This window comes from Telmatherina bonti (genome assembly GCF_933228915.1).
Source record: "Telmatherina bonti genome assembly, chromosome: 19".
Classification (NCBI taxonomy): Eukaryota; Metazoa; Chordata; class Actinopteri; order Atheriniformes; family Telmatherinidae; genus Telmatherina; species Telmatherina bonti.
In genome coordinates, this window is record NC_136617.1 from 31,196,654 (window position 1) to 31,340,832 (window position 144,179).

The 144,179-nt window shown below is 39.0% G+C and overlaps 2 protein-coding genes across 4 annotated transcripts; one reads left to right on the forward strand and one right to left on the reverse strand.

The window, feature by feature from the left end:
- Nucleotides 1–2,706: 2,706 nt before the first annotated feature.
- col9a1c (collagen, type IX, alpha 1c) lies at nucleotides 2,707–41,741 on the forward strand (the record flags this gene model as incomplete). Its single annotated transcript, XM_079259030.1, has 37 exons — nucleotides 2,707–2,770; nucleotides 4,037–4,108; nucleotides 7,105–7,234; nucleotides 13,368–13,764; nucleotides 15,139–15,219; nucleotides 18,540–18,557; nucleotides 21,175–21,264; nucleotides 21,371–21,406; nucleotides 23,311–23,382; nucleotides 23,678–23,722; nucleotides 23,830–23,865; nucleotides 23,971–23,994; nucleotides 24,094–24,147; nucleotides 25,513–25,584; nucleotides 27,074–27,112; nucleotides 27,272–27,328; nucleotides 29,864–29,917; nucleotides 30,060–30,113; nucleotides 30,202–30,255; nucleotides 30,332–30,385; nucleotides 30,478–30,531; nucleotides 30,607–30,660; nucleotides 30,738–30,791; nucleotides 35,808–35,861; nucleotides 36,238–36,282; nucleotides 36,420–36,473; nucleotides 36,555–36,608; nucleotides 36,697–36,750; nucleotides 37,167–37,238; nucleotides 37,323–37,358; nucleotides 37,446–37,490; nucleotides 37,613–37,645; nucleotides 37,900–38,046; nucleotides 39,974–40,028; nucleotides 40,146–40,340; nucleotides 40,838–40,924; nucleotides 41,396–41,741. 37 exons carry the CDS (start codon nucleotides 2,707–2,709, stop codon nucleotides 41,596–41,598), a joined length of 2,799 nt encoding a protein of 932 aa, XP_079115156.1. The 3' UTR covers nucleotides 41,599–41,741.
- Nucleotides 41,742–46,316: 4,575 nt separating this feature from the next.
- On the reverse strand, nucleotides 46,317–114,762 carry col22a1 (collagen, type XXII, alpha 1). 3 transcript variants are annotated; one of them, XM_079258923.1, is made up of 66 exons: nucleotides 114,666–114,762; nucleotides 114,437–114,561; nucleotides 110,378–110,526; nucleotides 109,737–110,303; nucleotides 103,110–103,190; nucleotides 94,435–94,546; nucleotides 93,601–93,724; nucleotides 93,134–93,409; nucleotides 92,956–93,036; nucleotides 90,553–90,669; nucleotides 90,397–90,441; nucleotides 90,230–90,292; nucleotides 89,956–89,994; nucleotides 87,040–87,093; nucleotides 86,882–86,935; nucleotides 86,559–86,612; nucleotides 86,058–86,111; nucleotides 85,921–85,965; nucleotides 83,974–84,027; nucleotides 83,692–83,745; nucleotides 83,142–83,177; nucleotides 82,164–82,193; nucleotides 80,251–80,304; nucleotides 80,045–80,098; nucleotides 75,797–75,850; nucleotides 72,936–72,989; nucleotides 72,801–72,854; nucleotides 72,647–72,700; nucleotides 72,171–72,224; nucleotides 72,002–72,046; nucleotides 71,846–71,908; nucleotides 71,551–71,604; nucleotides 71,422–71,463; nucleotides 71,298–71,330; nucleotides 71,072–71,125; nucleotides 70,765–70,818; nucleotides 70,629–70,682; nucleotides 70,500–70,553; nucleotides 70,359–70,412; nucleotides 69,988–70,092; nucleotides 63,786–63,830; nucleotides 63,291–63,368; nucleotides 63,168–63,203; nucleotides 63,026–63,079; nucleotides 62,837–62,881; nucleotides 60,902–60,937; nucleotides 60,696–60,809; nucleotides 60,331–60,384; nucleotides 60,051–60,104; nucleotides 59,900–59,953; nucleotides 59,687–59,740; nucleotides 59,459–59,512; nucleotides 59,316–59,369; nucleotides 59,186–59,239; nucleotides 59,053–59,097; nucleotides 56,664–56,717; nucleotides 54,825–54,878; nucleotides 54,619–54,672; nucleotides 51,092–51,163; nucleotides 50,966–51,001; nucleotides 50,842–50,886; nucleotides 49,981–50,160; nucleotides 49,775–49,841; nucleotides 49,484–49,666; nucleotides 46,975–47,052; nucleotides 46,317–46,893 (listed from the first exon to the last, which is right to left on the reverse strand). In XM_079258923.1, exons 3-66 carry the CDS (start codon nucleotides 110,466–110,468, stop codon nucleotides 46,700–46,702), a joined length of 4,869 nt encoding a protein of 1,622 aa, XP_079115049.1. In that variant the 5' UTR covers nucleotides 110,469–110,526; nucleotides 114,437–114,561; nucleotides 114,666–114,762; the 3' UTR covers nucleotides 46,317–46,699. The 3 variants fall into 3 exon arrangements, 2 of the variants coding, with proteins under 2 accessions (XP_079115049.1, XP_079115050.1); XM_079258924.1 differs by lacking the exons at nucleotides 103,110–103,190; nucleotides 109,737–110,303; nucleotides 110,378–110,526; nucleotides 114,437–114,561; nucleotides 114,666–114,762 and adding an exon at nucleotides 98,594–98,658; XR_013771722.1 differs by lacking the exons at nucleotides 46,317–46,893; nucleotides 46,975–47,052; nucleotides 49,484–49,666; ... (2 more) ...; nucleotides 50,842–50,886; nucleotides 50,966–51,001 and adding an exon at nucleotides 52,532–52,637 and having other exon boundaries at nucleotides 51,096–51,163; nucleotides 114,437–114,669.
- Between the last annotated feature and the right edge of the window lie 29,417 nt (nucleotides 114,763–144,179).

Consider the following 144,179-nt stretch of genomic DNA (forward strand, 5'->3'; position numbering starts at 1 on the left):
AAATTACAAGTTTAATTAATGACAAATGACAAAAAGCACTTTTTTTACTGGTAGGCAAACATTTAAGAAGGGTCTTTGTCATTAATTAAACTCGTAATTTAATAACGCATCAAATATGGACAGACTGGAGCCTACATGTTTTTTTTTAAAAAAAACTATCTAATTCTGATTATAGTTATTTTTTTAGTTCATTTATTTTGAAAATATTGAAAATCTTACATACTCCACCTTTAAAGGCAATCTAACTATGTCCTAGTTTGCATCAGTGCTCATATGAGTCACATCAGTGACGCTTATTTTGTCACAAGTTCCCTTGTGTCACATTTAATCCCTGGCACAGAGTTGGTGTTGGAGGCAGACAAACATCCAGGAGGCCCCTGAAGATGCTCCTAAGGCGAAGGGCATAACATGAGAGACCAACTCCTCCTCTGTAGAGACCTTGCTGATTTAGCCATTAATCATTTCTCTGACGGTTCACTCATACATGCACACACCTGTTCTTTTCAAGAAAACATGTGCATTAACAAGAAAATTCACACTATGGTTTTGGGTACACCCATCAGTAATACCACCCCTACCCCATCTATTTCCCACACTGACAAGCTACAATTTTTGCCTTTAGGAAAGAGTCCTGACTCTTAGCGCCCGTCTTTTTTATGATGGAGTTGGGAAGGCCGTGGAGAGCTGTCACAAATCAAGACATGCACACAGAGTGCTAAAGAACGAGTGAGGACAAGACGTTCTGCTGCTCAGCATTAACACTGAAAGATTATGAATGTCCTCAGTAAGAAAGCTCATTTCAAGACAGTTAAAATTGAAAAATACTCCAACAAAATCTAGTTACTTTAACCCAAAAAGCAACAGTTTGATAACTTTTAGTAAAATAAAATGTCCTTAATACTCAGTAGATATCATTTTAAACATTATGGAACAGAATAATTCCGTCTTTCATCTCTGAAACGGAAGCAACGTTTTTGTGGAAATGTGTGAATAAAGTCCATTTGATGTGCTTCTTATGATTTCCCCTGTAGGAGTAATGCAGCTAACGAGTAAATGTTGAAATCCACACGCTGCATTCCCACGAGGTATTTATGTTGCCAGAAAAAGACTTCAAAGGTTATATTCTCCTTTATTGATCAGAAGACAAAGAGCTTGTAAAGGAAAAAAAGAAAGGAGCTCAATATTACCACTCACACTCTCACACACACTCACACACACACACACACACACACCGATTGAATTTGTTCTTCAGAATGACTATAGTTCAGTTTTGGCAGACTGTTCAATTCAATTCAATTCAGTTCAATTCAATTCAATTCAATTCAATTCAATTCAATTCAATTCAATTCAATTCAATTCAATTTACAACCAGTTATCTCTCGGCATGTTTAAATATTAATTAAAACCAATTCATTGTGTCCAGTTATGATCCAGTTAAAACAAATTTATTACAGGATCCATATTAGCCCAATTTGTAATGACTGTTATTTAATCCAGTTAATGAAAATATTTACTTAATCAAGACAAACCAATGGGTTGCATAAAATTTTCTCATTGAAGGACCCCCAACCCCCTCTGTACATAGCAGAAAGGACAGACTCCCATTTAATCAGGATGGAAAACCTGCAGCAGAACTGAACTCAGGTGTGGGATTGGGCAAGAAATCTGGCAACAGAACTTTGAAAAAACTAAGAAAGAAAAAGAATAATATAAATGTATAATCCTCGATTCTGCATATGAATTTCATCCCTGAACATTGCAAGCATGCTAATGAAAGAAACCAAAGTCTTTTATTTACATTGTATTGTCATTTGACTGGAAAGTATCCTCTGTTCTGATTCGGTAATTAGCTTTCATTCAAAGTGATGTAAACTTGCTATAAACCCGATTCAGACTTGTCACCTAAACATATTAGCAAATTTAAAGAGTTGGTTAGCCAATACAGAACAACATTAGCAGTAGTTTAAAGTCATGTTAGGGTGTTAAATTTCAGTCCAAACTAATTCTTCTTTTGTCATGGCTTTCACAAGCTAAGCTAAGCATCACTAGCCGCTAACATTAGCTTATTTTCTCACTGTATGCAATAGTTGCTAACACTGCCATTGTTTGGTGTACGCATATGATGTAGGCATAGGTGCACATAATTTGTATTTATTTATTATCTCAGGCTATGAGAGAAAAGTTTCAGGCTACAACAGAAAGTTTAAGGTGCTTTTAAGGGCATTTCTATCAAAACAGAGCTACACAGCAAAGTGGTTGCAATGACAAGTTATTTAATGTTTGCATTTGATCACAATATAACAGATTTATAGTTAATGGTAAAATGAGGAAAGCAGCTTCAACATATGATTTAATCAAACTAATTAAAACATCAGACCGCTCTTTGATTGGTTCTCCTGAGCTCAGCTTAAATTAATGTGGCACAACACCAACATCTATTCCATTAGTAAAGGTATTGATAAAATTATCTATTTTTTCTTTAGCTTTTCTAAAGTACAAAATGAAAAATGTGAACAAACAGTAATGGAATGGTTTATAAGCTCAGGATGAACACCAAGGTCACCACTAAGTGCAGGTCATTCCTGGAGCATTTCATTGATTCAGATGAAAGAAAATGCCAAAGAGAAAAAGATGCATGACTGAATACTGACTTTTTTTTTTTTTTTGCTATAATTCCTCAACAGAAAGCTACGGTGCAATCTATCAATGTCAGCATACTCCCCCATGTGTGTGGCTCTCCTGTCCTTCCTCCTTGCTCCAGCTCTTGGACGTAAGTCACCCACATCTCATTACGCTATCATTGACAGCTTACAAAATCAGGGTGCTGTCGTGTGTTTGCTGCTATTACTGTGAATGTTTGTCATGTATACACTAAGAAAAAGAGTTCATGTTGACACCCACATTCTCTGCTGTAAGGTCATTCTCTCTTAGAGCTCACAAAGCAAAGCCTAGAAATAGCAGACACACTGTGCTGGTCTGTGTCACAGGATTAAATCAGATTATACCTCCCATCTGATAATAAACAAACCCATCATCTGCTTTTATTTGACAGCACAATAAATCTGCTGCGTTGGGTTCTGTAGTAGGTGTACTGACTGCTTGGTGGTACATGCCTCATTATCACAACACACACATGCAAGCATATACGTTCCATCTTAACAGTGGTTCATCTCCAGCTCATTGAGCTAATGACTGACTGTCTGAGGGTAATGCTGCGGCAGGCAGTAACTTTAACAACTTGAGGCTCACAAGCACAGTCAGATAAGTGCTTAGCGGTGGTAAACATGGGATTATAAATACCTTCTCACCACTTTTATCTCATTTCTTAACAGTTTATATGGATGTGGGAACAGCTTCCAGATGTGTTGTATTCATGCTGATGTCTGTAAATGAGCTGACTCAGGTTTCTGATTTAGGAAGCCCTCCTCGCTGTCAACACCCTCCTGTCATGGAGTTTCTATTTGTTTTCTTTAGAGGTTTCGCCCTCTTACAACTTTGTGAAGACTCAAGGACAGCGCCCACTCCCCTGACACACTAAAAATGTTCGTTCTTTACTTGAATAACCTTTCAAAAGTTAAAATATATGCTAAGTTTGTTAGGAAAAATGAAAAGTTGGCCTGTCTTCTATAATGACTTCATAGTCTTAGACGAGTCTGAGTAAAAACTCAAAATGTTGTAATTTATATCAAAAGAGAATTCAATAAATTATACACTTAAACAAAAATCATTTCCTTTTGCAGTTTGTAATCTTTAAGTATTTATGAACATATGTTTCTGACTGTGAAAAAGAATCTCTGAAATCTTTGCATTATAAATCTCAAACACTGAGCTCATTAATTCCTCTCCATGCCGTTGGATGTATGAATATGTGAAAATGAGATATGCATTAAGTATGCACAATGAAATGCCATTTTTCCCTCATAGCAGTCTCCAGTAATGCACTAAGAGATTCACATTGACCAGGAATACACTGCATTGTCAAATACAGCCAAACACAAGAGAAACATCATAAGTATGTTGTGTTGTGTGTTGCCAGAACTAGACCTCAATCGACTGGATGGTGATACCGTCTGCCCACCAATGAGAAATGGACAGGATGACCTTCCAGGTAACAGACTCTTTTTACACTAAGTGAAGCTGCTGGCAGTAAAAAAAAAAAAAAAAAAAAAAAAAAAAAGAACAGCTGCTGCTGCTGTAACAAAACCACAGGAAAACCATTGTATTTGGATGAATGTGGAGATTTTTAATTGGTAAATAGGGTGGGCAGCGTTGTGCCTCGAGACACCTTTAGATTTCAAATGAGGCAAATAAAATGTTCCACTTGAGTTTTACAGAATTTACTTGGAATGACTCAGCAAATTTGTAATTGTTCGCCACTGCTCTGTCGACTTCTCAAACACATCTGCGTTCACTCTCGTCCGTGGTTTCAGTAATAGAGTTTTTTTTTCTGGATTATTGTTTTTTTAGTACATTGTAAGATGCCCTTTTAAATTTAATGCCTCTACATACTTCACTAAATATAAGATGGTCATATTTTAATATTTTAAATGTTTTCGGATAATAACCTTTTTGTCCATTTAATTTTTTTTTTTTTTTCCCAGATTTTCATCTTTTTTTTTTTTTTTTTCCTGATTCAAACATGATCTTATTTTTAAAAAGATTTTCTTAAGGCCCATTTATGTTCAACAGAAATCAGATTGGAGGCATGGGAAATGGAATAGTACCCCCAGGGGGCAGTGTTTAGCAGTATAGCTAATTGTCAAGCAGTAAAAAGAAACAAAGAAGAAGAAGTCGCTGCAATGTTTACTGTGCTGCCTCTTATTATGTCTCTTTCTGAGAATATGAATGATCATGATCTCCTCCACCATCATCATATATGCTATTATCTGAAACTAACAAACTCAGAGGAGAATTCTGAGCTCTGCACTGCCCTCTGGTGGACATGTTGCCTAAAGTACCCTGCTAAATTTAAAGGCGAGAGTATGGAAGTGTGTGGGCTGTAACGTTAGAACCAAATGTACCTAAATACATATGTAAAGTAAGCATAAATTAACCTTAAGCGGTAGCCATCATCATTTTCAAACTCTAACAAAGTAATAATAAGTCATAAAACTAACTAAGTTACTGCAAAATGTCATCCAAGAAATGATAAATAGTTGCTGTAATATTTTGCGTCCATGTGACAGTTGCTTCATAAAACCATGACACTTTAACCCAGATCGTTATTGTTTTATACTGCTAAATGTCATCTAAACCAATCAGGAAGTAAAGAAAATGTTTTGGTTTTGAGTCATCCAGATAACTGATGGGGCATCGACCCACCTGCCTGTTGTTTGAGTCGCTAAAGTCCCATTTCTACCAGCAGGTCCATGTTGATAAATGATGGTTGGGTGTAGTTCGGTGCAGATAATGCTCATAGCTGTTGTCTCCATAGCCAACCCTTATGTGGTCGGCAGCATAATGTGTCAGCTGTTTTCATAGCAGGGTGACCTCTTCCATTAATTATCACAAATAAGAACACAACAAAGAAAACAAGAAGCTAAATGTTGGACATCCAGCAGTTTTTGTTCTACTTGACATGTGGTTTTATGTAAAAAAAAAAAAAAAATCCACTTTACATTTATACATGGCGCTCTTGCTACTTATTCAGTCACACAGAAGGTCAGTACGTGTCATGAAGGGCTGGATATTGTGGTCCTCTTTCCACTTTTTGCCTGAGAAAACACAAGCAATAGTGTACCAACCTGTAACGTACTGAACTGGACCTGTTTGAGGAAACATGACAAAAGGTATCTTTGAGTTGCCTACCAACGACTACCAACCATGTCAGAACCATTCACTCCTTAGATCTTTCAACCAATGAGTTTGTAATCAACTCGCAGGTGCTAATGACCTGAATGAGCTAAACAAAACCCACAAATAGGAAGGTAGACTGGTGACTTACATGTCACGTCCAACGTCCCAACCATTAAACCTGAAACTTCTGACCGTGTGATTGGGACGGAAGCAGCCTTTGTGTTAGAGATTAAAATCTTCAAGAACAAGGAAAAGAAATCCAGGTGTTCTTTTTTACTCTCAGATGAGCTTAAAAAAGAAAGGACGAAAAGGGCTTTATTGACAGTGACATGTGCTTCAATATGGAAACGTTTAAATGAGAGATTTTTGATATTATCAGCAGACCGATCGGCCCATATCTACATTAAAATGCAATATGGGAAATTATAGGTATGTGTTTTTACTTTTAATATGACACAACGCTTACACAATGTGCACATATTATATATAAAACTTTTGAGCTAAATCTAAAATCTAATCTTGAGCTAAGTTTCTCAAAATGACAAAATTTAAGAGTTGTTATGCCTAGTTTCCCAGATATTTTTGCTTGTTTGGCGCAACTTGTCCAAAAACATCAGTATTAGTTGATATCGTTATTGGAAATGAAGAGTTGGACAAAATCAGTATATCGGATATTAGTAAAAGAGCCAATATCAACATTCCTAGTTTAAATATGTCATCTTACCGTCATTGCTACCTAGAAGGTATTTTATAGTAATCTGTTATGAAATATCAACAAAGTTGAGAACTGAAAGACAGCCATAATAATTTTATTTGGAAGATATTCTCAAGTTAAAATGAATTAAGCTCACATTATTGTTTAGCAGCTGCAATCTTAGCAAGCTGAAGAGGAAAGTCACTCTGGGTTGTATCATCCCACGAGCTTTAGCAGAAGCTAACAGAGAAGGACGTTAACCAAAACATGTGCCAGTGATCTCTGCAAATTCCAGGATGATTAACTTAACTGTTTGCAACCCACTTTTCTGGACATCTTTTAATAAATTCCTTCATTTTTGTTTACTTATGACTTCACAAAGAATTGTGAAGTAATCTTCATCAGTTTTATGATATGAATGACTGGAAAAGTCAAAAGCACAACTGATTAGCAATCAAGATCCCGATGACCACTTTCAGTCTGGTCTGCAATGAGCTATACTCACCATAACTTCATTTCACACCCAACTTACAAGGTCGATGTGATGCCGTATTAATACAAGCAATCATTATTCATGTATTTGTTATTATTCCCCATCACCGTGTTCTTCTCAGGTTTTGATCTGATCACCCAGTTCCAACTGGATGTGATTCCCCTGAAAGGTGTGAGGAAGGTGGACGGCTCCACCCCCCTGCAGGTGGCCTATCGTCTCGACAGGGAGGCCAACTTTCAAATTCCAACCATGTAAGTACAGTAGAGGCAGTTTAAAAGGATAAAAACACACACACACACACACACATGTCAGCAGTCTGCTGATGCAGGTGTTGCGTTATTACAGGCACAGATGTTCCTGCATGACCAGCAGCGTATAATTGGAAGAAGAAAAACAAGTCTAGACGTTTTTTGTCATTTTAAACACACAACTGCAAAGAAACATTTTTTACATGTGTGTGTATTGGAGTGAGTTCTGAGTTTACCGAAATCTCTTTGCATTTCCAGAAAATAAAAAACCATAGTTCATCCTGTTGTTTTAGTTATGAATTATCTCATCGGCTCTTTCAAGACACAAACGTGAAAATTAGATAGCACTGGTTTCCTGTCAAGGTTATAATTATAGGTGGACTAAACCCATGTTGGGTATCCTCAGGCAAAATATAGTGGGATCTCCACAGAGAATCATCTTTTGAACTTAAAAATGATCCAAATGCATTACTTGCTTTTATGCCAGTCATACAAATGAAACAGATCCCTTTTTTCATTTTATTTGATATTTTATTAAACTGATTTGATTTCCTTCAATGGTTATGATACAATAACTTGCACTATTATGGTAATATTTCAGTCTTATTAACGATAGAAAAAAAAACGAGAAGTTGATGAATATGAAAGAAAAATTCCTAATAATCTTAAGAGTCTATAATCATTTCAAAGTAAAACGAGAAACCAGGAGTCGATTAGGAATCACTTTTATAGAGTTGGATTAATAACATCCATAACACTAAACTTAACAGACAAATGCTGAATTTATTTTCATTCAGTTTATGTATCCAGTGCCATGTGACATAAAAATAATCTTAATTTACTTTGAACAGAAACGTCGATGAACGTTGTGTTGCAATCAGATTCAATCCAATGATGGTACAAATTAATCAGTCTTTCTGCTAAAATAAACATTTAATCAAATCTTCAGTTTTATCTTCATCTGGAGCATCCGTGGAGCAGAAGGTTACATTGGAAGGCGAGAAATGCCTTTAACTGGTGGAGAACTAGTCTGGACAATGGTGGCCATCTGCCTCCAAACAGTAGGGGTGGTTTTAGGAAAGTACAGGTTCATGACAAAGTCCTTTACTCCAGATCAGGCCAAAGTCAGCTGTGATGAGAAATAAAGGAAAGATGGAGATACAGCAATGCAAAGAGAAGTACAACAATAACGTCATATACACTCATTTGTCACTTTAATAGGCACACCATGCTGGAACTGGGCTGGACCCCTTTTATCCTGAATATTTTATTTAACAGATGAGCTGAATAAAACATTTTTAGTCCAACAACCAGCATGATGCCATGTGCTAAAGTTAAATCTACTTATGGCTGTAAGGTGCGAGGATACAGGTGTAGTTTGATCACTTACAATGACTTTAAAAGCCTTTTGTAACTTCTAGCTTGGATCTTTTACACATTGCAAGTACTGGGTTAGAACCCCTTTTAACTTCAGAACTTAGTCGATTGTCTGTGACAACAAGGAGATTCAACGAGTTTAAAAACATCCATTTTAACATGACAGCATCTCCCAGCAGCTGCTGGTGTGTCAGCTGCACATCCACACCGAGAATCTCCCATTCCTCCACATCCCAAACCAGCTGTTGGATTGAGATTTGTTGACTCTGGAGGCCAATGGGATCCAGTGAACTCATCCTCTGTAAACCCCAGAGATGGCTGTGTGAAAATCCCAGTAGATCAGCGGCTTCTCAGACCAACAAGAACGGCACATTGGCTAAGGTTACATGGTATTTTTAACTCAGAATTAATCATTGGGAATTAACGTATTCTCCTACAAGTTTACATGAAAGTAATAATTCTGAAGGAAGGTTTACATGAAACCTCACTTAATTCCTCTTTAGAGCGGCGGGTTGGGAAGGGTTCTGATTGGACAGTGGGTGCACGTGACGTATGAGGTATACCGGAAATGAACAAAGTTTGCTCCCTGCTTCTCGTCTTTACTGTCGTAACTTGCAAAATCTACATAATAAGCACCAGTTTTGCTGCTGTTTTTACTATAAATAAATCCTCTTTTTTAAATCCTCTTTTCTTCTTCTTTGTAATTTGCAGTCTGAACTTCATCAATTCGTCTTGACCATGTCTACATGACTAAATAAGTGCATTTAGTAGCTGCCATTTGATTGGCTAATGCAATATCTTAGTAAATAAACAACTGAAGAGGTTAAAAGTAATAAAGTGGGTGTACATGTATGGGAACGAAGCCCGGTCATTATGGGATTAAACAAGATTATTCTGAGATTTCCTCCAAATTCATGAAGATTCTTTGGGAATCCAAAAAACATAAGAATTGCATTTATTCAGTCTTGAAGCAACAAACATTCAGCTTCACACCAGTTGGATCCGACACGCCGTCACACAATCTGTGGCCTCTTTTTGCTTTGACTAGTCAGTGTTTGCACCTCTTGGCTAAGGTTGGTCTCATGGGGAGGCAGTCTCTCTAGATCCACTTAAAGTTTTCTGTTTTTATGTTGATGCACAGTTGATGATGGCAAACAGAAGTTCCAGTATTTAATCATTCCTGAAGTGGGATGTAACACACTGGGTGGATGTAGGAAGTGTTGACAAGGTGGCGGTGTCATTGTGGAGATACTGTGTCTGCAGCCTGCTTGTCGCAGGGTGTAAAACATCACACAGTGCAGCGCTTCCCAAACGTTTTCTGCAGGGCCCCCTTTTCATCGACGACAATAATGTCAAGCCCCCCCTCAACTCCCGTCCCGTCCCATGAACCAAAGAAATGTTAGTGTAGTGGCTGTAGTGTAGTTAACTATAGTTAAAACCACATTAATTAACCATTTCTCTGCTTTAGTGTGAAACATTTTTATCTCTGCAAACTACTTCAACTGAGCTGAATTTTCAGTGATGAGATTGTAAAACAACTTGGCTACATCTGATAGTTGAGGGGTTTGTTTCTTAAGTAACCAACAAGCTTTTTTTCATGCAGGATGGAAAGTCACCAAGTATTATTGTAACTTGTTTGGCTTTATACATCATAATGTTAGATAATAATATTGTGATACATACAAAAGACTGTGATCTCTTCGTTACCCAACACTGATCAGTACTATTACTTGACCTTGACTTGGTCAAGCAGGGACACATATTGGGTGTTTCTCAATTCATGGTCTGCACACTTCCAAGTGAGCAGACTACGTAGGCAACGAACGTCATCTACACGCAACTAAGTGAGCTTCCTGCCAGTGAAATCAGATGGGCTATCTAGTGTATGAGAATTACCCGTAGTGCTCCAGTCCTTCGTTGCCTAGCAACTACATATGCCAAGTTTATCTAATTACTGATCCCATTCTTCTACAAAAAACATGAAAATATGTTTAAAATGACAGAAAATGGTGCCATTAATTTAACTTTGATTTATTTTCATTTTCCTTTGTGTTTAAATGACCAACATGAGGAGGAGGCGGTTTAGACGGGCTCTCGTCTGGCTGACAGCCCAGTCTTGTCAAGCTGACGTTAACTTCAGCGGAAAATAATCCTTGTTAGACACATGTACAGTCGGCCTCATATGTATTCATACCCTCCCAGTAAAGAAGGAGAAAACCTGCTGCCTGGGAAATAAGATTAAACTAAATAAAGTAATAATAAATAAAAGTTTTATGAATTCATGACATTATTTTCTAATTATAATGTTTGATTTTGTGCTTGTGTTGTTCGCACTTCAAAGTGTGCAGAACCTGAATTGAGAAACACCCATTGTCATGAGGTTATGTTGTTCTGGTTTCCTGTTTTATTTTGTAGGTTCTTCCCGTTTTGCCTTTGTCTGTGTTCAGTAGTTCACCTGGGTTCATTCAGTTCATTTGTTTCACCATTATATTGTTGTGCTCTGTGTATTTACACCCCTCAGTCTTTGTCTTGAGATGCTGGTCCACTGAGTAGTCTTAGCTTTTTGTGATGGAGCTTAGTCCCGTTCCAGAACCCCCACAACCTTCTGCCTCTGATTCTCTGCATTTGGATCCACCACCTCCACCACATCCTGACACAGATGCTCCATCAGATTGTCCTCTCTTTTGTTAGTACTAGTATTCTCTATTGTTTCGCAATGGTACTTTTACAGATTTTTTTAGCGCCAAAACTCCAAGTTTTATTTACCCTTGCTGTGCCCCCCCTCCGTTATAACCCTGGGTCCCCCCCCTGAGGGGCCCACCCTCCAGTTTGAGAACCACTGACACAGTGTGTCAGCCCTTCCTGAGGGATGGATGGAGCTTATTATTGTAAGAATTCTCCCAGGAGGTAATACGGCCTCATGGTGACAGTCAATGTTCTCGCTGCAACTTGTTGTTTTACGGTAACTTGTCTGGTCTTGCATCATCTTTTATTAACAAACACAGACAGCCCCCTCCTCATCCTTATTACTCCTTTGTTCTGTCTGCACATAGATGTGTAAGTCCATCCAGAAAGATGTGTATACCCGGTGTTATGTCCATTAGATATGTCTCTGGTAGGACAGCTGCTTGGGCCTCTGGTGGTGTCGAAGCGCCGTCAGGTCCTCCAGCTTCCCTGGGAAACACATTACAGATGATTGTGGAGGGGAGGACACCACTTATATCCATGACATCCTCTCCTCTGCCCCCAAAGCTCGCATGTTTTTCACACCGATAAACCAGTTAAATTGGTGAGGAAACGATAACCACATCCACATCAGGAGCTACCATTACCAAACAGGAACGCCCAGATCAGGACAGATGTCCACACCAGCACAAAGGGCACCAGTGCAGGGCCCTGACTACCCAGCCAGGGATAATCACTATGGCAACGATCACTCAGTCAGAGCAGAAATATCTCCAGATGTGGAAAACCTCCATGAGAAAAACATATCACACTATAAAACACATAGGCTAAATATAATGTTAAATAAATAAATAATGATACATAAATGAATAAATTGTATAACTTTATAGTAAATACAAAATAGACATAAAAACACTGGAAAAGAGGAAGGTTTGCAAAAATGGTGTGAGGGGGTGAAGGTAACTCTGCATGTCCAGTGAAAAACAGACCCAAACAGCTGCGACTGGATTACTGTCACTGAAGAAAAGCTAAAAATCTTTGGATTAATCTGATAAACATTCCTGCAGTTCTACCAAATTAAACATTCTGGCCGAGCACATTAAGTGCTTTATTTTTCTTTTTTTCTGTTTTTACCCCCTCCTCCCCCTGCAGAGTTAAGCCCACCCTGTGGAGGTGTGGAAAACCTCTGCGTGTCAGGGCCACTTTCACGTCTCAACGTTTTGCACTCAGTTCCAGCACATCTAAAGGTGTGATGTGACTGTGTGATGTGTCAGGACAGAGTGTGCAGGTTAAAGACTTCAATAACGTTACATAACCACCGATGTCTCCCGTTGCTTCCCAGTGTGCCCACTGTGGTCCGTTTAGGCTGATGTTTTTCCTGGATGCCAGCTTTCTTTAAAGGCTGTTATGTAAGTCGCTGGCACGGAGGACGATGCCACTCAGGCCTGTTAAACCGGATGCAAATACGTGTTTTTTTCCCCTGTAAGTTCAGTGTGCTTTGAAGTCTGCTTTAGCTTCTGCTGCACGCTCTGTTTGATAGTCTGAAGGGCAAAAGTGCCACATATTTGAAACTTTCTGACCTCAGGCAACGCTAGAAACAGAGTTCTTCATTTGCTTTATTGGGTAACAGGAAACCTCCTCCTTTTATTGCCCCACCTTGATCGTTTACAAGGTGGTAAAAGTCAGGCTGGAGTGTCCATCCATGAATGCACCGCCTGCTGAGAACCTGGCTTGTTAAATACACAAAATGCTAACCAGGACGGCATGTTTTGGAGCTGAACTGGACTGATTTATGCACTGGACGGACTTCTCTTTGCTTCTTTAAAACGTTTAACTTCACTTTGAACCTGAACGACCGGACCTTGAGTCGTTTCCATGTGATTTTGTAATCATGAATGAAACTCTGGCCCTGTGATGGACCGGCGAGCTGTCCAGGGTGTACCCTGCCTTTCGCCCAAAGGCTGCTGGGATAGGCTCCAGCTTTACTCCGATTGTTTGGAGATTTGTGGGTGTGAGACATCTTTATGTAGTGCTCAGTTACAGAAAAAGCTGATCTGAACTCCTTTCCCCGCAGGCTTAACTTTCCCCGGGGCTTCCCGGATGAGTACTCCTTCATGACCACCTTTCGCATGATCAAGAACACAGTGAACAAGGTGTGGAACGTCTGGCAGATCGTGGACGAAGACGGTAACAAACAAGCCGGACTGAGGCTGAATGGGGACCAGCAGGCCTTGGAGTACTTCCTGATGGGGGCCGATGGAAACCTGCAGACCGTCAACTTCCCCGGTCTCTCTGTGCTTTTCAACACCAAGTGGCACAAGGTGATGATCGGCGTGGAGCGGGACCAGGTAACGCTGTACGTGGACTGCCAGCCTGTGGACCGGAAACCAATCAAAGGCAAAGGCCCCATCAACACAGAGGGAGACACGCTTATTGGCAGGCTGGATGCTGATCCTGATGCATCTGTGGTGGTGAGTTAGGATGGAGGACTCGCCTGCTGCATTTAATCATGGGCTTGTAACGTTTCAGGGAAGTGGTGTTCTCTGGGAACAAACACATTCAGCTTTATGTGCGCGCTGAACTCTGCTATAACTCTAAAGTACTGCTGTCACAGCAAAGCTGCTCAGCTGGGTTCCAGGGAGGTAAAAGAAAAAAGGAACAATGTCACCCCTGCAGAAAGTCCTACTGCTGGAAAACCAAGCTCAACACAACAAAAGCACTTTCTCAAAACTACAAAGAAAGAAGTGTTCTGTTGTGGAAAAAAGTCTGTCGATGACGAGGAGTTTGGTTCTGAAGTAGAAAAGATTACAAAGTTTATTGAACAGAAAATAAGAAAGAACAGAATAATGCAAATTGCAAATTGGAGAGACGGTCCAGAGGTCCAACGGGGCAGAAGTCTGGAATGCTCTAACGGAGTTACCCTCACATTGTCTGCCCTGAATCTATGTTATTCTATACAAGAAATATCTGTTGTTAGCTGTAGCCCTCTTCAAGGAAGAGATCCCAGATATCTGAATGCAGACATGTCTGGCCCTCTACACATTGCTATGTCTGTAAAGGGGAATAAGCAGACACTGTGTAACTAAGCTTAAGTTCTTAAGTTCATCATGACTTTTTCAGAAAGCCATAATCAGAAATAAATATACGCTAGGACTATGAAATATAAGAAAATCTACAGTTGTGCTCATATGTATTCATCCCCTTTCATTGAAGAAAAGGCTGAATTTATAAAAGTCACTCAAATAACTGGAGACTTAAAGAAGGAACAATAACTAAAAATTTGCAAAAATATAATTTAGTAATATTAGACACTGTTTTTTTATTTATTTATTTAATTGAGTTGAAAAACAGAAAAAACAAACAAACAAACAAATGTGTCCTGGACAAATTAGAGCACTTTTCTGTTGAACAGTGGGACAAAATACCTGTCAACAGGTGCAGAAGTCTGACTGAGAGGAACAGAAAACACCTGACTGGAGCGGAAACATTAAAGCATTGTTCTACTAAATATTAGTTTATGACTGATGGAATATGTAATAAATTATCTTATTTGTTTGCTTTTTAAAAAAAATATTTTTATTGAACCAGAATTAGAAAATAATGTCATGATTTTCATAATTTTTTAAATTATTACTTTAATTAATTTCAGCTTATTTTACAAGCAGATGTTTTTTTCCTTCTGTAATGAAAGGGTATGAATAAATATGAACACAACTGTAAGTCAGAACATAAAATTTCCACAACAGTACCATGATAGAACATTTACCAACACATCAGCATCACACATGGAAGTGACTCTGTGTCTTCTTGCTGTACACATGTTAACAGTCTCGTGTCTTTTTCAGTTTGAGCTCCAGTGGATGTTAATCCACTGTGACCCAAAGAGAGCCCAGAGAGAGAGCTGCAACGAGCTGCCGGCCTCTGAGGTACAGTAACCAGCTCAGGTCTGCTCAGCCTTCATCTCCGTAGCGGTTGTTATTTAGCTTTCCGAGTGTTGGAGGAAAGCAGCAGAAACAGTTAAACGAAGGTGCAGATGAAGGAGAACATACTCTGCTGAGTATCAGTTTTACTGCATGCTGGGGTTGCAAATCAAGTTACGATTTTATAGCGTTATATTGCAAACCCTAAGTGGTTAAATGGTTATTGTTCCTAACAGAAAAAAATGATTTAAAGCAACCTCAGACAACAACACGACAAAGTTCAGCAAAATGCACAGTGTGTGAAAAATGAGGTATAACTTTCCCTCTTCCATAAAGATCACGATGGTAAATAGCAGCCAGGTGCTGCTAATCACGTGAACTTGATCGTCAGCAAGTGTAATAACCCGGTAAGTTTACTGAACCGAAGCATTCAGGAGTGTGTAAACACAACGCCGAGGAGAAAAGACATCAACACTGATCCCAAATAGAGAAGTAAGTGTTGCTGGCCATCAGTGTGGGAAGGGTTAGGAGGTCTTTGCCAAGCTATTGGTTGGTCACCATCATACAGAGAGGGATTATATAGTGGCGTAAGAAAGCTGTTAGTCGTCACAGGATCCCTCCTGTGACATTTCTGCAACTTAAAAGGTCTGAGAAACTACTGCAAACCTGAGATCCATGTCAGACTGTCCAGGCATCAGCTGGTGCGTTAAATGTTCCAGTTTAGTTAGCCGTCCCACCAGGATATGACAGCATTCTGTCAAGGAAGTTTTTATGAAAAGTTCTGACAAATGTTGTTGTGGTACTTAGTAGTTTCTATTTTCTTGTTAATTACATTGATTTGAAATTCAATTTATTGTAATAATATTAAAAAAAAAAATCAAACTTCAAATTCCCATATTCAACACCCTTTACTGAAAAAAAACATGCAGTCATTTTGAGGCTGTAATACCAGTATCGGTATTGGCTAAATACCAAGTGTGTGTACTCGTACTTGGTATTAGTAAAAGTGTACCAATACCAAAACCAACACTACACTAGTCAAGCCAGTGCAGATGTGTTTGATGACATGCTTCGGATGCGTTTTAAAAGAAATAAATGCCTTGAATGTTAAAATGTGACATTTTTTGGCGAGATCTTTGTTTCCAAACCACACATTTATAGTTGTATTCAGGTAAAATGTGCCAAACCAAAATAAAACTTGTTGAAATTGTTAGATCTGTTATTATATTTGTATTGGTGAGGTAACTTCAGAAAGGATGGGTCATTTATTACAACCTAATGAAATCTTACACAGTTATAACAGCAATAATAACCATAGTCACAATAATGTTCTAGTATCTAGTAGATCTAGATCTAGTATCGGCAAATATCGGTATCAGCAGATATTCAAATGTCAGATATCGGTATCAGATCGGAACTCCCAAATAGTGGATTGGTGCATCACTACTTCTGGCACAATGGTTCTCATTTATCGACTGAAATCTGTGAGCATGACCATTTTGCATGCAAGGCTTGGCATTAATTCATTTGGATATCAGCATCGGACAGGATCGAATGTAGGTCAGAAATCCTGGATGCAGGAGCAGATCCTGAAAGTGATTCATCCAACTAGTTGTTATCCAACCACCATCTAAGAACCAGCAGCCCAACATTTAGTGCTCAGAATGAACCGATTTGCAAAAACGCATTTTAAAATGGATTCCCTTTTAAACCCAATCCCAATTCTCCCATTCTAACATGGGGCATGGGTCTGGCTGGCCTCCCCCTGTGAGCTGCTGCATCTCAGGGTAGCAACAGGCTTTCATGTCTGACCCCTAGAGGTAAAGACTTTCAGTTACCAGGTAACGGGATCTATAAGCTACTTACTGAGAACTTTATTCCTACTTCAGCCAGAGTCCGTTCAACACAACAATGGTGAGTCTGTTGATGGACTCTGTGGTCCTCTTCCATGTGGCATCTTTGTGCACGCCTTGACTCTGTTTTTTAGGCATCCAATCAGCACCTCTTTATTCTCTTCCACCAAACAAGCGTTTTGATCTGGAGCTCTAAGAAGTTGTTTTTTAAGGCCTAACCTCTCCTCTCCATGGTTTGACCTCACTGGGAAAGAGCTCTAGAACACAAATAATTTTTTATATGTAAATGGCCATGATCATTCGTAGACTGAGACTGAGCTAATATTAGTGTTTCATGAATCACACATGGATCTGATTGTAGGATCACATGTGCTTTCATTTCCACATTCGATTGATAAATGAGGACCAATGTATGGTGGCCTGGAAGTGCAAACCACATCTACAACTTAAAAACAGAATAATTTTTAAAAAAAACAAAAAAAACACAACAACGAACTGGAAAACACAATGAAAATTCAAACCACATTAACCTGCCACAAGGCACCAGGGGACACCATGAGGAATTGTCAATTGGATGAAACCAGTTTGTTCAATGTCTTCTGAAGAGATTAGTCCAGATTAGAAAACTACAGTCCAGTACGCTACGGGTCCTGGACACCTTGCAGCTGCTGGAAGGTCCAAAACAACTTCACAGACTTTACAGTCGAGGGCTTTTCTTGGTTTTTCACACACTGTTTCTGCATTTCCCCTCAGGTTTAGTTCAGTAAATGATCTTATTGTTCATGTCAGGCTGAATTCAGGTACTTTCAGAATGTTCCTGATGTGCTATCAGAAACTACCAGACTGATTATTTATTGGTCCTAAAACCATCCTGATGGAAGTGGAAACTAACGATCACCAACATGTCGGATCTATTCATGTATAATTGGTCAGATATTCTAAACAATTTATAACACAACATGTTTATTTGTCCTCTCAGAACGAGCATTTTTAGTAAAGTAAAACTTGCATCACAAATAGACGAGACTGTACAGAGTGCGTGACATTTATGATGAGATATAATCTTTCATTTCTCTGCGGCTGTAGTATAATTACTGAGATGTCTGCCTCTGAGACATACTTGTAGCCTGCAATGAAAAACTTTACTCTGCTGTCTCACATCTCATTTTCTGTAACATCTGCAGTGCAATAAATATAAAACCAGCAAGTCAGTATTTACATGTAGTCACATGTATGAAAACGTAACATGACTGTGCCCCCTATAGACACAAACACTTCCTGACACGGTGCACTCTATTAGCGCTCAGGCTAACATGGGGGGTGCGGGCGCTAAGTTTGAGGCTTTGTATTTAAAGACAGCATGATATTACTCACTACTATGTGAACAGGTGCGCTTCTGCTCACACTTTTGGTGAGGGTGGTGTGATTACTTTCACTAACTCTCCTTTTCTCTGATTTCTCTTGCTTCTGCAGATGTATGCCAATGCTGAGGTATTTATTTTTCTACTCTACCTTCTTTTTTCTTCATGATTTTTATGCCAGTGGTCTCTTCCGGAGCTGCGGTTGTCTAATTGCCTTGGAGCTTTGTGCTGAATCGTTTTCATGGTGGTGGTTTCATTTGTTTAAGCATTTAGATCTATAGATTGTGTTTAGAATATATATAGAAAAAGCTTCATGAAGCCAGCAACACTTCCAGTTCTGTGCGTAACTCTTGACCCAGCCCACATTCTGATATATATTCCCAGAAAAACAGATAACAGTAGATGCAGTCTGCACCTTCTTAGACAATTTGTTTTGTGTTTTTTGTTCTCCAGATTTTTTAAATGACTTTCCAAAACCTTTCACAGGACACCGGCTTCCTTTTTGTCTGTTCTCTGTCATCATGATCCTACACTACCATGTAATATCAGACTCTGAGGAGGATTAATCCCTCCATCCATTAGTTCAGTTCTCATGTCATGAGGTATACCTCAACATTTTGCCCGCTTGTCTTCCTCCTGAATGACGTCTTCAAGTCAGCCTTCATGGAGACCATTTCTGATGAGGTTCCATGCCCACATATGGATCAAGCTTCTCTGTTTCTTGACATCAGACATCCGTTTAGGATCTTGCTTGTCTTCTGGAGATTCCCTTTTTTCAATCCTGACACACACTTCGGTGTTTGTCCACCATTTGTGCAGCTAATAATAATATATATATATATATATATATATATATATATATATATATATATATATATATATATATATATATATATATATATATATATATATATATATATATATATAATTTTTTTTTAAAGACACACTCACCAGGATAAGACTGCCAAGTTTTGGGGTAAAGGCTCTTTAAAATTCACCCTGTTGCTTTAAAAAATTCATTTTTTGACTCTTCTTTTGTATAATTATTGACAACAACAACATGTGTCGTTGCAACAGACTGTTGCATCACCAAAACGCCCAAACATCCCTTTTAAATGATATCTTTGTTTATTTTTCTGTAACACTGTGACACAACACATGGATACTTTTTGAGCAGAATTGGTCAACAAGTCAGTGTTTAGTGGTTTATTTAACAAACACATCCCTGGTATTCCTGATATATCAGCAAATGTTCAAAGAAAACCTTAGAAAGACCTTGGAAAAGTGGGAGAACTATCATTTAAGTCCACTATAAAATCTTACAAGAAGGAAACAAGATTTGGAGATACCAGGGCTGGCTCAAGACTTTGGCACAGGACTACTTAACCTGGCGTGAAAATCCATGTTTACAAATTCTGATTGGAAACAATTAAAGGTCATCAGGTTTAGAAACATTCAAGTGAAACTTTAGTTGATCACAGCATTTTGTTTTCAAACCTCTACAATCCAAAGGTCTGTTTTCAGCCTTGATGGTTTCATGTGTCGCTACTTTGACAAGATCATTGGTGTCATGAAACAATCCAGAGCAAAACTTTTGCATTCATGTGCTGCAAAACGTGGAACACTGGAAAGTATAATAATAGTTTTATACCTAAACCTAACAAAGTAGGTTTGGTGCTAGAAGAGAACCAAACAGAGCAGCAAATATCACAACATATACAGCGGTAGTCAGTTTAATCAGTTTAATTCAATACATGGTACCAGTTTACAACTAAAGTCGTCAAAGGACTGTTTACAGAGAATTTACAAGCAATTATTCAGTTCAATACCATCACTACCTAACTAAATAAAATCTGGTTGAATCCAGTTTATTCCCTTTAAGTTCAGTACAGACCACTTTTCTATAATCAGTTTTATTAAACAAGAGTTTGTTTAAAAAGCAGACCTCCAACCAGCAGCTCATTTCGTCACATATTTAGAAGAATCCTTTAAAAAAAATTCTGTCCGTATGTCTTTCCACATCACTCCCAAAATTGAACGGAATCTAAGTTGAGCCATTCTTTGAACAAATAATCAAAAAGTCCATAAATTTGGGAACAAACACATAATCTCCTTGGCAGAAGCAATGAATGAATAAAATAAACAAAACATAGCTAAATTTCAGTTTGTCTGTGTCGGCAAAGTGGAGGGGAAAAACATTCCATAGTTAGGAAAACTACCAACCCTGCCCCTTCAACATTTTGATTGGATTAACCCAAGCCCTAACCCTAACCCCACGCCCATTTGACATCCAACCCCACCCAATATCCAGCCCTGCCCCATTCTCCAAGATGCAAGACAAGAGATGGAAAACAAATGGGAAGAGAGCAGCGCGAGGAAAGGAGCATCATAGTAGAATACCTCATGTTCATCTGAGCCGAACCTCATTATTAGTTTTATCCAAAGTTCTGTTTCCCTTCCTGGAAATGTCAGGAACCCTTTAGATTTATGAAAGGAAAAGGTTTTACAGTGTAGTTTGTACCATACAAATACTCTCCATGGTTTAAAACAATTCCAGCGGCCGTGACATTATGGCGCCGTTGCCGTGGGACACCTGGAGAGTGTTCCAGACTCCACTGGTTTTGTCAAAGTGGCAGCATGGTGTGGTTTGGACAGGACAGGTTGGCTTGAAGTATTGCAAAAAAAGATCAAATAACTGTTCTTGACAATATTTGTACCATCTGCTGACTGTTTGTCTCCTCTCTCAGCCTGAAAAATCAGTTCAAGGTCCTCCAGGAGCTCCCGGACCGGAGGGCCCGCGAGGGGCCCCAGGAGAAAACGGAAGGGATGGAAGAGACGTAAGCATGTTCATTGTGTCCAACTTCTTCAATTTCCAAGTGAAGATGTTTTTCTTCTTTATTGCCTTTCTTTTAACTCCTTTTTCTTTTCTTTCTTCCTGTGCAGGGTCTTCCAGGGTCTCCTGGCAGTCCAGGTGCTCCTGTAAGTACTCAGTTAAAAAACCAAAAACAATAACGCATAAGTTGTTATATAAAATTTTACTGAAGGATGTTGATGGAATAATCTTGCTTGATTTAATTGACGTGACTTTTCCCGACGGCTGATCAGATCTGAACTGAATATGTCAAACACACTTTCACACTTTTCTAACAAACACTGTGTTTACTTCCAGAGTGGGTGTTCGATGATTCAGCATCAGTGGAAGTTAGAATGAACACAAAATGGCCTCAGTAGGAGTTATTGCTTTATGGTTAATAATCACTCTTGTACACAGAGATTAGAGGAAACCAAATCTAATACTTCAGAACCTGAAAAAAAAGGGCTGAAAACACTCCAGAAGAAATAACTGTACAGACAAACTAAACAGGGTTGTAAACAAATCACAGCATTCAGGATGAACCTGTCACACACACAGCTAAACATTTACAAGGCAGAACTCAGTAGCTGCAGCTTCGGTGTAAGATATGACCTTTTAAGGGGTGTAATGCACACATTATTGATTGTATTGAAACCATAAAGCAGAATGATAAATCAAATTTAGGAAGACACCAGTGACAAACACAGGCTGATGTATCTGGCACCAGCGCCTGTCTCTCAGCCCGTCAACTCTGCGTGGATGAGTGATGGATCCATTTCTGTCTGAGTCACTCAGTTGGCCTGTCCTGTTCTTATAAACTGGCACGGTCTGCCAGGATCTTATATAAACATAATTCAGAGTAATTCAGTTAGATTTTGTTCATCCAAACATTTCCAGTTCACAACAACAACAAACCAGTTAGGGGCTTCTTATAAAGCGCTTCCCTTTCAGCAACTTCTGGGCAAGGTGGGGAGATTTTGAGTCAGTAGATAAAAAATCAAACCATAAGAACAACAAAAACAAAGTAAAATATTACTATACTCAGCTGAGGTACCAGAAAAATAAAAACAAACAAAAGTTATTGTAAAATCACAGTAAGATTCTGTATTAATATTACCATAACTTGAATTTTTATAAAAACAGGGCCAACAGGGCCAACAGGGCCAATGGGGCCAACAGGGTCAACGAGGCCAACAAGGCTGATTGCACCAATAGGGCCAACGGGGCCAACAGAGCCGACACCGCCAACAGGGCCGATGGCGGCAACAGGGCCAATGGGGCCAACGGGGCCAATGGGGCCAACGGGGCCAACAGGACCGATGGCGCCGACAGGGCCAACGGGGCCAACAGGGCCAACGGGGTCAACAGGGCCGATGGCGCCAACAGGGCTGATGGCGTCAACAGGGCTAATGGGACCAACAGGGCCACCAGGGCTGATGGCGCCAACAAGGCCAACAGGGCCAACATGAGGAAAGCTTGCTTGCATCACAAACCCACCCTGATCCACAAAAGAAAAAAATGACTTGAAAATAACTTTGGTCAATTTAATATTTTAAAAAAGTTGATATTTGATCTTCAAAATAGCATCTCAGTGGATCGGAGAATTTTCCCTCCATTTGTTGACACAAATCAGGTTCAGGATAGAGAAAACTTCCAATCCTCAGCAAACTGCAGTGTTGTTGATCAGATGCTGCCGTCATCATGTGGCCGGTTTGCACCTTTCTTTGTTGTTGTCCTGTAACGTTGTCATAACTAAGCTGAATATTTACCATCTGATCACATATGGACTGAACTGCAACTGTTGGCTGTTTGACTTGAGTGTGACGGACATGTTGATCTGTTTGTGCCTCTGTCGCTCACTGCAAGCCCCTCAAAGAGCTTGTCTCCTGGTTGATCTGCAACAGCATACAGAACACACACCTTTCATTGATTAAATGTTGACTGACCCTGCCTCTGTGTATCTTAGCAAGCATTATCTCCTTCCTGCATCCCTACAGGCTGTTTTATTGGTGTTGTGTCTGTTTCCCAGGGCAGCAAAGGGGAGAAGGGAGAGATCGGTCTTCCCGGTCAGCGAGGCATTCCGGGTCTTCCGGGATCTGCTGTAGGAAACATCACCTTGCACATACTCTACATGATAACTTCTTTTTACCTGTGTGTGTGTGTGAGGATGTGTGTGATCAGAGATCATAGTTCTACATAGAAAACATCAGACTAATGAATTCATTTCATAATTTTTTAGATGTAGCAGCCAAGCTAAATATCAGGTTTATTGAAAAGCATCATAGTTGCCTGAGCTGCTTGAGCTGCCTGGTGGTGTGGTGGATTCGACTGAGTGGGACCATGTGATTGATGTGGAGAGAAAACACCATATTGATTTGGCTCTTTGCAATCTGCAGGGTTCTCCAGGTCCAATGGGTCCCAGAGGGCCCGTAGGCGAGAGAGTGAGTACAACCATTTCACTCCAACAAATCTAGAAATACTTGGACGATTGTCCTTTTATTCTTGTTGCAAACATTCTATCATCTGTTTAATCTCCTTCTGATTGCAGGGACTTCCTGGCTTTCCTGGACCAGCAGGGCCTCCTGTAAGTGTCCAGATCCCTTTAGAAAGCGACACAGATCTGCAGACGGAATTCTTTTTTTAGATTCACATGGAAAATAAATCATCCTGCCTTATTTTTCTTTCTCAGGGCCCAACAAGCGAAGGACCTGCTGTATGTGTTTGCAATGGTTGCTGTGTTTTGTCTGATCCAGAAAATCATTCACGTGTGTGTTTGAGCAAACGTAATTCTGTAATTTTATGTATTTGACAGGGTCCTCCAGGGAAACCAGGAATTCCAGGAGATGAAGGAAACATTGGACCAGAGGTCAGAATAATTTGGTTTAAATAGATTTATTTAGTGAATTAAAACAGGATCCTCCTGTTGTGACCAAAGACCAAAGAGGGAAATGCAGTTTTTTGGTTATGGAGCTTAAAATTTGTTGATTAAATGTTTGAATCAGTCTAAATGTGACCACCTGAGCACTACATAACTTACAGTCCTTTCTGTTATTTCAATAAAACACAAATCTCGTGTATTTTCTTGTATTTTACTGTAATTGAGGTAAAGTATTTGAAGCCAAGTCCTGAAGTTTTTCTTAAACAAAGATATCTGGTGCCTTAACCTAACCAAGACGTTTGGTGCCTAAAGAAACAAGTATTATTTGGAAAATACCTTATTTCGCAAAACTTATCCAGTCCTAAATAATATTGCAATATGTAACAAGTTAAAATACTGTTAAATAATTTTGAAACTGGAAGAACTTTTTCTGTTTTGAAACCTGGAAACTCTGTGAAGTTATAATTTGTCACTCAAAACATTTGTAAAAGACAGTGGAAAGGATTTATCTGTGGGAAATTAAGCCTGGGGTGGTTTTATAGCATGGACTCCATGTTTCCTTTTGTCTTTATAAGAAACCTCCAAACATTCTGTCTTCATGAAGATAAATAAGATAAATGTAATGAAATGTGAGAGTTATTTTATTATCTTTGAGCATGTAAAGCTTCTGCATTTGACACTTTATAACAAAATGAGATCAGGCTGCAGGTAGTAGGAATAGTTCAGGAGACATTTGTATGGAATGCATGCAAAGACAAAACTAGATAAAAAATTATAACAATATTCCTGAGTAAAAAATGACATGGTAAGCATGTCAGCCTCACTGGCCTTGGATATAAAGACAAATAAATTTGTGATGAACTTCCTTACACTGAAACATTTTTGTTAATCTTTTAAGTCAATTTTCAGGATTGCCAAAATTTCCAAGCGTTCCTTCTTCTAAAGGACCTTTTTTTTATTATCCTTATAAGTATTACTTTATTTTATTTCTTAATTTTTTTTGTATCATTAACTCTTTTGAGCTCTTTGAGGGGTTTTAATCTGAAGCTGTCAGTCACTTCTCTGCACCATTAACCATCAATGATACTGAAATAACATTCATTTTATGTTTATATGCAAGTTAAAGTAATAATAAAGGTAACATAAATTGCTGATAATGCTTAGTCTAATATCTGCTGCTAGAACTCACTTGATCGACTTTTTGTTCCAAAAATAAAAATGACTGTTTAAGCTACATGATAGCACTTATTACCCATCCTGTGAATCAGATTTCTTTTACACACAATAAACTGTTAAACTGATTGGATATATTATTATTTGTTCACATGTCTTTTATGTCAAACACAACTGCAGGGTCCACCCGGGCCCAGAGGAGGACCCGGCATTCCTGGGCTTCCTGGCCCTCCTGGTCCACCAGGGCCTGTGGTAAGAACCAGATTTAACCCCATGCTTTGTTGGCTACTAATTTCTCTACTCTAACAAATGTATTTTGCATAAACTGAACATTTCACTTCCTGGACTTTGAAATCCTCCCTGTTTTCAAGCTTATGACCAGATACTAAATGAGATTGGATACTAAACGAGATTGAGTTGGAGCTTCCAACTCAATCCGTTGGTTTCCTTATATAGGCTATTATGAATTGGCTTTCATAATATTTTGAGCTGGCAAGCTAGCAAGATGTAAAGTGGTGCTCTGTCTTGGCTCCTCCCCATCTGGTTTTGCTCCTTGCATGATCCGAGGCCTTTTTATTCGCAGCTTTTTCCACCAACGATTTTCTCTTTCTCGGCTGTTTAGCAGGAAGAGGCAAATAAACCGAGCCGGGTCGGGAAGTCCTTCCTGCATTTTCTCAGCCATGTTTGCCTTCCGAGTTTCTTCTTCACTACTTTGTATTTTCATCCTAACACGCTGTTTATATGCAGGTTGTGGCTATCAGGTATGTGCTGCTGGAGGGGGAGGAGGGGAGCCGGGAGAAGAAGCTACGAAATATAAGAAATGAACAACTTCAATTCGGTCCAAACGTTTGGATTGGTCAGAGTTTTTACAGATTTACAGTAAACTGAGGGGTCTAAATATATTTCTTATTGTTCATGATTACAAAATGTACACCCCAATCAGTCGAGGCAGATGGCTGCCCTTCCTGAGCCGGGTTCTGCCGGAGGTTTTCTTCCTGTTAAAGGGTTTTTTTCCTTCCCACTGTCGCCTTGTGCAGCTCAGGATGGGGGATTGGATCAAAGTCATGACTCAATGCAATCAGTTGGTTTCTATTATAGGATATGTATAATTTGGCCAGAAATTATGTGTATGTTGATTCGTGTATGTAAAGTGCCCTGTGACAACATTGTTGTGAAGTGGCGCTATACAAATAAAGTTAAGCTTGAAGCTTAAAGCTGAAGCTTACAGACTACTATCAAGACGAGGAACCACTTCACCCAGAGTAAAATAAATGTCTCTGTGCAAGATTACCTACCCAATCTTACAACTCGACAGGTGATTGATTGGATCTGTCATCAGAACATTTCAAACATTCTAAAATAAACAAGAAAACAGCCAGTTTATAACTAATTTGTCTGATTAATACCTTAAAACCCAACAAAGTGGATTATCTCATGCTTTGTATCAAGTACAACATGAATGTCTTTTAAATGTAGAAAAACTAAAGAAAACAGCAAACTGCATTAAGTTGACAGTGAATGTTCAGTATCTGCTGTACAGATGTTGCTCCTTTAACCCAAGTTCATCTTTCCTCTTTGGAATGATCTGTGTTCCTTCCTGAGTTTCCATACAGCATCGTTACGGTGTGATCATGTTGTATGAAACATTTTGGCATGCTGGGAGCGTGTGCTGTGGTGTACTCAGTGAGGACATCTAAAACCGTCCTGCAGCCATTTTAGATGTCCCTCTGGTGTGTTTTAGGGACCACCTGGTGCCAACAGTGAGGGAAGTGGGGAAGCTGTAAGTGTTTCGCTGTCCTACTTGCTACCAAATGTTTCCTGGTTGCATGGCAAGTGGAGCGGTGGTGGTTTATGTTGTAACAGAAAGATTCACTGCAGTTAGAGAGGCTGAGCAGCAGCCGCACTAGTTCAGTATGTAATTGCTTGTATGTGTCTGTAGTGTCCTGCTGCCTGTCCTGCTGGACCACAGGGACTACATGGACTGCCGGGCATCAAGGTGAGGAATGATAAAAAAAAAGCTGGAGCCACGCACTGACATGAGTTTCTACTTATATACACCTACTTTTATTCTGGGGAGAGTAGACTCACTGGCTGAATGAATGAATGAACGAATGAATGAATGAATGAATGAATGAATGAATGAACGAACGAACGACTGACTGACTAAATAGAATGAATGAATGAATGAACGAACGAACGACTGACTGACTAAATGGAATGAATGAATGAATGAATGAATAAATGACTGACCGACTGAATGAACGAACGAACTAACGAACGAACGAACGAACGAACGAACGACTGACTGACGGACTGAATGAATGATTGAATGAATGAATGATTGAATGAACGAACGAACGGACGACTAACTAAAGGGAATGAATGACTGACTGACGCTGAATGAGTGACTGAATATATGAATGGAATGAATAAACAAATGACTGACTGACTGACTAAATGGAATGAATGAATGAATGACTGACTAAATGGAATGAACGAATGAACGAACGAACGAAAGAATGAATGAATGACTGACTGACTAAATGGAATGAACGAATGAACGAACGAACGAAAGAATGAATGAACGAACGACTAACTGACTAAATGGAATGAATGAATGAATGACTGACTGACTGACTAAATGGAATGAATGACTGAATGAATGAATGAATGAACGAACGAACGAACGAACGAACGAACGAACGAACGACTGACTGACGGACTGAATGAATGAATGAATGATTGAATGAATGAATGATTGAATGAACGAACGAACGAACGACTGACTAACTAAAGGGAATGAATGACTGACGCTGAATGAGTGACTGAATATATGAATGGAATGAATAAACGAATGACTGACTGACTGACTAAATGGAATGAATGAATGAATGACTAAAGGGAATGAATGAATGACTGACTGACTAAATGGAATGAACGAATGAACGAACGAACGAACGAAAGAATGAATGAACGAACGACTAACTGACTAAATGGAATGAATGAATGAATGACTGACTGACTGACTAAAAGGAATGAATGACTGAATGAATGAATGAATGAATGAATGAATGAACGAACGAACGAACGAACGAACGAACGAACGACTGACTAAAGGGAATGAATGACTGACTGACGGACTGAATGAGTGACTGAATGAATGACTGGAATGAATGATGAATGAATGAATGATACTAGCGCGGTATTCAGATCAGTCACACTATCATTCATCTTAAAATATCATCTGAAGATTTTTGAACAAAATTGCAAATTACAAAATGAACAAAATTAATTCAAATCTAACTAGAAATTTTCAAATTCAAGCCCTGTTCAAGCCACCTAATCCCAGTTTAAGCATCCTCAGTTTATGCTAAACTGTTCAGTGTGTTTTAATTACAATCTACTTAAGTTAATTTAATTTCAGTCTAAATGAATCCAGTTCAGTTCAATTTATTATAACAATCTGCATAATGCCAAGTCATGACATTTTATTTAGCTAATTTAATTGAATTGAGTCAAATTTAATTTAGTTGACCTCTTACTGGTCATTCATTGGTTCATATAAGGCGAGCGGGGTGGGGGGGGATTCAGTGGATTTTCCGTGACTCTTTTAGTGATCAAACATAAAATACTAAACTGAACAAGAACAGAAAAAAAAACACAGTCAGTGTGTTGAAATGTTTAAGCAAATGGTGCTGATTTTGGGAGTGAAGGTGTGCAAAAAAAAAAAAACACGATCACCTATTTTGTCAAGATTCTCGCAATTTTACAGCCTTATATTTAGAGGAGTTGTGGGAACCTTGACCCTCATCCTGCAAGTTTTACATGTTTCTCTGTTCAACACAGCTGATTCAAATGAAAAGGCCACTGTTCAGAACACTCCAGCAGTCCTCGCATTCATGAAAAACAAACAAAACAATTTTTACATTTTTTTAAAATAATGTATCTTCTGAATCAGAATCATCACGGGCCATCTTTCCTTTTTGTTTGGTTCAACAAAGGTTAAAATATTCATGTTACAGTCACAATTAGTTCGGAACTAAGCTATTCTTGTCATGGGGACCGTGGAACCGGGGATTTAAGGACCCAATCGCAGAGATGGAAGGCCAGGAAACTGAGGTGGTTCTGAGGGCAGTTATAATATCTGGAACGAAACACAAAAACGCTAACCTACACAATGAACCAGCTCTGAAACACTGCGACACAGGGGTATAAATACACACAAGAACACAACAAGACAAAGGTGAAACGGATGAAACTAACAAGACCAAGTGGAAACTGGGATAAAAGGCTACACAGGAAACAAGACAGGGAAAAACTTCAAAATAAAACAGGAAACTAGAACTAAAGACAAACACGAAACATATCATGACAATTCTTTAAGGATTTTTTTTTATTATTATTATATCCAACTCTTGTGTGAACAATGTTGCTGTAATAAAGTTGGACTAAAAGTCAGGGTTTCTGTATTCTGTGCAGTGAGGAATAATTTCATTTTATTATTAATAACAAAACACATTTTTACCTTCAGGGACACAAAGGTTTGCCTGGAGAACCAGGGAAAGACGGAGAGCCCGGAGAGAAGGTAGGCATAGAGTAATGAGAGTATATGCCTACAATGCCTTCAGTGACATACATAACAACATTTAATGTAAATATTAAATTATAACAATACAGCAGCTTGACAGAATGATCTTTTCATCCAAGTGGTTTGATTTTTCTCATAGGGGGAGGCTGGAGAAGCAGGTCCTCAAGGGCCACCAGGTCGCATGGGAGACGATGTAGGAAAGCCTCCATACATCAGTACCACTGCATGTCTATATCAGAATGGTACTAATATATGTAACACTGTTTGGAATGTGATTTCAGGGACAAAGAGGACCCATTGGATTCCCTGGAACTCCTGGAGAGAAAGGAGACAGAGTGAGTCCTGCAGTGGTTATGCAAACACATCTGTTGTCCTGTCGGAAGATAAAATGTAACCCCCCCCTGTCTGCAGGGTCCTCCTGGTTACAACGGCATCACTGGACCCACTGGTCCACCTGGAGCTCCTGTAAGCTGGAGTCATTTGAAAAGCTCTCCTTTGGTGTTTGGTCTGTCAGCAGCAATGTCAGGATGTAATGAAGCCCTGTCTTTCTCTCTCAGGGTGGAGAGGGAATCCGTGGACGGCAGGGTTTGCCAGGACCGAAGGGAGATGAAGTCAGTCCTGCATCTCCGCTTCGATTTTCGGTCATTTTGCTAAATTTGGTTAAATTATGCTTTTATCTTCATTAGGGAACTGTGGGACCTAAAGGAGAGTCAGGCATTCAAGGGGAGAAAGGAGAAGTTGTAAGTTTACTCATATTTCAGTGATTGTTTTCATTATTCACTCGTTCACTTGTTGTTTTTGTGACGTGGCATTGCAGGGAGCGCCTGGCCAAAATGGCTTGGATGGACTTCCCGGGGTTGATGGTGCCAAGGTAAGCTCTGAAATGAGTTTGTTTAACTGCTGTCAAGCTTAAAATCTCTTTGTGCTGATCACTATCCAGGAATATTACATTTTAAATATGAAATTCATTTGAAGACCATGTTCTGACACCTTTTAAATTTTATCTGTCAGGCTGTAAAGAAAGTCGAAACATTAAAGATTATGAGTGATTAAAGTTTTCTTTTAGCCCTTTTGGTTATGATTTTATAGAAAAAGCAGAAAGATGTTGCATCAGTTGGTGGGAACAGGAGATGTGTTATTGTTGTTGCTGACAATTCTGGATGGGTTTCCAGGATTTAAAAAGGTGTTCGAGCTCCAGTGCTGCTTTTCTGTGACTCGAACCAGTCTGACACCATCCTGATGACGATCCTTACATACCTGGGTTTGGATGCTCTGTTGACTATATTTGCCTGGTCCATTCAAGTTGGTTTACAAACCTGCAGCTAACAAACTTTCCAAACAATTCAACATAATTCCAAATTAAACTTTGCCAACGATAAATGTCCCATCCTCTTCATGTCTCTGAGCTCTATGTGCTTCACTTAATGTGTGGTGATGTTTATAACTTCAGAAACATGTCTTCCCACCTCAAATATGACTGTCTGACCTCTTATTAGTGACTATCTCTGTCATTCCTGCTGTACGTCTCCACAGCCACAAGGAACGTCATCATTGTGTAATGATCTACATATAACTGTTGTCCAGGAATTACTGTGTCCCTGCCATGTAGTCGTGTTCTTTTCTATCCATATTGACCCTGTCTGTTGGTTTTGTTGCTTTAAACATCACTACTCAGGGATTAGACTTTTACAGTGTAAGTAATAACTAATAAATTACTAAAAAAAATTAACATGTTAAAAAGAAGACATGCATGTAAGTTTGTGTTCCAAACAATGAACAATCAGTGAACAATGACTTGCTAAACCGATGACTCTGGGTCACAGGGGAGAGCTTGACTAATAACTTTGGTTCAGTATTTTATAAGTCATTAGTAAGTAGCGATAAATCTTTTTATCTTTACTGGCATTAATAGAGACTTTTGGTGACTTCTGTGAAAGCATGAACCGCAGGTGCTGCCCCAGCCCACAGGCCCCTCCCTTATCCAAAATTAATCACAAGAGGCTTGGTCCTCATCAAGTTGCAACCTCTGGTGGTTAAAGTGAAGCCAGAAATTGCAGTTCACCCATCATCCACTAGTGGCTCCAATACAGAGCAAATCCCATAGACTCCCATGTTAAAAAGACCGACTTCACAGCAGAAATAAACATGTTTACAGCCTGGTATAAAAACATTTTAGGCTTAATAGATCAGGTTAATGCTCATGACAACTGTAGGAGAGAGGATTAAATTTTTATAACTTGTCCATTTCCAACCAATTTTATCTCAAATTTTGGCATAATTAGGGGCGTGTCCTATAGGGACGTGTCCTATTGATTGACCGATATCCCACTGCAGGTATCTCATATACGATATCAGAAGGCAGTCTGTAGCAAGACCACAGTTTTTAACCAGCTAACAGCGTGACTTAGCTTTAGCCTGCTTACCTGGTTAGCTCTCTTTAGTTCTGGTTAGCTCTGGGTTTGCTTAGTTAGCTCTCAGCTGAAGTTTGATAAATGTCAATCTTCCACCCCCATGTTTGCAGCCCGCCCCACCTCTTTGTCCATTTTTGTATTTTTTGGGAACAACAGCAGGAAAGGTGGCAACAGTGGAAACCACATTATCTTCACTTCAGCTCTTTAGAAACCTACAGGTGACGCCACAGAGGCAGTGTCCATCTTTTATATATGGCCCTCATGCAGAACCCATTTAGAAGCTACAGTCAGAGCAGGAGATGATCGCCTATGCTCTCAGGCTCAAAGTGAAATGTGCAAAGTTGCCACAGACTGATCCCAACCTGGCGTACTGTCAGAAAATGAATGTCTGTTAATGAATCAAATGCATTTTTCCAGACATTACCAGAGTTTCAGTTTACTGTATTAATGTCTGTGGATATTATTTGATTCGGTCATCAACTAATTTCCATTGAAATGAAAAAAAAAGTTGCTTTTTGGGGATGTTGTTGTTATGCAGTGAAAATTAAATTTATTGCGATTAATTAAAAAGCCTCAAATTAATCAGACATTTTTACTGGAGTCCCAGCCCTAAATAAAACCTTAGAAAGAACGCCAACCCAATAATTTAATGCTTTTCAGTAAAACACCTACAAGTGTTACAGAATATGGCAGCATACCATTCATTTACTGGCATCCCATAGCTGGCCAAAGCAAAACCAATTTGTGATTGTTTACTTATTTATCTAAATTTAGTATTTCAGTAAACAGGTTCATGCTGATCCTAGACCACTGAGTTCCTCTCAGGATCAGTACTGATTACTATAATCAGTTGTAGTTTAAGTAAAAACATTTCTGCAGATAGTTTGGTTTCAAAATGAATGTTTGCTGCTGCCATTTTATTATACTGCCTAAGGCAAAAATCAAGATATCCAAACCCATCCCTCACCATGAAACTCTTCAAGGTCCATCTAATCCAAGACGAACTAACAACATAATGTCCCTGAATCATACTTGATTAGCATTTCTTTATTAGTTTCACTTTTACTCTGTCTGTCAGGATCTTCCTCTTCCTACTCGAGGCCTTCTTACTCTATACAAGCTTGAATGTTCCTTACATTTGCTAAATGACTGAAAAATGTAATTCAGCGAAGCTTCTTAGGTTAAACAGGAGAGTTTTGTGTCTGCATGTCAAGAAAAATCAGATCATAATGTAGAATGAGGTGAAAAACACTTCTAGCATCTGATAATCAGGAGTTTGTAGTTTGCAGACATTACTTTGAACATATTAGAGGTTACATCCAGACAGGTGGTTTTAGCTGTAGCGTATTATCATTAACGTTAACCTGGGATCCGATGTCGGAGCGACAGTGGGTGTTTTAATTATTAATTCTCTGTGTCCTTAGACAAGCGGAGGATCTCGGGGCACCACCCAGCCCTAAATTTGTTATACAGTCAGGCAGGGAATACCGTAATATGACAATGATATTTGTATAAAAACAGATAACCATCAGTCTCAAAATATGCTTACTGTAAGTTCTCGTCAGAGGGAACAAATCACTTACTTAAAGATCGATCACGCTACCACGACTTCTTAAAATATAACACACTTTATTAAAAACCACACCAGTTAAAATCATCAGGCACAAATGAAATTAATAATGTAAACCAGAAATAGCGTCAGCAAGCAGCAAATACTGAATTAGCCAAGATGAGAGAGAGAGAGAGAGAGAGCGACAGAGAGAGTACGGAAGCTCGAGCCGAGCCAACAACAAAAATGTCAAATAAAACTATTAAAGGTAAAGTTATGTAAGCAGCTTACATAACTTACACAACTAGGAAGGTTGGAAAGATGGCAAGTCTAATGAAGTTAACTAACTATGTCAGGGAAGACTATCAGATACCGGGGGAATGGATTTAAAAAGGGCAGCTTCTGCTTACTAAGACACCAGCTGGATCGGAGACAGTGGAATAATGGGTCGGCCTTCCTTCAGCGCCTTGGTGGTCGAGAACCCGAACCTTGGGTCCAGTGGGCAAGAATTCAGTGGTCGTCCTGATACTCGCCTGGAACCGCCTGGTTTTGACGTCTGAAGCTGGACCCAACTCCGATTAGAATCCACGGATCACGGGTGCCGGCAAAGTCCTGGGATCAGCTGGAGCAGTAACGTTCGGGTCGTCCATACGTTACTGGTCACAGTCTTTGTGGCATGGGAGAGCAGTTTCGATGGTGTGTCAGAAGCAAAAATTGTTCAGCCAGAATTGGATGAGTTTTCTGGTGTTAAGCAGTCGAGCGAGTGAGCTTACTTAATAAAAACGAACATGATGCCAGACGGACAAAAACACGACTAAAGCAAACATCAAACGAAGAGAAAACAAAAAAAAAAAAAAGAACAAGAGAAAAAAACAAGAGAGACAAAAAAACTAGAGCAAGAAAAAAAAGAGAAGAGCGGAAAAAACAAGAGGAGGAAAAACAAAACAAGAGAGAGCGAGTTCCGGCGTTCTGTGGCGGACTTTAGATTATCCAATCAGAGCGTAGGGGTTAACAGGTACAAGACATTTCAAATCATTTCCACACAACAAGTTCTTACTTTGAGTCAGAGTCGTTAATAACAACAGCATATAATGTTAATCACGGTGTATTTAATCAACCCGAAATGGATATCTCAACCTGTGTGAGGGTGTCAGGCTAGATGGCGCCATTGCTCCATCCAAGGAATCACAAAAATGAACTAACTTGCTAACTTCTGTGGATTTCACATCTGAAAAAACGGTTAAAGTCTTGGATTAATTTAGAAAGGAAGAAGAGTCCATTTATCCAGGTGTGCTGAGGATACATCCAGTATTTTATACAGTTTAGAATTCAGAGCTCAAAGGTCCTGCTCTGGAATTCGGTCTTTGTGTGCTGTGAATAGAAAGGGACCTCCTGGGGTGATGGACAACAGGCTCTTACCAGGGTCCAACTTCAAAAGGGTGCCACAGTCTGTCTGTGTAGACATTTCCTACCAGAAACAAGATAAAACCAGCAGGGTTCCTGGTTTAAAGTGGAGGTCTGTCTACCCGGATTAAGATGGATCTGATTTTTAGGGCTTTCATTGAGCTCTGTTTTGGAGATGTGTGGATGGACCTCTTCAGATAATAACTTCCTGAGTTCTTATCTGATTCGGGGGTTAACTCGGCCTTGGAAGGTTGCTACAGAGCAAACCTCAAAACATGACTCTCACAAGGTGATACATGGTATGCTAGGTAAATTTCTAGTTTTTTGTTTTATACAAATGGAAAAAACGCTAACCCTGAAGAAAAAGAGAACAAGACATTCAGAACTAATGGCTTCATGGGATGTTAGAAAATGTTTGAGAAGTTCTGCTGTGTTTCTGACTACTAAATCTGTGTTGTTGTTGTTTTTTTCTTTTTATATTGTTGATTATTATACTTTCATAAACTGTGGATCTCCTCAACAGGGAGAGCCTGGTACACCAGGAGCTGTTGGCATCAGAGGGATTGTCGGTATTCCTGTAAGTCCAGTTTCCTTTTCATTCACTGTTCTTCCACAATGCTGTCTGATTTTAGATTTTATTAAAATTAATTTTTTTTTATTGCAAATCAAGTAAAAGTACTAACTACTGAGGGCAAGCTCTTCTCTGAAACCACATAGCAGGTGAACTAAGTCAAACATTTTTATTTCAATCCTCAACCAGAGGGTTATATATATATATATATTTATATATATATATATATATATATATATATATATATATATATATATATATATATATATATATATATATATATATACATAAACCCCTTAAAACGCCTTCCATCCCACTCAAACCAAATTAGAAACAATGACCCAGAAAAATTGTTTCTTTTCAAATGACATGTTGTTTTCAGGGGCTGCCAGGGAAGCAGGGAATAGCCGGGCCCCCTGGTGAAAAGGTAATTGAATTAATCTCCTATTCATTGGAAAGTGTCCTAAAATAATACCCAAATACATTACAACTCCTCTGAGGTTTAAACTCAGGAAAGTAGGATTATTTCAGGCCATCTCTGTGTCATTACTGTGGTTGATTTAGGGCGAAACTGGTGCTGAGGGACCCATTGGGCCAGTTGGACTTCCTGGAAAATCAGTAAGATGCATCCCATTTAAATCCCATTTTATGTGTACGTTGCATTTACAAACCCATCGAGTCTTCTTTGTTTTCATAAAGGGTGAGCCTGGAATAGATGGGGCAGATGGAGAACCTGGTGAAAAAGGAACAACTGTGGGTTTGCTTTTACTTTTCACCTATCATTTAATGTTATTTTTTCCCTATATTTACTGTTGTTAATAGACTGTATTTCCATTTCCAGGGTGAAACAGGCAAACAAGGACCTGTGGGGCCTGCCGGTCCACCAGGAATCCAGGTGAGAAATGTGTATAGTTTCCCCTCTTGGTGAGGAAATGTCTTGCTTTTTTAAATTTTTAGTGGAATTTATTCATCCTCGCTAACTTAAGAATAAAAGCTGTTTATTAACTTTCTGAAGTCCAAGAATCACTCCTAATGCTCCATATATTAAGAACATCGTCAGATGTTCTAAAGCCTGCTACACACTCCACGGGAAGCAGGAACTTTTTCTTGTTCTTGGGGCCTTGAGAGCAAGAACAAAGTTCTCGCTTCTCGTGGACAATGTTAGAGGAGTTAGGAAGTTTTAGCTTTGGAGACAAACAGCTGATCAAGTGGTATTGTTTGGCCAGAGTTGGTATGATCTAAAGTCGGAGAATTTTTAACTTTTTTTTACCACCCTTTACCACAGATTTGTGATAAATCTTGTATTTTCAGGGTGACAAAGGGGATAAAGGTAACACTGGTGCCAAAGGAATGAAGGGTCATACTGGACACAAAGGTGATCAGGTGGGGGGAATCTCCTTATTTTTCCCTGATATAACACTAGTTAAGATCCAGATAGTGTGTAACAGTTCTCTGTGTATTGTTTAGGGACCCATTGGACCAGAGGGACCAAAAGGAAGTCTGGTAACACCAACACTTCTTCATTCTTATGTTTCTGGGGATACATTAGGTTCTTAGTAACATATTTACCATATTACTGTTGTGAAACAGGGGGATACAGGCATGCCAGGAGATCCAGGTGTCAAAGGAGATCAGGTATTTCATTGCCACAGACAGTCAAACACACAATTATATGTGCAACAGAATATATATTTTCCATAGATATGTGACTCTTAGTGGGCCTGAAACAGAAGAGTTCCTGTTTATGTGTGTTTCAGGGGCCCCCGGGTGTGCCTGGAATCAAAGGAGAGGTATTTAGAAATTGCTGTCTGATATTAACTGTTACCTCAGGGACTTCTTCCACTGAATACACTCCATTTGTAGCCATTTGCATTTTAAATGCACACAAAAAAAAATCAAACTGTTTAAGAAAAGCATTTGGTGTGTAGATGTGTAGCATAGACTTACACTACAGTATTTGTTCTTTAACCAAGAACCACAAACTTATTTCAGTTGAAAGTCACAAGGAACAAATCCTCTTTGTCATTCATGTTTTCACCATTAGCGTGGAGAAAAGGGCCAAACGGGATCTATAGGGGCTGATGGCAGACCGGGTATGCCAGGACATGAAGGTGTGGCAGGTCCAATGGGAGCAAGAGGGCTGGAGGGAGAACCAGGACTTCCTGGATCACCAGGTCCCAGAGGTTTACCTGTAAGTTATACAGTAACTTTAACAAAGAGAGCATCAGTTTGATCAGCTCTCTGGTGGCCTTCAGGTGCCAAAGTTATATTGACTTTTAAGACACCTAGTTTTTACCCTTTTTTGGGTATTTCAAAGTAAGTAGCAGTGAGATTAATGAGGCAGCTGTTTACAGTCTGAGATGAAACTATGCAACAAAACTCACAATGTGTTCCCAAATATGATGCACTGTCCCAGATATTGCAACTGATAAAACTGATTTTTGTAGAAGGGATATTTTCCTCCTGTCCACTGTAGTTGTTTTGTCCTTCTACCAGTTTGTTCTGGATTAGATAAACTGCTTCTTTTACTATATCAAACCAGTATGGATACAGCTTATACTACTACCCTCTGGCAATGTTACACAGGATGATGGCATTTTTCCATCTAGAAGTAAACCAAAGTGATGTAAAACAGCTTAGAGCAACTTGCTAGATAGCAGGCTACCACTAGCCTACTAGTGGCCTAGTACTGCTCATACTGGACAGATATATTTTGAAAATTGCATCTCATTTAAACAAAAAACTATAAACAGTAACTTCAAGGCATCATTACTGTAGCTCCATTGTTTACTTTTGGTGGATGAGACAGTTTCAATCTCGTCCAATCAATGAGCCCAGTTCAACTTTTATTTTTTTATTTATTTATTTATTTATTTTTTGCCACTGGTTATTTTTGGCATTTTTCTCAGATAAATTTTGCATATGTGGTTGTTTTGTGTGACATTGGTTAGATTGGATGGTAAAATTCACATAAATGCATTGTGAAAGAAAAAGAAACCAAAGTTTGGAATTGGAAACACATGCGGATGTAAATGTGCCCTCAAGCCAGTGTTCCTCTGGCCCCCCTGCCCTGCATGTTCCTCCTCCAAAGCACCTGAGTCACATTATTGGACTTTCTCATCAAGTTCTTTGCAGCCTGTCAACGAGCCCTTTATTTCATTCAGGTTTGTTAAAGTAGGGTTGCCTATAAAACATGCAGGGCAGGGGGTCCTGAGTACCGGAACTGAGAAACACTGCCTTAAGCCCTGTTTAAGCATCATGCTAAAGATGTATACAACTGAACGTTGGAAACCACTGGAAACCAGGGATAGCCGTGTTTAGCTGTATAGCTAACATGCAGCCCTTTAAAGGAACAAACCAGCGAAAAAGAAAAAGTACATAAAAAGGAAAAAGAAGAGCAAGACATCGAGGAAACAATTCTAGAGATTGCAGGTTGCCATATGACAGAAGCTTTTGAAGAAGTGTAAGTGCATCTCGTGTGCTGGGCGGTTGCAAAAAACCTTATAGCATTACCACCAGCAGCAGGTGTCAGAATGTGGAAGGAAACTCTGAATTCAGCACTGAACACTGGTGAATGAATTCATTCACCAAGCATGGCCATATAAAGGATACCTGGAAGTATAATAGCAGCAAAGTATGACATGTTATGTATATTTAAAAAGGACATGGCTATGTACGTGCAATGCATACAGAAGCACAAGTAAAACTGACACAACTCAGAGGTGAACTCTGACCTTTGAACGGCCCTGTGGGGGATTTATAGTCTAACGACCATAAATGTCACATGAAAACTCTCAGGGCAGTGATGACTAAAACAAATGTAGATATTTAAGTGAGGAATCATAAACAGGCCATTAATGTTGTCAACTCTACCCAGCAACAACCATCAGTGTTGTGGTCCAGAGTCAACAACCAGCCAATTCAGTCAAAATGTATTGTAAGTTTCAAAAGCTTTTCATTTAACATCTGTCCTTTGGCAAACTTGATAAATTACCCAGAATGCTTCAGTCTGTGGGCAATATGAGCTACATATGCATACGCAAAGATGAACGAGCAGGTCAAGCTTTTCACTATTAACCAAAACCGTCAATTTTCAACTGTTAATTTTCACTTTACAGGGTCCTAAAGTGAGTGACGAAAAACTTCGGGAAATGTGCTCTGCAGTTGTTGAAGGTGAAATTAGTCAAACTTTTACATGTTCACATTTTTAGAGCTTGGCTTACCATGCGTGAACACTACATACATATATGTATAAAAGTGTTTATTTAATAATATTATGTTTTTGTTTAGAGCAATTAGAGGAGTTTATGAAAGAGCTCTTAAAGAGACCAGCACCCATTGGGGCACCTGGTACGCCTGGACCAGCAGGACCTCCTGGACCACCCGGAGCAGATGGAGCAGCAGGATTAATAGGGGCTCCAGGCCCAATGGGCCCTAAAGGTCCTCCAGGTTACTTTGGACTTCCTGGTGCACCGGGCAAGAAAGGTCAGGATGCCTTCAAAAGATATTTTCCATTCCTCTATGCTGAAGTTTCTCCAGTTTAAACCAAACTGTTGGCTTTTGGTGCCTTTGAAAACCTGTGTGGTTTGCAGCTACTCAATGTTTCACCTGAGCCTTGATTTTAGCTACAAGACTCAAATAGCTTTTTGTTTTTCCTCACATCTAATGCTGAAAACTTCTCATAGCTTCAATGAATGCAATGAAAAGAAAAAAAATCTGTGAAGAATTTTAAGAAAACAAGGCAGCCAACCCAGGCAGTTATTCGCACTACCAAGGCAGTTGCTGAAACACCTTCTACAGAACACTGTGGATGGAAGGGATACACTCACGCATGAGATTATTCAATCAATATTTCACATTAACAAGGCTGAATAAGACAAAGTCATTAGGTTTATTCATTATGCTCTCTTGCTGTTATAAAACTACGCCTCTCCTTTCAGCTCAGCGTTTATATTAGTTGTTTTATGTGTTTTACTCTGCAGGCGATGCTGGGGGAAAAGGAGATAAGGGAGACAAGGGAGAGGATGGTGTGGGAATCAAAGGAAGCCCAGGAGAACCAGGTGCACCAGGTAAGATGTCTTGGGACACTATAGATTCAATAGAAAAAGGTCAAAAGATCAATGTAAAGTAGTATCATTAAGCACAATTGTCTCAGAGTTGAATTGAGCGTGTCATCAAAATGTAGCAGCCAAGATTGTGGAGACATTTGCATGTATCCATTGAGTCATGATGACACATATGATATACTACACTCCACCTAAATAACCCACACCCCTACAAAAGTGTTCTTTTTTTTACCATCTCTAGTTACCCTAGTTTACCAAATTTTGTAGTCCATAGGGATGACGAGGCAGGATGGGGTTAATCCACTTGGTTTCGTACTGTAGATGTAATTCCATTACTTTACAGGGCCTTACAGTGTAAACCTGGTGGGTTGCTATGTGCAACAGCACATTCAGTTAACTGGCTGGTTGATAAAAAAGGAAAGAATACATTGTAAATGTGACTTTTACATTAACCCATCTTCATGGCTCCTCCAGGTGCTCCTGGTGCCCCTGGCATTGGCAAGGATGGTAAAAGTGGAGAGCGCGGCGAAACGGGAAGTCCCGGTATCCCAGGACCACCTGGCACAAGGGGTCCCTCAGGGCCACCTGGCCTTTGCGATCCATCAACCTGTATAAGCAGGCTTCCACCTCTTTATATGGTCAGTGGAAAGAAATCTGCCGCTTACAAAAATCCGTGAGACATCCCAGCTCAGTGACACTCTCCAGATCTCAGCCTGCCAGCGACTAATTCAAGGCTTCTCATAAGCCAAGGTATGGGGATCTTTGGGATCTCCAGGAACAACAGATCAAAGAGACCCAAAGGGAAGCACAACCCGGACACAACTGTACAGCTTTGTAAAGACATTTTGACTTGTGATTTTTAGAGAGAGATCATACATCGCACAAAGGTCGCTGCTAGTGATGGCGAGCAGCTTCTATGACTGACGATGGGCCTGCAGGCCCATGAGCTTTCAATAACACCTGCTGACCCCCCACATTTAGCCTTTCTCTCTGATTCCTTCTCACGCATTTTCACTGAAAACATCCATTCAGGTCTTTTAGCTTTGATCACACAACAAATGGCAAACCATGTGCTAGCCTGAACCATCTTGAGCCAATCAGGAGCCAAATCTGGTGATGTGAAATGAAACCAATGTCGATATCTAACATCAGTCCTGAGCTGACATCTCCAACCATGTGCTCTTTTATTTAGGATCATTTCTCTGTTTTCCCCCCAGTTTTGTAACATTAATGTTCATTTTTTTTTCTAACTTTGTAATTAAATGTTACATTGTGGAAGTGTTGCACACTCCAATATTAAAGATTACCACCTGTCTGCCGGAGCCGTGCTCTCTAAAAAGAAAAAAAAAAACAAAAAGAGATGTTGGATTGGTGTTGTCTTGTGATTTGGGTAGGATTGTGTGATGATGAATGAAATTCCACAGCTTCTAAAGTAAAATGATTTTGTGCTAAAAACAAGCTCCCTGCGTTGTTATGGATATTATGTTGCTTTAGCAGGGTATTACACAGTTGCCTAGTTACAAAGGGAAGTCGTCATCATCCTCCCCACCACTGCCCGCACAGAACAAATACATTTACTGATCAAACATGACCTTTAAAGAAGCTGCAGGAAAGGAGTTTGCATAGCAGCCACCTCAAAGACATCTCTTTGATTTAATAGATGGTATCATGGCCACACTGAATTTAAACTTGTGTTGAGAGGATTGAAAGACTCAGTGCTTATCAGATGCGATATAGAAGAAGTGGTGCTTGATTTTCATATTGTACTCACATGTAAACATGATAAATATCAGGAGAAAAATAACAGTTGAGAAAAGGATTTTCTCAAGGGTTAGACCTATGATTAAAAAAAAGAAAAAAAGAACTGCAAGTCTAAAGAGAAGAAGAATTTTCCAATAAGCACTGACTGAAAACTGGTGGGAAAGCACAGTCTTAACAAACAAAGCAAAAGCCTGTATTACAAAATGAATCTGTTCCAGTCTTTATTATACAGTACAGTACAGGTGTCTTTCAAATACTTACATTATACTGTTTTAACATATGTTAATTAGCACCAATTTATCAAGAAAAAAGGGGTAAAAGGAAAAATAAATTTGAGTTAATGGATTAAAACAAAGTTGTATTCATCCAAATATGAATAATTTAGCAGTATAACTTAAACAAGGTTAAAGTATGGACTTTATGCATAAGAAATCTTAAGCTGTATGCAGCACATTCAACTCCCCACCCTGTAATACTGTAACAAGCATTTACAAAACCCAAAGATAAGTAATACTGACAGTAAACTGCTGTTAGAGAAGGAGCTAACAGATATGCTACATGGTAGAAAAAAACAAGGCATTTAGGGTCACACTTCATTGTATGTAATTTACTTAATTTAAAGTCTCTTTTCTGCTTCAGGAAGGAATCATCCCGTAAGCTACAGCTGCTAGCAACATTGAAAGCGGCTAGCTGCTCTGAAGGCAACAACAAGCTCTGTAGATGGGGTGAACAATAAAAATAATAACTGCTTTTGCTGGACAATCACTATAACATGAAAGAGATACATTTTTAAAATGTAAAAGGAAAATAATTATAGTAACACCATGTTTCGTTTGATATTGCTAATGCAGCTGGCTAGGTTAACAGATCATCAGAGTGAAACTGGCCAGATTAGCTAACTAAGCTAATTAACATAACCTAGCTAAATGTTTAAGCTATGCTTGAAACAGAGATAATTATAGAAGAGAAAGGCAAAGCTAACTGATGTTCACTGACATTTTGAAGCAGATTTAGCATTCAGCTATTTTAACAAGGACCATGTATGACAAGAAAGTGGAACTGGAGATGGATATGGAAAGCTGTTAAAGTATGTCACTTTGAGGCTTTTATCCAGTAATTTATTCAGAAAGACTGAAGCATCCAGTTCAAGATTAAATCTAGTCATTGGTATCATTATGGGTTGAAAGAAAGAAAAAAAGATCTACTGACTTATTTTGATGGTTGTGCTTTTTAATCTGGAATCTATAAAAACCAGAGATGTTTCTGACCTAGCGACACCCAGTTGTTTTGGACTCGCAAGCCTTTCTGAATTTCAGCATAGACCAAATAATATCTTTACTTTTACTGTATGTTTTATTACCACTGCCTCATATTTTTGCTTTCGTTTAAAGCATCATTTGTGCATTTCCTTAGATATGAACCCAACACATTTGCAGGACGCAATATGTAAGTAACTGGACTATGACCTCTTGATTTAGGGACATTACATAAAACCTAAAATCTGTCTTCTGCAATGGTCTCAAATTAACTACATGGTAAGCTCCTCTATTGCTGTCATATTTATTTTACTCACTAAAATTGCTATCCACTCCAATACTGCGTCCCCTATTGGAAACAAGCAGGTGTGTGAACAGTTATCCTCCAAGTTTTTACATACTCCACAAGAACAAAGGAATTACTTTGGATCCTCAAGGTGAGAAGAACAAGAACAAATACTTGAAGAATTAAGTCACCAGAAACCTCCTCTGGGTTAGGAAATTCTTTTCTTTACATGATTGTTTCTCAATCCTGGTCTTCAGGACCCACTGCCCTGCATGTTTTAGAGGTAATTCTTCATTAAACACAGCTGAATTAAATGTATGGCTTGTCAACAGGGTGGCAAAGAACTTGATGAGGAAGTTAAATAATATGAATCAGATGTGTTGGAGTACGAATGAATCTAATATATGCAGGGTGGATCCTGAAGACTTGGATTGGGAAACCCTGCCTTACATATTATGTTCTTTAAATTTACATTCATCCTCAACACGCTGACCAGCTGTTCTTTAAAAGTATCTGTTCAACCTTGTTAAACTTTTTGCATCAGTGGAAAAGTGAAATTTTACGCAATAGGTGTCAGACATAACAAAAAACTAAAGTTCTACTCAGATGGTATGTTAAGAAAACATGATCAGTTCTTCTGTGAGTATGTACAGGCCGTAACGGTGGAGCTTGTTGCTTAAACAAAGCTGCGGTAAAAAGAAAACATATTCTCAGCCTTACACTTCAGAACCACTGTTTCCTTGGCTGAACTCGGCAAGAGTGTCGTATGTTGACTATGAATGCAGTTAAGTATTTTTAAGTGGGAACCTTTCAACTCAACAACTAAAAGGATCTCACCATCCAGATTCCATCCAACATGTTGATCTTTTCATGACAAAAGCATTGCATTTTGTCTGCCTGAATAAAATAATACTGTAATATTTAATAGCTCACTACATTGACATTATTTATCTTGTGATTGTCAGCTGTTGAACCTTCCATTGTCCACAATTAAAATCCTCTGACTGACTCATCATTAGCTTACACAGTTGGGAGATTGTTGAAAGTATTTCATTCTTCAAACCAGATTCTCATCACTATGAGCATGTCTGGTATATTTTGGGTATTAAGTGTCAAAACCATTTAGATAACTTCTGAAATAAACCAAGCTGTGGAATAACTATGAACTCATCTGGTGGAATCAAGGGGTTATAAATGAATAGAAAAGGTAATTTGGCTTCACTTGCACTATCAAAACTAAATGGTACAACATTCTTCTTCTGTGCATCTTTATATTGTCACAAATCATGTACTTCTTGGCCAACTTGGGTTAAAAATTTCTTAGCAATACTTGTGCATTTTTAAGGGACGATGAATGTGACATACTTATTAAAAGTCTGGTTAAGAAGGTATATATCACAGCACTTTGATTAGAATAGCTTTGGAAAGACATTGTTTCAATGGTTACTGTAATTTAGTCATCAAGATACAGAAAAGTATCTTCAGTTTTAGTTTTCAGGGATCAAATTATAAAATCAATGAGCTGCCAAGGTCCTGCCACAGCATACACATATGATAAGCTTCACCGAACACACAGGAAGAGGAACATTTAGAGAAGGAGGTGTGAAACTAAAAGTCCTTTGAAGAAGGTGAACGAGGTTTGCATTTATCCCACCTCCTAAAAGCTGTGTTCTGCGCTGGTCCACATGTTGCATAAAGATAAAATGACCAGAGTCACTTCATTAAATCCAACAGCAGCATTGCTTCCTGTCTGATCTGCTGTTTTTACAGAGGAATGCTGTATATGGGCCGGGCAACTAGAAGAAAATAAATCTGGTCATTTAAATAAATTAACCAAAACTGTGTATTTTTATAGGTGTATTTCTTGGGAATTTATTTCATTTTCAGCCAGTTTGAGTTTGCTGAGACTATCCACAACAAGGCTGTATACAGTAATAACACTGTGTAGTGTTCGACGTGGGCATTCATCACTCTCCACACTGACTAATTAACACTCCTACACATATCACTCCTAGTGTTTGCCTCACACCGTCTGCTCCCCCTTAGTAAAACAGATAACTTCCATGACTGAGGAATAACCATCAGACCGGTAGAAGATCCCAATAGGAGACTGGTTTAATGAGCAGACAGTGACACAGAGCACACATGATGTGAAAAGATGGAATACTTTAAAGGGGCTTGGTTTCAACATCCTTGTTATCTCCCCATGTATGCTGCAGGAAGCATGCAAGTGAGGGAAAAACTGTTTAGCTGCCCTCTGTGCCCCCTAATCTGAGAAATGTCCCATGTTGCTTAAACCCCAACCATCCCAAGCTTGGCACCACAAAACAAAAACAAAAGAATCTGACGGGCAGCACCTGTCGCTTCAACCCTCCATTCTGAGGTTACTTTGAAAAAGAGAAGTTCTTGATTCAGACTGACACGACCAAGTTCATAAATACAGCCGGACCTCCAGCTCTGTGCGTCTCCAGCACTTTAGTTCCCCTTTACGTTTTTAGTGTGGGGTCTCTGTGCCAGGCTGGCGTAATAGGCACATTGGGTGGGGTCACACTGGCCAGGAGGACCTGGAGGTCCTGGTAAACCATGCGGACCGGGATTTCCTGGCTCTCCCTGGGTTCCGGCTTGTCCTGGGCTTCCGTCTTTGCCGTATCCTGGCATTCCCGCTGGGCCTGCATCAGTGAAAGGAACAATTAAACCAAACTGGATCATTCATCCAGAATCGGAGCAATGATGAAGATTCTGGTTGTTACCTATCGGACCAGGAGGGCCTGTCTCTCCTCTTTCACCGATGCCAGGTTCTCCCTTTTCTCCTCTAGTTCCTTTCTCACCTGATAGGAAAACAGGTCCATGGATTTTAACACATTTGTTGGCAAAAAATACTTCATAGCTGCTATCAGGCAAAGAGAAAATTAGAATAAACTAGAAAAGGAAAGGTACGATGTGGCCGTTGTTCATCCCTGAGAAACTATCTAATGAGTTCACAAATGAACAACACCACAAAAAAACCCCAACAAAAAATAGGAAAACAAATTAGTCCTACACAAACAGGGAAAACAGTAAAGTGCTCTGCTCTTCCAAAGAAACAATAATATAATACATTTTATTTAAAAGTTCCTTTCAGGTCACTCAAGGTCACTGTCCAATAAAAACCTGGAGAAAAACAAGTCCCATGCTAACATTTTAATTGATCAGCTTTAGCTTTGGTTGCAACACACATTAACCAAGGCTTCCTTCTCATAAAGTTCTGTGATGTAAAAACAATTATTTCTGTCTTTTTTTGAGTTGCATAAGTGTTTCGCCAAGATCTTGTGACGACCACAGAACTGAAGTCTTCTCCAGCACAGCTCAAAGTTTCTCAGAGTTGTTTGCCTGCGTTGACAGGAACGATACCCAATCCCCTGAGATGTTTTCTTTGCGTGTTCAAAGACAATAATTTGATCCTTCTATGACAGATTATCATATTTTCCCCCAACCAGAAGGTGTGTCTTCCAACACGGTTGCTTAAAAAATGATAAAACTATTCATTGTAACGGTTTGGATTAAACAACTAATAATAATAATACTAACTAATAACACACTAATAATCCAATGAGCTCTTACGTATTTGCTTAATTAAATCCACTTGGTGACTTTTGTGTTGCATGGGCAGTGGAGAATCTCTTTAACCTCTAAACGAGCGCTGTCAAGCATTTAAACATGAGTTATATGAGTTGAGCCAAATCAACTCTTGCTTGTGCATCATCAAAATTTTATGGAATACATGTAGAGGTTCAAGCATTAAGTATGCACAGCACAAAACCTCAGAGTAAAAACTGACAGTGTGGGGTTTATCACTTGGCCAAATCTTGATTAAAAACACTTCAGTATACTTTATATACTTTTTATAAAGGCTTTAGTTCACTTTTGTCATATCTCAAACACAATGCTCACAATTACTCAGTGTTTGAAACACCTTCTGGGTTGGTCTTGACCTGAAATGTTCAAGGTTCTTTCTGTAATGTTACATCTTTTCAAACGAGTATTAAAGACACCACTACATTGCTTCGTAATACTAAAGTCTTCCCAACTTTGCTGGTTAACAGATGGAGCAAAGACAGCTTCTTGAAGACCTGCAGTTGTGCTCCCGCCACATCTTCCTGGATTGATTTAATATGTCAGCTAACACTAATGGAAGTGTTGCCTGCTTGATGGAGACAAATAAACAGGATCATATTATTAGGTACCACTCTCATTCTTTGTACAACTGAAAGATGACCTGGCTTTATCAGAAGGAAAGCCACTGCTGTGATTCTACCCCTCATGATGAGGAGACGTTTATCTTTGCAATGGAAGGAAACACGTTGCGTGCATGAAGACGAGTTATATGTAAAAACAGCTAGAATCTGTCAAAGTGAAACGTTTTATAAAATAAATGTGCAAATGAAATTACAGGCACTTAACCAGCATTTCAAATCCAACACAAAGCTAACTTATTTTTAAACGAGTAAACCAAGAGAGCTCAAGCAGGTTGATCTAAGTCCTGTTGAACTGATCTTGGCTTGATTTGTTTAAGTCACATGCTAAGCTCACTGTTTACCTTGTTTCTAGCTTTAATGCTAAGCTACGCTAATTGCCAATTGCATGCCCAACCATAAAATTTTCTCAACGGTCCTTCACATATTTTCCATTCCAGCAGATGTGGGGTGCACTCTGGATGGACGGCCATTCAGTCGCAAAGCTTAACTTGTGCTTAAATGTCTCAGCAGTGAATAGTTTAACCTGTTACACCCTAAGCCACGGGTACCAGGGCCTGCAGAAGCAGCCATTTTCATGGGTTTAACTTTGTCTGAGTAATAAAAGAATAGACATGTATGGTATGAAAGGAAAGTCCAGGCTCTTAGCTAAAAGCTGATAAAACTCATTAACATAGCCACTAAACACAGATTGGACAATAGATATTTAAACCCCAAGGAAATATAGTCTGCAGAAATACGTATAAAAAAATATTGGACCCTCGTGTCCACCCAGCGGCATGGAAACGAACAAACAACACCTCTACTGAAAGGACACATCCCACAGATTCCAAACATACCAGTTTCATCTCGCTGTGACCAGGATTCGCTCAACCAGAGTCAAAAGAAGGACAAAATTCTTTTTCATGTTAAGCAGTTTAAACCAGTTGAGTCATGCAGGGTAGATAAGCTGAAGTACTTCTAGAAGAAACATAAGAAAACAGTGACAGGACGAGACGCCAGAAAGACAAACAGCAACAGTTCCTACCCTTAGGGCCCATCGGTCCCCTAGGTCCTTCTCCTCCACTCTGTCCAGGCATGCCCGGTTCCCCTGGGGGTCCCGGCCGTCCAGTGCTGCCGTCCTTCCCTGGAGGGCCTGGAGGTCCTGGTCGGCCTGCTGTGCTCTTTACATGTGCTGGCTGGATCTGAGCCATGAGGTAAGCCATTTTAGCTGGAGATAAAACATATGTTTTATAAGTCATGAATATCTTTGTCGAGGTTACCCCAACGAGGTAAACAGCTAAAATGCCCCGCCCCTACAAAAAGATTGCTTTCTCACCATCCAACTGTTTTGCCAGCTCCTCCTGGATGAGCCGTCTCATCTGCTCCAGTGACACCGACTCTCCCTGAAGAAGCAGAGATCTTAATGGGTAACTCAATTATTGATGCCTCCATCTAAATGTTACTGCAGTGCTTACAGCAGTTCTTACATCCATGTTGCTTCACCATTTAATTTCATTATGCTTTTAAACAGATATGACCCACCCGCGGGCCTGGAACACCGGGATTTCCTGAAGGTCCCTGTGGCCCTGGGGCTCCAATTTCTCCTGGGGGTCCCGACATGCCCATCATCCCTGTGTGGCCTTTCCTGCCTGGAGGGCCAGGGTTTCCTGGTATACCTGGATCTCCAGCCTGTCCCTTATCTCCTTTTGTACCTGGATCTCCCTGATGGATGATAACATTTCTATGTTGGATACATCAGGATTATGATGAAATAACTGGATGAACTATTGAATAATTACCGTCAGAAAACGTAGGTTTGGTATGAAGGTTCTAGGCCTACATGGACCTTCAGACTATCTGGTTTTTATATCTGTCACATTCTCTGGGTTATCAACAGTTCTTCTTATGTTTTTGGTCATCTTTATAGACATATTTTCACAGAGACATGCCTCTCTGCCCACTGTGGAGGCTTTATGCGCTCTTACATATTCTTGCAGTATGGATTTTTCTATATTTGTGCTGTTGAGTCAGGATTCTGAAAGCTGAGTCAGAGTCAGCATCTTGGACCGATCCATCACCTCCTGGCGTGGGCAGGTTGGGGGTTTCAAAGTCCACTCTCAGAAAGCACAACTGTTGTTTTCACACAGGATGCCTGTGTCTCACTGCTGATCCTCAGGGCACTTTGCCAATTCAAACTGGAACAAGTTCCCTCTGAACAATTAATAAACATGTCTTCCATCAAGTGTTTGGATAAACCTGCCTGACTGAAGGCATTATGTGTAAAATGCCTCATCTGTATGTGGTATGGTACCACATACAAACCAACTCAATGACTCCAGTTATTATGACATGACCACAATAATAGATGCACATCTTTATTTGTGTCAATGCCGATAATGCCACCTTTTCTCCTTTGATGCCACGATCACCAACTCTGCCAGGCATTCCCTTTAAAAAACAAAAAGAAAGAAAATAAGCAAGTGGAAGCAAGTGAATATAGCTGTTCGTGCTCTTTGGGTGTTACTACCTGTTTTCCCTCTGGGCCAATGGGACCAGGGGGACCCTGGAAGAGATGGGAAAAGTGTAAACTTCTGTATTACCCAACTGGAATAAATCTTTAAATAAAAAAAAGCAAAAATAATCATGCACTCACTGCGGGACCTTTAGGCCCACTGAAGCCTGGTAATCCTGGGTTGCCAGCCTCTCCCTTGTCTCCCCTAAGACCCTGTACGGAAGCAGAAACATGGCTTTCCATCACATGGCACACACGTGGCATCCTGCACCCGTATCCTAAAAGCCTCCCTCATTACTGAGGATTGAACCAGATTAACATGCAGCTGCATTTCCAGTCCAGCGTGCAGCGCTCCACTGGATAAAATTCTCATAAAACAATCTTGCGGTGGGACATGGCAGCCTGAGGAGATTAAAATTAATATTTACACGCAACATGTGGGCATTAAGATGCCATAGGGCAGCCACAGAGTGCAGCCATCTATTAATTCATGCAGGGCTGCAGACTTTCTCTTCCTATTTTCATATTTATTTAGATACTCCTGGAATTCCTCGTGCTGTTATGCTTTTTTTTTTCGAGTCAATACACTATTTCTTTCTTTGTGTGGTCATTGTAGATGTCACATAACATTTTTTGTCAACATGAGATCTTCTAACACTCATATGTCACTAAAACCTCTTCCTGTTTCCTCCCTGATAGCTGTCTGCACATTACTCCTCGTTCATAAGTCTTCTCTTAGCACACAGACCCGAGCAGCTCTTTCTACTTAGCTGTCTACTAAAGGAAATGGGATAAATTATGTTTGATTAAACCCTGCAGAGAAATGATATAGCAGCTGTATCGCTGATGAAAACTTAATCAACAACAAAGCAGAAAAAAGGAGTTAACAGAATGTCGGGGAATTGGATGGAGATACCGTGAACAGTCTGGCAACTCCCATTTACGGCTTTTTTCCAAGCAGCTTCCTCCAGCTGCACAAAGTGGCAGAAACCCACAAAAAGATGGTTAAGAATTTTCAGGAGAGTCATTTCCTCTTTTTATATTGTAATTAGAAAAGTTAACAAGCAGATGCAGAGCAAAGCTGAGATCGGTAAGACCATGAAGAGTTTCAAACAGATGTTGCTGGAGTGAAAAAGGCTCATGGGGAGATTTAACAAACCCTGGACTTGTTGTGTTTTAACGATCTGCGGACGATGTTTAGATTTAGTTTAGTTTCTGTTTGTCATCACCAAGATTCAACTTGAGTTTTGCTAATGCTTGATATACAGTCACAGGCCACTTTATTAGGTACTCCTCTTCAGTCTCTTGTAAACACAAATAGCTAATCTGCAGATTTACTGGGACTTTGTCCGGACCACAATGCTTTGTTGATGTCAGCGGAGAATGGACAGACTGGTTGGAGATGCTAAAAATGCAACAGGAAGTCAAACGAGCTCTGGTTTAGACCAACGTATGCAAACATCATCTCTGAACACACAGTACGTCCAATCTTGAAGCAGATCTACAGCAGCAGAAGACCACACCGGGTTCCCTCCTGTCAGTAAGAACAGGAAACTGAGGCTACAATTCACACAGACTCACCAGAACTGGACAATAGAAGATGGAGAAACGTTGCTGGTCTGATGATCATTTTTTATTTGTTCTTAAAAATGCTGTTTATATCCGGTAAAGCAGCTTAAGGTATTTCCTTAGAAATAAGATAAAACATTAGAACTTGGTTAAAAACAATATGAAATATACCACGATATCTATATGTAATATATATATATATATATATATATATATATATATATATATATATATATATATATATATATATATATGAAATATTTAAATGAACCATACTGATGGTGCTGCTGTAATTTTATAAAGGATGTTTTCTTGGTACACTTTGGGCCCCTTAGTAAGAATGTTGTGTGGTTTAATCACCACAGAGTATTGTTACTGACCATGTCCATCCCTTTATGACCCCATAGCATACCATCATCTGAATGCTACTTTCAGTAGGATGATACACCATGTCACAAAGCTTAAATCATCTCCAACTGCTTTCTTCCAGATGACAATGATGCCACTTTACTCCAATGCCCTCTACAGTGACATGATCTCAATCCAACAGAGCAGCTGTGGGATGTGGTGAATAAGAGATTCTCATCATGGATGTGCAGCCAACATTTTCAGCAAACATGTGAGGCTTCATGTCAAGATGGAGCAAAATCTCTGAGGAATGTTTCCAACACCTTGTTGAATCTATGACACCAAGGCAGTTCTGGAGGAAAAAGGGGGTCTAAGCCAGTACTAGCAAAGTGGGCCTGATAAAGTGGCCAGTGTGGACATTAACTGTTTTTTATTGTAGAAACAGATGGACAATGATTGTTTCAATCATAGACTGTATATAAAGAGATGGGCGGAGCCTTTGTGACGTCACCCGCTGGTTTCTAAAGAGCTGAATTGAAGCTCAGTGGGCGGTTCTTACCATCACTATCTTGGCAGGGTCATGCGTGTCGTCTCGCCCGGAAAATACAAATATGGGCAAAGAGGTGGAGCTGAGAGGGGGGACTGTGAGAGTGGGGATGGATGATTGACATCTAGCAAACTCTGTGCTGCCTGTAGCTAAGAGCTAACCGAGCTAATCGAGCTAACCCCGAGCTAACAGGAGCTAACCAGCTAATGGTGGTAAACAAGCTAAAGCTACATTCTATGTTCTTCTTACTTGAAGCGGGAGATCGGGTACCTGTCAATCAAAAGGACACGCCCCTGAAAATGGATTTTTGTACCAGGCTGTAAACATGTTTATTTCTGCTGTGAAGTTGGTCGTTTTAACATGGGAGTCTATGGGGATTGTGTTGTCTGTGTTGGAGCCCCTAGTGGATGAAAGGGACACTGCAGTTTCAGAGGTTCCTGTTGACATGACTGGCAGACATCCCTACAACCTTGACAAGTCTAAACTCTCTTCTCTATTCAATCCACACACAATTTTGCTTTCTCAGATGACTCATGTTCACGTGGGACACAGTGCTGGTGTATTTGCTGAGGGTTGCACTTATGAAAGTGAAAACCCAGGAGACAGCCTACTGAAATGTTTGCCTGTGCTGTTTTTTCATTGAGCAGCAACCTGGTCAACTTCTGTCAATTTTAACTTACCAGAGGGCATCAATGTTCCCCTCCTGCTTAGAATAACATTTACTTCAATCTTCAGTCAAAACCTGACAGCCTTTTTCTCAGAGGTAGTCTTTCATGAACATGTTGACTTGAGGAACAGTCAGAGGATTAGTTTGCTTTACATTGTTAGACTAGTTTTCCTTCTGATTTCTCTATAAAATGTCATTCTTTCTGTGAAGCGCAGAATATTTGTGATATTTTCTAATGTTATATTTGTTTTAATGTAAACGCTTCATATAATGATGTAATAAAAAAGTATAACTAGAAAAGCACTCGGAGAGCCTAAACCTCCGCCAAGGCCTTTAAAAAATTCCTGGATCCAAACGATGATCTGGATCACCAGCAAAATTAAATCAGTTTTTTTTCTTTTTACATTTCCAACAACTCCTGAAAATTTCATGAAAATCCATCCATAACTTTTTGAGTTACAAACAAACAAACAAACAAACAGACACATTAACGCCGGTAAAAACATAACCTCCTTAGCGGAGGTAAATATAACTCACTGGTGTTCCAGGGAGACCTGATTTTCCAGATGGCCCTGGGTCACCTGGCTTGCCCTGGAGCAGAAAGTAAACAAAAGCATGAGATGATAAGAGAAAAATGATGGAGGACAGCAAGACAAATGACTTGAGTATTACTTCATGTCCTTATCAGTCTTGTTGACACTGTTTACATCTGTTAGCTCTCTCTGGGATGACAAATGACTTACTGGTTCTCCTCTTGGTCCAACAAGTCCTTCTGGGCCTGGAGGTCCTTTGGGACCCTGCAGGAACAAAATAACAGCCATGTACATCTCCAACATGCCAATAACACAACAACCTCATTATTTATTATCTAAAAAAAGGCTTAATCAGTAATGAGGACATTGTCATTCCTGATTTGATCAGTGAAAATGTTATTTTATCCAGAGGACTCATGCTGACAGACTGTCTCCATGACTGACAGTCTGAGGAGGAGTCTGAGGTTTTGTGGTGTTATTTGGCAGCCTGCAAAGCAAACAGATAAGGTGTATAAAAAGGTTATGGTCTTTAAATAAATGAGTGTTTTTAGTTTGTCATTTGATTACTGGGGAAAAATAACATTACAACTTGGAAAATCTGGTTACTGGTGCACCACGGCCCAGATCTACCAAAGGTTTGCGTGTACTAAAACGTGCCCAAACAAAAAAAATGTACAAACTAATTTAGTGACAGCGGCACTGAAGGGTCACGTCTTTCCCAGGTGTAAAATAGCACTTCTACATCCAGTCTATCACAATGATTGTACAATATGGGGCGTTCACACATTATTTTGGTGTGTTGGGAGGAAAAAATGTAAATATACTATTTAAAGGGGTGCTATTATGGTATTTGGAGTTTTCTGAGCTTTCTACAGTGTTACAGTGTTGAATCCTCATCAGACATGTGAACGGCACTGTTTTTTATCTCCTAAACACATGTTTGAGTTTGAGTTTGAGTTCCAGCACTCTCACCGTTCGGTTTCCATGGCAACGAAAAACGCGTCGTTTTAGAGTTTTTTTTCTACTTGGAAATCCTTGTGACGTCCCGGGGGATAAGGTTGGGTGATTGGTTACCTTCTACTGGTTAACAAGGGCATGTACAAATACATCAGGCGGGTGGAAACCGTGGGATAAAGTTATTTCCAACGATGGCTGGTGAGTTTACCAAAGAGAGACATCCTGCTGCATTCGTTGCTGTGGGTTGCTGTTTTCCACTTCGTTTTCAGGCTCTGATTCAGGTTCCAACATGTAGGGCTGTATGCTATGTGTTGACATTGTATTTTTATTTATTTTTTTTTATTGAGTTTATATAAGCCTAATCCTTCTGTTTATGAGACGTTACAATGGCGGCGAAAGCAGGTGCGGTGCGCGCTCCCGATGTAGTGCAGTGGCAGGAGGCGGGGCTTAATGCGGAAGAGTCTCAATCCACTCGTTTTGCCCGCAGGCTGATCTGACAGCCTACGGAGAGGGTCGGTCTGAAGTAAATAAAGCCATTTGTGACAATAACTCCATCAATCCCAGCCCTTCTGGGCTCAGAAATAAAAATAAATTACCCTGAAATGCACAAAATAGTTCCAATTTAACACCCGCAATGTAATTTATCAAATCCGACAAAAATTTAGCAAATAGAAACTGTGCCAATATTTAAAGTTTTTACGCTGTAAAAAGATGTGCAAACATTCCATAGCTGCGTTTTCATTACATAATCTTTGCAAAATAAAACCGATATTTGCAATATTGCAAACAACAGTTTTAATTTGTGGATGTTTCCATTGAACAGTGTTAAACGCAGAAGCCTCAAGTCTCGTTGAATCTTGTTATTTTACCGAGATTTTACACAAATTGCAGTTGATGCAAAGTTTATTCTAAAGGAACTGGTATGTTTTCAAACTACTTGCTGAAGCTGTATGAGAGCAGCATGAAAATTTTGGTATTCCTGTTTCGGATGACTACAGGAGCTTCAGGGTTTTTATTTCCAGTTCAATGGAAAGCTTCAGAGGAGGGAAGTAAAATGTATGTAGTCAGTTTAATATGGGAGGGAAGACTTACCTCCTTCCCAGGTTTTCCAACATGCCCAGGTGATCCAGGCTTCCCATCTTCTCCCTGTGTGCAGAGTATGAGGAAACATGTAGATTAAAATAAAAATGAATGATAAAAATGGAAATTTGAATGTTAAGGTTTAGTGAAAAAAGAACTTCAATGTTTTTATTTTTCACCAGAAACATGTACGAATGGCACATAGTTGAGTGACTTATTGTGATTTGGTGGCGCTGGAGCTTAATTTAGGCTTATTTATTCATTTATGAGTAGTTTCTACAGTTTATCTTTTCATGCCTTGCAGTGCTTCTGATTTCCAAGAATTCACCATGCTTGATTTAAACCAACCAATAAGAACAAGACACAGTCCATGCCTGTAGGGAATTGCTAACTACTAGCCTGCAGTTTTTAGTGGTTTCCCTGCTGCAATACACCTGATTCAAATAAAATAGCTTCCAATATAATATTTTAAAGTTCTGCAGAAGCCACTACTGAACTTTGGTTTCCACTCATTTTCTCACTACAAGGTCACTTTTGCGCTACAAATTACTCTGTCTTTTCCTTTTTATCCAGCGATAAAGTCCTTTTGCTATTCCTGGATGCATCAGTTATGGTGCATAGCCAGCATGTTGCTAGTGTGTGTGACAAGTAAAGTAAAATGCTGCTTTAAAGTTGTGTAAATATTGGAAGAAAAAGTTTATTTTCCTCTACTGCTACTGTAATAATGGTAACAACAGCTCTGAGAATGAACAAAAAAATAGAGTGACAAACACGTATTTCTAAGGTCATAAAGCTACTTTGCATAACAAATGTAATTATATTTACATTTAAGTCAAATACATTACAGCAGGGAAACATTTAAAACCTGCAGGAAAGTTGCCCAAGAGGTCTAGAGTTTAGAGTTAGAGTACTGCTGTCACTCCCTGCCTTCACAGTGATTTATTATCCTGTGTGGGAGGAGGGGCTTTGGAAGCAGAGCTGAAGCATAGCAGAGAGGGAGGAAAGATGATTTTGTTTGTATAAAGTGTTCTTTTATTCTTCAGTAGGATTTCTTGATGTAGAACTAACAATTTTAGAAAGAGCTTACCATCTTAATGCTTCAGTGCTTGATGTCAGCAGAGTTGATTTGGCATTATAACACAGCAAAGAGCTTTTATAAGAATTCAAATAATATCTCTAAAATGGGGAACTAACATGGCATGAACCTCTAATTTCTGAATAATAGGCCTAATTTCCATATAACTGGCATTTAGTGACAGTAACTACAGGCAGTGCAGGGTAAATCTCAGTGTATATAGCAGCATGTTCCGCCCTGGTATGTCTACAGTGCATATGGCAGGATGGTTGCAGGGCTCGCAGGCCGCCCGCCTTGTTGTGGTTCACTCAGAACTGTCTGTAATGAGCCATGCTGTTGTTCACAAGGCAGTTGTTCAAAGCCTTTCCCGCAGGTGGGTACTGAGCTGTGTAAGAGACAGAGCAGCAGGTGCAGCGATTCTATCCGAGGAGGTGTGTGAGGAAAGTGTAAGTGTCACATATAGTGTGTTTTGACATCAGAACGGCGTATGCTGAAGGCTGAATGTGGCTGCGTGCTATTCCTGGCTTCCTTGTGGTGGCTATGTGGGTAATATGGCGGATGCAGAAAATCTTAGATTCTGTTTATCATATACTTTTGGTGTAGCTTTAAGAAGGAACATTGAGACACTTTTTGGAAAAGCAGGAATTGTTGTATTTCTATCAGTAATTTTATGGAACCGCATCAAGATAATATCACGCCATCATTTACTTTACTTTTATAAAGTAAAGAAAACTTTGACATGCTTCAAGATGGAATGGGAAGTGATGAGAGGCAAAGGGCCAAAGACTGGGACTCAACCAAGTACATTAGACACCACCCCGATGATCTTGTGTTTTATTATTTACTGGTGTGTCTATATCCAATGTAAGAAATTCAAAGAAGCATATTCTTTTGATGTGTAATTATTATGTTATTTTTAAAAAAAAGGATTTTTTTATTTTTTATTTTACATTTATTTAATTTACTACTGATGTTTCATCATAATTGTGTTGCATTACTGTAAAGTATTTATGTTTTCTGGTTTATTCATTTATCATATTGCCTTTGCAGTAAAGATATTTATGCACACTGTCCAAACATCTGATCCTTTAAAGAGCTAAAAGTGTCAGTTCTGATGAAAAAGTAACATATGTCAAGATAATTTTACATTTCTTCTCCTCCATATCAAGGTATTATAGTAGTCATATAAGTATCTTCCAGAAACTAAGTACAGGGTTTTTATGATTATGCTGAAGCTATCTAAGTGGGAAAAAAATATTTAAAAGGTCAAATAATAATGCGTATAATTTTTTTTTTTTTAAAAACACGTAAAACAAACAAGCTGACCTTGGATCCTGGAGGTCCTGGTTCTCCTCGGTGGCCTTTGAAACCCTGGACAGAAAGAGTGGAAACACCAAACCCAGTCATTTAGCAGCATCCAAACTTCTTCCATTCATTCTATTCATGGGTGATTACTTACAGGGAGTCCCCTGAGTCCAGGGTTTCCTGCAGGTCCAGGTTCACCTTGCTTGCCCTGGAAATATAAACAAAATAGTTCCCTTATCGAAAACATTCAAGTACAGGCCAATTATTACCCCAGATTTACTTACAGATTCTCCTGGTTCACCTGGTCTGCCATCTTTGCCCATTTTCCCAGGCTGGCCCTGCACATTAAGGAAAATTATAGCTGGGCATCATTGCTATTGTAAAAAGGCACAGTTTTATTTTCAACACACTGTATGTTTTTCCTTACTATCAAGCCAGGAAGACCCGGTGGTCCCTGGATTCCTTTGAGACCCTCTTTGCCCTGGAGAAAACAAACACACAAACTGATTGCATTTCTCACAGAGGAAGAAATGATTAATAGCTGCTATTACAACACAGACTGGGTGACCTACATGCTAGATGGAGGAGGCATGTACAATAATGACATGAGGGTGATACATTTTCAAAGGGGAAAGTACACCAAATACAGCCTGACCTTTTCTCCAGGGAACCCTGGGGGACCCACAGGTCCAGGCTGTCCATCGTTACCCTGAAAAAGGAAGAAGCAGTGTCAGTAGGGGTGAATGAAAATAGCAAGCCTCACCATGAAGCCAAACAAATGAGCCCCATCTACAAAAAGCTTAAATATTGGGAGCATCTGAAGCTTAAATCCTGTAAATATACTAATAAGGCTGAGGAAGCTACTTACAGGTGCGCCCATTAATCCAGCAGGACCTGGGTGGCCAGGGGGTCCTGGGTGACCCTGTCATACAGATAATAGTGATTAAAATCCAATAATGAAGCTCATAAAAGCAGGTTTTATACAATAGAAAGAGGAAAGGAAAGGGGGGCTTATTGACCTTGTCTCCTTTGTCTCCTGGGCTTCCTGGAGTTCCTTGATCACCCTTTATGCCCTGAGGTGAAACAAAAGGAAAGATTCTACATAATATCTCCATAAAAAATATATAAATTAAAACTAAAAAGTTCAATGCAAGGAAGATTTTACAAAATCTGACTTTGTTTTATTGGCAAACCTTTTATCTGAACTTTAGGATGTAAATAAAAAAAAGATCAAACATGCAGACACAATAAACTGATTTTCAAGGAAAAAATGAAAGTGTTGGTGGTGTGCACACTTGCCTTTCCTCCATCAGCTCCAGGGGGCCCTTGAGGTCCGGCTGGTCCAGGCGGGCCCTGTAAAGACACAGCAGACCATCAGTCACTGTCAAAGCTGATAAAGCTGAGCGCCATCACTGGGCCCTAATCGTTCAACGCGGCCCCCAGAGGAGGTCCAGCTAATGATGCAGACACAGCCTCGCCATCCACACAGCAGCTGTGACAGATAGTGCTGAAGCTTGGACCTCTTGCCTCACACTGGGTGAACATAGTGGAGACACACACTTTATAATACACCCTTAAAGATAAGCAGGGTTACTATGATAGACTTTATACAACAGGAGCAGTGAGGAGGTTCCAATAATGAGAGGTTAATGAGTTTGTCCTACTTGGTATCCATCTTGACCATTTTTGCCTGGAGGTCCCTGATGTCCCTTATCTCCTGGGACTCCTGGTAAGCCAGGTGGTCCAGGTGGGCCAGCCGGGCAGTCTGAGCAAACATCCTTGAGACAATACAGACTTTATGATTAAGCGGTTGGTCACAGGAAACAAGCACGAGGTTTTGTTACCAGAGAGCAGAGGATAGTTTCCATACCTTCAGGTTGAGGTCAGAGAGATCTGCTGCCTTCCCCTGTGAGAGAGGGACAAAATGTTCATCTGTCAGGAAAAACAAGCTCAGAGACCAGGTTTGTGGGAAAACTAATGGTGAGTGCAACAACATGTTTAAAGCATAAAACAGCATAGAACCAAAGATAATTGGCTGAACAACAACACTACTGAACTTTGGCCGTTTTCTACATTGGTGCACCCTAATGAAGGCATCCAAACTGCATCCCATTTCATCTCTGAGCTCTCTCAAGCCAGTAAAGTTCAGTCTTTGCCGTTAGCTCTGTAACCTTTCCTTCTTTTGCTAGCTCCCTTTGAAGGTGTGCTTTTGTGATTCTTTGTTAAATCGGTCATGGTTTGTGGTACCAAAAAGGAAAATAGAGCTGTAACATGACAGATCAGTTATAGTGGCTCTTTGACAGATTATGGGGGATGTGGGGCCCCTTGAAGAGAAACAGGAACACTTAAAATAATGCTACAGCGGGCAGGCATTTTGTTACACTCAAGCGGCAACCTCCGGCAGTTAAAAGTGAATCCCCAAAAGTGCCAAAACATTGCAGTTCATCCCTCATCCACTAGGGGCTTCAAAACAAAGCAAATGCCCATAGACTCCCATGTTAAAAAGACCAACTTCACAGCAGAAATAAACATGCTTACAGCCTGGTTCAAAAATCCATTTTAGGTTTAATAGGTCAGGTTTACCTTCATGATAACTTTGGGGGAAGTGAATTTTTTTTCTAACTCACCTGTTTAAAAGTAATTTCATCTCAAAATTCGGCAAAGTTAGAGGTGTGTCCTTTTGATTGACACATACTCAGTGTATCTATTCAAGTAGGGGAATGTAGAACAATCCCGGTTTTTATCTGGTTAACATTGTGACTTAGCTTTAGCTTATTTGCCTACATTAGCTGGTTATATCCTGTTAGCTCTGGCTTAGCTCAGATAGCTCTTAGCTACAGGTAGTTCAGAGTTCACTAGATGTCAACCATCCACCCCCATGCTCACAGCCCCCTCTCAGCTCCACCTCTTTGTCCATTTTTTTCTATGTTCCCGGAGAGATGACATGTGTGACTCTGCCAAGATGGTGATGGTAGGAACCGCCCACCAAGCTTCAATTCAGCTCTTCACAAATCTACAGGTGACGTCACAGAGGCTTCGTCCATCTTTTTCTTTGACTAAACTAAACAAATTCTTACCTAAATTATTCTATGGTTCATTGGCTCATTGAGCCTTATTGTAAATTCATTTCTGTTTAGTTTCATTTCTCAACAACTAAAACTGAGATGTACAACATTTTATCAAGGTTCTAAGATTCTAAAGTATGGGGCTAAGATTTAGTTCATTTGTAAACTATCAGGTGGCAGCAAGTTCCCCATTTATGCAATGGATGAAAAGCCTTTCTCCCATCCCTTAATATTTTACATGCTGAATTTGGTCCATTTCCGGGGCTCTCGAAGACAAGTGACTGAACTTGACAAACTGAGCAGTATCACGAACCTACAGGGAGTAGGGCTGAGTAGTGAAACTATGTTGTACAACCAGGAGAAAGGAACAATCTGCAATCTGTTTTTCAAAGCTACACAGACTATCAATGTTTACAACACTACCTTTTTAAAAAATATGTAATAGGATGCACCATCAACATGTTTGTTATTGTCTGAAACTGCCGTTAGAGATCCAAGGGAAACTCTGACCTCTGAGTGTGGATGCCCTGCTAAACAAGCATGCCAACAAAAAGGACACTTAGAAACATGAGGGCCAAAATGTTTGAAACCTATTTAAGCAGAAATGAGCCTCAATACTGGCAGATCTGACAGACTGAGCTCTAAAATATAATAACTACACACATCTGTTGTGCTGCACACACAAAAACAGAAGAAACCTATGGACATGTCCACGATCTCTGGAAATATTGTAAACTTACAGGCTCTCCTGGTGACCCCTTTTCTCCTGGCCTTCCTGGTAGACCCTGAGTGTGAATAAAAAAAATCATTTTAATGATCCACTGAATTACAAAGAGTTACATAACATGCATGCAAGTAAAAAAAGCCATTCAAACATTATTTTCAACTACAGCCTTTCTATTTGGGTACATCTATCATTTTGAACTTACATTGTGCCCTGCTGGGCCCTGAGGACCAGAAATTCCTGGTGGACCCCTCAAACCCTAAAACCACCACATATAAGCAGAAGTAAATCATTTGATGAGTTGAGACATAGTCTAAATTACTTCGTCAAGCAGATCCTGTAAATACCGCAGGTCCTGGTTCCCCATTCTTCCCTGGAGGTCCCTGCAAAGACAAACATTCTCATACTTAGATAAATAAAATCAAATGTTTTTTCAAAAGGATCAGTTTGGTCAGCAGTGATGTCCATACCGGCGGTCCTGTTGTCCCTTCCCCTGAAGGACCCCTGTCTCCAGGTAATCCAGGCTGACCACGTGCCCCCGGTTGGCCCTGGAAGGGAAGCAAAGCAGAAAAAAACCTGTCTCATCATCCTCTTTAGATAAAATCAACCATCAGGGATGTTTTGGTTCATTCTGCGATGATGATCTGTTGAGGATAAAAAAAATCCATCTGTACAGTTGGCATTTCACTACTGAGAGGACAAAATGCATCAGTATCAGGAGTTTGAGCAATTTGACACCATAAATTCAGCAAATGGCCCCATTCAGCCTTGGCATCAAGGTCCCTGCATCTCAGAGACAACCTTAATCAGAGTGGCGGTCACAGAGCAGTGGACACTGAAATTGCTTTTGGTGCTTTAAACAAAAATAAATTGTTTTTGTCATCCGAGTAGGAAAAATACATTTTTCAAAGGTTCGAATGAGCACCTGTATGGGATAAAAGAAAGAAACTTTTTAAAGACCTTACCTTTGGTCCTGGTGGTCCCTGGATCCCATGTGGTCCAGGATCTCCCTGTAATACGAACAAAAGAAGTCAAATTGCTTGTTTATACCTATTTTAAATAGATAACTAAATAATAAGAGTGGAAAATGAGTTGCAACAGTGAATGGTGGTGCACGCGAACGTGACGAGGCTTCAGTTCTGCACCTGGCAGCTGTTAAAAACAGAAGCGCTGCGAGCCAGATCTGTTTGTGCCCCTGTGCAGCTTTAATATGATATGTCTTAACAATGTCCTTCCTGTTGGCTGCTGCCGCGTCAGCAGGACAGCCACATGTCTGGTGGCAGTGAAAAATGATTAAGAAACATGTTGAGCTGTACAACAACAAAATGTGCCGACTACAGCTTGTTTTCTTCCCACACAGCTGCTCGTGTTACCTTGTGCTTTAAAGGGATGTTTACAAGCCTAAAACACATGTGGGACACGGGGAAGTTTCAGAGGTACAGCTGCAGGTCAGATCCCAATCATTCCCAGAAGGAAAAACTCCTTTTTTTCCCTTAAAATTAAGCATCTTATCATTTTTATTCTTTGACATAACACTATGGACTAAAAGTTGTTCTCCAATATCAAATGTTATTACACCGGGGGAAAAAACAGCAACAACAAAATAAACTGTTGTACTCTAACATATTCTATAATATTACTTATTAAAAGACTTATGACCAACAAGAGCATATATAATATATATATATACATATATATATATATATATATATATATATATATATATATATATATATATATATATATATAAATATATACATATACATATATATATATATATATATATATATATATATATATATATATATATATATATATATATATATATATATGTATATATGTATATATATATATATATATATATATATATATATATATATATATATATATATAATTTCATATCACATCATAAAAGCTTTTAAATGAGTGACTATCTGTTGCCAGGGGGCGGGGCTATGGCGTTGACTACATAGACTAGCAGACTAGCTGGGATCAGCAATGATCTGGGATGGGACATGTTGAGTTTGTTGCATATTTGGTGTTGTATGTAAGAGTGAATGTCTACCATGCTTGGTGGTGGAACTTTATGTTTTAAGGTCCTGCGTCTAGTACGAACCTTCTCCTTCAAGAACAATTAGTACAACTTTTGATCACAGATGCCTCTAGAGGAAGTGTTCAGGAAAATTGTAAGATCAATATGATAAAATATATAGGAAGAGATCACAAATATGCATGGCAAAAAAAACACAGCAAAAATTACCCCAAAAATGTCTCTTTTTTTCCTAAATGGCTGATTTACTGTTAAATTTAGTCTCCTTGAGACATTTTTGTACATACTGACATTTTGTACTATAGTGCTGAATTTCATTCATATCTGTCAATGTAGTGGTAGGGCTGATTGATTTAAATGGGGCACTATGGATCCAAATGATATGTGATCTAGCATATTTAAATTTAACACAGTTCAATACATATCTGCCATGTCCCACGCAAGGTTTGGTGGAGATCAAAGGTTTTATGGCTTGGTTACAGGTACTTCCTGTTTCATGGCATTGGACCATCATTCACTATGGTTATGAATGGCGTATAAACTTCAGTTTTTAACTGTGGTATCATTAAAGGGTTTGATATGTTGTGAAGCAGTTTCAAGTGTTTGGACTTATTTCCTAAGAAGGAGGAGTCTTAAGTGTGGAAAAGCTGCTGGAAGTGGGCGGGGCTTAGGCCTAGACCAACATGTTCATATCAGTCTGTTCAGGACTGGACCCTGAATAAATGGTGATCAGCTCAAAATTAAGGGATCTAGAAATTTATGATGGCATGGCATCAGATTGAATTTTGACATGGCACCATAGTGAATGGCGCCACCAACATGGAGCAACAACATTCATCATATAACTTTACCAACATCTTTGAGGCTTCCAGATTCAATTTGGATCTGTTTTTGTTCAAACTGCCAGAGAATTGGGTCTCCAAGAAGATAACATGACTTCCTGCAGCCAGGGGGCGTGGCTTATACTTGAACCAAATATTGACACGTTGATGTATTCAGGATTGGACTGGCATCATACCTGTCACATTGGGTGCAGATATCTTGTTTTATGTGAGAGTTATATCAGTTTTGTTTTTCATGGGGAGACATCAAACTTTGAGGCCCCGCCCCTCCCATAGGCTCTCTCCTGTCAAAAGGTATAACAAAACAATCATACATGCCTCCTGAACATCCTGATCAATTTTTGGTGTAAGTTGAATAAAAGTTTGATCCAATGGGATTTTAGTAAAACTCCAAAATTGCGACTTTGATGCAAAATGGTTGACTTCTTGTTAATTTTAGGCTATCACTCCAAGAGAACACATAGTAAGATGGTATCCTAATAGTTACCTCAGGGAACTTGGATTTAAAGAGCCCGGGAACAGAGGTGAACCACGGAGGTGAGCAAGGCCCATAAACCCCCAACTGCTCCACAGATGCTAGGAAAATGACAGCTCAAACTCCTAGTATAACTAATACTGGGTTACAAGTGGAGGCCACATTTCTGTGTATTACATAAGATACATGCTATGGTGGTCGACAGGTGCATATACCAATGAAACCAGCTGCAAGAAGAAAACGCTGCATGTTCACTCTCCCAACAAAAGTTCTCAGACTTAAAAAATTCTATTACAGTTATTTCAATAGGTTAAATTAGCTGATATTTTTCTAATACTGTACAAGATTGAGGCCAATTGTGAAAAATAAATAATAATCTACTTTGATCTGCGATGGACTGGCAAGCTCTTCAGGGTGTACCCTGCCTTTCGCCCAAAGACTGCTGGGATGGGCTCAAGCTTCTCCACTACCCTTAATTGGACTAAGCGGTTAGGACAATGAATGAATGAATGAATGTACTGTGATGTCATTTTTCTCCCTGGTCAACATTGCTCAAACTCTCCACCAGTACTTCATACATCACAACATCGTCTGATTCTCCGGTAAAACTGCTGCCCGGAGGACAGGTGTAAGCGCACCCAACAACGTCCCTCTCCAAAAAGTCTTGTAACTGCCTCTTGACTCCAGAGATGTTTACAGACAGCCACTATCAGAAGAGTGACTACTACACTATAGTAAATGTCAACCCGTTTACAGATATGTTGCCGTCATCAAATTCAAAATAAGATAATATTTCCGATCAAATGGTGATGTCTCAGTTTCAACATCTGATAAGATTATGTTATATTGGGAATCAAAAATGAGTTGATGAGTTTTGCACATCATGGTATACTGTTTTCATTTACAGTTAGGTGTCTCAACTGTGGACTTCGGGTTGTCATCTTTTTGCCAGCTTCAGTTGGTGCAAAAGAAAAGTTTGAACATATTGGCACAGTTTGACACCACTTAACACATTCCGCGTGCATTTTCAGATTTTAAGCTTTTCTATCTAGTTTGAAGGTTTAATATAAGCAGCATCACAGCGTGAAGTATATCTTTATTCCTCAGTCAGAGCAGTGTCATGATTCTGTCAGATGAGCCACATCGGTTAGGGGACCCCTTTTCTGAAACAAGACACCTCTACAATTAAGAATAACCCAAACAAATACAAACGATTGTTTGTTGCACCTTTCGTCCATTAGATTTTTGTTCGCTATTTTTACTATTTTATAAAGGTGTAAAAAATAGGCTTAAGCTGGAGCTCATTTATGTATCCCAATTAAACTAGTTAAATTTCTGTTTTATGTTTATTGCTTTTATTCCCTCCCCTTCATTCTTAGCTGTTGTTTTTATTATTTGGGTTTTCTGCATTGTTAATTAATTTAATCTTCAGCTGTTGATTTTATTTAGTTCAGCTTCCTGCCCACACCACACCAGGTCTTATTTCCTGATTAAACACAAAAAAAAAAAAAAAAGAAAAAAAGAAAAAGTGGTAGTGGGTTACTGGTTGCAATTATTCACTGGTTGTACCAGCTTTTTCTTTTTATAAATGAAATAAAATTAAATATGGTGGACATGTACAAAAATGAACGACCTTATTGCAGAAATGACTGAAATTTCTGATAATACATCTTGGACATTATATCATATCTGGGAAGCTGCTGTTAGTCACGAGTTGAATTTTTGCCAACTGAAATGATTTTCAATCATTTTATTGTTTAAGGTTGAATGTATCAGATTGCATCCTTTTAAACACACAAAAGCCAAAACCTCAAGCTCTTGTATAATTTTATCTGCAAGAATTTTAGAAGGATTTTTCATATAATCCTATTAATATTCATTTAAAAAACAAGGGAAAGCCGCCTTTTGATCCCTTTTCCCTGATGGTGGCCTGAAAAGTAGATTTATGTGTTTCTTTATATAACTACAATGTTAATGTTAACTAAATTAAAGTTTCCTTTTAAAACACACTAAACAGTAAGTAAAGATGGAAAAAGGGCCATGAAGATTAGTAGTGTGTGAAAATACACTCCTGTGAAATTGCAGCAGCAATCTTATAGTAAAAACAAACCATGAAACTCCCAATTAGAGCAAGAGTGTCCACATAAAATGTCAAAGATTTGCACAATCCTAACAGCAAATAAAAAAAAAAAAAAAAAAAATTAAATATGCAAACATGTCCCTTTTTCATATTTAATCCAGCTAAAACAAACTGACACCTACAGGAAGTCAGATGAATATTTAAAGCCCATCAATCAGATAAAGCCTAAATGAAATTGTCTGCCTCAGTTGGAGTCCAGCAACTCTGAATTTAGCTTGGACAAGCAGTGGATGTGGATCCCCAGAGAGAAGTAGAGCAGTTATAAGAGGTGACATTAAGTTATGTCACAATGACTACCTGCGCAAGTCCAAAAATACTTTTGACAGCATGTTTTTTTCTTCAGACTTAGAGAAAAGAATATTCCACCATAACAATCCAAGTCACACCACTAGAGACACGAAGAGTTTTTATAGTAAGACCTGCAGTTTGACCCAAATGTTGTGCAGAGTCTTGAGATATAAATCATTTCATCTTAGCAATACCAAGTGCTATACTTTAAAAAATACAATTAAGCTGTGTTTGGAGTAGCTTCGACGTGCATGGACAACAAAACATAATAAATAACATTTGACACGAATTAAACTGGAATTAACTTAATTTATGGCATTGCAAAGCATACTGGCTGCAAACAGCAGTTGAAGTCAAACTGTAGGGTTGGATCATAAACAAACCATTACCGCCGTGTACAACTGAAATCTGATGCAGATCACAGAAACAAACTTTGTTTGAAAATCATCAGTTTTCCTTCGCTTCAAATTAGCTGCCACATAAGCTCCAACTTATGTGGTGGAAATGGAAGTTTCTCTGCATTAACCAATAAATGAGTGAATTTTTTGATTCTCATTTGTCTTTTATTCTTCTTTAGTTATTCTGAAAACAGCGCCACCTCAGGTCAGGAGGGGAATATGCTAGTTAAAGGGTTTGGTTTATTAGATTGATGCTGCAACCTCTAACTGAACCAGGTCAGATCCAAGATCCTAATAAATATATTGAGCCAATTGAGGAGAGTCCTATGAGCCCACTTTTGGGGCTTTTCGACCAAGCTCGTTCGGAGCCAGAGCCAGACTTAGCACCGGTTGTTTGGCTTGACTGCATAAGCACCGGCTACTGGTTCTCAAAACTAGAGAGCCGACACTCTCTAGTTTTGAGAACTATCCTAGCACCAACTCTTTGCTGGATCAGAGTTGAGAACCGCATCACGTTGTGTGCGTCAGCAGCTGGTTGCGGTGTTACCTGAAATATTAGCGTTGAAAGGTTTTTGTTGTTGTTTTTTTTTTGTTTAGAAAGTTTATTTGAACGTAATGACAAATCTAAAAAAAAATAAATGAAACATATGACAAATTATCCAAAGTAGTGGCTTGAAGCATAAGCTTATATATAATCCTTCCCCAGTGACTCTTTTGGTCGACACAAAAACCGGTTCTTTGTGAGCACCAGAGCTGAACCACCTAAGCAATGGCTCTAGCACCAGCACCGACTCTTCTTTGGTCGTTAAGCCCCGTCTCAGGTGTATGTATAACCGTAGTTCCAATGATGTGTACCTGTGTGATGAGCCTTGGATGACTCTCAGCTAACAGTGCTGATGAATTCTTTTACCTTCAGCTGCCGTTAAATAGTATGTACTCCCTGCAAGGAACTAGATAAAATATTATGTTCTTACATTCAGCCCATCTTTTCCCTTCCCTGTTGGTCCAGGGGGTCCAGTAATACCAGGCTCTCCTGGTGGGCCTTGGGGACCAGATTGTCCTGGTTTACCTGGTTCACCCTGAAACAAATCAACAATTATAATGATTTGGCACGTAAGACTTTATAAGATGCTATCATTAACAGTCTGATTTTACTTTTAAAGACAATATCTGGGATATATGAACTCTAATACTGAAAAACTGAAACAATGGAGGAGATGTAAGGACACTGCCTCCTCAGCACTGCTATTTTCTATCTGCGCTTCTAAAATCATCACACTCAAAATAAAATAAAAATACACATCCAAGCAAAATGACATATTGCTTTCAAAACAGGAACACTGACCTTGTCTCCTCTCAGTCCAGCTGGACCTGGAGGCCCAATGATCCCTGGTATGCCCTAGGAAACAAAAGGCTTGTGCTTTCAGACTAAAACTCACAAACAGAAACATTTACCTGACTGCGAACAGGTTTAGACAAGACTTACCACATTTCCTGGTAATCCACGAGGACCCTGTGTACCAGCTTGACCAGGTGGACCCTGAAAGAAACAGAAACGTCATTACAGTTTAAACAACACAGAACATCGCTTTTCATATTATATCCACTAACTTACAGGGTCGCCAACACGCCCAGTCTCTCCTGTTGGTCCAGTGTCACCCTTCGGACCCTGGAATAAAACCAACCAATCAGAAACAATACATTTGACACAACAGGGCAGTAAAAGAGTGAAGGTGTTATGAGCTTCTTACAGGTGCTCCAGGTGGTCCTCTAAAGCCTTGTTCACCAGGTAACCCTCTTGGACCCTGTCAAGAAGACACATAATGTCAAAAATAGATGTAAAATATAAATTTGAGGGATAATGATAACCTTTGCAATGAAGTAGTTAATAGTTTTTTAGAACCAGGTCAGTTTATACATAACAAATGAATATACAGAGGAGTCCCATGAGCTCAGGACTGTTGTTTTATAAACTCTTTACTGACACCTAGTGGCTCTCTGAGTAAATTGCTGGATGCTGTTCTATCATATTTAAAGGAAGTTCAAAGAAAATCTGACCATCTCTCCTGGTTTCCCTTGATCCCCCTTCTCTCCTTTCTCTCCAGGTTTCCCCTGAAGACAGGTACAGAAATAAAGACATTTACATAGAGAAGAAGCAAGAAGCAAACCTAAAGAAACAAATATGAGTCTTAATACAATACAGAAAACAAAAAAAGTGGCTGAAAGAGAGATTACCACAGAACTTCTAGTATGGTTTTTGTCTGTGTGAAGGAAGTGTGCTTACTGGTTCACCAGGCTCAGGTATGACATTTGCAACCTGTTGAGACAAAATAATGTCAGTTATCACAACCAAACAGAGAATTACTGAAATGAAAGTAAAATATTAATTTGGTACAAATTAGACTTACATTTCCTGGAATACCAGGTGGTCCGCGAGCTCCCTCTTCACCCTGAGCATGGAGACAATGTGTTCACAGAGTCGATATGCTAGCAGCAAGCTGTTCATTTAACATGGTAAATCCTCATTTAGCATTTACCTTGTCACCCTTGTCGCCCTTTGGCCCGACTGGCCCCACTATTCCTCTTTCTCCCTGTGAAAAAGAAGCAAACAACCCATGAAACACTTTTACAGACTGCATATGTTATTTGTGGATATGAATTCAGGTAGAAGAAGATTGTTTCAAGCAGGAAGTTAAAGACAAATGGTCTAAAAGGGCCATTTGGGGACACTTTTGTCCTTTTGGATAAATAATTGAGCATTTGATATATGCATAGATAAGTATACTTAATCATCATTATGCTGAATGCATATATGAATGATATCAAACCTACCGGGACACCTCTGTCTCCTCTTGCCCCGTTACTACCTGGTTGACCAGGAGCACCAGCTTCTCCCTGTTATAAGGGAAAAAATTAAAAGGATATCATTATTTTTATTTAGTTTTTTTTAAAGAAATATCCAAACAAAAAAGCCTGATTTAAACTCACTCTCTCTCCTGGAGGACCTCTTGGTCCCGGAGGCCCATCATCACCCTGAGAAGACAACAGACTCCAATCAAAATATCAACTTTTCATATGAAAATATGTCTCATAAGCTGCATATTGCATGTCCTCAGCAGTCCCGTTGTGTTTCTGAATAAGATTTAAGTAGTAGAACCTTAGGTCCAGGCTTGCCAGGAAAACCATCTGCTCCCCGCTCTCCCCTGGGGCCCTTCAAAGACACAAGATTACCATCAGGAAACCAACCTTTCAATTTCTGTACCAAGTAACAACATTTCCAGGAACTGGATGAAGAAAAAGTTAAGTTTAGCCCAAAAATGATTTTTATGTTTGTCAGTTGAAAGACAAAATGAAATCTGATTTTCTGGTTTTTCAGTTTCATGTTACAGCTAGAAAATTGTTGTTAGAAGCTGCCAGCCAGTGTAATATTTCGTCATGTGCATTTCTTGCGCTGCTTTGGCAGCATGACCAGCATCTGAAGCCGCTGAAGCTGAAACTAACTAATCTGTAAACCAGCCAGCAATAAAACTCCTGGCTGTAAAACAGAAAAGTCTCAGTAGCCTTTAGTGGAACTGTAGCTGCACATCAAACATCTGCCCAGATGCTGGTCGAATATTTCATGGTCATACTGACTGTGGTGCCGTCGTTGCCAGGAAGCCCATCCAGGCCATCTTTCCCAGGAAGACCCTACAAAGATCAGAAGAGACGCATAGAGTCGATATCTAAAACTAAAATTATCATGAACAACACAAGATGCTCCTATTTACGAATCAGAAGGTCAACTTACAGGTTTCCCTGGTTCTCCTGCTTTGCCTGTAAATCCCAGTTCACCAGGCAGACCCTTCATAAAGAGAGTCATATGTCAGCATGCTCCATATTCAATGTCATACGTTGGTGTTTTTAATGAAAAAGGATGACTTACAGGTGGTCCAGTGTGCCCCTGCATGCCTGGAAGACCAGGTGGCCCCTGCGGCCCCTTTGGAGAAGAGAATATTTCTTCAAATTTACATAATTCTGCAATCATACACTGTGAATCTAAACCAAAAACATACAGTCTTTTTAATTACAAAGATATCGAAAATATATTGTGGAGAATTTTTTGGGCACTAATATATATAGATACAATTAAGGGGGGGGGGGGGGGGGGGGGCTGTCCTGCAGGTTTGACATGTTTCCTGCTTCAACACACCTGACCCAGATTCAGGCTCAGGCAGAGCTTGACAATAAGCTGTTGAGAAAATCCATTTAATCTGAATAAAGTGTGAGTCTTTCCATGTCTTATGAAAATCTTTCCAGCCTTGATATGCGTCATACTACATATATGTTTGTCACATGTTCCCTTTGTAGTAACAAATATGGCTCATCATGGTGGAATACTGTATCTTTGTCACGTGCCATTGATTGATCTTCCTCAGAAACTTGAGTGTGGTGATTGTGGCCTGGATGTAGGATGAAGGGATGGAGGGATCTGATGCACAACAACAACGCAGCCATTCAGTTTCCTTAAAGTCCTGCTTTACAACAGGACAGTGAGCAGTAACAGCGTTACATTTATTACTACACCCAAGGATGACTAAATGGAACATTTCCTGTTTATGTACCAGGACAAAGTTTTAGAAGATTCTGGTTATGATTTAAGTGGATCTAAATGAGAACCCACCATCCCTGCAAATGTGGGTTAAACTCTTTTCAGTGGCTCTAAATGAAAAATGAAGGGCCAATTTGACCGCTGATGAAGGAAGCTAATCATTTGGGTTACTTTCCCATCGCATGTCAATTACGAGCTGAATGCGTGCTCACTGTAGCTCTAGAGATATGGAAGTACATGAACTTCATATGTGGAACTGTTTTTTACGTGCTTTTGCCTGAACAAAGTGCAGCTAAACAAATGAAGTGATGTGTAGAAGGACAAATAAAAATGTGGTTGTAGATGGATGATGTAAACAACAAGGCTGGTTACAAGAGCTGAAAGGAGGGGGAACGTCTGCGATGAACTGACACAACTTTAACACAACAGAATCTACTAATCTAATTGAAAATTTTAATAAGATTTAAGTGTGGTCAGAATTACAGTAACTTTGCTGGAAAAGAAAATGTTGTGGTTTTACATTTTAAAAAACATCAATAATTTATGTGATTTCATTGCACTTAACTGCAATTACATAAGGCTCAGTTTCTGCAAAGGAAATGAGGCTAATAGAGATCCTGCCTGGTGATGTTAAGAATCTACCAGCATTGACTGCTGATAAAAAAAAACCAAAAAAATTAGAAATTAATAATGTTACCAAATGGATGTGCAGCCAAATATTCTTTCATCAAAAAACTGTATGTGTATAAATGACAATAAATTAACTTTTTTTTAGAGTTTGATGCAGCTTGAAGATACTTTTGAACTGAAGAGAATGATTATATTAACTATACACTGTAGCTGTGAATTGAATAAAATGTATTTATTTCTTTTTTAATTTTTATTAAATAATTTTAATTTAATCTATATTGACCTTTAAGTGTGAAATTAAAGGGTGAAATAATGAAATATATGTTCTATACAGAGTTGGATCTGGGTGCACAGGAGATTTAATATGTATTAGTTGCACGAAACATCCACAAGAGGGGAGCATAACACTGTTTTGATCTCAAACTTGGCCACAACTCGAGCAGGGGGAGTTCTTGTCTTTCGCTCTTGGGAGAGATTTGGAAGATTAATTTACACATGCAGGTTGTAATCAAGGCTATTTTCTCCTATTAAAATAACACAAGAAGACACCTTTGAGAGGCTGAGTCATATCAAAAATTACAGACTTTTTGATTGAAGAGAAGCTCCAAAGAAAAAACTCATTTGGAGGCATTACTTTGAGAAATGAAGTGCTGTATTAAATCAGCCATAAAACTGATAGCACCGTGCGGTGATATATCATGATGTATTAAAGTTTTTTTCACCTCTTTTCCCCAGCTTAGCCTGGCTTTAGTGCAGACGCCTAAAAGGACATGTTTTATTAACTAACATTATCATTTGTTAGCTCTAATAGCACCAGGAGAACATGAGAGAATGTGGAGTTATTGCAACATGTTTTGTGAATAGAGTTAAGTTTTTAAACATTTTGCAAAGTAATCATGATGAGCTTTTAGTGCGATCTTATTTCAAATTGAACTGCTGGATGTTGTGGAGACATTTCGCACCAGACTCCTTGCAGTATTCATTTGTCTTTCAAACCATATTGTCTGATTAAGGGTTGCAGGGAGCTGGAGCCTATCCCAGCAATCATAGGGGGAGAGGTAGGTAAATCCTGGACCGGTTGACAGTTCATCAAAGACCACAGGCTGAAAACTAGATTTTTATGCCACTGGTTTGTTTTTTCAGAAAGATAAAAAAAAAGATTACTAAGCTAAATCTAAATTGGTGGAAAAGTGGAATTTGACAAAAAGAAAACTCATGACGTCTTGGTCTAGATCGCTTGCTTTAAACCACTAAAAAGCCAGCAAAGCAAACACCTCAAACATTTTTAAAACACAAAAACTTCTTTTTTTTTTCAGTTATTGATAAACCTTACGACAAAAAAGTCAATATTTAAAATGAAAAACATAAAAGCGAACCTATCAAATACTTTCCATTTCTTTGTATTCATTTTTTGTGAATAAACTCAGTTTTTATAAGTATTATTTATTTGGAGGGGTTCTTAGTTTACAGTGGGTTAAAATTGTAAAATGTTGGAGGAAATACACTCTGAGTGCCTGGCTTAAAGTGTTAAGAAATAAAGAGAAAATTAATGAAACTAATCTTACAGGAGGTCCTGGAAGTCCATCCACTCCAGGTAATCCACTGTCACCTTTCTTACCCTGAAAGACAACCAGAGATAGAATTAAAAATTAAACATTAAAACATTCTGTACATATTGATTAACATTTATATGATGTCATAATTACCCCTGAAATCCCAATGACCGATTTTAATATCTCTCTGGAAACCTAGTTGTTGGAAGTATACGTATAAAAATGCTAAAGCAATTGGATATGCCTGTTTCGGTGAATTGGCTGTGTAAAAATAAAACAGATGTAACTGTGTTATCTCACATTTCTTGGTGAGCAATTTAGCATTTTTGGCATATTTTTGATGGAAAACGACTGGATCTAAAACACTATAGAAGTTAAAGTTTCTTCAGCTTTACCAGTGTTTTAGATCCATAGATACAAATTATTGTGTTATACACAGGCTACATCAAAAGTAATTTGCTCAAATAAGAAAAAAAACCATCCTGCTCACATCTGTTTAACGTCATGTCTGTAAACAGTCTCTGCAAAAATGTGTAATAAACACTTTTGAGTATTGAAAATGAATAAGCATTAATGAAGGTCAATGAGCAAAGGCTAGTTGATGTAGCTGTAACTAGCCATCACTAATCACAAAGTAAATGTCAGATCTACTCACACCGTATCTCTGATTTTATTTGTTACAAAGACAAGTCCATGTTTTGGAAACCAAAATCAATTTAATTTATTTTCTCTTTCAGTTAAACACAGCTGCAACTAGCAACATTTGCAAAGCTAGTTCCAATCGCTTATGCTAGCTAGCTTGCTAGTTTCTTGACTATTTGGAGTCCAATGAAAACACTGTTATAAGTGATGTTAAGTCAGGCTATTACTCATTAATATTATCTATTAATCTTATTAAAGAGTTTTACATTCTACACCTAAAACTGTTTGCAGTAGAGATGAGTGACTCAGGTTTTACTGAAGAGATATTTTTGAAGACAGACTAATACATGATACCTAATACTAGCTAAGCTTATCACCTTCTTAACATATCCCAAAGCACATTCAAGTCCTGATACCCTGCAAACATTCACATACACTCATTTTCTTAAGTAAAAGATCAAGCAAGCAATTTTCTTTCAGTCCATAGAGCTTCAAAATACCTGAGTGGGACCTCTACTGATACCACATAAGTAATACAAGGATGCACAACGCCATGGTCTTTCTATATATAAGGTGACATAAACCCTGAGTTAATGCTCTGTTTATATTGATAAACTATAAATCCCTTCATTTCTGAGCTGCTCTTAACAAAATCCATTCTGGTGGCATCAAAGCATTTTACTTGTTGCCAGAGGAGGTTTGACTCAACTCGTGTGCCCAACTGATCAGCAGCAGATGTCGGTTCCAACACAGTGCTAATGAGAAGTTAAGTGCTCTCAGAGGAGGAGGGAAATTAGGTCACTATTTGTTTTGGAAGAACAAATTATGTAGAACCATTTTGACTGTTTTAATTCTACATAAATAGGCCGGTGAGAGAAGAGGGAAAAGAAAATTACTAAAGCAACAAGGGGCAGTTTTTGTAGATAATTCTACAAAGCACTGGTAACAACTGATTCATTGGCTCTGAGTATCCTTATGAATTAAGGTCAGTTTTCTTAATTCTATATAATCCAGATGGAATATGACAGGTTGTACTTTGCTCGTCCTTTTGTGTTTTTTTAAGGTGAAAATTGACCAAAATGTTGAAAATTTGTTTTGCTTCCTGCAATATGCTCCTGAAAATCCTCCATTGCTTTTAATTCCAAACTGGTAGATGAATGGAAAAAAATAAATAATGAAATGAAATTTACTTTTTAATCCCCACAGGGAAATTTAATAGATGATTTAATCAACATGTTGCTTTCACTTGAAAAAAAAAAAAAAAAAACTGACAAGTTGTAAGGGTTTAACTAAAACTGAATGTAAAATTACATGGATGTAAACATATTACTCTTTTTGAAATCATACAAATTTTTTTAAAGTTGGGCTGGAATGGCTAGATTGTGTCTATAAAGACCCAGTCCGTGAAATAATGATCAGATAAGTCCTTTTTTTTTTTTTTTTTTTTTTTTTTTTTTTTTTTTAAATATGGGGTCTTTATTTGTCAACATTAACAAAATGTAAAAAAAAAAAAAAAAAAAAAAAAAAAAAAGTACCAACATTTTTTGGGCTTATTTACAAGTTAATATCATGTGATGGTTCCAAATTTTCACAGTGTAATCTTCTGCTTTTTAGTGTCCAGTAAGGCTCAGAAAACAAAAATAAGTTTGTGAGCCACAGAATTTGGAACATAGTTTGTACCTTAAACTGATGCCAAATGTCTCAGAAACTGTAAGTATCTAATACTGGGCTCCTGTGAGTTAAAACAAAGTTGGCTTAACAAAAAGATCACTGTGTTTTATTAAAAAAAAAAAAAAACCCACTATATGTGCTGCCACAACACGATAAATATAGTATTAAACCCAAAACTAACAAATAAGGTGAAAGCACTCGTGATGTTATGCTAAGAAACACAGCCAGTAGAGGGCGCTGTTATGGCTGTATCGAATACTTCAAAGCAATGAGTTGATTTCACAGTAATCATGTCAAAGTGATTCATTGCTTCATGAGGTTTGGTTTCTCCATCTGTAGAAAGCAAATGGCTGACAACTGGAGAATTAGGACAAGCATGAGTAAGAGGTGGAACCTGGACAGGATGGATGAGAATCTGCCCATGTAAACGGAAACAAGGAGCATTCATCCTGAGAGAGTTATAGCAAAAAATAAATACAGCACACAATGCAGGGATAATCCCTATGAAAATAAATGCATAAAAAAATAAAACATAAAAACAGGAAAGAGGTTAAAACAGAGCACCCTACCAGAAGCAAAAGTCTCAGAACAATCTAATGGGGTGGGGTCGGCCATCCTTTATGCTGCCGTGGGCATCACATGTTGAACTAAGAAATAATTTACATTCAATTCATTCTACTCTTTTTTTTTTTCCAATTGTATATATTAGGCGTGGGGCTTTAACATGTTTAATATGATCAATTAGTTGCAGAAAACATAATGCATTTAATTGCAGAACATTTGTCTTTACTGGTACACCAACTTATGCACACTGTCCATTAAAAGGTTATAACTTTGGCGCTACATGTAGTGATTTTTCAGACCTTTCTAGTGAATCTATTTAAAGAAAAACAATTATCAACAAGTTTAGCAACTTTGTCTGGTTTTATTGTAGAACTTTTGGTGAGGAAAGTTAAAGTATGTTTTGTTTACTCTTCTCTGTTAGTAATGGCTGCTGTGTAAGCCCCCCCATCCGTCCATAAGAACACACTCATGGACCTCACACAGTATCCTGTTTTGCAGTCAGAGCAAGGTCTATTCTCTTTTGGCCAGTGATGATTCTATTTTCTTCTACCGTTTGCAATATAAATTGAATCAAATTAAATGTTTTTTTTCACACTTTCTATATTAAAACAACCTGAATTTTTAATACTGTCCGTGTGTTATTTGATTCAGTCATCCACCAAAATTAATGAAAAAAAAATGCAGCTTTCTGTTAATTAAATAAATTAAATTATTTGAAAATAATTCAGTTAAATAATTCAGGTAAATAATTAAAATGTGATTAATCAAGAATAGTTCATTAGAAAACTTCTCTTAATTAATGAAATGAAATGTCCCTCATAAGTGTATGACGTTATTGGCAGTATTCCTCTCTTTCAGCAGGTATCCCTGGTTAACGTTTGCCGTTCTTCCGGATTCCTCTTTTGTTTCTTGTCCACCCCCAACTGTTCGAGCCTGATGGCTTCTCTCCCTGAGGTGCAGAGGCTTTTCCTTCCTGTTAAAAGGAATTTTTCAGCCTTTCCACTCTCACTAGTGAACCATGCGTGTGCTCAGGATTGGGAATCGAAATGAGGACAATATTCTATATTGATTTTCCCTGCTAAGCAGAGGTGTTTTTATGAATTGGCTTAAATGAACATAATTATGATGAATTTCTTTTGAATTGGATCGCATGGAATCTACTTGAATTTAATATGTCTTCAAAGTGCTTTGTTGTGAATTGGCACCATACAAATAAAGCTGATTTAACTGGCCTGCTCATGCACCACATTTTCTGTCAAGGGAGGGAAGTCCCATTACATAAAGAGTTGAATATCCCAAAGCATCTTCTGTTTTATGCAGCTTTTCTTCTTACAATCATGGCAGTAATTTTAGGACAGTCTCTTGACAAAATGATATACAAACCCTTTGTCCAATCTCGCCAGATTCGCCAGGCAGGCCTTGTGGGCCAGGAACACCCTGAGGAATGAAACATTGCTGTCAGAATCCATACAGCATGACTGAATTCTCAATAAAGTGTTCAGGACAACATCAAAACAGATGGTCTTTGCTTAACATTTACATATCAAAAGCAAAACAGCAGCAAGGAAGTAATAAATCAAAATCCTTACAGGGGGGCCTGGGGGGCCATCTGCTCCTGGAGGCCCAGGAGGTCCGGCATCTCCCTGAAACACAAGAAACACATATGTTTTAGACATATTAGAAGGAGCAACATCACATATGTATAGGAGTTTAATGACATGTGCCAGTTTTTTGTGAAAGTAGGTTTATCATGAGGTGACTGTGGGCGAGCTGGGAGAGACGGCTGTCACTGAAACTAAAACATCTTAGCAGCTGCAATAAAACACAGAACCAGTCAGGGAATCACAGATGCTAGTTTGAGGTTGTCGTAGCACCTGAAAGCCACCTGGTGCCATGGAAACAGGATGCTGACTGTTGGATTGATTATTCAGAGCTTGTTAAAATATATGCTGCCCTGCAATGGACTGGCGAGCCATCCAGGGTGTACCTGGCCTTTCGCCCAAAGACTGCTGGGATAGGCTCCAGCTTCCCCACGACCCTTCATCTGACTAAGCAGAAAGAATAATGGATGAATGAATGAATAAAATATTTGCTTTTGTAAGTGTGGTCTGACGAATCTTATGATAATTCAGCTTGTAAGACCAGAGCCATCGGTCCATCAACCCATTGGCTGGACCTACATTGTGGAACCTGGAGTCTTTCCCATCTGCTAGAAGGTGTAAAAAGGGGGATGTGGGGCAGGAGGGGTGGCGGAGCTAGGTATTGACAAATTACTGGGACAAATTACTGGTTTACATATCACCAGTGTAGAATTGCCCACATTTATCTGTCTGCCTGTTTCTATGCAGATGTTCTTTCTGGGAATGGCTCTTCGGTTTGGGACTTTGGTTCTGTTAAACTGTTGGATTGATCTGGAAGGAATTGCGAAAACAGGAATTATTAAAATAATCCTTCACAACTTAGGTGGAAATGATTAGCTTTGCTATGTTTTTTTGTCAGTGGATGGTTTTTCCCAGCTGTCTCTGAAGGCATCCCTCCTCAGCACTGATTTGCTGCTACCTTCCACCTGGGCCACGCTCTACTTAAGCAGCAAATCCAGAACTGCTAATTGCCAGATTGTCAGAGTTTCTCTGTGTGTTTCCAGTCTTTTCCCTCTTAGTCTCCAGTACCTGCCTGCCCCAGTATTTTCCCAGATCACTCGTATTTGTGGCTCTTCTCAGTGGTTTGGATCTTGGATCATTCCAGGAACTGTGTTTTGGATTTACCCTGTTCATCTCTAATGAGACAAGAATTATTGTACCTCCTGGACTCCCTTACCCTAGTTGGAATCAAATACACTGTGTGCCACTCTGCTAACCCTCATTATAATCATCAGCTGCCCTCTTATTGTGGATACTTTCAATGAAGGATCTCTTGCATTCCACTGAAGAGCCAGCTGCCTGCTTCCCGGGCTCCAGTTAATGTTAATAAAATATCCTACCTGATCCTAATGTTTCTGATTCGATTTTTGGCTTCCATCCTCTGAAGCGTTACAAGCTTAGCAGAGGTCTGAGCTTTCCAAGTGCTTTCCGTCTTGCTGTTTATAATTTACAGCCCATAATGCAATTTCTAAAGTCTTTTTATTATTTAACTTTGCTCAACTGGGTAAATGTTTCAGAGAAAACCAAACTGGCATGTTAGCAGACTCTCAGAAAGCAAAGCTAGCTGCTAAATGTTTAGCATGGACTCGTTTGGGATTGGTAGAAAACAGAAACATACTTTATTAAAGAAGTGTATCCATGATTTTCTGCAACATGTGTTAATCTGTTCAGATTTGTGTGTGTGTTACTCAGATAAAGTTTCCCAATTAAACTATTGATGTATTTAGTCATGTTTGTCACCTATTGTCACGTCTGGTACAGAACACAGTTAAACACAGTTTAATATTTCTCATAAATCTAACCCATTGTGATTAAAATCTACTTCAAAATGTGAAGCATTTAACCGTTAAACAATTTCTCACCTTTTCACCCCTCAGGCCTTCTTTCTGTACCTGAAATCAAAGCAATGAATACATTAGGTTTAAATAAGAGAACATGGTTGATGAATTTATGTGCAAATTGGAGGTAAAACAAGGCTGTGTGGAAGGATGTTAGAAACCGTGTTGATCTAATCATAGTCTATAAAGGTATATTCACAGTAAACGCATAAAGTAAACAGTAAACCCCTGCAGAGGCCTGAACTATCAACTGTCAGAAGCACCAGAAACTAGCAAGTTAAATAGAAATGAGAAAGATGGAAAGAAAACTAGCAGTTGTTAGTGAATAAATCTGCAGATGACACAGTGCAGAACATACAGAGTGGAACGTGTTCAGAGAAGAGTGATCATGCCGATGTGAATCTGAATCTGGTTGTGGTCTTTCAGACATTCTGTTGTTGCTTTACAGCTGAGTTTTGGATTATTGCCCATAGTTGAGGAAAGTTCCAACATTAGGACACAATTTGCTATATCTCGTTACTTATCAGAAAAGAAAATGCTTCATATGTCACTAAAACTTATTTAAAAATCCCACTGCTCAAAACATTACTGATAAACAAATAAAAACAAAATGTAAGAGTTTTCTTGCTCATCTAACACTTTATTTACCCAACTCCCATCAGCAATAGATTACTTAGATGTACTTAAAACTGAAACCATTTACTCTTAACAACAAAATAAATCCAAAGCATGTTCAGAGTTTCTTATTGAAGTCAACCAGTTCTGCTGTGTTTCCATTCCTCATGGATACACACACCGACCAGCACCAACTCCAGTTGATGTGCGTCGGCACTAAAACAGTCAGTAGGCTGCTTTCGGCTGGGATTACCTGGTCTCATTCAGGCAATTCTCACTCGCCTCTGTAATCACACCCTTCCTCAGTCATCTTCATCACAACAAAGATCTGTAGGATCCTATATACAATGTAATTTATCTTTCTTTTTGTGTATTTTTGATACTCACCACATCCCCAGGTAACCCGGGAAGTCCTCTCTCCCCCTGTGACACAGTTCACACAAGGATAAACACCCCTTCATTAGAATCAAGAGAGCTTGAGGGAAAAGCCCCTGAGGCGATACGGTAATAACACAGCAGCTGCTGTAATTAATGAGTCATGCTAAAGGGTATAGTTACTGCACAGTGCAGGAAAGGCAAACTTGTGGCTGAAGTACCACAGCAGCTCTTTGTATGCGTGTACGCATGCATGTTTTGTGTATATACGGGTGCGGTATTGTGAGTATTTTTGCACCGCTGGAAGAATCATCAAAGTCTGTAATTACAGAGAGACAAATGAACTGTGTGTTTTAATTTCTCCGACAAATGAGTGGGCCGACTTTGAAGATGCACACAGGAGACTGAGGAATGTCTGGAGAAGGTAGACGGAAACTTAGGAATTACCTCTGATTGTATCATTTCAAAAAGACTCATATCAACACAACTTCATTACATTAGGCTTGTGGTATCTTCTATCTATTGTTTCTAGTCAACTGAAACGGGGGAGGGGGGTGCAAACCTTGTTGCCTTTAATCCCATTTGGCCCAGGTGCTCCGACCAGTCCTCTCATACCCTAATCGAGATTAAACAAAAGCAGTATTATTACGAAGGTAATGGCTTATAAGCCAAGTATACTGGCTAATAATATTAATCTAATACATAAAGAAAAAACTTTTCAAGTGTGGAAAAGTAGAAACTTTATTATTTCATGACAAATATTAAGTTATCTTTCATGTGAAGTCAGTATACTGGGAACTAATCCAGGACAATGCTAGGATCTCATAGTTGGTTTGCAACTTACGTCTTTCCCAGGAAGTCCTGGTTTCCCTGGTAGTCCGTCCACACCTGCTTCTCCCTAAAATGTAAACATGATTTTGTTTAAAGCACTTAAATATGAATAAAGAACAGCAGCCATCTTTGCATGATGTCACACAAAAATCCATTCATATCATAAAACTGTGAATGATGTACAAATGATTAGTTGCCATTTTTACAACCTGTGCTTCCAACGGGGTAGACGTGCCTCATATCGCTTAGCATCGACCACAGGTTGGAATACACTAACTCAAAATCAGACATGAATGTTGGCGTGAACATCAGGATCTAGCTGCTAGCATGTATAGCTTAAGTAAAGACTGATCTCACATCAAATCCAGATGTTGCCTGAGAATTGGCTGAAAAATAAATCTTTTTCTTAGTTAATCTTTGACTCAAAACACATCATTTGTCTGATGAGGAAAATTAGTAACGATAGAACAATGTAGAACATGAACATTTGCTAAGCGTACATACAGCACAGCTTTCAGTAGCCGATCTGTATCATGCAGGTTTTTAACCAGTGTATTGTATTTCTTAATGAATTTTAATCAAAGTTATCATCGATCATCTTGTATTGGTCTCAGACTTGAATTTGGCCAAACTATTTTACTTTTAAATTTTATTGCTCTTTGGGTTCAAACTGTAAGAAATGCTTATGATTCACCAGATCTTTTTCCGTTTAATAAATTGTACACTAAACAATATTTCATATATGTGCCAAAGTGTCCTTGGGCAAGACACTATACCCCAAGTTAACCCCGGATGTGCCGATCGGGGTACGAGTGTGTAAGTCGCTTTGGATAAAAGCTTCTGCTAAATGACTGAAGAATAGAATAGAAAAGAATAGAATATGGTTTAGATACTTAAATCCAAACCAAAGTTATGGACCAATCACTGCAGGGTGAATAACAGCACTATCCACTTTGAGCAATGGATACTGCTGTATGACCCAAAACACAATCCTAACTTTCCCGTCAAACTATTCAAACCTCAGTCCCACATGGCTTCTCTAAACCATTTCTTTCCTTTATCAGCACACACAGAAAGTACTTTTCCAGTAGTTTCTGCTAACAGGAAATGACTTCCTGACTGACTTACTCAATGGCTGACGGACAGCTCTAAACCTGGCAACAGCCATTGAGTCAGCCGGTTCTCAGAATCTGCTACACATCCTCGCATCATATGGTAAAGTAATTAATGCACAAATTCACAGAAGTTTAAAGCCCCATAAAACCACCTGTTGAAGTCTAAAGTTAGAAACATCAGGCTGACCTCTTATCATTTTAACGCTAATTTACACTATTTGTGTTTAAATATTTTTATTCATGCCTGGTATGCAGCTTAAAACATCTGAAATCAATATAAAAGTAAAATTGCAACATCTTAATAAAAAAAATAAAAAAATCAAGTAATCTTGTGAAAAGCAACTTTAATGCCAGCAGAAAAGCTAAATCCAGAATTATGAGGCATCTTTATTGTCTCCTCACATCGTTGCGACAGCAACAAAGAGAGGTTTTTACATCAGAAACGGAAACTTCAGACATCAACAAAGCCCTGAACGCCTCCACAAAATTCCAGACAGGAAGTATGGCGGGTGAATCAAGGAAGCTCCATCTGTTTGTACTATTAGTCCCCTCAGCTCGAGGTTCCTCTGAGAAGAATGATCTCACTTTCTCAGAAGTTAACTCTGTTATCAGGACTTTCAGCTCTACAAACATTAAACATGGATTCATGGCTCAGATCATCAGGCACGCCGGTAACAATGTGGACGCTGAGAGCGAGGACCCATCTGGTGGTTACATGTTCCGTGGAGCTAAAAGACTAATATTTATATCTGAGAGTGGGGGTTGAGCGAAGAAGTGGAAAGTAGGGCGGAAAAAAGTTGTTCTACTTATATGTTAGACTTCTTTTTTACAGAACGGGAACTTACCCTGACTCCTGGAGTCCCTTTTCCACCTTTTGTACCAGAATCACCCTAAAACAAAACATCACGACTTCATTAAACCATTTTAAGTCAGAGTTAGATAACTGAAAACTTAACTGATGACGGTGAAGCGCATTACTCACAGTAACACCTTTGGGTCCGGGTCCACCTGGAGTTCCTGCATCACCTTGGATTCCCTGTAAAGCCCAAAAACATAAACATCTGTGTCAGTAGGAGTTATTTTCTTTGGATGTTCACTTCTGTCTGCCGACTGAGCCTGCAGCCAACTGTCAGCTGACATGGGAATACTGAATGAGATACGAGTCACTATAAAATATAGAATAAAAACGTAAAACAATCAGTGTAGAAACAGCAGATTTCTGGCTCAACACTCTGAGGTGGAGAATACACACAACCTGTTTAGCATTTGTTTGTTTGTGGACGTCTTCAAAATGAAAGTTTACATGTTTGCCAGCTGCAATGTGTAGGTTCAGCGTGGGACCTGACGCACCACCTAACATACAACTACTATTATTTAAAATAAACAAAAACAAGTTACAAAATCTAAAAGACTAAACAGCTTTTTCCCCCTTTTTTTTTTTAACTTGATGTAATTCTTTGCTTATGCCATCACATTCACCCACCTTCTGTCCAGCTGGGCCTTGTTGCCCCGGAGTACCAGCTGCACCTGGATCACCCTGATGAGAAAAAAACAACACTTCTACATTTAGTATATTTTATATGATAAAACTGCATTAGATTGTTTACATTAGTCAGTCAATTCGAGTCCTGATGTACCACTGTCCCATGTGTTTTAGAAGTTCCCACACTTTAACACACCCACTTTACCACCAACCAGACTTTACTGGAGTAGACAAACATCTAAAACATGCAGGGCAGTGGTGCTGCCTCTAAACGAGAAACACTGACACATTTTACACCAACGTGGTGAAACAGGGTCACTTACTTTGTCACCTTTGTCACCAGGTAAACCATCTATTCCTGGCACGCCCCCAAGACCCTGTTAAAAAGGTTGGAGACACAGAATTAATACCACCGTTTGACTTTTTATGACTCAGATCAATGTTTAGAAACACACTGCACTCCGCATCTCCAGGGTCACACCTTCTCTCCTTTTTGTCCAGCAGCACCTGTTAAACCTATAGTGCCCCTATCACCCTGGAAACAGAAAACAAGTCTTTTAACGAATGGGTTGGTCAAACGCAAGCATGCAGGATGGCCGGCGATGGCAGGCGACGAAGTCGTGCTGTCAGAAACATCAACCTGGTAGCATCACACAATCGGTTTAGTACACATAGTAACAATACAAAGGTTAGAAACATATTAAAGCACTTAAAAAATCGAAAAGAGGAGATAAATGTGCTGACAAAGCTACGCAGAAAACACAAAGAGATAAACAAAACACTTTTCAGCAGAGACTTCGGAGCCAGAATCGTCTAACAGCTGCACCAAGACCCATTATGGTTTGGTTGCACATTCATCCCAGGACTCAAGGAATACCGGCTTCCCATTGTTTCATCTGAGTGCTGCATATTTTTAAGTCACAGACTGATGTCATCCACAGTGCCAAAGAATCCAGCGGACTCTCAGAGTAATGGCTGTTAAATTACACAGTACAGAGAGATATTGCCCACCACAAGCTTCCTTCTATTTCATAAACCACTCTACACGTCTAAGAGGGTTGCCCTTTAATTATTTTAGGTTTAAATCACATTAACAAACAACATTTCTTTCATCACACAGATCCGGAGAGGTTCGCCCAGTTCTGCTGCACCACAGGCCTAAAAGACTCCGTATCGACAGCAGCACTGCCACACATGGCGGTGGCTTCTTTCATTGGTTAAAGATACAGTTAAAAGCAGTCGCAGTGGGAGAAATCCACTTTCACCCCCTGTGACAAGATTTCCAACGCAGACTGCCTTTTTTTTTTTTCTTTTAACCCCAGCTTGACGTCAGCTTACATCATGCGTTTGCCTCAAGTTTAGAAAAGTTTACAAGAGCAAATTGCAGCCTTCTTTCAGGGAGAGTAAAGACAGATGCTGAAGCATAGAGTAACAGAGGAGCAACAGGGACGCCGCGCATTAAAGTTTCTTTTAATGCACTTCCATCGAAGCAACAGTAAGGATTATAAAACACATAAATATGTCATAAAATGCGTTCTGCTGCCTGTATTAATGATTTTCTTACATAAAACAACACCTTTGGCTTCCTGCAGTGTCACTGTTTATCCAAAGCACTTTGTCAGGTAGATTCTCAAAAATATTACCAACAAAAACACTTGAAAAGACGAACTGAGGTGCAACTTGTTGGACATTATTGTTGCTGTGTAATATACAACCTAAATTCCAAATGTTTTGGAAGCTCAGAAAAATATAGATAAAACAGAATGCAATGATTTTACATTACTAAGAAATTAAGCAACAGCCTATCTAAGGTAATTGAAATATTATCTTTTATATTTATTTAAAGTGGAGAGCAAGGCGTTGGAAATGTAATTTGGTACCAATAAAAGATGACTGTCGGGGGAAGTATTTAAGACTAGTCAGGCTGAACTGCAACAGGTCAGATACATGGTAGGTGTTGCTGAAAATGGATTTTTAATTATACGTTCCATTAACCTGACTTTCATATGGAAGGATTGTCCGGCTCTGATTGGTCCTGTACTGATCCAGTCATTGTGCGCATGCTCAGTGTATGAAGACTTTGAAGACTCTACCATCTAGAGTGAACAAAATCATCAGAGAATCAGGAGGAATCTCAGTGCACAGCTACAGTAAAAGGCCTGGATGGCTCGACTCGAACTAGAGCATAACCTGGACGGTTGGGCCCGGTACATGCAAACTCCAACTCAGGCCTGCATCTTTGAGGGTATGGGGTTGCATTAGTGCCTGTGGCCTGGGCAGCCTCCACATCTGTGAAGCTTCATCAATGACCATATAGTGGTTTTAAAGCACCATCTGCTCCCTTCCAGACAGCATCTCCTACAGGGAAGGCCTTGCTGATTTCAGCAAGATAACACGAAACCATTTACAGCATCCGACACAACAGCGTGGCTGCACACAAGAAGAGTTCGGGTGTTGAACTTGTCCACCTGCAGACCAGCAGACCATCACCAATAAAACCATTTGGAGCGTCACAAACCTTAAAATCCATAAACAAAAGTCCAGGATGTGTTGCTGACATCAGATTCAAGCAAATATGATGGTGACGAGCAAAGTGTCTTCGTTTCAACATGTGATTATTGGGAATAAAATACTTGTTGATGAGTTTTGGAAATCATTGCATTCTGTTGGGAGTTTCCGTTCTGCATATCTGTAAATCCCAAGTTTCTTCTCAAACGGTGTTATGTTGAGAATTTAACTGCAAATGGATTATTATAGATAAAATTTCAGTTTGATTTGCTAAACAATTTCTGAATAATTTTTGAGCTCAGTCGGATCATTAAATTTCATACGATTTGTTGTTTTAACATAAATGTGCTTATGTGGAACTTTACATGCTTACATCATGTAAAAAGAAAACTTAAAGAATAGATTTATATATCTAGACATTAAAGGTGTATTACATGAGAGGCTGCAAGATGAATTGGCAGCTGATAGATGGCAAAAGGTATCACTGAAAAAAGTGCAAAAGTTCTGTAGTGCGTCATTAATTAGGAATAAAGTATATAAACTTTACTCCTATTTGGAGTCTTCAGACAAGTATTTGTAGAATTTATTTGTCTTATAAAAACCTAGAAGTCATAGTTACACACCTTTAGACATCAGCTTTGTTCTAATCTGACTATTAGATCACTGGTAATTGGTTCCCTATAAACCTTTGTGCAGTTACACATCTGAAACAAACATTAAAAGTGAAAATAAAGAAAGAAAATAGAAAGGAAGAGTTAAAAATGATTATTCCCAGGAAGAGATTAGAATATTTGGTGTCCATGCACATAAAATATGCATAAAAATGCAAGCAAACATGTATTTGGGTTAAGATGATCATGCAGCAGCGTGAAGGGATGTGTTTACCTACCTTCTCACCTCTGTCACCTTTAACAGAGGTTACTTTGCCCTGCAAATAATTAATCGATAAGATCAATTATTATCGAGGCTGAAAGAGATGCAGAGAAATTGGAAGGCATGCAGGGTGAAATCACTTGATTGGTTGATGTGATATTGATCAGAACTCTTCTAAACTGATTAAATGATAAACTGAAATTCAGTTATTTCACTTTAATCTTATTAGATTATTTTCCTCCAAATAAGAATAAAAAAAAATGGAAAATATACGCCTTAAGTTTTCATACTGTCTCTCCTTTTTCCCCTTTGATGCCCGATGGTCCAATAGCACCTTTAGGGCCACTGTCCCCCTGAAAAGGTAGGCACGTTGACACAATAAAAGGACAGAACACACAATGAAACTATAATCATGTGTTTCACACACAAACTAGTATGTCATTATGTGGTAGATGACCTTTTCACCCTTTGGGCCTGTAACACCAGGCGCACCGGTGTCTCCCTGTGAGAAATGAGAACAGCTGCCTTTTAAAGCCATTAAAAGTAAGGATTCCCAGTCAACCATGGAAATAATAGACTGGGATCAAGTCTGATAAAAATGAAATGGCTTTACCTTGTCCCCTGCAGGGCAGGAGCAATTCATTTGAGGACCTCTCTTTTGTTCCACAACCGTGGGTGTTGGAGTGAGGATCTGCTCAGGTGGTGCCTCTGTCACAACTTTCTTTGGACACTGAAATGACACAATTTATCAAGAAAAAAGATATATAAGAAAATACAGTCATGATTGCAGCACATGTGTTACCATTATATACTTATACTGTGAGATACAGTTTGTCATCAGGGGCCTTTGCAGCTATAACTTACATTTTAAGCTAGTAGTTACTGTTATCAGCTAAAATGTGAGCAAGAGCGGCAGATGTTTAAAAAAAAGAAATAAATAAAAGCTTTGTCTGTAGTCCGTCGGTATTGACTGGATGACTCCCCATTTGAAAGCACTGCCAGACTATATGGAGAGATTTTATCCACCCAGTGTGGTGTACTCTAATTATTGCACCACTCGCCGAGAAAAGTGGTCAATAATTAATGGTCGCTGACCCACTTGTAGGCCACGTTAATATATTTGTAAGTTGTATAAGATAAGAATCAAAAGATTCTTTTCTTTCTTTTAGCTGCTGGTGTGAGATAAACACATAAGTTGTGGAGCTTGTCTTAGTGTTATTAATTAAATTCATAAAGCTAGAGCACCCCCCCCCCCACACACACACAACAATTCCATGTAATGTAATGTGCAAGCTAAGTTAGGTTTCCTTTATTTACACTTAAACAAAGCGGCACATCAAATATCTAAAAGTTCTACATTTAAGTTCTAAAATTAAAACTATATATATATATATATATATATATATATATATATATATATATATATATATATATATATATATATATATATATATATATATATATATATATATATATGTATATATATAATTTTAGAACTTACATTTAAATATATATATATATATATATATATATATATATATATATATATATATATATATATATATATATATATATAATCCTCCAATACTTCTTGTTTTGATCTTGTTTTGATCCTATAGCATCAGCTCTTAAGCTAAAACTTTGAATGTAAATGTCAGCGAGCAATGTATTCTCAAATTGAAAATAAGGGTGATTCAAAGTAGAGAAAAAATTGATTGTTTTTGCAGAAAACAACTTATTTGGATCCATCTTTTCTTGGGAAGGTTAAAAACTCCATGCACATTCTTATTTTATACCTCACATTAATATGATGCATTACAGTTAAAAATTAGCCCTTAGCACTACCTGAGTTTTCATGCTAGCAATATATTTTTCATCTAAGAATAAAGGTGATTCAAATTAGGCACACTCTTTTTTACAGATGGAAATAACTAATTTTGACTGACTTCCACTGTAAATGCTTAAAAGTTCAAATGAATTGTTTTGTTGTTCAGACTGAAATGATGTATTGCAGTTAAACACCAGCATGTAGTAGTAGGTTCCAAGCTAACAGCATGACCTAAATGTTTGAGGTACCTCGCAATGTAATTTCAAACTAAAAGTAAAGATGATTTTATTTAAAGATAAGGTTGATTGCTTTTAGTGTTTGAAATATTTTTGGGGGGGGATATTTTTAGTTTTCTGTAAATGCTTAGATGTTTGAGAACAGTATTCATTTGGAATTCACATTGAAGTGTTACAGTTAAGTGCTAGCTCATATCAGTCGCTCTCAAGATAAAGGCATATATGCTAATGCTAACTAGGAAACTAAAAACAAAAGACTTTCCTCCATTCATACACTTTCTGTCGCTTATCTGAAATTGGATAGCGGGGCAGCTGCCTAAACTCTCTCCCTAGCCACATTCATCAGTGGGATTCTGAGGCATTCCCAGGCGAGAGATGCTGTTTATGGCGTAGTGGTAAAATGAATTGCTTTTCGTTCAGAAGGGCGTGGGTTCAAACCCTGATCTTGCATCTTAGGGCGGCCCTGTAGCTCAGGAGGAAGACCAGTTGGCTTTTAACTGGCTTGTAACTCGATTCCAGGCTTCCCCTGATCATGTGCCGAAAGTGTTCTTGGGCAAGACACTGAACACAAAGTTGCCCCCCGATGTGTGCCTATCGGGCTGAGTGAGATGCTTTGGATAAAAGCATCTAAAGAACGTGACTGTAGAATGCAATCCCTCCAGCTTGTTCAGATCTTCCTTTTGGGTCTCTTCCCTGAGGAATATGCCCAAAACACCTCATCAGGGAGGCTAATTCAGGAATATACTAAAATTATTGATACATTTTTTCACAAGTAGTACTAACGTCTTTGGACAGACCCTTTTCTGTAAATATTGAAGCATTCTATGATGCATAACCAATTGATTTGCAAACCTACAGGCTGCATTTGTAGGCTATTTGTGACCTTACACCTCCTGTGCTGGGATGTCAGTATAAAGATGCAAAGTCCATGTCTGAAGCCACTAATACTTACAGGGCCACCAGGGAGATCACAGCAAGTCTCCAGTTCTGCATGTTTTGAATCGCAGTAAATCATCATCCTTTGGAGGTCAAACTATATGAAAGCCGACAAACATTTTATAAACAAATGCACTTCCAAGGCAAGAAGCTTACATGAATAAAATGTCTCAAGCAGAAAGGTAGAAACTCACATCAATTGGCACACTGTCATACAACCTCTTCCCAATTACTGTCTTTCCCTGGATATCTATGTCCTCCCTGTCTTCAATTGGCAAAGTCTTGATGTGTTTGCAGTCCAAGTACAAAGACACAGACTTGGCTTCAACACTTAGGGCAATTTTGTGCCAATTTCGGTCAAACAGGTTGTCAACTTCAGAGTCCTTGAACACAGCTCTGACAGCATCTTTTGTCAGGCCGACAGCGTTGTACTCCACTGCTTTGTTTTCACCGTCCAGACGAATGGACACCTGAGAAATCAGAGAGAGGATAAATGAAAGCTGCAGGATTTTGTTTCTGCACTGTTTGACAGCCCAAAGCCCTTAACTTAGCAAGAAAATGAACAGTGAGTGACTTCAGCCTGTCCTACGTTGTAATTCACCAAATTAAGATACAGGCGTTTATAGTTCTATTTTTAACTATTTACATTTGGCTGACCCACCTGTGGTATTCCATATTTGTCATAAATCTGCCAGAGGTACCAATCTTCACGTCTTGAGGTTTTTCTGAATTTAAACGTTGTCACGAAGGCATATTCATCTGGCAGACCTTGAGGAAACACATCTCTGCCGAATAAAAGGACGTTGTTATTGCATTACCTTAGTCTGTGTACACGATATGAGAAACACATTAAATATTAACTTACAAACATTGCCAGCAAGCTAGCATAAGACAAGTTTGGATTTTTTAACATTAAGACGACATGACTTTTGCTTTTTGTTATTTTTTCTTTATTAGTTCATTGATTGTAATCAACTATAAGGTCCACAGACCAGCGTGTGGAAATAACAAAGCTAGAGCTGGGCATTAACAAAGAGCTTTCGTTTAATTTATTTACATTTCTTTGTATTTAATGTCATTTTCTATGTCAGATCAAGAAAGCAACCAAAGGAAAACATGACAGTATCACAGCTTTTCTTAGAATGGATCAACCTGGGGACAGTGAAAACTGTTAAGCTGCTTGAAGTATGTCCACCTCAACATCTGTAGGAAGTCTCTATTGGATCTGTTCAAATGCTTGTCTTTAGTATTTAGTATTTATTTTAGGTGCGTAGACATGTTAACACAGGAGTCAGAAAATCAGTCTTTATGAGTCTATTTGGCAAACACAATCCACAGAGAAGGCATAGGCTGGTGGTCAGAAGGGATTTAACTGGAATATTTTTGTCCTCAACCTGGTCAGTCTGACCAGAATTTTAATTATTTTCTTTTCTTGAGTATTTTGATAAGAACTTAAAATATACTGCGTCTGTAGTATGCAGAGGTGCACACTTACTCTGTGTGCTGTACTATCGGCATGGTTCCAAGGCGAACGTATGAACTGGGGCCATCATCATCTCTGGTTCCCAGAATATCTTTCACACTGAAGAACTTCATCAGGTCAAATCCTGCGGCAACACAGTAAAATAGTTTAGTTGGACTCTTCACAGTCTCTCACTCTCTTTCTCTTTCTCTCACACACACACACACACACACACACATTCAGCCTCTCAAGTCTTGAGGTTGACTTATGGTTTTGTCAGACTTGTGCTTGTGTATTGGGGTTTAACTGGGTCAGTACCACCACACCCTGAAGCCTCTGTATCTGTGGCTTTTTGGTTAAAAGCTGAATTCATCGTTTTACTGACCTAATGGAAAATTGAGTTGTTTGTTGGGGCATCAAAATGTTTGTTGCATTCACTGCCAGAGGAAAAAACTAAAACTAGCAGCCATTGCTGGCGAAGTCCACTTGTGAGCATGTGCACGTGTGTGTTCACTGCCGTGCAGTGTGTGATTTGAAGTGGTCTCACCGCAGACCGTACTTAGGTGGTTTCGATAGGACACTCCCTTGTACAGCAAACAACTGCTGTAACTATGGCGATGCCAGCCTTACGAGGGCTCGCGCCAAAGACAAGCTACAAGTTTACTGTGCAGCTCTGGCTGGAAGCAGGTGGTTGTGTCATTGAACAGTATCGTTTTATGCGTCTAGAAGTTCAGGCTTCAGAAAATTTCTGCATAGCTTCAGGCATGCAGGAGAATCTGTGGGGTGCAAAGATCTGGTGGGAATATCAACACAAGCGTTTTAATCTCTCATAGAGGAAACCAGATCATTGAGGTGGTAATGTGAGCGCCTGGCTAAAGCTTTGTGGATATCATTAGAAACAGCCTGGAAACAGGTGGTAAGACTCACAGACTGCCTGTCTTCCATCAGCAACAGAGTAAAAAATACAGCAAGAACTGTCACAAGACTGAACAACTGAGGGAGAGAGCTCCTTTTTTCTCTTAGTAAACAGCTTGTCTTCACTATTAAACATAAAAAATTACACCTTCTGATTATCTGGAAGGTAAAGGTTTCATTTTGCTGCTTCTTACTTTAAGGACATTTCAGAAGCATTTCTGGGAACCAGTTGGATTTTAGCAACTGGCCACCAGATGGTGCTGTTTTTTCCTTACTTCAAAATACCAGAGTTGTTTCTCATAATGTTTGTTGTTTACTCTTATGTAAATTTTGTGCTCTTTGTCATAATTATAGTTTTTAAAAAATGTCAGCAATAAAAATGTGAAATTCCAGAGCCTTTATAACACATCTTACTTGATCTTGGTCCGTAAAACTGCTTATTACTGAACTCTCCCTGTCATTTACTGACTCTTACATGTTAGAATTCATTTCATTTTTATTTTCATTGTATATTAGTTATTTCTGTTAACATGTTATTGATTTTACAGCTAAAAAGCCTCATAATTAAAAAAAAAACAGTAAAAAATCAAGGTAAATATGCATTTCAACCCCATCCTGGTACCTTTAAAACAATGATCTCAAACTCTAGTCCACTGTCCTGCAGGTTTGCTTCTTCTGTAGACTTGATTCATACTAATGGCTCACTGTGTAAGACAACGAGATGTCAGATCCTTTCTATTTAAATCAGGTGTGTTGGAGGAGAGAAACATCAAAAGTCTTCTGGACTGCAGTCTTCAATGATCAAATATTGAAATACCTGCTTTAACCTCTAATAGGAAAATGTATATCAGGAATGGCCAACTCTAGCCTTCGAAGACCAGTATCCTGCAGATTTTAGATTTCTCCAAACCTGACTCAAATTAGTGGATCTTGAAAATACTTTGGCAGAATTTTACAACAAGCTGCCATAGAATCACTTTATTTGAAAATCGTGAGTGCTGGAATGATTGGTTCTTCTTGCGCTATAGTGGAGGTGGAACTGAGAGGTGTCCCCACAGTGGTGCTCTGCAGCCAGACACCCCTCAGTTTAAGGTATGAAAGTATCACCATTCAAGCCTTTTCCCTACATTTTAGGCTTCAGCTGGAACAGCGCATAACCATAATGAAATGAGAATATCTCTGCAACCACAAGTCTATCTGACTGTGAAATTTATTAAAACGTGTTATTATCAGCATGTGTGTCACTGGTGAAAAATAAATGAAGATGACACAAATTGAAACACAGTCAAGTTATCCTAAAATAAAAGAGAAAAGAAGTGCAATTGTGCCTTTATTAGGTTAAGTTATGATGCAAAATGTGAATTATCCATACAAAGAGCAACTCTGATGAAGTGAAGAGGAGGAAACTGACAGAGGTTTCGATGAGATTTCCAAAAATGGCTATATTGGTACAGATTGGCTGCCTCTCTTCTCAAAGTCCGCATATTAGGTACCTCAAGGTTGTAAGAGGTTAAGAAAAACTGAATGAATTAATGATATTTAAAATAATCAATGTGGCTAAAGGTTAAGGTGATTAAACTGTTAATTACACAGTCACTTATACGGAGCTGAACTCCATATATATGTAGAGCACCAGGGTTTTTATCTCAGCCAGACTAGATTGACTCCAAGCCTGGAGCCTTTTTTCTTTCTTTTTTTTAACTTGCCCTGTCAAGCATCATGACAGCAGAATGATGGTCTGGCTGAGCTTTGGATATGAGGCGCCACTTGATTCTTACATTTTATTCTTTATTTAATTATTTATGTCATGGATATGTTTTATATTGCTTATAACATAGGGCAAAATAATATTCAGGAGTCAGCAAATTCCTAAGTATGATATAAAACACTTTAGGCCAGTAAAACCTTAGAAAATGAAACGATTAACTGCCCCAGGTCTTCTTTGTTCAGTAGTTGAGGCGCTGCTACACACAAACGTGATGTTTGGCTGGTTATCAGTTGTTCAAGGAGTTGTTCATGCAGCTGCGACTTCTGCTGGCCGTTCGTCACCACGCTGAGTCGTGCACACTCGCTCACCGTGCCGTTTCTCTGGCTGCTCTGGGCCCATCTGAGCACAAAGCTGTAATTTGGACTGGCAGATGAGAGCATATAATCAACCCAAAAAAGTTATTTTGGACAGCCACGACTGACCGATGGGGTGATCTGTGGCGAAAACCAGATGAGTTCACCGACTGGGAAAGGCGAACACATGCACAGAGGGATCTTTTGATCAGAGCAGATGGCAACATGTGTGCAGTAGATAGCAAGACCATAACCACAAAGATGCTTCTCAGGCTCTTGTGTGTGCTCTCATCCTTTTGGGGGGGGGGGGGGGGGGGGTTACTCAGACAGGACTGTCTGCCTGTAACCACAGGTCTCTGGCTGTCAAATCTTAATCAGGCAAATGGTTTTGACATTTTTCAGACAGATTTACACTGTCTTTCCAACACCATAAAGAAAATTTTGGGGGGGTAATTATAAGCCAGAGCTGCCAAAGTAGTGATGATAAAAACTGTCTGGTTCTTCTCTGTATAAAGATTAAAACTCTGAACAGCCACAACCTGAAATGTGCATCCCCTGCACTGAGGAAACCCCCAACATTGTTGTCACATCAGAGTGCTTTAGACCATGCACTGATGATTGATAGCGAGCAGCCCAAAGTGTGAAGCACGGCAGTCATAATTAAGACATCACTCTATGTTACACTGCAGTTTATAAAAACAAAAAAATATAATTTTCCTCTTTGTGCCAAAATCTGCAGTAAAGATGAAAACATGACCGGCTGTGGCCTCCTCATCAGCTGACTGTTTTCCCTGGACATCGCTCTGTGAACCACTGACGTACAGAACTCTGAATTAGTATTCCAAGTTTAGTTCAACAAGAAGGATTTACAGCGATGATTCTGCCAATGGAGAATTATTTTATTTGTGGGGCCCAAAGCTGAAAGTAACAAAAGTAAAAATCAGGGTAGTGCATTAAATGGTCAGTTCTACAAGTTTAGAACTATTTAAACTAAACTTACAAGAAAATATTTCCAGAAGTGCAAAACTCACCGTTTTGATCTGACTTAGAAAAGGAAAAGGAAAGAAAATAGACACACCTGAGAAGATCTATTTCTGCTGCTGGCTAAATGATACATCTGCTTCTGAAAGCAGCAGCTTTCAGTGATTTATCAGAAGTTTACTCTAATTCCTGTTGCAGCTCGGCAGAAAAGCAAAACCATGTAATTAGCACTTACCCAAGGACAAGAATGTGATAATGTGTCTTGACATTACAAAGCAGTGCTTTTGTCTCTGATCATGAACACACACTTCTTTCTACTCTGTGCTGTTGAATTACTGCTGAGAGAGAAAAGAAACACCAAAAGATTCATTTGAACTGGTAAAATTCAAGAGTTACTTGTAGAAATTCAAGAGTGACAGTTCATTTGAGTACCTTCTTTAGGCCTCAAAGTCATGTACAGAATGTAGAGTTATCGGGATAACATCTGCAATATCGGCATTGTTAAAAAATAAAAACCACTTTAATTACAGTTAAGCTGTTGTGCATGTTTAAGCATGCATAGGGAACAGGGATGGCTTCATTATACCTGAGATAAGGACCGTAGTGTCACCAGTCATGTTGGCATTTCCTTATCCAACAATCATATAGCATAACCTGACTTTGCCTAATGTTGTGCACTGTGAGACACTCGGCAGGATTAGATTAGATTAGATTAAAACACTGCCAATAAAAATAAAGAAAACACATCTTAGATCTTGGTGAATTAAATATTGCAGTTGTAAATCTTCATTACATAGTGGAATTTGTTGAGAGCAAAATGACAGAAGGATCAGTGGAAATGAAAATCATTAACCCGTGCAGGTCTGGATTCACAATCACATTCAAAAGAAACATGGAAAGATCAGATTCCAGGGTGACCCAACTTCTGTGGAAACCCCTCAACACAATTCTAAATGGAGGTTCACATGAGATAAAGGATGTTCTCCTGAGGGATCTGCTCCAGACCTCGATCAAGGAATCACTCAACCTCTGGACAGTCTGTAGTGAGACATGGTGGTGATGGATGGAACAAGAAAGGATGTCTCACAGGTACAGGATATGATTTATGCCTAGTGAACAGGCAGTGCCAGTCAATGACTTCATCATGCAGAAACTGCTGACACACTGCAGCCACGAGGCTAAGCATTGTCTTGCATCAATATGAACCCAAGGCCCTCTGAAACAGCCAATGGTTTGACAAAGTAACTGAGGACCTCATCCCAGAAGTCAGTGGCAGTCAGGATACCTCTTGCTGGCACAAGTATGTGCCTATCAGACCACCACTGACCTACTGCCTGGTGTATAGAAAATGCCAATTGCACCGTGTTGGCCTGTGAGCACGGGCCTTACTTGTGTATGTCAGGCCCTCATATCACCCTTATGGAGTCTGTTTCTGACAGTTTGAGCAGATACATGCTCATTGTGACTTGCTTGACGACAGTGATTCTACAGCTGGGTTGTTGTTTTCCGAAGGGCCGCTAAACTTCTCCTGATATCCTGGACTGTCTCCTGATACCTCCTCCATGCTCTTCACACTGTTCTGGGAGAAAAGTCAAATCATCTTGGCACAGCATGCATTAGTGCAGGGGTGCTCAATTCCAGTCCTCGAGATCTACCATCCTACAACCTTTAGATGCAACCCCTGTCCAGCACAGCTGAATTCCTCCTCTGCATGTCATTCAGCTCTGCAGAGGCCTGCTAACAAGACACTTTTTTGATTCAGGTGTGTTGGAGAAGGGTTGCACCTAAAAACAGCAGGATGGTAGATCTCATGGACCGGATTGGAGCACCCCTGCATTAGTGTGTCATCCAGCACTATCTGAGCAGCCTGTGTTGGTTGCAGACATGCCTCACACTACCTTTAGTGGGAATGGAATTGGCAAAATGTAAACATGACCAAAACATCTGCCAGAGAGGGTGAGAACAGGGAAATGTTCTGACACATCTGTGGGACGATTCCTTTGTTTGCTAGGTGCCTCTCAGGGCTTGTCCACATGTAGCAGGGTATCTGACAAAACAAAGATATTTTTCTCTGATTTGGCCTGTCATCCACATGAAAATGCAGATTTGTGTAATCGAAACTATTCTTTATTTGCAAATCCTCCATTTGCACATCTGCAAGTGGACACATATAACCGGGGTTTTAGGGTTTGGAAAGTCACTGTCTGTGACAAAAACAAAAACAAAACATGAAAACATGCCGTCACATGTGCGACCTTTGTTTTCAACAGAATGGACGTTCTCAGTTGGTGTTGTTGTTATCCATTCTCCAGGCGCTTTGTGTTTGTTTGTTTTTACACTGCTGTCAGTACCGCTCCACGTGGACGACCAAAGGCAAAGGATGAAGGACAGTTATTTTCTGCCACCTAACCATATCACGCTCGATGCATGTTTTTAATGTTCTGTGGAAGTGACGTCATAAGGCGGAAGGTTATTCTGATTGGATAGGATTGGGAGCGCTACTGCCGCCTAAAGGTTTGATATTCTTATGAATGTGCTTAACAACTCGGTTATGCAGATAGATTTGTTTTCGAAAAACAAGGTGGTATGGACTCTTCACTGGCCTGAGGGAGGGGGGGATATTCTGTTTTACAAAAACTCGGCTACATTTGTTCATGGTCTCTTTTCCACCGGTTAGCTTTTTTATTTCTACGACAGAAGGTGAAATTGATTCACAATCAGAGTTACTTTATGGGTCTCCTTGATTTATTTATGTTTTTTAGAAGTGTATAATGATCCATGTAATTATTAGAAACATTTAATATACTAAATCAAAACAAGGGAAAAAGCATTTTGCCATGATGCTGAACTGAAAGGAGGATGCATCATTAACAGTGGTGTATGTATAACATGAATACACCTGTTCATGTTTAAGCAATGCCATTTTTACAAAGTTAAATATGGGAATGGTTTGCTTTTTGTACAAACTGCTTTAAACATTGCATGAATCCAGTCTTTCTCGCAGCAGATCAGGATCTAAATGATCTAGATTGGATGGCTGACTATCATGCAACCATTTGCACTAAAGAATGCTCAGTATGCTAAACAAATACATGTGTTTTATCACCCAGCCATCATCACCAGTTTATTTTATGATGCTGGATAAAACTACAGAAAAAACAGTAGGTAAAATATTTGCAAACATTCACTTTTTCCCCCCTTTTTTCTCTGTTTGTCTTATTATTTTTTTCTGTGGTAACTTATTTAGTTTTTAACACACATTCTTCAACTTAAATTGACTTTCCAGTTGGGGTCTCTCAGTATTAACTTTACATGCTATGCCTGTGTGGGTTTTTCCAGCTGTCCTGCTTTCCTACCACCGTCTAAAGACACGCAAGCTAGCTCAACTGCAGACTGTAAATTGCCCATATGAGGGATGTTTGCATGCTAGCCATCATCGATCTGCAACCTGTTCGGGGTGCAACCTGTCTCTTTCCTCCCGTCTGCAGCAGATGACAAAGCTGTCCGCATTCTGCACACACTGTAAATAGCTGGCATAAATAATGGATATTTTCATTATGTTCCACATATCCCATATTATGCCAAGCCAATACTGCTGCTTGTTATGGTTTTCATAATCCAATTTCTCGAACAGAGAGAAGAACAGAAAGCTCAGACCATTTTCAGTTAATTAAAAATGAACAAAAGAGCTGAATGCAGCATAAGTCTATCAACATCAACGAGACAAATATACAATCCACAAGATCAGACACCTTTGTAGCAGCCAAGTGTGGAAGAAGTCAACCTTTATGAAACTGTTTTCATTGCTCTGACATCTTGTTCCTTGTACTTGGACATTGCAGGAGTCTAAACAAGTCATACCAGGGCATCTGTTTTTTCTCTTAGTGAGATGGATGTGGGTGGGAGACAGACAGGAACTCAGATCCCCCAAAAGGCACTCTTGTAACAACATCCGACCTTTCTGGATAAACGCTTTCAAGACCTACAAGAGAAACCTTGAACACAGCAGCTTGGACTGGATGAAATACAATCTTATGCCATGCACTGTGCTCCACTTCAGTGTCTATGACTCCTGTCTCTATTAGTCTGAGTTTACTAAATACTCTTGTAACAAATATTACAACAGAAACCCTTAGCCACAGTAGATGGCTCCTCTCCTGTGATATTTTTTGTAACAAGAAAAAAACATCCAATGGCAATACAATGTAAAAAAAAAGACTGAAAAAGGCTTGAAAGGATCCTTAGAGTCAGTAACGTTATGTTACCAAGTATTAACATGTCTTTCTCGCTCAAAATCGCAAACCATTCTTCTTACATTGAAGCAGGTAGAAATTATGCATCTAACGCATGTTTTAATAACCTTCTGATAAATATTCATGTTGCATGAACAGATCAGAAGTTGAAACTTTGAGTGAACACGTCTCTAAATCCCAAACACGATTATAAAGTGCATTTTGTTTAGGCAAATACAGACCTGTTGAGATTTTATGATGGCAGCATCAAACAGTGCCAGAGAAGTAGAAACTTATTCATGAATCGAACCAATTTAATTCCAGTCAGATAGAATCAGAGGATGAATGTGGAAGATGTCTAAATCATTTCTTTTTTGAAAAAAAAGCTTCTGTAAAAGAAAAAAAAAGGAAAATGTGGAAGTGTAGGAAATGTTTTGAAAAATGAAGAGTTGTGTTTGCGGTTGACATGAACTGCCAGTACTGTGTGTTGCCGTTTGGAAAGCAGCTGTTTGCACATACCTGGAACTTCTTCAAGACCATAACTGGTACTGTTGGGCTTAAAGCGATCAGGTTGGACCTTCATATTTGGACACAAGACATCTGAGAGAAAAGACAATAAAACAGTCAGGCAAAACATGATGGTCTTGTGGATACAACAAACACGTATAGCCTTGTATAATCTCACTTTAATACAGCATTATTGTTTACTAGACCAGAAACCTGACTGGGGCTGATAAAAATGGTGTGAGGTGCTGGACAGCTTTAGGAAGTCATGTCACTAAAACTGAGTATTTGGACTGATATATGATCTGAAAAGCACCAGCATAGACACAGCGTCCGCTCTTACTGTCCCTCCTGTCTGATGTCTGAAGAAGCAAAGTGTTGAGATGACTGAATGAAGGGTGTGAGGTAGATCTGCTAAGGAAGGGTGGGAAACACAACCACCCCAGAAACAGCAACAGTTTTATGTTTCCGCACATGCATACTTCAGGGATGGTGGTGACAGTCAGAGAGCAAAGACCTCCTGTCTGACGTTTAATTGGCTGGAAGACATTCTTTCTATTTCTGTCAAGAAAAAGTGCAGAGAGCAATACTTTATTCAGATATGTGTGAATGTCTTCAAGATGTGATTAAAATTTCAAAATGTTTCCCTGAAATCAACACATCTTATTGCAATGTCAGTGTCAAGTTACAGTCATTTCTTCCAGTTTGAAATATGGTGAGGAAGACCACATCTGTCCTTAGACAGCCCAGCTTCCAGATGAATGTCTGGAAACCACATGAAAAGGAACACCAGTTTTTCTCGCAAACACTCTAGTGACATGTATGAGTTTCACATCAACTCCTACATCTTCGATCTCATGGCAACATGTCTGAACAGCATTCAAACTGATGAACAATCTTACATGTTCATGCAGATGCCACATTTTTCATGGTGGCAAAAACTAACATGCTGCAAAAGACAAGGCCGGATTATCTAATGGGCATTATGGGCACAGGGCCAGGGGCCCATGTCTACTTGAGGCCCATGTGAGGCCCATGTGGGGCCCACGTAGGGTAAACACCAGCAGTTTGGACATGAAACAAAATGTACATAAAAGCCAGACAGTCACACCACAGTGTCAACTGTATTGGGACCATTGGCTGAGAGATGTTAGAAATGTCGTTTCACAGTGTATCTTTCATAATTTTCACAATGTTGCGGTGAGGAAGGGGGGCCCCTGGAACTCTCTGGGCCCAGGGGCCTGTGCACTTTTAATCCGGCCTAATACAGATGAATCTGGCTGGGATCACCAACTCAGGACATTTCAGGCCAGGTCCTGCAGGTTTAAGGTGTTTCCCTCTGCAACACACCTGACTCAAACCAATGAGTCATTAAGAGGTTTGTACAGAACTTGGCAACAAGCTGTTGGAAAACCATTTCATGTGAATCAGATGTGTTGCATCAAGGAAACATTAAAACCTACAGGACCCTGGTCCAAGAGATCTGGAGTGACCCCTGCTCTAAGGATCATTTCTACACAACGTTAAATATAAATACAAACACACAGAGCTCTGTCTGTATGAAATGTGCATGTTTCAGTCCACATTTCAGAGACCTGATGGCTGAATAGATGGCAGATAGAACAGTACCACTGTAAATGTTGGTAGCTGTTTTGTGGAGTGAAGCTAACTTTCAACCAGTTAAAGGAACAAAGGAGAAGAAGCCATGATGTATGTAAGTAACTATGACATCACGGTCTCTTTTGCTGTTGCCATCTTTCCTACAGACTGAAAAGGACATAAGAACTTGAAAGCGAACTCTGTACTGTCGTTTGGTGAATGTATTGCCTGAAAGTTACAGAAAGCACATATGTGGTCTCTGTGGGTGGTTGCATTTGACAACATTGGACACAGACGTACCTATTTATGCAAAAGCACAATAAGTGAAGCTTCCATTTGAATAACAAGCAGTTGAGAATGAGGCTGGCCACATTTAAGGAGCCTGTGTGTAGGATATGGCAACTTTACAGTAACACCTTCTGGGTTACTGGGGAGACATTGTGGTGTTACCATGAAAGAGACATGTAGCATGTCCCCCTCATGCAAATGCAAATGAATGTATTTGCATGCAATACAAAGACGTGTGTGATAGAAATGTCTAATTTCTTTCTAAAAATACTCGGCTGTCAATAAATCTTAGACACCAATTTCCAACTGAAAACACCAGTAATGTAGGGTTTGTTTTGTTAAGCCATAAAATTTTGAAGTATTATCATCTTGGAGGTAAATTTCATCTTGTCAACTTACACACGTAAAAACAATAAATAGTATGATTATATGAGATGGTTATTTGGGATCAAGGTAAACTTCGAAACAGGTCATTTACCTTTTATTTGACGACTAATTTCACACCTTTTTGACCATTATCCTTTTCTACTTTTGGTCTAAATGGTTGTTATAGTAGTTCAGGTACTAAAGCAATTTTGATAGATGAAGAAAAATAATGTGGTTTGGTATAAATTACTGCTTTTATATAAACTCAGTCTGTTCTGTAAAGTACTCACATGATGTGCTGACAGAGACTTCTGTCTAATCTGGCAGAGAAACACTGAGATTATACATATCTGTGGTTTTAAGAAACAGTAAAAGAACAAAAATGTATCCAGGCAGCTGGGTTGGACATGGACTGTCTGGAGGACAGCTCATGTAGGTCTCTTCCTCAGCACAGCTTCAGAATTTTTTTGTTTACGACTGCAGCAGTTTCAGTAACTGCTGGATAAACTATCGTGCACGAACTTGTGTTCCATAGGAAACTGCTCCATGAAGCATTGCCATTATTGAAACTACAAAATAACATTTCCATCTATCTCAGACCCTTTCCACATGCTCAGAAATCCTCTGTCAAACTGTATTTTTGGTTTTTAAATGTGTTTGGATCTTTCATCCAAATGTAAACAGCATTTTGAGCCACTGAAAAGCTGGCTTACAGCATCAGATGTGCTGCCATCTGTGTGCCGTTAACTCCTTCCTTTACATGGCAGCAGTAGACGTAGCCAAGACTGCACTGGTGCTAATCTTATAAATACACATATTTACATGGAAATATACAGTCAGTCAGTCACTTTGCTGAAGAATGAAGGTGTCACAATGACAAAGAACCAGTTGACAACACAACCATGGTGGTATTTATTTTAGTTTTTCATTTAACTGTCAAATAAGTTTATAAAGCATTTAGCTTTCTATGGGGCATACGGAAAAGTCATTCTTTCAAAATATCCATGTTCAAGTGGACTTAACCTTAAACAAAGATAACTGCTGGAACGGGAATGAGCCACATCGGTCACTGGAGATGGCTTGAAATGACATTCCTAATAGGAGCACGTTAGCATTGTTTTTGGTGCATACTTGCCATGTTTTATAATAGCCTTTAGTAAAATAATGTTGATAATTATTGTGTTGTTTATGAGCTACTGCCTAAAACATTAAACTAAAAATCTCCAAATTGTATGACTAGTAGGGCCAAATATTCTCTACTGCAATATTATTCTTAAGTCCTCATCACCAAAAACTAACGCTTCTTGTTGCTAACAAAGTTACATAACAATCTGAATTACTTTAAAATTCATCAGGATTTTTGCCATCTCAATACTTTAGCAATTGTAGAGGTGAATCAGAATTTATTACCAGAGCGTGTTTTTAGCATGTTTTCAATCTGTTCTGAGGAAATTCTCATTTACCCGATAAACGCTGGCTATATTTTCATTAGTCTGAACTTTGAGCAACATTTTAAAATAGATTACCGTTATATTGTTTAATTATAATTTCTATGTTTTTCAGCAATTATAATAATCAATCAGGCATAAAATGTTAAACCAACAATTGTATCTGTGACTATCAAAACTAAACTGTCCAAACCATCAATTTTCTTCAATCCAATAATGAGCATCATCATTTCATCATAAGAGAGGTTTGAAACTTTTGATCGTTTGAAAGTTCAAGCAGTTAATGTAACTTGAGCGACATTGGTTGCTAGTTTTGACCAAGCGCCAACCTACAGCGGTTAAAAGTGAAGTCTTTTTTTCCCTTTCTCTCTCTCTTTTTCTCTCTACAAGGTGTTTTCTGTTTCTCTTCTTTTCAATTTTCTTTCTGTCCCTCTTCTGTCCTCTCCGGTTCGGTCCAGCAGTACAAACTTTGTAATACAAACAATTATGCAAAATAAATAGAAAAATAAAATTAAAATCCAGAACATCAAGGGGGGCATTATATCTTTGATGCTTCCCTTGGCAAAGTAAATTTGCCCAACAGAAAAGAGCATCCAGAAAATCAATTTTGCCTGCTTAAATGCTGGACAAGGCAAAAAAAAAAAAAAAAAAAAAGTGAAGTCTGCGTGGAAGTGTCAAAAATTGCAGTTCAGCTTTCAGCCACTAGGGGCTCTGAAAAGGCGCTAATTTCCCTAGAGTCCCCATGTTAACTTTGCAGCAGAAATACACATGTTTACAGCCTGGTTAAAAAAGAAATATTTTGGGTTTAATAAATCACTGTGGAGGGGGGGGGAGTAAATGTTTTTCTAACTCATCTATTTAAAAGTTATTTAATCTCAAAAGTATTGGGTTTGTGTCCATTTGACTGACAAGTGCCAGAAACCGTCTGCTAGAAGGCAGGGTGTAGCACAACTGCAGACTTTAATCATGTAACAGCGAATCTTAACTTTAGCCCGCCTACATTAGCTGGTTAACTCTTGTTAGCTCTGGGTTAGCTTGGTTAGCGCTCAACCACAGGCAGGTCAGAGTTTGATAGATGTCAATCTTCCACCTCAGCACTTGCAGTCCCACTCTCACATCTACTTTTTGGCTATGGCTATGGTGGAAACCACCTAATGAACTTCACAGCAGCTTTTCAGAAACCTATGCACGAAGTCACAGAGGTTCTGCCCACCCTTTCAACAGTTTATGGTTTTGACCCTTTTCTGTGTTTAACACCCTGGATGTGATACTAGAAGATCTCTCAAAAGATGCTTAGTTTGTGTTTTTTTTTTTTTTATAAAGCTAACCAGTTAACCAAAAATTACCATTCTGTGAATGAATGGAAGTGCGTCACTCTTATTTTAAGACAGTGTTGTTGCACAGCCTTGAATCTTAGCATGCTACATAGCTGAACAACTCCCTACACTTGTGGCCCTGGGGCTATAATTTAGGGATCTGACTGGGAGTTAAATTGGAAGCAATGTAAAACCTGCTCTGCTTGAGCACAACACACCTACAACCATTACTTTCTTTCCATTTTTATATTTATTTATTTTCACTTATTTATTTATTTGTTGTTGTTGCAACAGATTGTTAAAGATTTGTTCCTGCTGCCTTTTCTTAAATACTCTTTAGGAGCTGCAGGGTACACGTAAGGTCACATGTGATATTATGAGCATGTACTCTGAGTTGAGGCCACACAGCTCTAATGATCAGTGCAGGAGAGAGTCAGCTAAATCCATTTTTAAACCTGTAGATTAAAAGGTGAAACATTTAAGATGGACACGTGAGTGGCTGCACTGGACCCACTTGAAACATTAGAGCTGTAATTTTCTGAGTGAAAATAACCGGCATCGCTCTGTGAGCCAGTTGTGCTGACCACCAGAGTACTTGGAGGCTCAAATACGTGGCGATTTCTTGAGATTGCAGGACGAAACCTCTGAAAGCTTTTCAGCCATTGTAAATTTAGGCGCTGGATATTTCAAGAACAAAAACTTGCCAAACAGCGAGCTGCATAATATACAACCTACACAACTGGCTGCCAGACAGAAAATCTATTGACTCAAGCAGCAAGGTCAAAGGTCACTGGCTTTAAAATGAATTTACAAGCTGCCTTTAAAGCCCAAGAAGTGGGTGATTTGGCATAATAATAGTTCCAAAAAATAAAAAATACTCAAGACATTTTACACAATGACTCATCACTTTGTTTAGAGGACTGTTTTCTTTTGTCTTGTCAACTAAGAGGCAGGTTAGATTTAAGACAACCATCCCTCATCTTTATTGTTTGTGGCTGAGACTCATGACATCCTTTCCTTTCCTGTCTGGCTAATTTTAGGCAAGAGTTTCAAGTAGTGAAGCAAAAAGGCATCCATGTTCCCTCTGAAAATGCTCTTCAGAGTTAGCAGTTTCTCTACACAGCTATATGACGATATCATGCTGTTCGACGTGTTTATTTTTAAGCTTGTTGTGGTTCATTTATGCAGCTATGTGAACTACTTTCTAAGTCTGTAAGTCTGCATTGAAAGAATTTTCTCAGCACAATAGTGGAAAAACCACTGAGGTTAGCATAAGACAGGCTTTCCAGTGCTAAACGCCTCTACTCTGAAAAAGGCAGCTACACCACAGATATGTCTTGGTTAGGAAACTATCATTTACAAGCCAGTTTTTGCAACAGCCCCCTTGCAGGCTTTGCATCAGATCAAAAGAGGTCAATATAGCACCAGTGTGCATGTACAGCCCTCTGTGGTTGGGGTGGGGTTTTGTGGTTAGGGTCTTTCCTTTGCATAGTGGTTAAAGGTTAAAATAAGAGTGTAATTTGATTAAATGCACGTTCAGGGTGTGGCAAGCTCTTCAAAGCAAGGTCTCAAAAAGAAAGTAGTGTTAGTGATGCATCTGCAAAGAGTTTGATGACTCGACTTACTCTCACATAGCCTCCTCCTCAGCCTGTCCCTGATTTTGTCAATAGCATTAAAGTCCGTCACATGGAAGACGTGAGCGTTCTTCGGCTCAGCCGCGATCTCTTCCAACTCTTCCTTTAAAGCCTCCCCAATGCCCACTGCAAATATTCTGATGCCGGCTTTGGCAGCTGCCTTAGAGGGTTCCAGAACATGATCCCGGCTTAGGCCATCTGTGAGCAGGATGGCCACCTTCTGGATGCCTCTGCCTTCTGGCCTTGCTCCGTTTCGTACCGTGAAGATGTTGGTGGTTGTGTAGTTGATAGCATCCCCAGTCATTGTATATCCCCCAAGATAACGTATGTTATAGGCAGCTGTCTTCACATCTTCTAGGGTCCTGTATCGCCCCAAGTTAAATTCAATGGTTGGTCTGTCACTGTAGCGAACCACGGCTACTCTTGTCTTATCCGGCGCCACATCGAAAGAGTCCACCAGGTTGGCCACCCATTTCCGAATCTTATCAAAGTTCTCCTTTCCCACACTGGATGAGGTGTCCAGAATAAATGCCAAGTCATAGTGGACATTCTTACACCCTGCAGTAGACAAATATAGAGATTTAAACCCAAATATTTGGTAGAAATTGAACTTTTGTCTGTAGCACTCTTACCTGCTCTCTGTGCTTCCACTGTCTCACTGGAAATAGTCAAGGCCAGGATGACCCAGACCAGGGCGATTCGAAATCCCAGCCATAATTCCATCTCGGCCTTGGCTGAAGTCTGTTTGGTTTAGCTTCCTACCACCATCAAGCTGTCCAGTCTGTGGAGAGGTCAGTGGAAACATCAACAATTTATTTTTGAAAGTTTGAGGCTTGTTACACAAATTTACAACCAACTTTCTAGAATCTGAAGCGGTCTCTTTGCACCTCTTCGTCGCCTGTGCATGAGCAGGATTTACAGCCATTCCCCCCCAACAGGGAACCAAAGTGGAAGAAGCGCCTCCTGTAGAGTAGGATGATTGCTGTGAAAAACAGGCTTCCAGTTGCTTTACTTTAACATGGGCCTTGTGGAAAACCAATCTAAAACTGTACAGGTACTTTATATGAATAAAAAAACCAAGCTCATTTAAGTAATAAAGTAAATCTTCATCTTTTCTGGGGGCATAAGATGCCCGGAAGTGTTCTCCAGGCACAGAATATGATCATTCAAACCTAACACAGGAATACACACTTCTCCACAGGAGTTAGTGAATCCAGAGATAACTACTGACTACTTGAGTACTGCAAGGTGACTAAAACTTGCAGACAATTTTTTAATCATCCTTCCACCCACAGCAGATTAAAAGTGCAATGCTGAAAGTTTGCAGCTTTTTTGAAGGTTTAGATTCATATGAGTATTTCTACTTGATGCTGGAATGAAATTTGTGCCAGTTTGCTTCGTTTGATTCTTGGTGAGCTTGTTAAGCCACGATGGCGCTAACAGGATCTGGTTGTTTACCAGTGGTTGCGATGTGTGCTATTACAGGGCGACTGATGTGTGACTGACTGCAGCCTAAACATTGGCTCATCCTGACAGGAAGAGCGTCTCGTTGTGGGGGGTTCCTCAGGGGGAGGTTGAGGAAAGTCTGACTTGTTCACAAGCTGGAGAGCAATAATACCTCCTGAACTGAAAAAGCTTTTAACCATCCTCCACCGCATTTCACTGATCTCTGATGTTTCCACTGACTGTGCAGATGATTTATTCATTTTTCCAGAATATTGAGTGGAAAACAGGCCTTAATGAAAGAACAGAAAATATGCTTTTGTCAAGCAGCTTTAATTATTCTTTTGCTAAGTAAGAAAATAACTTTTATTTTCGTGTTAATTTGTGTAAAAAGCTTTGCAAGTATAAGATTTAAGCAATTTAGGCATTATTAATTCATTTGTTTTGTTTGATATTTACAAAGCCTCAAGTGTAAACCATTTACATGGGTGAGTTCAGAACATTTTAGCGCGGTAGATGTTGTTAACATCTTTACACATATCTTTTATATGTAGAATTTAAACTAAATGGATGAACACATACAAATATATTTTTACATATATATGAATATATGTGTGTGTGTGTAAGAAGGCACTACACTAGAGCAACACTCATGTTCCATTTGTGAAACTCAGTTTCTGACTTGTTTTGATGGAAACTGAAATTTATTATCTCAGGAGGTATTTTTGCCCTGAAACATCCGTGGGCCCAGGAACCAAACTTTGTGTCCAGACCCAGAGCTTCACGTGTCAAAGGCTTTTTGTTTTATGGCATTATGCACCGCTGATTCATCAATGCAACTAAAGACAACATTATCAAAGTGAGGAATAGAAAAAGAAAGCAACAGAGCTTTTGATCAGACAAGAGTAGTGACTGACTTTTACTGGCTGGAAGGAGCTCAGAGAAGAGAGCTTATAGTCGGGGCTGTAAAAAATAATTTTTTTTTAAAGAAATTCTGGTTTTAAAATGACTGATAAAGGAGAGTTAGCTCTTGTGGCATGCTCGGAAAGTTCTTTGCTTATATGTTAATATTTTGGTATCATTATTTTTTACTATCTGCTGGTTCAGCATTATTAATTCAGTGTTTGAGGGGATTTTTATTTGAATTAAGAGAGAAACATTTTTTTTCCTTACAGGGAAGGGAGAGGAAAATATGCATATAGAAATATCCACTGAAGTCTAGTGGACACATAATTACTCATTTTGGCATAAGTATGTGTGAGCATGCAAGTCTACAGAAGTACATTCATTCATTTTCATTGGACATGGAAAACTCTGCCATTCTTTCATATATTTATTTTTTCATAAAGCTTTCATCAGCTTTGCCAAAAAAAAGTTAACATTTAACAATTTACACTGCGTCACTGCGTAAGTTGGATAAATAAAATAACGAGACTACTTTTACAGCCAAAGCAACCACTCTGTTTTGAAGACATTCAAGTAAAAACTCTCTTTAATATTTATCCCGTTTTTGTATTTAAACATCCAGAAGCTCTAATATTTTTTGTGGATGAATTGTGGTTCATTTGTCTTTTAATGGTTTTTACAAAAATGACTGGCAGCAACTTTCTTATTCAACCTTTCTATGATCAGTGTCTGACTGTTGCACCAATTCCATGCATGTATTCTTTAAAATAAAACCGCGTAATTGCTCAAATTAGCTGCACTAAAATTTCTATCTGTCAAAAAGAAAACATTTTGTGATGATACTAGATATGTTAATAAAAGATGTTGATAGAGCCTTATAACACAGCCCATTGTGTATGTTTTTCTGTTGACATTGACACAAAAAACAACTTTATATGAGAATACAATTTCTCTAAAGTGATGGTGGACATGGTGTCTGAGCTTGGCTCCTGTCCTTTCCACACTTGTTTTTATTTATGTTTTCAGTTTAATTAGTATTTTGGCTTTTAAAGCTACTTTGTTCTGGCATGAAAAGCCATAACAGAAATGAAAAATATATATTGTGGTCCAGTCCCATCTGCAACAAGACAAGGACTGTTGCTGACATAAAGGACATTGTACCAAAACCCGGTACCCAACCTTTCATCCTGGGTGTCATTAAGAAAACACAATCACCTCACAGATTGAGTTGGTAAACATGGTAGATCGGGAATACAAAGACTATTCCCTAACTTGTAGATAGAGCCCCCCAAGCCCTCTCCATTTCCCAGCTGATAAACCAACCTGGGGAGCATCTCTTTTCTGTATCCATGTGTGAGAAAACCAACGACACTGGCATCAATCGTCTGATTCTTTATAAGAAAAGGACTCCATATGTTGTTTAATTGATCAACTTACCTCTTCTGTTGACCTTTTAAAACAGCACAGAATGAAGTACAATGGAATAATAAGAACCTAAATTAAAAGTATTGACTTTTAAATAGGTGGTGACGAAAAGAAAACTCCTGGAATGTTTATAAAAAGCAGCATGCCAACTGTGTATGAGCCTTTTTATGGAAATAAAGAAAGCTTTATGTTCTTTAGAAGGAAGCAAAGTGCTTCAGCCTCCAGATAGTAATTTCCTTATCTGATTCTCCGTTGGGTTATTTCTGCTACTTGGCTACACTGCTGCTATTAATGAGCAGAATGGGCACGCTAGCTGAACTGCTCTAATTACCCCCAATTAGTGTGCGTTTAAAATCTGAGAAAAAGCTCAGCCAGACTTTTTAAAAAAAAAGGAACAATAACTGCTCCATCCGGAAAGTAGTTAAAAACACGAATCAGTTTGTTTCATACATTTATACTTTTAAAACTTGTCATCCAACTTTGTGCACATTTAACACTCATTCATAGATTCATGTTTGGGTCTTAGAATATTAATCTGTGGTTTTCCAAGTAAACACAGAATAAAGACAGGCTGAGCTGGCTTTCTCCTGTCAACGTCTGAACCTGAGTCCAGATTCCTTACAAACTGCAGGTCTGGACCATCAGGCCCATTTCCACTTCCTACCTCAATGGGAGACGTGGGAATACTACTTAGATGTTTATAACAGAAGCCTGACGTTTATCATTTTCTGAATGCAAAAAACAGATTGTTTTTTCCAAATGCAGCCCAAGAAGGAAAAAAAATCTGTTCTTTACTGGCGTGTCTTGAATATGTGGGTTGATTCTGAACTGTTACAGAATCAATAAGTCCTTAAGAGCCAGGTTTTACAGGAAGATAGCAGTAACACATGTATGACTTTATGCTTTCTTTCCCTTACCTGGCCTGTCAGTCAGTCAGTGTTATTGGAGGGTAACGTCTCTCTCTCAGCCTCCAACACTCAGTCTGAATCAGCACCAGAGCAGCAGCATCATTATTAGGTGATAATAATCCAAAACGTCACCCCTGCAGGCACCAGAAATCAGGATGACAGTGTTATTTATATAATCCAGGGTGACGATCCAGTGTACAGAGATGTTAAAAAGTGCTTTGAGGTGAGCTTCAGCAACCTTGTGGATGGGTGGACGGAGTGGGAGGGAACAGTAAGGGTGGAAAGTGTAGGATTTCACTGGGAGGTTAGGTGGCTTCTGCTGTTCTGAACTGGGCTGTGCACACATAAAAAAAAAAAAAAAGAAAGGCTGAGAGGCACAGCCAATTATAGAGCCAAGTTTATGGATATTTTTGTCCTTTTTCTTCCCTGTTCTCCATGGTTGCACCCATCTGAAGTGTTCCCCTCAAAGAAGAGGCCCAGCTTCTTGGCAATGGGCTCAGCTGTCCAGCCTCTGCCACTGTGACAGCCACAGCGGAGCCGCCCACGGGCTGGTGGTGGGTCGGGCCGCGCTGCTTTCTACCAGCCACACACTTATGGAGAAAGGTTGTATTTAAGTCAGAGGAATGATTACAGAACACTCATGCAACGTTGCTCTGAATGAAATCACTCTGATTTCCTTATGATGTGTTTTTTTTTTTCAACAAAATGTAGAAACTTTGGTCATGTTCTTTATACCTTGGCGTTTCATAATGATTTTCTGTATGTATTTACAACCTGCTGCCGAAACTTTCCTACAATCTCCCAACTTCCCAATGGTTATTTAATATATATATATCCGCCTCATATCTTACAATTTGATGTCTGACTCATTTCTTTATATTTTGACAGGAAAATAAAAATAAGTATTTTCTAATTTCTTTTTTGCAAATAAAAAAGGAAATAAAGTAGATAGAGTACAAACAGAATTTGTGTAATTTTCACAAACCTTAAAAGCAGTATCTGGTCTGAGTCGAAGCTCTGAAGGCCTTGGAGGACAAAGCTTCTTTGGATGTTTTCTGATTTTTGTTCTGTTTTTCTGTTAAGATGATCATGAGAACCAGAGAAGACTCATCACTCCATCAGACGTCTTGCCCGGGATCTTCAATACAGTTCATGCATCTTTTGTCATACCTCCGCATGGCTTTTTGACAGCCACACTTCCATGAAACCATTACTGATGAAGCTTTCCTGAGCGCTTAATGGACCAAAGTTTAGGAACCATCATCTTGCATGTCTCAGGTTCATCTGCAGGTCTTTGTGAAGAACATCCCTTTCAGATAATGAACCCAATAGTCGGATTTCCAATTGGCCCTTTATGGAGTAGTCTCCATAAGTAGAACAACAGTGGTTCATCCATTGATGTTAATGCCTTTTTTAATGCTTGGATAAGTCATAACTTAGTATCAAGTGCTTTAGCAAAGAAATAATAAAATGGTCCAAAATGAGTGGAAGCAGCAAACGTCACCAGTTTCAATAAAAGAAAAACAAAGTTTAGATAACCTGGAGAACTACTGCCCACTTTTAAGGATCAGTCAGATTTCTTGGAAGCAAAATATTTAAAAAAAGTTTTATTTTATGATTGTTTTTTTTCCAAAGCCATGCTCTGGTTGTGTTTTGATTTTATGGACCCTTTGGATGGTTGATAGCGATTCCTTATTGTGTGTGTGGTCATGCTCTGGCAGGAGAGTTTCAGTGTCAGATTCCTCCTAAGTCCCCAGCAAGTTTTTTTTTTTTTTTTGTTTTTTTTTTGGCAACTCTTGGTTGAACCTTTCTCTTTCAAGTGATCCAGCAGCTGCCACCACATGTTTTTGCTACTCTAGAAATACACTCAGATGTTGTGCAGAGTTTTCATGGCAACAAAATGCTCTAAAACAGTGTGTCAGAATTTCAATGTCATGGAAAACAAACAAGTTATCCATTACAAGCGGGCCTATTTGAGGGGTCTTTGTAGCCAAGAAAAGTAAAGGCATGCCTCGCTATGTATAGGCTGACTGGGGTGGATGGGGAACAGGCTGATGCTTCAGGGCAGATGCATGCTGCGAGTGATTGTGTCAGTCTCAGGAACTGTCTGTCGCAGAGTTTGGGGTCGGGGGGGGGGGGGGGGGGGGGGCTGGCATGCTGGGTGATAGTAAAACCCATTGAGAAGTCTATCTGTAATAACAAACACTTTCTACTTCACAAATGAGAGAAAAAAATGTATTTTTATAATATTTGGAAATTTACGATTTTTGAATCCAATTAGCGTCAAGTTTGCATCCTTATTAATGGCCGGTATAGGACAAAAACTCTAATTTCACCTCATATTCATTTATAATTTATCATATTTATATTTATCTATAAAAGCTGTGTCCCATTTCAGGATCTGCACACTTCGTAATGTGCAGGCTATAAAGGCTATGAAGCATTCTACGTAATGTACACACTCTGAAGTGTGCTTACAGTTAATGAAATGAACCATTGGTGAAATGAGGGGGGTGTAAAAGTACTACCCACAGTGCTCCAGACATACGTTGCCTAGCAATGGTATATTTAATTAGTGTTTGTATTCTTTCACAAAATAACATGAAAATAATTTTGAAAATGACAGAAAACGGTGCCAAGTAATATGAATTTTATTTATTTTCATTTTCTTGAGTGTCTTAATTCCAACCATGTGGAGGAGGAGATCTAGACGAGCTCTCCTCGGGGTAAGAGCGCAGTGAAGCTCTCTCCTCTGGCCGACAGCTCGTCCCGTCAAGCTGACGCTAACTTCAGGGAAAAATAACTCTGGTGAGACGCATTTAATTAAACTCATTAATGGCCATTAGACACAATGCTACTGACATCCCAGTTTATCTGCTGGGACAAATATGTGTATAAACACTACCTGTCAAAAGTATGGACACAGTTTACAATTAAATGCAATGGGAAAGTGTCTACAAACTTTTGACTGTGTCTCAATTCAGGGTCCACACACTTCCAAGTGCAGATTCATCCGCTGCATACGTCATAGTGGCGCCAAGTGCTGTCCCAATTCAAAGGCTCCTTCGAATCCTCCCTTCAAATCCGCACTTCGTTTGGCTCCAGATTATCTTAAAACGAAGCATACAAGAGATGCATCCTACGCGGCCTCTTTTATCCCAGAATTCATTGCTCTCCCGATAGAAATGAATGAGCAGCAGAGCGCCACCAGCGAGACCCTTTATTTATTTTTTCTTTTTAAATGTATATACACACATATATTTGTCCCACTAGACAAACTGTGAGGACAGCAGCATTGTGTCCAATAACCACAAATGAGTTTAATTACAATTATCCTCAAATGTCTTCATCCCCTTTCATTAAAGAAAATGATGAATTTATAACAGTCACTCAGATAACTGAAGACTGAAAAAAGGAACAATAACTAAAAGTGTGCTAAATTATATGTTTTTCATTTATAGGGGTTAAAGAAAAACAAATCGGTCCTGGACAAATTATCAAATGACTGTTCAAAAATACTATTAGTTTATGACTGATTTATTATATAATATTTTATTATGTTTGTTTCCTTTTTATCTTATTTTAAAAATCTTTCTATTGAACTGGAATTAGAAAATGTAATGCAATGATTTTCATAAAACTTTTATTTATTTTTACTTTTGTCAATTTTATCTTATTTCACAAGCAGCTGTTTTTAATAGGAGGGTATGAATACATATGAGGACGACTGTAAATGTGTCCAACAAGGTTTAGTTTTCACTGACGGTCACGTCAGGTTGACAGGATGAGCTCTCAGCCAGAAGACAGCTCACCCGCCTCCACCTCATTTAATCACAAAGGTAAATGAAAATAAATAAAAATAAAATTACTGGCACCATTTTCTGTCATTTTAAAAAATATTTTCATATTTTTTGTGGAAGAATAGGATCAGTAGTTAGATAAACTTTGCATATGTAGTTGCTAGGTAACGGAGGAATGGAGCACTATGGATAATTCTCATATACTAGATAGGCCATCTCATTTTACTGGCAAGTAAGTACACTTTGGTGTCTTCACACTATTGTATGTATGGAAAAAAAAAGAAAAAAAAACATCCTTACTGGTACTCGACTGCTGCTCATTCTTTCCTATCTGGCAAACAATGAATTCTGGGATAAAAATAATGCATGCTGTAGCCTTCGTTTCAAGCTAATATGGAGCGAACCAAAGTGCTGATTTAAAGGGTGAATTCAGAGGAGCCCTTGACTTGGGACAGCACTATTATGTATGTAGCTGACAAATCCACAAGTGTTCAGACCCTGAATTGGGATACAGCTATAGTCTTTGGGTTCAGGGACACAATGAGATACAATGCTGTTTACACCACCATGTTAAAAGAACAGCGTGGCCCCTTTACAAATGGTTGAGCTAAGTAGAGGAGAGAGAGACACACAAAGCACATCAGCTGCATCGGCCAGGAGTGGAAGAAGTTAGCTTTGAGAAGATGCCTCGCAGCAGATATTTTGCTCCAAACTTTAGCAATAAACACCACAAAGAGGTGTGTGCTTCACCGCTTGGAGTTTACACCAAAGCTAGCAGCAGCTCGCTTTGGCCTCCTGCATCAGCCTCTTGAGTTCTGTTTGGAGGCGGAAAATTTAACAGCTACTTCTGTCCAAGTTTTCAGATAGTGACAGACCAGAGCTTCACAATTACTAAGTCATCAAAGCAATGTTGCAGTTCAGGAGCAAAAATACCAGGCAGAAATACAAGGAAAATAACTGGTTTTGTTGGAGCTGAATGCTCAGGAAGGTGTTTAGTTTACCTGGTAAAGCAGCTGCTCGTCTCATCTACTGCTGAAGCATAAAGGACACTGTAAAGAGGTGATTTTGGCCATTCAACTGGTCAGAAAGATTTTGGTCAATCAACTCAATGTAGTTGCCAATCCCTGGTCTACACTTTTATCAAAGTAGCTAAAAAGACTAATTGATGTTAATGTGCAGATTAATACTGAATATATATTCCTACTGTCCCAACATTTATATAAAATCTAACTGAACTTTCAGAACAGGGAGGAAGTACCAAACGTCTTCCACCTGAGCAGTGCAATGATCAGTCTGGCCATAGACATTATATATGCAGACACCTCATTGTGCGCAGGAGAGTTAACCAGCGCCGCCGCCATATTGGATATGTCCCTGTTCCCGAGTCTTGCTGCCTAGTCAATGTAGTTTCCCCACATAACTGTTTTCTGTGGAACAACACGTGCTTGGCAGAGCGTTGCACTTTCTGAGTGCTTTTCCAGTTTGCTTGTCTGTTGGTTGATCTGTTTGTCTGTCTGTCTTCAAGATAACTCAAAAAGTTATGGACAGATTTTCATCAAATTTTCAGGACTTGTTGGAAATGTGAAAAGGAAGAAATTATTTAATTTTGGTGTTCATTCGAATCACCATTTGGGTCCAGAAACTTTTTAAAAGCCTTAGCAGAGGTTTGCGCTCACAGAGTGTTTCTCTCGTTAACTTTTGAATTGTACAATTTTGATACAATACTTTATTTTCAGACTTTGTACAACTGTATCTCCATAGCCTATTGATAAATTAATAAATGTAAAAAGGAAAGAGTCAACCGTAGTCAAGAGAAAGCCAGCAACTATTATCGTATTTTGTTCATCATATGGTTGTAATAACCGGCAAAATATCAAAGGATATTGTGTAAAATTACATTTCACAAGTAAGGTTAAATAATAATTTGTTATTTGACCAGATGAAAATTGATAATTAAATCTAAATAAATCAATAAACAATTGTAAGTATCAAATTTGGAATTTGAATTTATTTCGAACATGTAAAAGTCACATAACAGTCATACAGTATAAAGAGACAAAAATAGTAACGCATGGATAAAGCAAACATAACTGACAACTACATATTCTCTTTACATATCTGAAAAGAAGTGGGAAGAAGCAAAAACTTATATTATCCCACTCCCATCCTCATGAGTAAATAATGACACATCTCTTATCTTCCTATCAGTAGCATGATATTTCTAATGATATATCATTATCTGTAGCATTAACAACAATAGTCCTGCGATGGACTGGCGAGCTGTCCAGGGTGTACCCCACCTCTTCCCCAAAGACTGCTGGGATTGGCTCCAGCATCCCCGCAACCCTTAATCGGACTAAGCAGGTCAGATAATGAATGAATGATTCAATTACCAAAAATATTCTATACACATGATACATGATAACTATAACAAATACAAAACTGAAAATAACACCAAAGTACCATGATAACAAAACTTAATAGTAACACCCAGTAATAATCAAACACTCTCTTCATTTACATACCTCGTAAAAATATTTCTTCATTTTTTTTTTTAAACTGAGTTACCTTATGTCTTTTGTTAAATAGCATTATAAAAAATATTTTAGCATAAAAGCATGTCGTTTTTAATGTTTGACAGTGATCTTTATCATAACAATATCTGCCCTTTGTAACAAACCAAACTTTGTGAAGTTATTGTTTTGGTTGGACCTACACCTTACAATGCATTGGAGGAGCATGGGAGACCCATCCAATATATAAGTGAAGTATCTCTGTGTTTTGCCCAGAACACGACGACAGATTGACTGGGAGTGGGAATTTAAACAACCATCCTTCTGGTCTTTGCATGACCCCCTCTACCACCTGAGCCACTGCAATCTGTTTTGCAATATTTTAAGTTTTAAGTTTACATTTTACAAACAGAACCACAATCCTCCCTTTCTTGCTCAATTAAAAACAAATAAATAAATAAATAAAATAAAAAAGCTCCATATCTTTTAATAGAGAAGCACCAAACATAAACACATACTAGAGCCAGCAGCTTTACAAAGTTGCACCTACATAGCGTTCCCAGTATCCTGCCAGTTTTTGTTACATCCCTGCTCCAACACACCTGACTGAAATGAACGAATAGGTTGACAAGACATTGTTGGATCTGCTTGATTTGTTGGCTTGATCCTGTTGGTGCAGGAAACAACAAAACCCTGCCGGATACCGGCCCTGAAGGACTGGAGTTTGACACCTCTGGTTCGATTTACATAAAATTTCCAATTTAACAGAGTTCAGGATCAGGATGGAGTTTCTCTGGCATCAGATACAGCAGATGTAGCAAGTTGGAATGGATAAGCCTAAATTGAGAGTTAACTGTGGCAGAAATATTATCCTGACATAAATGGGACTGAAATGACATTTTAACTGAAACATTTAAGTCGGATTCCCACATTTCTTTGGATTCAAACAATGCCGCTTTAGGACATTGTTTTGTCAACAAAGAAAAGAATTTAGAGACTAATTTAAATGTAACTAGTATTCCAGCTCTGTGAGATTGGGTAATGCTGTATTCTTCAATTTGCTGCTTAGAAATGATCCCAGTTGAAGAAAACAAAAGTTTGGCAGATTATATTTGCCTTTCAGTCGTTCCAGTCATCAACGATCCTCTAAAGCAATAGATATATATTCCACTTTGATGCCAAGTTAGTCTACTGCCACTGGAAGGAGCTGATTTAGTTTCAGAGGTGACTTTGGTGACAGATCGAGTCTTTGTCCAGTACTTTTATGTCATGTCATGTCATGCCACTTCAATCCTGATGTATATCACATCACTAGTAAAGAAAATGCAGCTTACCAATCATTGCTGGACCTGACCACGACTGGAAACGACAGCTTTTTGTTGGCTGAATATAAAATTAAGAAAACTGATTAACATTCTCTTTAAAATCACGTTCCTGACCTTTCATTCAGTAATATTTCACCATACTTTCATGCATTCCTTTTGAACGTGGCACTTTAACATTTTGAGATGTAATGACGTCTGTGTTTTAGTGTTTTTACTAACGGTGCGTTGCCAGTGGAGTTCCCATCCTCCTAGGCTAAGCAGGCTGAAATGTTTAAGCCTTTTTCAGATTTATGAAGCAGTGATGTTTGATATGTGAGAATAAATTAGCTATAGAAGTAAATCTGTCGGTAGCTGGTCTTATTTGGCCAGACAAGAGAAGCAGAACGACGTGCTCGCTATGTTTTAACTTGTGTACAGCAAACGTCAAAGTCAGCAATGAATACGCCGGATTGTAAATAACTGCAGTTGCAAGTGAGATCATTCACTTAATATCTGAGTTATATCGCATGTGTGATCTGATCTTTCCAGAAAAAACCCAGAACAGTTCTGCCTCAACCTCTACGACATTTTGCAATTCAAAAATCAGAAATTAAAACCATTTTGTAAATTCATTTTTTCAATCTCATTGTGAATTAATAACAGAAAAGAGTTTTAAATTTGGGTGACAAATTGATGATACTGCACATGTTGATGCATACAGTGAATAAATGATCGTGACGTGGAGGTGGATGATATGTGTGCTGCTTCATCACAAGCTCTTCCTTCTGCCATCTCTGCCTCAGCTGATCGAGTCGGTTCAGGCTCTGATCTGGAGACAGTTTCAGAAATAAGACAATCCATACCTCAGGAACAACCTGGCATACATCTCTGTGGAATCATTTCATGATTTATTTCTCATATTTGCGAGGAAAAACTTTAAGGAGATGCGTCGTTATTTTCACACTGTGCTGGTAAACAAATGGACCTCTGGGATTTTGTCTCCAGGCTTTTCTGCATTTGGCTTTTTTTGTGTTTTATTTACTCGTCATCTGGGGGAATAAATGGGCTTTGCAGATTTCCATTTGAGCTCAGGAAAACGTCTGAGAATGTAATGGCACGACTTTAAAAGCTTTTTCTCCTGCATGTCTCATGTGCATTATATTATTTTAAGTTCATTTCTGGCTTTTTAAGGAAATCCGCTTCCAACTGTTTCTGATGGGTTTCCACATAATATGTCCCAACGCAGACATCCACTTAGATTTGCAAACAGCATTTTATTTACGGCTGGAGGATTTCCAGGGGGAGAGCGTTGCTATGGTGTGTGATGAAGGGCATTTTCTTCTCTGTTCTCCAGTTAGGCTTCAGCTTCACACCACCGAAAACAATCTCATTGGCTTCAGCTGACTGTCGGTTCAGAGTGCGTCTTGCAGATTGCTGACTGCCACCCTCCTGATGGCTCTTTCTGGCACTTCCACGCTCCCACGAAGCTGCAAGAGCATACGAATCTTTGATGTCTTTTCCAGCATGTGGCTGGGCTCTCCGGGACCTCTCCGCCTCCTGCCCTTTGCCTTGGACACCTTGGGTGAGCTTGCTTCCATCTGCAGATAATCCCCCTGTTGACGTGTTTGAGTTGCACTGATCCTCTTCAAGGCATTGGGCTCTCCTCAGCCTGGGCCGCCTCCTCCCCGTGTCCAGCTGGAGGGTGCCAGAGATAAGGCACGCCGCCTCACCGGCACGTGCAACCCCAGCTTTCATTTGGGGAGAAAGGAAAGGAGGGGCGGGTTTGCTGCCCAGGGGAGCTGGGATACCTGGACACAACACATCTTCCAGATGCTTGTCTCTGCTTTGGTCTGCAGGACTGGAACGATCCAGTTGCCGTCTCGAGGATCCGTTGTGCTGCTGGACTTTTAGCGGCTCCATGGAAACCGGAGACGGTGCTGCTTTGACCAGTTTCTGCCTCACCTTCTGAGTTCTGTTCTCTTTTGGCGTCACGTCCAGCTGACAGGAAGCAGATTGGTCGTCCTGCTGGATGAACTTGAGTTTTTGCCTCTGAGCCTCCCTCACCGTCTCCGGCAGCTCCAGCGGGGAGAGCTTCAGGGGGCGTCTCAGCGTTTCAGCAGGCCTTTCTAAGCCAGGCCTGGGCACCAGCCAGTCCAACTGCACCAGGCCCTCCTGGGTCACTGAGGAGGCTGCCAGCTGACCCACTGCCTCCGCTCCATGTGCAGCTGACAGATGGAGGCCAGGTGTTGTTGTATTGCGACCATTTTTAGAGGCTTGTAACGTGGTATTTTTAACTTGCATGGTTGACTTGCCCTCTTGCAGAAAGCTCTAAACAAAAGAGACATCAGCAACTCAACAGACATTCAACCAAGAATGTGACTTTGATTAATGATTAAATTAAGTAGCTTCATCAGAGCCCTTGAAAGCCAAATGGTACTCCAGGAAGACGAATGGTTTCCACCACTGTAGCAAGATGTATTACATGATGGGCGAGTTCTGAGCTTAATCTAGTTTATAGACTGCTTATAGAATGCGAGCTACTTATCATAGATCTCCAACAAGCCATTGATAAGCAATGTCAAATTGTGTGGAAAATTTAGCAAATGTCCAACCCGGTACAATGGAAACTACTGTTGATGAAGGTCTGTTTACGTACAGCTGCAATGTTGATCAGGAAAAAAAAACAAGAGAAGCTTTGGGCGCAGCCATTACTGTATTTATGAATACCTCTAAGGGTAAAGTCAGCAAGTCCTCCAACTGACCTAATCATGTAGATAATGAGTTCAATCCCTCAGATGCAACTCAGAACAGTTTCCTATACAGTGCGAGTAGCAAGAGGGAAATATCACTCAACCATTCTGATTTAAATTTCAAAACTGAAGCATAAAAAACCCAAAGAAAAGGTTTATATGGATGGTATTAACGTCTCCGGACCTCGGAGAATGCATTCCCTGTGTCACAAACTCTGTAGCTGTCAGTGTTAAAGCAGAAATGAAACAGTTCTATGCTATTTTACAGAAGTGAACCTAAGGATTACAATTATTCCAAGCACAGATGCTACTGATTACTGTGCATAAGAGAATATGCAAATCATTAATATTTATATTGAAATACACTTTCAGTTTTGTTTTGTAAACATTAGGGTCTTTAGGGAAAATGAATAATAAATATATTGCTTTTCTTTATTATGGTGATGATTAAATTCTTCTTCTTAAATTCCTGGTTGGATTTACACCAAAAGCATTATTTAAAAAAAAACTAACATGACAGAGACTAAAATACATTCTTATTAGTAATGATGCCATTGATGCTATTTTGCTGGTTGCCTTGGATACGTGTAAGCACCACACTGGGTTCACTAGGTTAGGCTGACATGTTGATCTTGACTGAGGCAAAGAAAAAGCATTTTTAAACTTGGATTTATCTTTTTTTGTCACCCAGATGCATTTCACACAACTAGATGCTGCATATTCTTCTTGGCTCTTTATTTTTCATAGGTATTAACGTTAGGATGTTGCATTATAATTATTAAAAAATATATATTTAGTCTGCTTTGTTCATTTTTAACCTACAAGATAAACAACATTTACTCTCATCAGAAACTTTCTTTTGCTGGAAAAAAAAAACAAAAAAAACCCTTGTCTGTGCTTTTTAGGTGACGCAAGCATTTTAAAAATAGGTAATGTTAGCGAAGTATACTTAAAAAGTCAAAGGTAGGTACATTTACACTTTTACTTTGACGCTGATGTACAGTAACACACTGCCAGCAGGAATCTACAGCGTACTCACAGGCTTGGCAAACAGCTCTTGCTTGAATTTCTGTTGAATCATGCTTCGCTGCCCTGAAGAAAGCTGGTGCTGCTGTCACTGTGTTTGTTTAGTCTGTTCCACCTGGCCGAAGGCAACCACACTGTGGCTTCCAGGGGGTTTTAGTTGTCTTAATGTAATCATGCAGATTAAGGTCACGCTGCAGCACACTGATATCCAATGATCTCCAGCTTAGCACCAGCCACTTTGCAAAGTCATGGTGAGACACGGATGAAAAGCAATTTCATTCTCTTCAGGGGATTTTATATGAATATAATATGAGTGGCACGATGCAGCTGAAATAGCAATGAAGTAGATGAATTTTAGATGTTACTGGACACTAGATGGTGCCAGAGACCTCCTTTGTGTTTGCAATGTTTACAGTAGAGTTTTATGACCTCATCATCGTTTTACATATACACAGCCTGCATTCAGAGACCTGGAGGGAAGCAGCACCACACACACACACACACACACACACACACTCATGTTTTATGAAGCAAGGCTGAATGATTTATTCCCAAATATTATCATAATGTTAGCAGCACAGCAGTATATGAGATATGAAGTCATTTGTATTTATAATCATGTGGTTTTTGTGACAAAATGACTGCTTTTATGTCCTTCTGATATATGCAGTGTATGTATCATGTCTCATGGAAAATTATCGTGGAGGCATCTGAGTGTTATCCCTGTGGCTAAGCAGCAAGCTAACAACACAAAGGCAGTCCTGAAGGACCAGAGAGAAGAAGGAGCCCATCAGCAGCAGATGGTCTGACCCCCTCAGAGCCCTGATCTCAACACCACAGAGTCAAACTGGGATTACAGGAAGAGAAAAGAGTCACAACGTCAGATTGAATCCACACATCTCCCATCAGTTCTGTTACTTCTTCAAGAAGTTGGGAAGAAATTATTTGCCTTCAAAAGCTACACAAACACACACACACACACACAGACACACACACAGACAAAATTGTGTGAACCCAGGTTAATCAGTTCAGCCTTTCTCTCTGAGCCTCCCACATGGTCACTGACATCACTGGAAACTGAATAAGTAAATAATATATAAATAAAATAGAAAAAAAAAAAAATATATATATATATATATATATATATATATATATATATATATATATATATATATATATATATATATATATAGAGAGAGAGAGAGAGAGAGAGAGAGATAGAGAGAGATGGCACCTTTCCTGTAATATGATTTTTCCAAACCTATTGAAGGAAGCAATGCACTTAAATGATTTCTGTAACTTCTAATGAGATTTCTCCAGCTGTCAACAGGTCTTTGGCCCACTCCTCCAGTTGTTTCAGAATGGCGTCTTCTCCAGACGGCATGCTTCAGCTCCTTCAACAGATGTTCGATAGGATTCAGAGCTCGGCTCATAAGGCCACCTCAGATCAATCCCTTGCTTTTTAACCCATATTTGGGTCTTTTTGGTTGTCTGTTTTGGCTAATTATCCATCTAGAAGAACCAAGAAACTCAGACCTAATATTCCGACACTAGCTGTTCATTTTGCACCAGAGTGCCTCGAAAGTCTGGATGTTTTATTGTTAAATGCACAGATTCAGATGCAGCAAAGCAGCTTCAGGAAATAACCAAGGCTCCTCAGAACAGGAGGGTCTTTAACCTCGATGTTTCAGCTGATCTGAGGCTTTCTGGGAGTTTGTTCCAGACATGAGGCAAATAGAAGCTGAATGAGCTTCTCTGTGTCTCATTTTGACTCTAGGAACTGTTAAAACACCAGATGCAGTCGACCTGAGGGGTCTGGTGGGTTCAGAATGGGACAGGAGGTCTCTGATGGTTCTAAACCATTCAGAGCTTTATAGACCAGCAGCAGAACTTTAAAGTCTGTTTTCTGATGGACAGGCAGCCGGTGTAAAGACCTCAGAACTGGACTGATGTGGTCCACTTTCCAGGGTTTTAGTGAGGACTCGACAGCAGAGTTCTGTTAAACCTTAGTTAAACTTGTGGTCAAATCTCTTCTAAAGGTGCAAAGTTTCATTTGTTTGTTGTTTTCAAATAATTCTGTTTAACACCAGATCAACAGATTTTTATTGGTTCTTTTTCAGTAAGCTTTTATCATAGACTGTAAATAAAAAGATGGGCGGAGCCTCCGTGACGTCACTCGTAGGTTTCTGAAGAGCTGAACTGAAGCTCGGTGGGCGGTTCCTACCATCACCATCTTGGCAGGGGCATGCACGTTGTCTCACCCGGAAAATACAAATATGGGCAAAGATGTGGGGCTGAGAGGGGGGCTATAAGCATCATGGTGGATGATTGACATTGAGCGACCGCCGAGCTTTCTGTAGCTAAGAGCATACCGAGCTAACCTGGAGATAACAGGAGATAACCAGCTAAAGGAGGTAAGCGGGCTAAAGCTAAGTCACGTTGTTAACCAGCTAAAAACTGTGGTTTTTCTACGTTCTTCTGACTTGAAGTGGGAGATCGGGTACCTGTCAATCAAAAATACACGCCCCTAAATATGCCAAACTTCAAGAATAAATTACTTTTAAACGGACGAGTTAGAAAATAATTCACTCCCCCCACAGTTGTCATGAAGGTAAACCTGACCGATAAAACCTAAAATGGATTTTTGAACCAGGCTGTAAACATGTTTATTTCTGCTGTGAAGTTGGTCTTTTTAACATGGGAGTCTATGGGGATTTGCTCTGTTTTGCAGCCCCTAGTGGATGAAGGGGGAACTGCAGTTTTATGCACTTCCATATAGGCTTCACTTTTGACCACCGAAGGCTCCGTCCATCTTTCATATATTTTCTAAGGTTTTTATTCATGCCTTGTATAAATGCCTTCTGCAGCAGAACGTTACATCGCCTGCTTATGGAAAAATGCCAAATCTGATGACGACTTCCAGAATGAAATATAAGAAATCTATATTCTCTATAAACAATTAGCTAAAGCTGCTTTTTTAAATCATATCCATGTGGATTATCAAATTCAAAGGAAACATAACTGAAGGTGAAGTGTTTTAAGAAAGATTTTCAACTTTGAACTCAATTAAATGAAGGCAGAAGGTGCAACATGTGAATATCAGATAGATGCTACTAGCTTAATTCCATTCCTCACCACAGTTTGTCACCCTAAATATTTTCAGACAGCCAAGATAAGAGAGTGATGTGTGTTGCCTGCAGGAGTATCTGCACATCCTAATCACTGTTAGAAAGCTGCATGTTTTTAAACTTTAGCTTCATCGCTCCTACGTCATCCTGCTGGTGCTTTTGCAGACGGTGTGTTTGTTGCAGTCCCCAGCAATGGATGAGGCTTGTATCGGTGTGAAGTTGCGCTTCCTGCAACAGAAAAACCTCTTGTTCTCCGCTGTCTTGTTTGCTAGTGCCTTGCACAACTAAAAAGCAACATGTCAACACCTGCTTATTGCTAAGCTTCATCATATCTCTGGTTCAGTGAAGACCACTCTCTGCAGAGCAACTTGGCTCTGCTTACATGATCATTTAAGATGCAAAATTACAGCCAAGGGAAGGTTTCAACGCCCTTCTGCCACTGCTCTTATTGTGTTGCCGTCTAAGTTGTCTGGCGTTCATGGCTGACAGTATAATTACTGCAGTGTGGGAACGGATAAAAAGGGATGTTGCATTCTCATTCTCCCACCTAAACATCCAGCTGCACTGCATGGGCTGCTGAGAGAGGAGAAGCTGGATAGCAGAGATCCTTTATCAGGCAGTCACAGTAATACTGTCAAATCTACTCTTGTACACTAATAATGATTTTCATGTCACAGTTCATATAGTTTGAAACAATGATATGATTTATAAATCTTTATAAATGTGATGGATTGCTTGGGAGGGAGTAGTTTATCCTTTTGTAAACTACATTTGCTCTCTTGAAAAAACATTTAACAATGCTGATGAAATCAAATGTAGCTTAAAACAGTATACCATGATTTACAAATGTTATAAACTCAGATTTCATTCCCAAAATAAAATAAAAAAAACCCCAATATATTACATGTTGAAATGGATATTTTACCATTTCATGAAAAATAAATCATTAAGTTTGATGGTGGCACACACAATAATAAGTTGGTGCAGACCAACAAAAGGCTGGAAAAGTAACTGGCATCAATAAATCATGTCATGCTGGGTGTAAACGGAGCATTTTGGAAAGGCAGAGCCTTGCTCATTTAAAGATTGGGCAGAGGTTCACAAATCTGCCAAAAACTACACATAACATTGAATGTAAAGGATTTGGAAGTCCCACCATCCCAACACTAAAGGGTTAAATATCAAAACCTTTTGAAAAATCTGAAGAAATCTCTGTTAGCATGGGAACAAGGCTGCCGCTCAACACCGGTGATGCTGGTGATGTTGGACTTCTCAGGCAGCACTGCGTTAAACTGGACACAACTCTCTACCATGCACTGGTTTAAGAACACTGCCAGGAATCACTGTCTGAAATATTAAATCTGTAAATCCAGATTAAATTTAGGATTTAATCTGAACATGATCCAAACAGCACGTCGTCTCTGGACCAAAGCTCATTTCAAATGGTCCAAGGCGACTTGGAAAACTGTTCTGTGGTCATGGATCAAAATGTAAAGTTCTTTTTGGAAACTCTGAGAAGTCTGAAGAGGAGAGCAGCTTGTTATGAGCATACAGTTCAAAAACCTGCATCTCTGATGGTATGCACATGCGTTAGTGCAGAGACGTCCAGCTGCGGTCATCCATGACCACAGTCCTGCAGGTTTTCCTGTATGTATGTGGTATGTGTCCCTGTTCCAACATACCTTACTGTGCAGAACTTCACTGCCTGTAATACACAGAAAACCTGCAAGACATCTGCCCTCGAGGACAGGCTTTGGACATCCTGTTACAACCCCCGGTGGAGTTTGTCCAGGGGTACAAAGGGGTGGCAACATTAACAAAAGAAAACCAGGAAGATGCACAAAAATGAAGGCTTTATTTAGGAGCCACTTGACCTTAAAAGGCATCAAGAGTCACAAACAAAAGCCAAAACAAACCCAACAACAAAAGCATAAACCAAAGCTGGCACCAACCCAGCTATAATCACAAAAATGAAGCACAAACACCAAACAGTCACCCTCATTCACTGTTAGTGAATGAGTGGCAAGCTGTAGCACCAAGGCTCTACCAAACACAGCTGCCACAAACACGAAGGTTGTTGGCAGCCTTTATTCTGGTGCTCAGCAGAAGGTCCAATCAAGGGTAGGTGGGCGACCAATCAAAGTCCAGCACATCAGTCTGAGGGAAGTGCCAGGAAGAAAACCAGGTGTATCCAATCTCCCAGGTGATGATGATTTGAATGGTAATCAGCTAAATGACATGCCATGGGCCGTAACACACCTCAACATTAATGCCAATGGCATGAGCAGCTTCCACATCTGGGAGGCTCCAATAATATTGAAAAGTACATGAAGATTAGGACATCTGTTCCCAGCCAGAAGTTTCTTTCAGACAATGCCTTCCAGATTTCAGTTTTGTGGACTGGTGGAGGTGTGGACCAAAATGCAGGTTGGAACACAGGAGCAATAAAGTAAGACCACAGTCATGACTACAGGGAAGATAATTACACACAGAACCATTAAACGATGAACTGGCAAAGGAGAACCCATACCAAATGGTAAATGTAGAGGGAACACAACAGGACACAGGTGGATTGAATGAACTAAGTGAAACCAGGTGAACTAATGAGCAGGAAATGGAAAGCTAAACCACATCCACAATGAGAAAAACTACAAAATAAAAGAAGAAACCTGGACAACAGATCCCCACAACAAAACCCCCAACCCATAACATCCAGTAAGACCATGCTAAACCACATCATCCATCACACCAGCATGGCGGGACAGGAGAGGAGTCCATGTGCTGAACTGGACTGCCTCTAACTGGTCTCCTCTCTTTCCAGACATTTCCAGACAGTTTTATGAAGAAGAGGGGAAGCTACTCAATGAGATGTGTTGATGGCATCAGATTTAAAATGAGCTCATATCTTCCACAAAATGATAAAATGTCTCAGCTTATGTTTATGTTCTACTGGGAATAAAATATGGGTTATGAGACTCGTAAAGCATTGCATTCAGTTTTTATTTATTAAAATTGCTTTGTAGATTAATATCCTAGATAAATTTCCCTGCTGATTAGCTTAGCTTTGCACAATTACTGCGACAGAATAAAACCAGCTTGTCGACAGTCCTAACAGTCCTCTCAGTTACAACTAATTATCTGTTTATTATTTACACATTTAGTTGAAAGAAAAAAAAAGTGGAAGTAAGCTAAATCCCACTGGTTCCACAGAAATCTTTTCACATTTATATGAATCTAAATACAAACAAACAGTAATAATCTAAATAATCCACACACCAGCTAAAATCTCCATCCAGTACAGAGTGCTTGGAACTTTTCTAACAGGACTTACCAGCAATGTCATAACAGTCTCCTGTCATTAAATGCTCATGCAAAGCAGTATTTAATCCTTTACATGGATAATAAAATGTGGGGTTCCCCAAGGATCAATTTTAGGCCCATTACTTTTTAACCTGTATATGTTGCCACTTGGGGACGTCATCAGGAGACACGGCATTGATTTCCACAGCTATGCTGATGATACACAGCTTTACATCGCCGTGTCTCCTGATGACCTGGAGCCAGTCAACACCCTTTTAAACTGTATTTTAGATATAAAGTCATGGATGGCAGAGAACTTCTTACAGCTCAACCAGGACAAGACTGAAGTTTTAATCATCGGTCCTGAAGACAAGAGAGAGATCATTTCATGCAAACTGCAGAGTTTTAAATCCTCCCAGTGTGTACGAAATCTGGGTGTTATTTTTGACTCTGAGCTGAATTTTATTCAACATATCAGAAATGTTACAAAGACAGGATTTTATCATCTCAAAAACATCGCCAGAGTCCGCCCATTTCTCTCTCTTGCCAGCACGGAGGTACTAATGCATGCTTTTATTTCTAGTAGACTAGACTACTGTAATGCCCTGCTCTCTGGTCTTCCCAAAAAGAGTATTTCTAGTTTACAACTACTGCAGAACTCGGCGGCACGAGTTCTGACAAGGACCAGGGGGCGGGAACACATTACACCTGTTTTAAAGTCGCTGCATTGGCTCCCCGTGCAATTCAGGATTGATTTTAAGGTTCTTTTAGTGGTTTATAAATGTCTTAATGGTCTTGGGCCTTCTTATTTATCTGATCTGTTTTTAAGGTATGAACCCTCGCGGACCCTGAGGTCCTCAGGTACCGGCCTTTTAGTTCTTCCTAAAGTTCGTACCAAAACATATGGCGAGGCCACATTTCAGTATTACGGGCCTCGCCTATGGAACAGCCTGCCTGAGGGCCTCAGGGCTGCAGAGACTGTTGATGTTTTTAAAAAAAAGCTCAAGACCTACCTTTTTAGTTTAGCTTATAACTAAGTTTTAACATTCTTATATTAACCCATATTTATCTTCCTTTTTAGTTAATTTTATTTATTTATTTATATATTTTATATATTGATTTACATAGTATAGATTTTATTATTTTATTTTAATGGATTTTATTTTTGTTTAGTTATCACTCCAGCTCTCTCCTCATCGGGGTCCTCTTCGCCGAGGGCTGCCCCTGCTCTGACTGCATGGGTGTTGCTGTGGGGGCTGTCCCTGTCTGGTGGGTCGGGATCCAGCGCTGCAGCTTTACGGTTGTGGCGTGGGTCCTGTCTGCCCGGACCCGGGTGGCCCCCATGGTGATGGCCTGGGTGGTCTTGGTTGGGGGTAGCCCTTTGTGTAGAGGCTCCCTGAGAATACCGTTTCCTTATCTGGTGCACATCTGGTGCAAATGCACCTGGCCATTCATTCATCTTCTTTTAACTGTTACAGGGCAAATAGGGCATGGGTGAGGGTGGTTGTGGGTGGGTGAAAGGGGATGTGTGTTAGTGTTTTATCTATTTTGATGTAAATTGTTTTATAATGTAAAGCACTTTGTATTGTTTTTAAGCACGAAAAGTGCTATACAAATAAAGGTTGATTTGATTTGATTTGATAATATCTATTGCCATTAGTCAGTGAAAACCAGTTTCCTTTAATGAAAACATTGGTTGTGGGGCTGGGCTCTGTGCTGCTGGCAGAGGTGGTCCAACCATCAGGCCTTGCCTGGTCCAGCAGTTCATCATAGACAAAAACTTGAGCATGAAGATACAACAAGGGTCCGAACGCTGTCAAAATATAACAAGATGATGGAGGTGTTTAGGTACGCCTCCACTACCGAATTGCTGTTCTCTAACAAGGAGCTTAACGGCAAAAATCACGGCAGGTGTGTGATCCTTGAATTGACCAATAAATGTCCTGGTTCAATTAGAGCTGGTGTTTAAACAGTTGTCCTCATCATGCTGTTCACATTTTGACATCATGAGACCAATACGACACCTAACAATGGAACAACAGTCCCTTGCCATTGCGATGCTTCAAACAGGACGTTCTCAGACAGAAGTGGCCACTGAGCTTGGAGTGTCACAGAGTGTCATCAGCAGGTTGCAACAGAGATATGGAGAGACTGGAAGAGTCAAAGAAAGGCCTAGAAGTGGACGTCCTTTGGCCACATCCCGTGCTGATGACCGCTACATTGTGAACACTGCCCTGAGAAACCGGATGATGAATGCCACTCAACTCCAGGCACGTTTAAGAGAGGTGAGAGGCACCCAAGTGTCACGTCAGACCATTCGAAACCGTTTCCATCAGCGTGGTCTGCGTGCTAGACGACCTGCACGGGTACCTGACCACACCACCAGGCACAGGCATCATCGTCTTGCATGGGCCAGGGAGCATTTACGCTGGACGAGGAACCAGTGGGCCTCAGTGCTGTTCTCTGATGAAAGTCGATTCACACTGAGCAGAAATGATGGCCGGCAACGATGTTGGAGACGTCAGGGAGAGCGCTATGCATCAGCCACTGTTGTCACCAGGAGAGCTTTTGGTGGTGGCGGTGTTACAGTGTGGGCAGGGGTGTCCACTTGGTACAGAACTGCCCTACACTTTGTGAATGGTACAGTGACAAGCCCATACTACCTGAATAACATCATTAATCCAGTGATTGTGCCCCTACATGAACAGCACAGGCCTAATTTCATCTTCATGGACAACAATGCTCCTGCTCGTCGAGGCCGCATCATCAGGGAATGGCTGTTGGAGACTGGTGTACCTCAAATGGAATGGCCTGCACTCTCTCCAGACCTGAATCCCATTGAAAACCTGTGGGATCAGCTGAGCCGTCGTGTAGAGGCTCGAAACCCTGCACCCCAGAACCTCAATGACCTGAGGGCTGCCCTTCAAGAAGAGTGGGATGCCATGCCTCAGCAGGCAATAAGTTGCCTTGTGAACAGCATGAGACGTCGTTGTCAAGCTGTAATTGATGCTCCAAGGGCACATGACGAGATATTGAGACGTTCAAATTTTTTGTTGTGGTGTAACTACCATTGTTGTTATCTTTAGTGTTGAATGAATTTTTTGAGATGAGGAAATCAGTAGTGCATCCTTCTACTTAAATGTCTTACTTACATCTTATGATATTATATCACTGTGGCATGAACATATTGCATTTTCCATAAATTTCACCTGAAAGCCAAATATCCCTAACTTTTTGTGAGTAGTGTATATATATATATATATATATATATATATATATATATATATATATATATATATATATATATATATATATATACACATTGGGTTTTAGGGGTGCTCAGCAAACCACAATGTATATATGTATATATATATATATATATATTTATATATGTATATATATGTACATATATATATGTACATATATATATATATATATATATATTTATATATGTATATATATGTACATATATATATGTACATATATATATATATATATATATATATATATATATATATATATATATATATATATATATATATATATTTATATATGTACATATATATATGTATGTATATATATATATATATATATATATATATATATATATATATATATATATATATATATATATGTATACACATATACATATATATATATATATATATATATATATATATATATATATATATATATATATATATATATATATATATGTATACACATATACATATATATATATATATATATATATATATATATACATATATATATATATATATATATATATATATATATATATATATATATATATATATATGTACATATATATATATGTACATATATATACATATATAAATATATATATATATATATGTACATATATATACATATATAAATATATATATATATATATATATATATATTATAAATATATATATATATATAAATATATATATATATATATATATATATATATATATATATATATATATATATATATATATATATATATATATATACACATAGGACCTCTGATCCTAGAATTTTCCCTGCTTTTAATGCCTCAGGAATATCATCAACATTTTTTAAAACAGAGCTGTTCTGTATTGTTAGCCAATTGTGTAATAACCAGAGTTGTACCGACAATATTTAAAGGTATGGTAATATCATTTTCCAATATTTAGTGCTACCTGCTCTATTCCTGATATGAAGAGGGCTTATCAAGTCTGAATATTCCTCTTTTGACAAGTTGAAAGAACAGAAAAAAACGTTGATTTCTTCTCGAATTTTTGGATGTTTGTAAACAACTTTATAGCAATGCATTATTGCTACCAAAAGGTGTCCAAACAATGCATTTCACTCTGACCACAACACTGCCCCCTAGTGGATGAGCTTATTTAACAAGCATGGTAACATAAAAGACAAAGAAATGTGAGGTCGGCCATGTGTGATAATGTTCAAAATGAACATCCCCGTTTACATAAGTCAGTGAGGTTTTTGAAAAAACACACTGGGTTTTTGGGTTTTTATTTTTTTGTGACAGACTGTTTAAAACTTGAAGTGTCTTTAGACGATTGATAAAATTGACATTTTTTTTGATGATGGAATTTATTGTTGCGATATACATAAAGAGGAAATGGATAGTCACACTAAACCAGTTAGATAGTGGTGCACAGTTTGATATTGCGCTCCACAAACTTTGCTTTTCCAGTACACATATAAACATTACCTTTGGAGTCCATGAAAGTCTTCACAGTAATGCGTTTCCGTGTTTAATGGTTTAAGGACAAATAACTATTTGTATATATTATCTGGAAACAAAAAAAGCTTAGCACATGCATGTTCCAGATCTCTAATGCAATGTGGGATATTTCCATCTTCTGTTGTCCAGTTCTGGTGAGTTGTGTGAATTGTAGCCTCAGTTTCCTGTTTTTAGCTGACAGGAAGGGCACCTGGTGTGGTCTTCTGCTGCTGGAGACCATCTGCTTCAAGGTTGGACTTGTTGTGTGTTCAGAGATGCTATTCTGCGTACCTTGGTTGGTCCCAGTGGTAATTGGAATTCTTGTTGCCTTTCTGTCATCTTTAACCAGTCACTGGATGTTTTCTCTTTTTCAGACCACTGTGTGTAAACCCAGAGATGGTTGTGAGTAAAATTACCAGTGGATCAGCAGTTTCTAAATTTTTCAGATTTCTAAACTTCTAAATTTCTTCCTCATTCTGATGCTCGACTTAAAATTTGTCTTGACCATGTCTACATGACTAAATACATAGAATTGCTTTCACTTGATGTGATATTTTTTGTTAACAAGCAATTGAGCCAGTTGCCCTGATAAAGAGGCCAGTGAGGACGATCTCAACATAATATTTGGAGATGCATTAATCCATTTCCTGAAGGTTCTGATACAATTCTGACATCTGATCGTTCTGATGTTTTCCAATACCAATTCAGTTATGTAAGTTAACATCATTATGATTATTGTCATGTTTCATAGTCTCTTGTTAGTTTTGTGTGAGGTTGCAGAAAACTACAAACTGCCTCTTAATACAAAAGAAACTTAGAAATGAACAAATGTAAATGTTTTCCAAATAATTTGTAAAAAAAAAAAAAAACAAAAAAAAACCTTTTAACAGAGATAAAAGTCAAGTCTTTACTTGTTTTATAATCTATATGAAAATATAAGTTATTATAATTCAGCTGTAACAACTAATTTATTTGTATATGAGCGGCAAGTGAATGTATTGGAAAGGAACTAGGGTGTATGTGGGATAATGAGGGAACACACTCTCTGACAGCAGCAACACTGCCCCTGAATAACATACTCATATTTAAGACGGATGAAGAATGTTTTATTTTTTATGGGGCCCTTTTTTCATGTTTTTTTTTCCTGTGTGCTGACTGTGTTTTGAGTTGCTATTTCCACAGCTTTAAAACAGACTTGCTGACACACAGACACATCAGCACATGTCATCTATTAAAAAGCGCCGCACATCTGTTGCTACAGAGCTGCTGTAATGTTTGGGTATTAACAATTAAACAGTGCTTGAGAATTACACCCAGCCAGTGGTGCGCTAATTGAATTTAAACAACCGAGTAGTGCTCTCTGGTGCCTTTAAACATGTTATTACCGCTACCAAAGCCACAGAAAACTTGCAGGTATGCATAAAAATGTCAACATCTTGCACAAGTTGGACTGTCCTGTCAGGTGATGAGGAACAGAACGATACATAATTCTGTTTCGTTATTGATGCCGATAAGTTACAAGCAGGCCTTTCATGTATTTGTTACCAAGCTATTGCTAATAGCTAATAGCAGCTTGTGAAATCATGTGACTAGAGGGAAGACATCAACCCATACCCCCTTGACAAATCAAGGGATGCAAAGAAAAACTCCAACCTGCTGGTTTGACTTCTGCGGAGAGAAACAGCAAGTGAAAACTGTTGCAACAGAGCTTCTGACTGTAGGCTAACTAGCTAATTGTAGACTAACCAAAAAATTAACTCTCTCATTTATATAGCAAGTAACAGTTACCTGACTAACAGGAGGACAAAGTAGCTACTGAATTACCTGCCCTGTTTACAAAACGCCAACATTCACGGTTAGATTGACAGAACTTACTTGTCTTGCAGAAAGCTGCAACCTTCTCGACAGTTTGAAGTTCCTCTCCCTTATGGCTCCATCTGGTGAACGCTACACTGATGTACACTCATTTTCTCCCAGTCACAACTTCTTTGCTTTTTTTCAGCTATCTGTCCTTCTCCTTTTGGGAAAAAAGAGTTTGGATGGTTCTCCATTTCAGTGGAAAGGAGCAAGTTGAATGATCCACCATTACGTTTGTTTGTATTTCCTCCAGTTTCATTTGAATGCAGTAGTATCTTGACTTTGGTAGAATACATCATTATAAAAGCTAATAAAAAGCCATATTAGTTAGACACTGTACGTTTAATAAAAAGGGAGACACCTGGAAATGTTAGGGACTATAATATAAAAGGTAAATATTAGCATCTATATTAGCAACTACCTTAATGCCACAGCATGAAAGTTAGCTTGTTATTTGTACTAAAATAATGTTGCCTCCACTGGCCATTGTTCAGTGTGCAGGGAGTATTTGGAAAGGGTTAGGGCAATGGTGTTGTCCAAGGTATACGCGGGTATACCCACTTCTTTTTCAGTCAGCATTGGGTATACACACTTCTGAACCCACTGCGATGCTGCTTTTACAATTACAAACATCCCTACACATGTACCTATGTCACCTAGCAGCTCAGCTAGGGTTACTTATGCTACACTGGTGTAGATAGCCATCAACTGCGTTAACTTTAGCCTGAACATAGATAATGAAGATGTACGTAGCCTATATATGTCTATGAGCCTGTCTCTCACTAGTCAGTGTGCCAGTATTGGTTTAGTCGTTTCACAACTCTTCCTACCTGAAACCGAAGAGCAGAAATGATGTGACAATGAAGAAATATACTGATGCATTTCTGGGGTAAACTAAACAGTAGTCTTGCATGTCACCTTTTCTGAAATAGGGTTTTTCTGGGCTACTTTTTCTGTTTCTTTTTTTAAAAGGGCAAAAAATTGAAAGTATACCCATTTCTTGAGGGACCACTCTACCACTGGTTTAGGGCCTTGCTTCAGGGCCCACATTGATTCACCTCTTTTGGCAAACAGGGGACTTGAGCCGGGGTTCTCCAGACCCCCAAGCCCCTTTCTGCCATCTTCAGGTTACTATATCCTAAAACCAGGTTTATATCAAGCCCGATACCAATATTGGATTGGTAATGGTTCCAATTTTACATTAAATCAAAGCTTTTAATCATGAAAAGTCATGTCTATCTCAAACTGTAGGCCTCTAAATTCTGTAATAATCTCTGTAATCCCATCGCTTCCTGCCGTGTTAGCTTCCAGAAAGAGCGTCTGTGGATGTTAGGAATTTACAAGACAGTGTTGCAGAAGAAGGCTCATAATTTTTATTCAAGTGTGTTATGGCTTCGACCAGGTCATTTAACCCAGTGAGTCATCCACACCAAATCATGCACACACACCCATCACATAATGATAATTAAAAAAAAAAAAAAAAAAAAAGGACAGGAAAAAAGGGAGGAAAAAACATACAGATGTAAAATGTTTTTTGGAAAGTATTAAATTCATTCTGAACAAATTTTAACAATCTCTGGGTAAACCATACTGGAGTGTACTGTACAGACATCAGTTTCAAAATTGTGACAGTGGATGCAAATTGGCTCGACGTTGTAGTCAAACCTCATGGATGCAAACAAGATGGGAACTAGTGTCCTGTATGGAATGTGGTACATGGTATTATTTGTTCATCAGACCTACAGAACCTATTGCAAAAGTATTTCACAAAGAAAATCCATAAAACAGCTCTCCTATTATATTGTATTACACAGATAGTAGTGCAATTTATGTCTGTCTGTCCATGTCATAGGGAAACACGGCACTGTTGACAGATAAATGGCCTGCACATACTGCCACATGCAGTAAATGATGCCTGGAAGTCAAGCATGGCTACGTACGAAACCTTGCAAAGCAAACAACTGCCAGTAACCAACAGGAATCAGTTCACCTTCGTGTTGTCTGATGCTGTGTGGCAGAGCACACAATGCAGCACTGTTTGTCTGTTGATAGTGTGTCTGACTCTGTTTGCCTTTTGTGTTGGAGAGCAGCATTCAGCAGAGGGTCATTGGTGTGACGTGGCATTATGGCCGACAGATCTGAGTAATGAGTGCTTTGTGGGAGAGGTATGAAAAACCATCGGGCTTGCAGATCAAGAAGTTTGTTTGTTTGCCTCTTTTTGGGGAAAATAAAAAAAAAGAATGAGAAGATTGATTATGGCTGATACATTCCACCAAAATACAGCTTGAAAACGTTCCGCTGTGAAGTGAACTGAAAACATATGAATTATTTTATCTATTGCAAAAATCCACTCAACTCCTATTAGTCTGGTTTCAATTATAATTTCAGTTGATCACAACTTGGTACTTTATTCTGATATTTTAAAATGACATTTTGTTTATCAAGGTACAACCTTGAGATATATTAATCACCACAAATTAGGCCAAAGTGTGGCAGGAAATGAACAACCAGATAACAAGAGGACCTACAGGAATCTGGCAGCTTTATGAGCCAATCAGTAACTTTTTCATGGAAATTATAAATAAATTTTAAAGATATATTTTCAATTTGGCAACAAATCCCATGTGGCGATGAAAGCTTTGATCAAATCTGCTGGTTTCTTCAGCTAAGCCTTGTAATCAATTGAAAACAGTGTTGACAAACTGGATTAATATGCACAATATAATCAATTTGTATGCAACTTCTTTTTTTTAAGATTGACTCAAAAGATAATGGGCAGCAAACATTTGTGTATTTGACTTGATGTAACTTAAATATAAAATCAAAGTAAATTTACATATTTATTTATATATTTGTTCATATGATTACGGTGATGAGTCATAGTTGTTGTCTAAAATGATCCACCAGGGGGCACCAAATAAGTACCAGTGTGTATGTTGTCAGGTTTCAGCAAAGATTTTACCATAAAGTGAATCAGTATGTCTCAGAAACAGTTCGTATCAAATATAACATGCAATGGATTAATTGAATATGAATAAGATTATAATTATGCGTTAAATTTGTGATGAATTGGTGCCACAGATATATTTTATTTTGGAAACGGATTTAAAAGGCGGTGACACATTAAGCCTGTTAGAAACCTTAATCTTAATCGTTGCATTATCTTAAATTTCTGTAAAGTCAAGGATGTTGTAACAATGTGGAAGTTTATCCATCCTAATAAAAACAAAAGTCAGTAGAAAACAGGAATTTAATGTTTTGATTGGAGTGCAGTAAATAAAATAAGATATATACCGAACCTTTTCTTCTACTGTTAACAAATGAAAGAAAATGTAAAACTTTGTTGTTCATGTTAAATGGTTGGAAAATTTGTTGATTTTTTCTTGTTTTGTGTACTTTATCTTAAATTAAGGCATCAAAAAGTACATGGTTTCATTTAAGTGTTTAAATACTGGTTATTATCAGGTATTTAAAACCAATTGGGTTTGTCCAGAACAGACATACTGAACCAGTTAAAAATCTTGCTTTTTTTTCACTACATCTACTCGAGACTGAAAACATAGAAATGACACAATCAAAATCTCCCACAGATTTTAAATAGTTTAAAAATCACAATTGGTGTCATGATGGATGTTTTGTATCTTTAGTTCTGGTTTCCTGTTTTAGTTTGTAGTTTTTCCCTGTTTAGTTCCCTGGTGTTGTTTCCTGCGTAGCCTTTGTTCCTGTTAGTTAGATTCACCTGGTCTCGTTAGTTTGATCTAGTTCCCTCGTGTCTTGTTCTGTTTCTCAGTCTTTACACTCCCTGGTTTCTGTTTTCAGTTGCTGGTTCATTGTTTGTGTTAGCCTCCTGTGTTTGTTTCCCTTTAATTCAGTTCAGTGTTCTTCAATTAAACCTTCTTAACGCTGCATGCCTGGGTTCTCACCTCCACGCCATCGTGACAATTTGTTAAATTTTTATCAGTAGAAATTTTAATTTCCTTTGTAAATTTACACATTATTTACATTAAAAAAATGAAAAACTTTGGAAGCAGAGGGCAGCGATTTCTATATTTATTTTATTTTTCATGTGATTATTGCGGGATCATGAAGTTTGTTTTTATGAGATTGATTAGCATCTACTGATTGTTGCAATCAATCAGAACATTTTTTCTGTAATAGTAAATTGAGGCAATCATGTGTTACTATCTTCACTTTCTGTCAACGGGTTTTCTGGACTTTAACAAAGAAAGATTTTTATTTTATCTTAGTTTTTTTAAAGTAGTGGATCTGTCATCTAATGATGACAAAAAAATATCGAGTGAACCTGTGAAAACCATGCTGATGTGATTAAACAGCAGGTAACCAAATCCTTTGTTTGATTTGCAGGTAATGCAGATGAAATATTCAGTTATTCGCCAGGAAACTAATGAAATACGTATGTTAATATATCAAACCAACCTACCTGGCAACATCAGGAGCCTTTCAGCGGGACAGCAGGGTCCATCTCATGCATCAAGCCAGTTTATTTTGGCGTCTCTTCAGACATTTCTGTGTTCTGTGCTGCGGTTGATCTGCTGGCGTCATGGCAACATTAACTGCAGAGCAGAAGTCTGACTGTGAAACTGTTGTTCTGTGTTACTTTGCAAACATACCGACTTATATTTGCAAACATCAAGCTGAGTTAAAGAGAATCATCCTGTGTGGTAGCGGATACCTGTGTGATACTCTGGAATCGATATTTTCACTGTCAGATGCAGAAGTCTCGTGTTTTGTACTTTTTTCTAACATCTCAACACCACAGAAAACGTGTCACATGGTTGAGTTAACCTGTCAAATGTAACAAAGCTGTGTTTAAATATTGTTTCAATTTGTATTCAAATCATTTAAGCATTTCAACAGATTTATTCCCGTGCATATTTCAGATTCCGCTTTCAGATAATGATGCATCCTGTAGAGTAACTTCATTTAAGAAGCAAGAATTGTTGTGTTGGTATTGATGAAAAAGTACCTAAATAATAATTGTGTAATAACTGTGTGGTTTGGATCCTGTTTACAGAAAAATTTTGTGATTTTTTTTCTGAAAAACTTTTCTCTTCATGGATTTTAAACTTACTACTTTTTAGATTTATTAGGAAAGTTTGGAAAAACAATGTTTTCGACAAGTAACTGGACATAGCAAAGCAGTTAGCGAATCAGATATTCATTTCAGTAAGTTGTGTCCTTTGTTAGTGTAAATTTTCATGCAGGGGCTCTTTCTGGGTATGCCTCCCACAACCCAAAAACATACACATTAGTTTACCTGGTGATTCTTATTTAATGCATGGAGTAAGTGTGAAAGTGTTTTTTTTTTT

Bases quoted from the DNA above. Each gene is read 5' to 3' on its own strand.
- col22a1 (XM_079258923.1), bottom strand. From the start codon at position 110,468: ATGGAATTATGGCTGGGATTTCGAATCGCCCTGGTCTGGGTCATCCTG. The intron at 87,094-89,955 runs GTAGGTAAACAC...TTCTGTTTCCAG, and splicing joins AAGGTGACAGAGGTGAGAAG to GGTGATAGGGGCACTATAGG. The intron at 60,810-60,901 runs GTATGGAAACTA...TATTGTCTCAAG, and splicing joins TCTCTGACCTCAACCTGAAG to GATGTTTGCTCAGACTGCCC.